Raw genomic sequence first — 144,179 nt, 5'->3', positions numbered from 1 at the left:
GAACATGGGGAGAAATATGTCTTCATACATGGATACCTAGAGTACTTTAAGTAAAAACCACATGGGGTGGAATGTTTAATGGTGCCTTCATGGCCTGGGCTGGTATCAGTACAACATATCTGTGGGTTGATCAGAGCTAGGATACCTGCAGGTGTCAAATTCTAGAGCCCTCAGCTTCCCATACTTTGTGGGAGCCTTTGGTAAGCACGTATGCCTAAGAAAAAAGAGAAGCTCTAGGGTTAGCAATTTGAAAGGACTTAATTATAGCATTAAACAAAAAAATCAGGGAGAGTGGAATGTTGAAAGCAGAAATGTCAAACTGTAAGTTGATTGTTTACATTGCCCAGGCCTGGGACTTCCTTTGTCTCTGCCATGGTGGAAACTTCCAAAAGTGACTCAGTTTCATCTTATGTACGTTTTAGTGAAAGTGATAGTTTTCCAGTTCCTCAAATTCTACTTTCCCCCTAAAGTACACAAGAATTAATGGGTAACTAATGAACACAGATTCTATGGTGCATCAAGCACAAATCGTCCTCAGTGATGAGAAGAAAATTAAATTCCATAAGAATTATGGTTTTTCTAAAATTTAAAGGGGATGTAATAAGGAATGAGGAAAAAAGCTTTGGAAAAGCAAGAATGTCCCTCTATAAAGGGCATTGAAACGAAAAAGGAAATGGCAGTGGGAAAGGAAGGACGGGGGTGGGAGCTGATGATTCAGCCTGAGGGGGCTGGGGTGACTGCTGTGGGCAGGACTGCCTAAGTGTGAAGTGGGCGGGTGGTTATGACTAGCATTGAATGAGAGATAATTAAGAGCAAGTCGGTACCAGTAACTGCCAGGGAAAGGAAGGGAATATGTCCAGAAAAAGCAACTCTTTATTTCCATGCTGAATTAAAACACCTACCCATTTGGGGCTTCAGAATTTCACTCTGAAATGAAAAAATATTTGCTGTAAACAGAATGCGGATGATTGTGAAATTTTCCATGCTTTCTTCTAATGGTGTGGGGAAAAACAGATTCAAAATGGAAAACTGGGCAGGACGTGCTTTCTTAGAAAGAAATACATATTTTAAAATATCAGTTATTCTATAAAGGAAAAATTATTGCTGTTAAAAGTCATGCACAAGTTATCAAGTTTCAATTTGGGATCAGCTACAGGTACAAATATCTGGATCGTTTGTGAGAGAAAGAACTGAAAATGCACAGCTTCCATGGTCCTTTAAATAGCTTTCTGGATTGAAGAGCATTATAATTAAACTGCATCAAGTGTCACTGCAGAGAAGCATGTAAATTATGGGTCTGAGTGTGGGCAAGAAATGTTATTTGATTGCTTGACAATCGAAACCAGAAGATGTTCACATATGCATAACCCAGATTTGTTGTAATTATATCAGATGCAGAAGAAGTGGGAGGAATAGGTGTAGCTTTGAATTTAATAATCACTTGTTTATCTCTCTGTCAGATAAAAAAACTGTTTATAAATACTATAGCAACGCATATTCACAGAGTGGTTTTGTATAAGAAAAGATATATTAGCAAGCAATCAGTCCTTTCAGTGTATGTCCCAGAAATAGGTTGTGAAAAAAAAAATGGCCATGGATATCCTACAAAGACCCTCAAAATGCAGAAACTAGTTCATTTAACTGTCTGTTAAGTACTTTGCTTCAAACATCATGTCAGAAACGATGTTCACAAGGGCTCTGAAATCTACTTGTTTCAGTATTTTGCACTTCATTTTACCCAGGTCTCTCTGAAACTTTACCCAGCTCTCCTGAAATTCCCCTTTCTCTCAAGATGAGAAGGAGTAGGTAGGAGATGCTCTCGAAATACTGCTCAGACAATTGAGAACTTTTCTTGCCTCTTAAAGAGGCCCAGAGGATGCCTCTTGGAAAGAAGCTGAGAATGTAATACCTTATCAGCACCTCTACACAGCGTTTGATACCCTCTTAGATAGCACATACAAGAACAAGCATAAACACTTGACTAGGAAAAACACACAAGCCTGAAAACTGTCAGGTTGAAAATGAAGACAGCACATTTTTTTACAATCCTTCCCCTTGTGAAAACTAGGATCATAAATTATATACAATGACACATGTATTATCTATGTAATAAAATGATCCCATCCTCTGCAGCCCTCTCGGTTGACCTTTCCCTTAGCATTTAACTAAAAACTAATAGTAGTAGTAAATCTACTTAATAGATTTACTTAGAATAATACATCTTGCTTAATGAGAAAAGTCCAGCATTTTCCTCCAAACCCCAGATTTCTGGAGTTTTCCTTCCCTTGGGCATGTTTCATTCTAGATTCTTACTCCTGGCTTTGTGTAGCAGTTAACTTTCTTTTTTTTTTTTCCACGGATCAGTGTGTAAAATATAGAATATATTTCAGAAAACTTGAGTGGTTTAAGAATGGGTTTGAGTGACTTTTCTAAAGAGGGAGATTTCTAGACAAATTTACACAAAGTACATCATCCCATAAAGAGGACCTCTAGATGCCAGTTGTAGAAAGACACTTTTCATCGCAGTTAAGGGGAAGATATTTCTATGGGTCAGAGATATCTAAGGGTGTTGGGATGCAATAAATCTCTCATTTCTGGGGGTGTTCTTAGCCACATGAATTTGAGATCTCCCAGAAGCAGCCCCTGAGATGAAGTTCACATCCAAGTAGATTATCTGGCAGCTGATTTCACGAAAGGCTGCAGGAAATGGGGAAGCGAGATAAGGAAAGGATCCCAGAAGTATAGGATATATGTTCAAAAGAGAGTCCGCTGTGGTAACAGGAACCCTAATCCCACTTGAGAATTCTGGGGGCTGGTGTAAAATACAGTCCTCTCCCTGTGGGTGGAGGGAGCTGGAATATTTATACACAAATTTCCATCAGTCGAGGAAAGCTGCTCTAGGAGGGCCATTTTAATCCCCTGACACTTCCTGCCTCCCCAGTGAGAGTGCACTAAAGCAGAAGCTGAGTGTTCAAGAAATCCTATAGCAAAGAAACGCTATGCTGCTGGCAGTTAGAAGCCAGGTTGGTATCCATTGAACTGGTGAGAGTGGAAAGACATGGGCCAGGGTCTCAGGAGCACCTGTTATACTAGTGTAGCTGACCCTTTATTATAAAGATCATAAGATGTTTGTTTTACTTATTTCCTAACCCCCTTTTCCTTTTCTTCCTCCATGAATGCTTGCTTGTACACAGTCACTTTGGTAGAGGGTAGTCACTAGTAATTGATTAACTTCCTACGCTAACCCCAGGGCTGCCCATGAGATTGAGGAGTTTGTTTTTCTTTGTCTTTTTTTTTCTTTGTTTTTTTGAGACGGCTTTTCTCTGTTGCCCAGGCTGGAGTACAGTGGAGCAATCACAGCTCACTGCAGACTCAACCTCCCAGGCCCAAGTGATCCTCCAACCCCAGCCTTCTGAGTAGCTGGGACCACAGGCATGCACCACCATGCCTGGCTAATTTTTGTATTTTTTGTAGAGATGGGGGGGGGGGTCTCATCACGTTGCCCAGGCTGGTCTCGAACTCCTGGACTCAAGTGATTCTCCTCCTATAGTGCTGGGATTACAGGTGTGAGCCACTGTGCCCAGCCTGTTTTTCTTTTAAAGAAAAATGATTCTTAGGTTATGCAGAGCTCCTTGATGGTGTCCTTGGCCCGATCAAATGCAGACAGCTTTGATCATCAGAGATCCCACCTCCCACCTACTAACCTTATTCATAAAATACCTCAGTTATGTTCAAGGCAGGTCAGATTTGAGAGACTGCCTCTCCCGCCCTCTCACTTTGGCTAAATCGAGTAAACCTTTCTCTCTGCTCCTAAATGCTGATGTGTCAATGTTAGGCTTACTGTACATCGGGTACACAAACCTAGATTCTAGGGTTCACTAACACTAGCTCAAAACCTGGGAGGAATAACATAGAAAGAGATTTTGGTATGATGACTCAAGGATTAAATCAAGCCCAAATATATGTGTTTATTGATTTTTCACAGCATTTGTCTTTAAATTGAGTTTGAATGACCATAGGCGCTGTCACACTGTCTCCAGTTTGCCCCTGGTCCCATCACTTTCCACTGGCCAGCTTTTTGCATTTATCTAGCGTGTCTGCTCTGGAGTTTGCCACCACCAGGGAAATTCAAATCTAAGATGTTGAGCAGGTCTGGATAGTCTTGAAGGCCATTGTCAACTGTGAAATTCTATGGCGTGATAACTAAATCATCACTAAAACCCCTTTCAGCAATAAAATACTATGATTTAATTATATACTGTCTTTGTAATATGTTTGCAAGTTCCTTAAGGACAACAGTATAGGCCTATAAATACGCTTGATTGATTAAAATGAAATTATGTATTTGTAAATGTTAATAAGTGGAACAATATTAATTTACACATTTACTGCGACTTCTATTATCATTTGCACTGTACAAGTGTAGCTTGAGCCAACACATCAGAATAGATTACAAAGAGAAACTGCTTGGCATTTCACAGGTTTGATTTAGGGTCTATAGTCATACTTCAGTGAATTTGTTAAGACAAGCATGAACACTGGTGCTCACCCATTTTGCCTTAGATTTGAAGGAAAGATGACCTTGGCAGAGAACATTTATACTGAAGCTTTTAAAAATTGGCCTTGCATTATGCGAAGCGCAAGAAGCCAGACACAAAAGGCAATCTACCATATGACTCCATTTATGTGACATTCTGGAAAAGGCGGAACTAGACAGACAGAAATCCTGTCAGTGGTTTGCAGAAGGTGGGGAGAGGAGTTGACTACAAAAGGGCACAAGGCAGCTTTCTGGGGTGGTGGGAATATTCTATGCCTTCCTCGTGGTGGTGGTTACATGACTGTATGCATATGTCAAATCTTATCAAACTGTAGACTGAAAAGGGGTAAATTTGCTGTGTGTGTGTGTGTGTGTGTGTGTGTATATATATGTGTGTATATATGTGTGTATATATGTGTATGTATATGTGTGTATATATATGTGTATATATATATATGTATATATTAAAACCTCAGTAAATCCGACTTTTTTTTTTTGAAGTTTTTTTTTTAAGACGAAGTCTCTCTCCATCTCCCAGGCTAGAGTGCAGTGGTGCGATCTCAGCTCACTGCAACCTCCGCCTCCCAGGTTCAAGCGATTCTCCTGCCTCAGCCTCCCAAGTAGCTGAGATTACAGGCATGCGTCACCACGCCCAGCTAATTTTTGTATTTTTAGTAGAGATGGGGTTTCACCATGTTGGCCAGGCTGGCCTCGAACTCCTGACCTCAGGTGATCCACCTGCCTCGGCCTCCCAAAGTGCTGGTATTACAGGTGTGAGCCGCTGTGCCTGGCCTATGACATTAAAAAAAAAAAAAAAAAAAAAACAAAGCAAAATAAAAATGCTCAGCCCTTGGGCAAGCTTCTTAACTGCTGCCACAGGGAAGTTTCCCCCAGCATCCTGGGAAAATCAGGTGAGGTTTAGATGCCCTCTGAGATAAGAATGACATCTGGTTCTTCCTGCCTCTCAGTTCCTTCTTTTTAGACATTATAAACCCTCCCTGCTCCTCAAATACGATTAAACAAGTCAATTGGGTGAAATATGATTCATTTTGTTGTTGCTCTCACCTTCCTTCAATAATATCTGCCTTAGTCTTTTTACCTCAATTATTTTTCCCTAGGCCCTATTTCAGAATTCACATTTTATTATTTCAACATATTTGTTCCTTTACTTGTTCAAGAAGATTTACAGTGGCTTTCTATAATTTCCAAGCAAATTCCTAGGCTGTAAGAACGATAATCTGATAAGAGAGATGGCATAGTTTCACCAAGCCTGCAGGCTTCCAAGATCCTACTTCAAAACCTGCAGGGCTTGTCTTCCCTGTCAAATCCATTTCTCTTTTCTTGAATTGCCTGTGCACAGCACATTCCTGAAGGACCTTGACCTAGATTCTCCCACCGTAGTTGGTAAGCCACTTTCTGGAAGCAGTCACATCTGAGGCAGCTGCCAAGGGCATGATCTGGGGGAGCAAGGCAGCACGATGGGGTGGCATGTGCCTTTTGCAATGTCCTTAGTTGACAAGAGAGAGCACTCAGGCTGTTCCATCCCCGGGGGTGGAGAGGAGGGGCGGGAGGGCGGGGCGGGGGCTGGGGTGGAGGAAGGGAAGCATCGCTGCAGCATGATTATAAAAACCTGGGGCAGGGACGAAGTTCTTTACGTCTCCGTCTCCCTGTAGCATCTGGCAGGTGCCCCTACCTCACACCAGGTGCTTGATGGTTGTTGGTTGATTATTGATTGGCCTCTACTCTTCTCTGTGCCTAGAAACCCCTTCCTCTGCTTCTTCCAAGTAACTCATACTCCTCCCTCATAATTCTGCTCCATACCCTAAACCTCCCAATTCAGCCCTTCCCTCCCTACCACCCCGAATGTCTGTGCTAGGTATCCCTGCTTTCAGCTTCCCTAAGACCTTCTGTTTATAACTGTGATAGCCTAACCACTCTACATTTCAGTTGTATCTTGATTTCTCTGCCTTTTCCCTCTCCCATGCTCCGTGCTACAGGAGGCTATGAGCCTATAGAAAGCAATAATTTTTTCTTTATTATTTTTGGGAGATTTTTCCCCCTATCTGGAACATTATGTATTCTTTATAAATGTTTGCCAATGAATAAGTAAGAATTTGCTCATGCTGCTTTTGGAAGTCTGCTTTATCAGTTGGAAATTATTTTAACTGCAAGTAAAAGAAACGTTTGCTAACTTCATATTGGCTCATACAGGCAGACATTTCTTTTCCTGGCCTAAAAAAAAAAAAAAAAAAAAAAAAAGGTTTTGTCAAACTCTACTGTTCACCTAGGCCAGTGACTTTACAGATGAGAATCAGGGAGGTTGCATGATGACTTGCACCTTAGTTTTAAAGGTGCAAGAGGTCAGGGCAGTGGCTTTATGATTCACTTGGCCTTTACTTTATGTTTATAAGATAGTTTTTTAAGTACCTGACTTTTGAGATTAGGTGGAAAGGAGTTGTATTAGTTGCACTGGTTCTCTACTGCTGTGTAGCAGACTGCCATAAAATATAGCAATGTAAAACAACATGAACTTACTGTCTCACAGTTCTATGAGTCAGGAGTCTGGTCACTGCTTGCCTGAGTTCTCTGCTTAAGAAATCACCAGGCTGCAATCACGGTGTCAGCAGAAGCTGCATGTCATGTGAGGCTCAGGGTCCTCTTTCTTTTTCTTTTCTTTTTTTTTCTGAGATGGAATCTTGCTCTGTCGCCCAGGCTGGAGTGCAGTGGCACGATCTCGGCTCACTGCAAGCTCCGCCTCCCGAGTTCACACCATTCTCCTGCCTCAGCCTCCCAAGTAGCAGGGACTACAGGCACCCACCATCACGCCCAGCTAATTTTTTGTATTTTTACTAGAGATGGGTTTTCACCGTGTTAGCCAGGATGGTCTCGATCTCCTGACCTCGTGATTCGCCCACCTCGGCCTCCCAAAGTGCTGGGATTACAGGCTTGAGCCACTGCACCCAGCCTTCAGGGAACTCTTTCAAGCTCACTGGTGGTTGGTAGAATTCAGTTCCCAGGGCTAAGACCCTGAGCTCCTAGAGGCTGCTTCAAGGCAATTGGGAAGATAGCCACTTGCTTTCTTCCTGGAAGCCAACAGAAAATCATCTCTCTTTTGAAAGGCTCACCAGATTCTGTCAGGCCCACCCAGGATAATTTCCCTTTTGATTGACTCAAAGTCAACTGATTAGTAACCTAATGATGGGGGTGATATCCCATGGTTCTGCCATACTCAAGGGAAGGGGACTATACAGGACACACATACCCGGGGGCCATCTTAGAATTCTGCCAATACAGGAGAGATGACAGCTACCCAGAATTCTCCTTTATAGAGTTCTGCTTATATCTCATTGGCCAGAATGAGATCCATGAGATTACATGGCTGCCACTAGCTGCAAAGAAGGATAGTAAAGTGAATATTCAGCTTTCCCAACGTTTGTAGTGAAGCTGAGGACAGGAGAGGAGCTGGGAATGGGTGTTAAATTAGTCTATCAACAGAGTTTCCCACACAGTCAAATCCTTGAGACACCTTAATTATAGAACGGTAGATCTGAAAGAGGATGTGAAGTTCATTTAATACAACTTTTCTATTTTCTAGATAACGAAGCTGAAAAGAGCTCATGTGAAGTTCTTGAAATCACATTATTTGCGCTAAGCAAAATCTAGTAACACTAGAATATTTAGCTTCTCTGGTAGTTTAGTTTATCAAACCTCCAAGAGAAAAGGTATAAAAAGGTGTAACACAGATAGTAAGCTAATGAACAGATAATTTCTCTTGAAGTTGATCATGGATCTGGTTTTTTTTTAATCATATAAAACTGGTTTTTACATTCTAATCCTAATTGATGGGGCCATGAGCTTGAACAAGAGGGACAACTGGTAAAGCATAGGTGCAGAAGACAAGTCTGCATGAGTTCCGAGAAAGAAGTCACAACTCCCAGCTCAGGAAACCAGGCAAAATATCAAAGCAGGCCCGGAATTTGAGATAGGCATTAAAGGACAGATCAGATGTGACATAGGAAGATCAGTGGAGGATATTCCAAGTAGATGGAAAAATAGAAACAGAAGTAGATGTATTAAACTACAAAATGCATAAGAGCAGAGATCAACTCCATTCAACAAGGCTGGTTCCAGAGAAATCTCTTAAGGGGCTGCTTTATCAGTCTAGGACAGAGGTAATGCTGGCTTGCTCTAGGAGGGTGACCGTGGAAATGAAAATGATGACAGTGAAGGTGGAAAGTTGTATGTGTTGACTGGACAGGACTTTCCACTAGGTCTGTAAGTACAAGTCTTACTCATCTCATACTCCCAGGCCCATGTCCAGTGCCTGCACATATCAGATACTCAATAAATGCTTTGAGTAGAATTTATGGGTGATTTGGTACAGAACACAAAAAAATAGATCAAGGACTCTGAGTTGGAGGTCAAGAGTGAGTACACAACTGAATAGAGGGTGTGGAGTTCAGTTTTAGACATGTTGAGCTCCAGGTAGCCTCCTGTATTCCAGGGATGATGTCTAGAAGACAATAAGGGAAAGACACCTGAGAAACAGATAGGTATGGAAATGTATATTTGCAGTCTGCAGCTGTGCAGGCAGAAAGAAAAGGCAGTGGAGAGCTTTAGGGAATGCATACATTTAAGAGGGAGGAAGAAAATGAGTAGATGTGGAATTGACTAGAGAAAATGGGCTGTGCATCCAAGAAAACAAGGGATAGGAGTGTCTAGAAGCTGGTGCCCAGCAGTTTCTGAGCACATGGGCTCAGGAGAGAATGGGGGAAAACAGATTGCAAGAATTTTAGGAGTGAGTTGAGAGGGAGAGCCGACAGTTGGTATCAAGTTCTTTTAAAAGTTTAAGGATGGCTGGGCGCGGTGGCTCACACCTGTAATCCCAGCACTTTGGGAGGCTGAGGCGGGCGGATCCCAAGGTCAGGAGATCAAGACCATCCTGGCTAACATGGTGAAACCCCGTCTCTAGCAAAAATACAAAAAATTAGGCGGGCGTGGTGGTAGGGGCGGTGGCGGGCGCCTGTAGTCCCAGCTACTCAGGAGGCTGAGGCAGGAGAATGGCCTGAACCTGGGAGGCGGAGCTTGCAGTGAGCGGAGATCGCGCCATTGCACTCCAGCCTGGGCGACAGTGAGACTCCATCTCAAAAAAAAAAAAAAAAAAGAGAAAGAAAAAAAAAGTTTGAGGATAAGAGAAAAATCAGCAGTGACAGAATCAAGGGAAGGTGGTTTGGAGTATTTGCTTTACAGGATGAGGGTGACAGAGAGTATCTGTCTGGAGGAATTGGTCGGAAGAAAAGGGGAGAGTGAAAATAAAAGAGGGAACCCTGCTGAGGGGTGAGGTGACAGGGTCTGAGGGTGCTGGAGGGTGGAGGAGGCACTCATTTTCCTCTGAAGTAAGAGGAGGAAAAGGGGAGACAGAAGGAGAGGGAGACTTTCTGCCTTGTGCTTTCTGTCACTAACTGGCTCTGGGGAAACTTGGGTCATCATGTAACCTCCCTGAATCTCATCTGTAAAGTCATTGGCCTAGGTAAACACTAGAGTTAGACAAACTATTATCTTGCCTCAGACATTTTACTCGAGACTCCCTCCCCTCGCTTTCTGTCCTCATCCAATCAGTTACCTGTAATGGTGATTATAGCAATAATAGCAGAACCATTTATTGCATGTCTCAAAATATCCAATTGGGATGAACCCCCAAAAGCTACATGGTGAAGAAATTGTTCAAATGTACCTTGAAGGATAGTGAGCACACGTGGTGTGTGTGTGCATGTGTGTAAAATGTCTTACTTCAGTTTATCTAAAATCTTATAGGAATGCTTATAATGGTTTTTCTATTCTTTCTTCTATTTCTTTCCTGAGTTCAATCAACTTTTATTTTATTTCTTCTTCTTTTTTTATGTCTGTTTCTGTACCTAGTTTCTGAATGTGTAATTTGAAGTGTTTTTCCATGTTCCCAAGTGCTTGTTTGAGGACGTTAAATTCAGTTCAGTGTTGTGTTACAGTTTTCTTCCACTTCGCCATTATTTGAGGGAAGAATTTTTCTCAGTTGAATTGCTTGGGTTCTTTTTATTCTGGTGATTTTGCTTAGATGAAGACTTTGATCCGCCTTTCTGTGGACAGGGCTGGAAGGGTTGGGGTGGTTGCAAAATTCCTAGGTCAAGAGCGCCCTCTTCTGTCAGTGTGGCAAAGTATAATTTCTTTTTCTTTCTTTTTTAAAATTGAACTTATTATTATTATTTATTATTATTATTTGGAAGGGGAATGATGGGAGAAGGGGTTGGGTTACCTTCAGTTTTGCAAGGGAAGAGATTCTTGCAGGTTCTTCAATTTCCCTCTCACTGCAAGATTTCCAAAGCTCGCCTCTAAAAGAGGGTCCCTTTGACCCTTTTTACCAGGATGCCTTATCCTTCCAAGACCATCTCGTCTCACAAAAAGTGGGACAAGACCATCTCCTCGCATGCAGCACATATGGTTAAGTCCCTTCCCAGTAGTAAGTAGCCTGATCTACCAGTGTGCTTTTCAGTATTTTCAAACTTAGCGCCGACGTTCTCTCTCTGGTGGTTGTTTCAGATCAATCTAAGGTCCACCACTAGCTTCCCTCTTGTCTACTCTGCATGGGTTTTCTCCAGCTGACTCTGTTGGTTCCCTGAAGGGTTTGTATTAGGAGTGGAGGAGGCAACTTGCTGGGGTTTGGTGTTTATTTTTCTATTTACAGTTAATTTGAAATTTGGACATTTCATGTCTTCTAGTTATGTAGAAGACATGGGTTTGATGTAGTTTCATTTGATCTTCTTTATTGTTTTGGGAGAGAGTATGTTCAAACTCAGATTTATATCACCACCATTTTCCTGGCTTCTCAGAATTCTTCCATAACATATACTCTAAATTAGTCTAATTTGCCAATAAGATATATAGGAGTTCATTGACTCAAATTATCTCGGGGAGCTCTTTAAGCTCTTACATTAATGAAGAATTGAATTGAGCTACTGGTGAAGGAGATTCCCCTAAACAAATTTGGGACTCTTCTTGTGTAACAAAAATTTCAGAGGTAGGTGGTAGTGGGCACTGGCTCAGCAGTAAAGAGAGACCATGTTGATATCTCTGTGACGTCTTAACCTCTCCCTCACAGGTGCCTGTGGTTACAGGAGGGTTGCTCTACCTCCAGTGTGTCATGGCTATAATCCAGTCAGGAAGAAGGGCAGAGTACAAAGGGTAAAAGGCACTTGTTAACTGTCAGCTCCATTTTAAAGGTATTTCCTGAAAGCCCCATCCAAAAACTTTTGCTTATACCTGGGTTCAGTGACAACCTCTAGCTGCAAAGGAGAATTAGAAATGTAGTTTTTGTTTGATTTGTAGTAGTTGATTTGTTTTTCCTGAGCACATTATAGCTCCCCCTCAACCACACACACACAAAATGGGGGAGATATTAGTAAGGATAGGAGAAAAAAGAATATTGGGCAGGCACTAGAAATTCTCCTCTGCAACTCTCCAAGTCCAGGAACAGAGAGTTTCTGGTCTCACATCATTGGCTCAGAGACAATATCCAGATCAATGATTACCAAACACCTTTGGGAGGTTCTGAGAGAAGCCTGTGTCACGACAGGTAAGAGACTTACTGGAGACTGACCAGCTGCGTGGAAAAGGACCGAAATAAAACAAAGCTAAACACTGCCCCAGGTTGATTTACCCTTACCTTGAGAGTCAGCCAAAAAGCTAATAAATATGTTTGGTTTTTTTGTTTGTTTGTTTGTTTTTAAGCAGCGTATTAGGAATTCCCCAGTTTGTAAACAGGGACACAGTTCTTCTCTTTTCCCTTCTTTCTCTAAATGGAAATAATTCTATAATGAAACAAATTATTTAGGAGTTAAAGCCTAGTGGAAGATCATCTGTTCTCACCATGGAAAACTCTAGTGGGTTAATTCATTCCCAAAACACTCAGCCATCTTACCTGCTACACACAGACACACACACACACAAACACACACTTATAGAGACTTCTATATATGATACCCTCACTGATATATATCTGTTACAATTGTTGATAATTGTTAACTCAGCTATGTGAAACTCAGCTATGTGAAACTAGTTTTGTAGTTTTGTAGGTACACCAATCCTTTAAGATTCATTTCAGAAAATAAAGAAACAGACACTTAAAAATCTCCATCCTCAAAGACAAGCACTCAAGTTTATAAACACACCAATTTATTTACTCCAGCAGACAGAATCGTGGCATATAATGATTATGTTTTGATCCACAGAGACTCTCAGGAGATGTGAACGTCTGGCTCTACCCCTAGCTAGCAGTGCTATTTGGGGAAGCAACTTAATCTCTCTGAACATCATTTCCTTGTCTATAGAAGAATGGAATTTGTATGACTGTTTTTGTCAAGTTATAAGATCCTATCACTTTGGAGATTCTTATATTCAATTAGCCTTTGTTCAGTGTCTGCTATGTGCTAGGCACTATTCTATGTACTATGGACGTCTTATGGTGTAGTAAAGCACAATGGGGAAGATTTCAAGCCAACTCAAAGGAGAAGGTGAATAAAATATCTAGGAAGAAACTTAACCAAGGAGATGTGCAACATGAAAACTATAGTTAATAACAATGTATTGTTTACTTGAAATTCACACAAGAGTAGATTTTAAGATTTCTCATTACAAAAATAATTATATATAGGTGAGGTAATACATATGTTAATTAGCTAGGTTTAGTCATTCCACAAGGCACACATATTTCAAAATATCATGTTGTACACTGTAAATATATACAATTTTTATTTGTCAATTAAAAACAAGACAAAAAAGTGCTATAAAGCAAAACAAAACAAAAATTTAATCAAGGAGGTAAAAGACTTGTACACTGAAAACTAAAAAACATTGCTGAAAGAAATTAAAGAAGACCTAAATGAATGGAAAGGCATCCCACATTCCTGGGTAGGCCAACTTAACACTGTTAAGATGCCAATACTACCAAAGCAATCTGGAAAAGCTGATACACATGGAATTATGAAGAACCCTAGATAGGCAAAACAATCTTGAAAATAAATAACAAAGTCAGGGGCTCACACTTCCTGATTTCAAAAGTTACTATAAAGCTACAGTAATCAAAACAGTGTGGTACTGGTATAAAGATAGACACACATAGACCAATGGAGTAGAATTTATGGTCCAAGTGTAAACCTGTATTTCTATGGCCAAATGATTTTTGACTAGGGTGCCAAGTCCAGTCAATGGAAAAAGAGCAGTCTTTTCAGCAAATGATGTTGGGACAGCTGGATTTTCACATGCAAAAGAATGGAAGTTTGACCCCAACCCCACATCGTATAAAAACATTAACTCAAAATGGATCAATGATCTAAATATAAGAGCTGAAACCACTAAAGTCTTAGAAGACAACATGTGGTAAATCTTCATTACTTTGGATTTGGATATAACCCTGAAAGTATGAGCAACAAAAGAAAAAATAGATAAATTGGACATTCTCAAAACTAAAATGTTTCTTGCATTAAAGGATGATATCAAGAAAGTAAAAAGACAACTTATAGAATTAGAGAAAATATTTATAAATAAAAATATCTGAGTGGGGCAGTTCCAAGATGGCCGAATAGGAACAGCTCCAGTCTACAGCTCCCAGTGTGAGTGATGCAGAAGACGAATGATTTCTGCATTTCCAACTAAGGTACCAGGTTCATCTCACTGAGGACTGTCTGACAGTGGGTGCAGGACAGTGGATGCAGCACACCGAGTGTGAGCTGAAGCAGGGCAAGGCATGGCCTCACCCAGGAAGCACAAGGGGTCAGGGAATTCCCTTTCCTAGCCAAGGAAAGGGGTGAGAGACGGCACCTGGAAAATCGGGTCACTCCCACCCTAATACTGCGTTTTCCGACGGTATTAGCAAACGTCACACTAGGAGATTATACCCCGTGCCTGGTTGGGAGGATCTTACACCCACAGAGCCTCACTCGTTGCTAGCACAGCAGTCTGAGATCAAACTGCAAGGTGGCAGCAAGGCTGGGGGAGGGGCGCCCGCCATTGCTGAGGCTTGAGTAGGTAAACAAAGCAGCTGGGAAACTCGAACTGGGTGGAACCCACCACAGCTCAAGGAGGCCTGCCTGCCTCTGTAGATTCCACCTCTGGAGGCAGGGCATAGGCAAACGAAAGGCAGCAGAAACCTCTGCAGATTTAAATGTCCCTGTCTGACAGCTTTGAAGACAGTAGTGGTTCTCCCAGCACCCAGCTTGAGTTCTGAGAACGGACAGACTGCCTCCTCAAGTGGGTCCCTGACCCCTGAGTAGCCTAACTGGGAGGCACCCCCCAGTAGGGGCAGACTGACACCTCACACAGCCGGGTACCCCTCTGAGACAAAACTTCCAGAGGAACGATCAGGCAGCAACATTTGCTGTTCACCAATATTCGCTGTTCTGCAGCCTCGGCTGCCGATACCCAGGCAAACAGGGCTGGAGTGGAACTCTGGCAAACTCCAACAGACCTGCAGCTGAGGGTCCTGACAGTTAGAAGGAAAACTAACAAACAGAAAGGACATCCACACCAAAACCCCATCTGTCCGTCACCACCATCAAAGACCAAAGGTAGATAAAATCACAAAGATGGGGGAAAAAACAGAGCAGAAAAACTGAAAATTCTAAAAATCAGAGCGCCCCTCCTCCTCCGAAGGAACACAGCTCCTCACCAGCAACGGACCAAAGCTGGACGGAGAATGACTTTGACGAGTTGAGGGAAGAAGGCTTCAGATGATCAAACTTCTCCGAGCTAAGGGAGGAAGTTCAAACCCATGGCAAAGAAGTTAAAAACCGTGAAAAAATATTAGACGAATGGCTAACTAGAATAACCAATGCAGAGAAGTCCTTAAAGGACCTGACAGAGCTGAAAACCACGGCACGAGAACTACGTGACGAATGCACAAGCGTCAGTAGCCAATTCAATCAACTGGAAGAAAGGTTATCAGTGATGGAAGATCAAATGAATGAAATGAAGTGAGAAGAGAAGTTTAGAGAAAAAAGAATAAAAAGAAACGAACAAAGCCTCCAAGAAATATGGGACTATGTGAAAAGACCAAATCTACGTCTGATTGGTGTACCTGAAAGTGATGGGGAGAATGGAACCAAGTTGGAAAACACTCTGCAGGATATTATCCAGGAGAACTTCCCCAATCTAGCAAGGCAGGCCAACATTCAAATTCAGGAAGTACAGAGAACGCCACAAAGATACTCCTCGAGAAGACCAAATCCAAGACACATAATTGTCAGATTCACCAAAGTTGAAATGAAGGAAAAAATGTTAAGAGCAGCCAGAGAGAAAGGTTGGATTACCCACAAAGGGAAGCCCATCAGACTAACAGCTGCTCTCTCGGCAGAAACTCTACAAGCCTAATAGACATCTACAGAACTCTCCACCCCAAATCAACAGAATATACATTCTTTTCAGCACCACACCTATTCCAAAATTGACCACATAGTTGGAAGTAAAGCACTCCTCAGTAAATGTAAAAGAACAGAAATTATAACAAGCTGTCTCTCAGACCACAGTGCAATCAAACTAGAACTCAGGACTAAGAAACTCACTCAAAACTGCTCAACTACATGGAAACTGAACAACCTGCTCCTGAATGACTACTGGGTACATAACGAAATGAAGGCAGAAATAAAGATGTTCTTTGAAACCAATGAGAACAAAGACATAACATACCAGAATCTCTGGGACACATTCAAAGCAGTGTGTGGAGGGAAATTTATAGCACTAAATGCTCAGGAGAATGAAATAAAGGGTATTCAATTAGGAAAAGAGGAAATCAAATTGTCCCTGTTTGTGGATGACATGATTGTATATCTAGAAAACCCCATTGTTTCAGCCCAAAATCTCCTTAAGCTGATAAGCAACTTCAGCAAAGTCTTAGGATACAAAATCAATGTGCAAAAATCACAAGCATTCTTATACACCAATAACAGACAAACAGAGAGCCAAATCATGAGTGAACTCCCATTCACAATTGCTACAAAGAGAATAAAATACCTACGAATCCAACTTACAAGGGATGTGAAGGACCTCTTCAAGGAGAACTACAAACCACTGCTCAATGAAATAAAAGAGGATACAAACAAATGAAAGAACATTCCATACTCATAGATAGGAAGAATCAATATTGTGAAAATGGCCATACTGCCCACAGTAATTTATAGATTCAATGCCATCCCCATCAAGCTACCAATGACTTTCTTCACAGAATTGGAAAAAACTACTTTAAAGTTCATATGGAACCAAAAAAGAGCCCACATTGCCAAGTCAGTCCTAAGCCAAAAGAACAAAGCTGGAGGCATCACGCTACCTGACTTCAAACTATACGACAAGGCTACAGTAACCAAAACAGCATGGTACTGGTACCAAAACAGAGATATAGACCAATGGAACAGAACAGAGCCCTCAGAAATAATGCTACATATCTACAACTATCTGATCTTTGACAAACATGACAAAAACAAGAAATGGGGAAAGGATTCCCTATTTAATAAATGGTGCTGGGAAAACTGGCTAGCCATATGTAGAAAGCTGAAACTGGATCCCTTCCTTACACCTTAAACAAAAATTAATTCAAGATGGATTAAAGACTTAAATGTTAGACCTAAAACCATAAAAACCCTAGAAGAAAACCTAGGCAATACCATTCAGGACATAGGCATGGGCAAGGACTTCATGTCTAAAACACCAAAAGCAATGGCAACAAAAGCCAAAATTGACAAATGGGATCTAATTAAACTCAAGAGCTTCTGCACAGCAAAAGAAACTACCATCAGAGTGAACAGGCAACCTACAGAATGGGAGAAAATTTTTGCAATCTACTCATCTGACAAAGGGCTAATATCCAGAATCTACAAAGAACTCAAATTTACAACAAAAAAACAAACAACCCCATCAACAAGTGGGCGAAGGATATGAACAGACACTTCTCAAAAAAAGACATTTATGCAGCCGACAGACACATGAAAAAATGCTCATCAACACTGGCCATCAGAGAAATGCAAATCAAAACCACAATGAGATACCATCTCACACCAGTTAGAATGGCGATCATTAAAAAGTCAGGGAACAACAGGTGCTGGAGAGGATGTGGAGAAATAGGAACACTTTTACATTGTTGGTGGGACTGTAAACTAGTTCAACCGTTGTGGAAGTCAGTGTGGCGATTCCTCAGGGATCTAGAACTAGAAATACCATTTGACCCAGCCATCCCATTACTGGGTATACACTCAAAGGATTATAAATCATGCTTCTATAAAGACACATGCACACATATGTTTATTGCAGCACTATTCACAATAGCAAAGACTTGGAACCAACCCAAATGTCCAACAATGATAGACTGGATTAAGAAAATGTGGCACATATACACCATGGAATACTATGCAGCCATAAAAAATGATGAGTTCATGTCCTTTGTAGGGACATGGATGAAACTGGAAACCATCATTCTCAGCAAACTATCGCAAGGACAAAAAACCAAACACCGCGTGTTCTCACTCATAGGTGGGAATTGTACAATGAGAACACATGGACACAGGAAGGGGAACATCACACACCAGGGCCTGTTGTGGGGTGGGGGGAGGTGGGAGGGAAAGCATTAGGAGATATACCTAATGTAAATGATGAGTTAATGGGTGCAGCACACCAACATGGCACATGTATACATATGTAACAAACCTGTACGTTGTGCACATGTACCCTAGAACTTGAAGTATAATCATAAAACAAACAAACAAACAAACAAAAAAATCTGACAATGGGTAAATATCCAGCATATATAAAGAACTTAATAAAAAAAAAGATAAGCCACCCAATTTTAAAATGGGCAAAGGATTTGAATAGACATTTCTCCAAAGAAAATATAAAAATAGCCAATAAGCACATAAAAATGTTCTACAACAATAATCCTTAGAGAAATGTGAATCCAAATCACAATGAGATACCTATTTGCATTTACTAGAGTGGCTATAATAAAATAAAAAGAAAATAAAAGAAGTATTGTGAGAATGTGGCGAAATTGGAACCCTCATACATTACTAATGGCAATGTAAAATGGTGCAACCACTGTTGAAACACTATTGTGGTTCCTTAAAAAGCTAAGCCTAGAATTACTCCCTTTCCCAGCAATTCCATTCTTAGGTATATACCCGAAAGAATGAAAAACAGGGATTGAATAGATACTTGAATGGCAATGTTCATAGCAGCTTTATTTACAACAGCCAAAAGTTGAAAACAACTCAACTGTCAGTGACCAGATGAATGAAAAAATCGAATGTGATATATATACACAGTGGAATGTTATTCAGCCAAAGAAATGAAATTATGAACATGTTACAACATGAATGAACCTTGAAAATATTATGCTAAATGAAATAAACCAGAAACAAAAGGATAAATGTTGCATGATTCCACTTACATGATATATCTAGAATGGGTGAATTCATAGAGATGGAGAGTAGATTAGAGGTTATCAGGGACTTGGGGGACAGGAGGAGAGGGAGTTATTTCTTAATGGTTTCAGAATTTCTGTTTGGATGTTGAAAAATGTGGGGAACGGTGATTGTTTGCCCAACACTGTGAATGTAATTAATGCTATTAAGTTGTACACTTAAAATTTGTTAAAATAGCCACGCATGGTGGTTCATGCCTGTACTCCCAGCACTTGGGAAGCTGAGGCAGGAGGATCATTTTAGCCCAGGAGTTCAAGACCAGCCTGGGCAACATAGTAATACTTTGTCTCTAAAAAAAAAAAAAAAATTAAAGAAAAGAAAAAATTGGTTAAAAGAACAAACTTAATGTTATACATATTTTGCCACAGTAAAATTATTCAGAAAGAAAAAAAGTAATATTAATAAGTGGAGCGATTTGGAAGCATACAGTCAAACTTTGTAGGAAGCGATCAGCAGGGCCTTGAGACACACATCCAGGTGTACTCATATGCAGACTCACACACAAACACCACCCAGGTCCCTAAAGCAGAGATACCCAGATCAACACACCTCTTGGCATGTTCATGCCTACATCTTGCAATCTGCAGTGTGTATATACAGTGATTGAGTTAAAGCACCGTCAGGATTCAACTGTCCACACAGTAGAGATGCACACACCTACATGTTCCATAATGTAATAGTATAGCCACACAGGTTAACCGAAGAACCTGCTCACCTATAGAAAAGCCTGTTCCAGATGCAGCAATGCCTGCATGCTCAAGGGACATCCCATAGATAAGCATCACGCACATCATGCATCATGCTTATCTGTGCGGTAACAGTGAAGAGTTCAAAAGCATGGAAATGGGTTCACTGATTGGCAGGTGGGAGAATCAGGGTAGTGAGCCAAAATATATGTGCTGGAGGCAGAATTGTATGAAAGGGCGGGATTGGAAGATGGCTGAGGGCTAGCGAGAACATGAGTGGGTGTATAACAAAACATCAGACAGCTTCTTTGTCAAATAGATTCAAAACAAAATAAGTTTGAGTCGCTAAGTTTTACTCTTTTCTCTTGCCCATTACTGTTTGATCTCTGATTATCAGAGAGCAAATTGTACACTCAGGTACCTCTATACTTGGGTTAGCCCCTCCCACTGGTCCCTACACGGTTGTAGGGTCGTTTTCAGGTGAGATCAGCAAGCTGCTTTCTCTCTCTGCTTTCTGCTGGTTGCAGCAAACCTGCCCCACACATCTATTTTCAGCCATGGAAAAGCACCATGTCCTCTGGGCAGCCAGCCCCAGGCAGTGGTTGAGGATGAAAGTCCCAGACTAACCAAGGTCTTTTACCAGTGGTTGATGATGGAACTGAGGAAGTGAGATGCTGGAAATGGTGAGTCGGGAGCAGAGGATGAGCATTTAGAGCTGGCACTCAAGGGTAGTAGCCAAGAATGAGGAGACAAAGTCTCAGAGAGGAGAAGTAACATTGAGGACTGAGCTCAAGGCTATCCCCCAAGACACCTTTAGTTGATCCCCGCATCCTTCATGGTGGCAAAGCCATCTTAGCAAGACGGTAGCTTATGGAAACATACAGCCTGAGCCTAACCAGGAAAATAAAGGAGGCAACGGGTCCACCACTAGTCTCTTTCCCAGACCTTTCGCCCCCAACACTAGCACTTTATTTCCCCTCCCCTCAGGGACTAATTCTCTCTTACCCCCTGTTAAAATTCTGAGTGAGTCAGGTGTAGTCACCAGCACCTATAGTCCCAGCTACTTGGGAGACCGAGTTGGGAGGATTCCTTGAGCCCAGGGGTTTGAGGCCATCCTGGATAACATAGAGGGCTCATCTGTAAAATAAATAAATAAATAAATAAATCCTAAGTGATTATGAGAGTTAACATCTTATTTTCCTCTGTTGGAAAAGAAAATTCTCAACTTACTGCTAATCAATAAAATCAACAAGAGTTACATATAATTATCAGCACTTCCTCTTTTTCATCCTGTTTGAAAAACCAAAAGGCAACCTAGGCAAGTATAGGGTGTTGAAATGTAGCAAACAAAATGACATTTTGGTATGTTGTGTTTTGTCTTAGTTTTATAATAATTTTCTGATGAGTATACTGATTTTACACAAGTTGATTTTTTAATAGAGAACCAAGATTGGCTTTGATTTTTTATTGTAGATAATGTCTTTCAAAAAGTACACATCTTTTGCCAGGCATGGTGGCATGCACACTTTAGTCCCAGCTACTCAGGAGGCTGAGGTAGGAGGATCACTTGAACCCAAGAGGTCAAGGCTGCAGTGAGCACTGATCGCCCTGCTGCCCTCCAGCCTGGGTGGCAGAGCAAGATCTTGTCTCTAAATAAATAGTACACTTCTTTGAATTTGTGAGTGAATATAATTTTAGCAGATGTGAACTTTGTAGCCGGGCGTGGTGGCACACTCCTGTATTCCCAGCACTTTGGGAGGCTGAGGCGGGTGGATCACGAGGTCAGGAGATCGAGACCATCCTGGCTAATACGGTGAAACCCGTCTCTACTAAAAATACAAAAAATTAGCCAGGCATGGTGGCAGGCGCCTGTAGTCCCAGCTACTTGGGAGGCTGAGGCAGGAGAATAGCATGAACCCAGAAGGCGGAGCTTGCAGTGAGCCAAGATCGCGCCATTACACTCCAGCCTGGGTGACAGAGCGACACTCTGTCTCAAAAAAAAAAAAAAAAAAAAAAAAGAAAGAAAGAAAGTGTGTGTAGGTGACAGAGATGTGTGATTTTGCTGAGTGAAGTCTACAGTTCATAAAATCACTATTCTTAATACTGAAGGTGATTAAAATTTTGTCCCATCTTTCAGCTATTATAAATCCATATTGCAAGTAATTTGAACTATAAAGAATGTCTATTCTTAGAGGAAATTATGTTCTAGCTCTTCACTTTGAGTTTAACTGTGGTGGAAAAATTATTCTGTCTTTGAAAATAATTTAATTTTTGTAAGCATGCATGCATGGATAACTCCAAAAAGAATAGTGAACTTAAAAGCTGAAACCTCTTCTTACAGTAATTTGACTTATTCTGGGAGAAATTAAGAGAAATATCATAAGTACATGCCCGTTTTTAGGTATAATACTACAGACAAGACAAATATTCTTGACTTGGACCATCTGAGAAAGGATTCTGAGTGACTCTGCATGTGATTTGCATGTAACTCACATGCCTACACAAAGTATCACAAGCCAGCTGCCTCTGCAGGTTTCCTACTCAGGGAAAAGAAAGCAGACCATTGTCAGAGTGAGGGAGGTGAGGAATGAACAGCAACTATGCATGGACCCGACAATCTGCTTAAGCCCGATGCAGACACAAGGGCCCAGTCAAGAATATGGCATGTAACCCACCCCCACACACCCCACACCCCAATCTAGATTCCTCCAGGTGTTCAGGCAAGGTCCATCTGGAAGAGACGTTTGTTGCCCTTTATCCGAGCCAGTGTGGGTAAGCAGGTGCTATTTTGTTTTGTTTTTCCTTTGAGATGCCTATGAGTTAAAACTGTGTTTTTGTTTTAAATATTAAGCCGTTTGGGTTTTTTGCTTTAAAATAAGAAAGATTTCTTTTTTAGACAACATCACCTGTTTATATGGAAAACACAAGGAAAAAAAAAGAAACTCACCCAGATTCAGAATGCCCAGAGAAAAATAATTAGGTAAAAAAATCATGCACACACACACACGCACCACACACACACACACACATTCCTGATATATGTGTGTGTGTGTGTAAAATCATCCTTTGAAAAACCAGAATGGGAATATTCCAGACATAGAGATTGTGAACTTGTATTTTCTCTTAATGTATAAGGAATATAATTCAATTTCACTAAATAGACATCTATGGAATCATTCATGGCCACATGATATTTATTAAAAGTAGCATTATTATTTTACTTCCAATTGTTGGACATTTATGTCATGGAAGTGTTTCACCACTATAAGCAATGCTATGATAAATCCATACATCTGTTTCTATTACCTGCTTATTTCCCCAGGATAAAATTCTGGAAGCAGAATTGGTGCTTATAGTCCTTTAAAGGTTTTTGATTCATATACACAAATTTCCCTTCAGTAAGATTATGTCAGTTCATATGCCAACCAGCTAAGTGTTATTATGTTCATCTTTGTATACTCTCAACAAAGCTGGATATTAACATTTTTAAAAGCTGGTTTTAAAAGAAAATGAAATAAACATGTGAGAAATAATAAGTATAAATGAAGGAAATAAGAACAATGCAATAGAAATAATGTTCTTTTCCTCAGACATATCTAACTGCAGTCAGATTCTTTAGTTCCTCTTCTGAGACTGTCACCAAACCTCTTCCTTTTCCTCCTGTGCACACAGACGACTACAGCTCCCAGGCTCCCTTGAGGTTAAGTGTGATCATGAATTCTGGCCAACAGAATTGTGGGTGGAAATGATAGATGCTGCTTCCAAACCTGGCCCCTGATCCTTTTCTTCTTCTGTCTCTCTGCCTGATATAGAGGAACCAGCAGAGGACTCTAAAGGCCTGGGGGATGGTAGAGGAAGGAGGAGCCCATGTCCCTGAATCACCTCATGCAAGGCAGCTCATTGAATAGCCACACCGAACTATTACACGTGCAATTAATAAGTTCTACGTCTTTTTTTGGTTTTTTGATACAGTGTCTCACTCTGTCACCCAGGCTGGAGTGCAGGGGCATGAACACAGTTTACTGCAACCTCTGTCTCCCAGGCTCAAATGATCCTCTCACCTTAGCCTCCCGAGTAGCTGGGACTGCAGGCCAGCTAATTTTTGTATTTTTTGTAGGGACAGGGTTTCACTATGTTGCCCAGGCTGGTCTCGAATTCCTGAGCTCTCCCAAAGAGCTGGTATTACAGGCATAAGTCTCCACACCTGGCTTAAATTCTATTGTCTTAAACCCCTGAGATTATAGACAAACTATAACATTCAGATAAACAAAAGAAAAATTACCCAGAATTCTAAAAACCAGAGACAACTAATTGTTACAGAAATTGGCCTGACAAATCCAGGCATGTTGCTATTTTCAGCCAACTCAAATTGGAATTAATGGTTTAAAAAAAAAAAAAAAGGGCATGGTAATAGGGAGCAGATGCAGCTGCACGATGGCAGAACCTCCATCATCCTGAGTCCTAGAGTGAGGGCCCCTCCCATCCATGATGAATATGTAGCATGAGCAAGAAACAAACCTTTCTTGTGTTAAGCCGCTGTGGATTCAGATTAATTGGGTAACTGCAACATAAGTCTATCCTGCTCTGACTAGCACAAGGCTCTCACATTCTCTGTATCTTATTCAGCCTCCACAGGTTCATGGCTGCCATTGCTCATCCACACACTAGTTAAGTGGGATTTGACTTCCTAACTGTGACAGGGAAGAAGAGATAAAGAATCAGGACTTTAGAATAGAGGCGAGAACTTCCTCCTTAGGAGTGCAGGAGTGATCTTACTAACGCACAAGAAGCAGATGCAATTGTTTTGGATTTTTCCAAGTCTAAAAGTAGCTCGTGAAACAAATTTATATTGCGCTTACATTATGTGAAAACTAATAATAGTGCATGGCCATAAAGGGCAGTAGCAACAAAGAGTGAGCCAGGTCTCTGGCCCACTAGGAAAGTACATTGCATGACCTTTTCTCCTCCAGTTAATAATGAAAAGTGATGTATGGCAAGGAGTGGAGAGGTTCGCTTACAAAGGAGGAATATGTAAGGAAGCCCTGATTCTTTTCTCCTTTTAGTGTCTAATGGCTTTAAGTGAATTTTCCTTACATGAGCAAATGATACTTTTCTATCATATCTGAATTTTTATAATGAGCATGCATTATTTTTATAATTAGAAAAAATAGTTCTGCTTTGGAAAAAAGATCACCATTGGTAGGTGAAGAATTAATAATTGCATCTTCCATTGACATCTGTGTAATAGCACTTAGCACAAACAGTGTCTATCAGCTTCTTTAACTGTTAATTCAAGGGTTGAGTTTTCTGAGGACAGGTGCACGGCCAGAATTCTAGAAACAAACACGGGGAGGAGGCACACCAGAGGGGCTCAAAACAGCATAGTGAATGATCCCATCTATGCATATTGATCCATCACCTCTTTCTTTCTGGCGTTATTTGCTTTAGTTTCAGGTGATATTCTGTGTAGCTTTGTAAACTCTCAACTTGCACATAAATTCAAACTTGCCATCATGGAATTATCGAAAAACAATGAGAATCTGGGAATTTCTTGTTAAATGGCGTTTCTATGCATAGACTCCATGTCATCTACATTATTCTCCCAGGTAAAACCAGGCAAGTAATTATATAGGCAATTCCCGCTTTTTACATTTTTGTGTTGCCCAATTACTAGATGCTGGTAAGTGTATCAGAAATCATCTTTTATCACTGTAGATAAAATTCTGCTTCTCCTATTACCCATTTTAGCTCTTTTTTCTTTGGCAAGTTATTTGCTGTCATTTCTTGGCCTATGAACAGCTGAAGGTCATTTTCTAGATGAGAAATACAGCCAATTTATCTCAATTTTCTCATTTAAAAAAATTTTGACTGCTAGGAATGTAAGATAGGGTTTCATTTGTGATAATTACCAAATTTCAAATTAGTGGTAAATGAAAATTGCCTGGTATTGTATAAGGAGGGGTAATTTAAATTCTTTGCAGGAAGCAATTGGTATTTCAGGTAAGTCTGTAGACATTGTTTATCTAAAACTATTTTAAAGGGCTCCATAAAGCTCTATGCCTTTAAATTTATTTTACTATTACTGTCATTTTACTAGCTAGGAACTGCAGCCATCTATCTCTGGCTGTCTCTTTCTGACACCCACAGATGTATACACCCACACTCTCACCCATGCAAACCTACACTCTGACTCACGTTCAGAAGGATTGTCAAAAAATCCCCACTCCCTGTCTAACCTAAAGTGTTCCTTTCAAACACATGCTATGTATTTGATCTATTTCCATATATCTGTGAATCAGCTGGTCTTGTCTGATCTACCTAGTAGACTAGAGCCTACATGTATGTTTTTTTCATATGGGTTTGGTAAACCTGATACATATTCAAGAGTACTGAGAGCATAAAAGCCAGGGAATATTTACTATAAATGAGTCATTGGTTATCCAAATGCTGGCAATTACTTCTGGTTTAAATATTATTCTAGAACTGGCAGCACATCCAGGTCTATCATCTCAATTAGCCTGGAGAGTGAGAAAAACTCCAATTCAACATCACAGGCATCTACCTGGACCACCATTGAATACTTTCAAAAAGCGGGGAAGAAATGTTGGAAGTATTTTATTAAATGACAGCAGAACATCACTTCCTTTATCTATAGCTCTTTTATCCAGTGACATATAATATCTAAAACATAGCTGAGATCCAGATACAAAGAATAAGATAGAGACCTTCAAATAAATGCATGAAAGCTATATTCTTGGTACACTGCTCACAAGAGTGACCCTTTGGTATTCATTATATGCCCATTTAATTTTATTTTATGTTCACTTCTAACAAGTTAGTTTATGTGACTTACCAACCACCTAGCTAATTAGGAGCATTAAATTAAAACAAGAAAATTCTTGCCAGGCACTGAGGCTCATGCATACCGTCCCAGCTACTTGGGAAGCTGAGGTAGGAGGATTACTCAAACCCAGGAGTTTGAAGCTGCAGTGAGCTGTGCTCATATCACTGAACTACATACAGCCTGGGTGACAGAGCCAGACCCTGTCTCTAAAACAAAATTTTTCTTAAGGGAGGCTGCTAAACACAGGCCAAATTCTGTCCATGTGGAATGACAGCTGACCATCTCATAGCAAAGCAAACAGCAGAAAATTTATGTGAAACAAATAAAAAATTTGAGGAGAGTTAGTGTAGGAACAAACCATTCCATATACTCCAGGACTGTTTGAGGGTGCCATTGCTTTATGGCATAGGGAGGAATTGACTTTTATAATGATGATGGTGAATCATCAGAATAAATCTCATTGTGGCACTGTTTAGAAAGGCAACTTATATAAGTATATGTTATACTTATATACTTATAACTTATATAAGTTATACTTATATACTTACAACATATAAGTTATATATATACTTACATAAAAATGGTTTCAAGTAAACTTTTAAAATAGTAAAAGTAATACATATTAGTTAACTTAAAATGTATTCATACAGAAGAGCATATAGAAGTTAAAGCTTCCACTCTTTTGCCCCACCCCCTTCTGCCATACTCCACAGAGATTCTTCCACTTTCTATGGTTATTTTATTTTATTTTATTATTTTATTTTATTTACATTGTTGTGCCTAATAGGTAAAGCTTCAGAAATCTGGGAAATCCAGTTATCCAGAGAACCTATTTTCTCATGATCTTGACTTAGGGAAGCAGGGTTGTATCTGTAACCATGGTCCACATAGACTCATCACGTTTTTACAACAGAAATAGATAACACAAGCCCCAACTATGCAGATCCAAAATGACATTATATCTCCTTGATACTTGCATCTCTTACAGCCACCATCCTAAGTACTTTCCACCGGTTTCTTGTATACAAGATAAAATTCTGAAAGAGTACTGCTTCCTACTTCAACGATGAGTTCAATCATAGATACCTACATGGCTCAATGTCCTTTTTAAAATATGCCAACAAACTCAAGATCCCCAGTAGAAGTCACAGAAAAAGGACAGAAAGCTTGGTTTAGCAGGAGAGCTTGCCCCTTGGCCTAATTACCTCCTGAATTTCTGATGCCTTTTCAAATGTGGACCAGATAGAGAAACACTAGCCTTCCACCACCTCCATCATCACCTCCTATCTGAAGGCAGCTTCTAACAGGAGCTGACTTACCATAGGCCCCAGATCAGTCTGGGTAACGGACCCTGGGGTTTCAAATTAGAGCCTGAGAAGTCTAAGCAAGAACCTGGAATGTGCCAAAAGTATCTGTTAGAATTAAAGCAAACAGCCATTCTATATTTACTTGGAGGACAAAGAAAGTCATTTAAAAAAATAGGCAACATCCTGGTGCAGAATTTAAATGTATACTTACATTACTTGAAGATTTCCTCATCAAGAAACAAATTTCCATTTCTAGTCGCCCTTTTCTTGCGTCCTCTGTACAGATTGCAATTAAGAGGAATATCTACAGAAAACTTAAAATTGTCATAAGTAGCACATGTATTTTTGATGCATTCAAAATAGAGATAGTCCAGGTGCAGTGGCTTACACCTGTAATCCCAGCACTTTGGGAGGCTGACTCAGGAGGATTGCTTGAGGCCAGGAATTGGAGGCTGCAGTGAGCTATGATCACACCACTGAACCCCAGCCTGGGCAACAGTGCAAGACCTTGTCTTCAAAAAAGGAAAGAAAAACAGGCCGGGCGTGGTGGCTCACACCTGTAATCCTAGCACTTTGGGCGAGGGGATCACTTGAGGTCAGGAGTTTGAGACCAGCCAGGCCAACATGGCAAAACCCCATCTCTACTAAAAATACAGAAGTTAGCCGGTTATGGTGGCACATGCCTGTAATCCCAGCTACTCGGGAGGCTGAGGCAGGAGAATCGCTTGAACCCAGGAGGCAGAGGTTGCAGTGAGCCGAGATTGCGCCACTTGCACTCCAGCCTGGGCAACAGAGCAAGACTCCGTCTCAAGAAAAAAAAAAAAAAAGGAAAAATAGAGAGAGGCTGAAGTTATCAAAATAGAATGATATCTCAAAATAAGAAGTACTGTTGAGAGGTGACAGCGTGCTGTCAGTCCTCACAGCCCTCGCTCGCTCTCGGCGCCTCCTCTGCCTGGGCTCCCACTTTGGTGGCACTTGAGGAGCCCTTCAGCCCACCGCTGCACTGTGGGAGCCCTTTTCTGGGCTGGCCAAGGCCGGAGCCGGCTCCCTCAGCTTGCAGGGAAGTGTGGAGGGAGAGGCGCGAGCGGGAACCGGGGCTGCGCGCGGCGCTTGCGGGCTAGCTGGAGTTCCGGGTGGGCGTGGGCTTGGCGGGCCCCGCACTCAGAGCAGCTGGCCGGCCCTGCCGGCCCCGGCAATGAGGGGCTTAGCACCCGGGCCAGCGGCTGCGGAGGGTGTACTGGGTCCCCCAGCAGTGCCGGCCCACCGGCGCTGCACTCGATTTCTCACTGGGCCTTAGCTGCCTTCCCGCCGGGCAGGGCTCGGGACCTGCAGCCCGCCATGCCTGAGCCTCCCACCCCCTCCGTGGGCTCCTGTGCGGCCCGAGCCTCCTCGACCAGCGCCACCCCCTGCTCCATGGCGCCCAGTCCCATCGACCACCCAAGGACTGAGGAGTGGGGGCACACAGCGCGGGACTGGCAGGCAGCTCCATCTGCAGCCCCAGTGCGGGATCCACTCCGTGAAGCCAGCTGGGCTCCTGAGTCTGGTGGGGACGTGGAGAACCTTTATGCCTAGCTCAGGGATTGTAAATACACAAGTCAGCACCCTGTGTTTAGCTCAGGGTTTGTGAATGCACCAATCCACACTCTGTATCTAGCTCCTCTGGTGGGACCTTGGAGAACTTTTATGTCTAGCTGAGGGATTGTAAATACACCAATCGGCACTCTGTATCTAGCTCAAGGTTTGTAAATACACCAATCAGCACCCTGTGTCTAGCTTAGGGTTTGTGAATGCACCAATCGACACTCTGTATCTAGCTACTCTGGTGGGGCCTTGGAAAACCTTTGTGTCCACACTCTGTATCTAGCTAATCTGGTGGGGAGGTGGAGAACCTTTGTGTTTAGCTCCGGGATTGTAAACACACCAATCAGTGCCCTGTCAAAACAGACCACTGGGCTCTACCAATCAGCAGGATATGGGTGGGGCCAGATAAGAGAGTAAAAGCAGGCTGCCCGAGCCAGCGGTGGCAACCAGCTCGGTCCACTTTCACGCTGTGGGAGGTTTGTTCTTTTGCCCTTTGCAGTAAATCTTGCTACTGCTCACTCTTTGGGTTCACACTGCTTTTATGAGCTGTAACACTCACCGGGAAGGTCTGCAGCTTCACACCTGAAGCCAGCGAGACCAGGAGCCCACCGGGAGGAACGGACAACTCCAGAGGCGCCGCCTTAAGAGCTGTAACACTCACCGCGAAGGTCTGCAGCTTCACTCCTGAGCCAGCGAGACCACGAACTCACCAGAAGGAAGAAACTCCGAACACATCTGACCATCAGAAGGAACAAACTCCAGACGCGCCAACTTAAGAGCTGTAACACTCACCGCGAGGGTCTGCGGCTTCATTCTTGAAGTCAGTGAGACCAAGAACCCACCAATTCCGGACACACTGTGAGTCAGGATCAGGCCTAATTATAGCCAATTATAGCAACCCCATTGCTAAAGAGTTTAGAGCCTGGGTCAGACTTCATGTTAGCAAAGCAATGTTTTATTGTAATGGTGTAATTAGGAATGTGTGGCAATATTTTAACCCCTTCTCCCAAGAGTTCCACAATGCTTTGTTAACATGTTTATAAATATTTGCTTTTGTGCCATTTTAGGGGAGATTTCCATACAAACATTTGGCTTTTGATGAGTCATCTCCACTCTGATTCATACCCGTAATCTTCCTGCTTTGTTATCAGTGAGTATTGGGCTCAGTAACTGCCTTACTTTTATAATTTACTTGAATGAATATGGAAAGGGTGGTGGAGGTAGAAAGACATAGTCAGGTAAATATAAAACACCCTCGTTTCTTTACAAGAGATTGACAAATACGGCCTAATACCCTATCATTTAAAGTAAATGCCAGAATTGTGATGGATTTTTGTTTGGCCTTAAAAAAAAAAAAAAAAAAAAAAAAACTTGGATAATTCTACCTGATGTTACATTTTTCTTTTCTTTTCTTTTCTTTTTTTTTTTTTTTTTTTGAGATGGAGTCTTCCTCTGTCACCCAGGCTGGAGTGCAGTGACGTGACCTCAGCTCGCTGCAACCTCTGCCTCCCAGATTCAAGCAATTCTCTCTCAAATTGCTCAGAAGCTGAGCAATGCTGCCTCGTCTTCCCAAATAGCTGGGATTACAGGTGCGTGCCACCACGCTCAGCTAATTTTTGTATTTTTAGTAGAGATGGCATTTCACCATGTTGGCCAGGCTGGTCTTGAACTCCTGACCTCAGGTGATACGCCCACCTTGGCCTTCCAAAGTGCTGGGATTACAGGCATCAGCCACTGCGCCCACCCTGATGTTCCATTTTTCTAATCACCAAGTGTATTTATTAGCTAAGGGCATCCCAGAAATTAAATTACCAACATAAAATTTTACTTGTGCTGTTATAATTTAGCTATTAAATCCTAAAATTATCAACTGAAAGCTACTGGAAAAATAAATACTTCTCTTTCTTTTCTCCATATTGAAAGTAAAGAGAATGAGGATCCTTAGCTAAGATTTTAATTAAATCTTTTCTGAGCCAGAATTGCAAAGCTTTTCTTTGTATAAATAAGGACTCAACAGTTGTAAAGCATAGAACTAGTATGAGTCTATCTTGGTCCATTTGGATTGCTATAAAGGAGTACCTGAGGCTGGGTAATTTATAAAGAAAAGACATTTATTTGACACATGATTCTGCAGGATGTGCAAGAAGCATGGCACCAGCATCTGCTCCTGGCGAAAACCTCAGGTGGCTTTGACTCCTGGTGGAAGAAGGGGAGTCTAGCTTGTGCAGAGCTCACATGGCCAGAGAAGGAAGGGGGGTTTAAGGAGGTGCCAGGCTCTTTGAATAGAGTGAGAACTCACTCATTACCAAGAGAAGGCACCAAGCCATTCATGAGGGATACACTCCCGTGACCCAAACCTTGCCCCCCTTCCAACATTGGGGATTAAATTTCAATGTGATGTTTAGGGGTACAAACATCCAAACCTCAGCAGAGAAATACAGAGTTCTGTATTTCTATTCCCAAAGGGCAAAATTTGGGAGGTGAATGGGTCTGTATGTGTGTTGGGGGGAAGAAGTTAATATGAAGAAAAGAAACTAAAATGCTTTACATGATAATGAGAATTACAGATTAAAAAATCTGTAATCTTTCCCTAAAAAGGGAAAGAAGTACCATGCAAATTATGAGGTAAGTAGACTATATGACTTATTTATTTTTATTAGATTAGAGCAAGAATTGCAAACTCAAGGTCCTGACACCTTGAATTGCACTCTGTGGACCCAGTCATACTTCGTTTGCATATTATATATTAAATGCTTCGGCATGATCTTTGCTCCCCCTTACATCCTCAAAACACTTTTTCCATTTCTCTTAAAATATATGTTCCTCTTTGTCTATATTTTATTTTTCCAACTTTGAAAAGGACTTATACATACAAATGGTATCACTTTCTTAACTGTAAGAAAAATGGTCTCAGCCATACATTGATGAATGGCAGCTGTCATTCAGCCTCAGTGTGAAGGAGACAACAATGAGTGGTGAGGACTGTAATAAAATGGAAAGCACATGCCCATCCAAAAATGAGCATTCACTTCTAGGAACTAGTAAAAATGGTAATAGCCAGATCTTTCTATTTTTTCACAAGAAGCCTGAAAGTATTTAAATATTTTATGACTAATTCAAATGCTTTAAAAATAAGCAATTTGATTCTAGGAGGCCAAACTAGTTGCTATCTATGATTTAAACCATAGTGTCTTTCAGAATTAATGTATGTCCTTGGCAGGTGTGTGTGTGTGTGTGTGTGTGATCCCAAAACACCAATAATTACCAGTGAAAAATTCGGGAGATTAAATATGTGTACTTTAATCCACATTGGGGGAAAAGAGAGATATAAAAGGTGCTGAGAACCTTGAAGTGGTGCCCCTCCTGATCTGCCTTCTACCTCTTGAACACACGTGCTGTGCACCATGAAAGACTTGAAGTGCAATGGCAATCTGTGATCCTTTGTGGAAACTTTTCCCTAATTTGCCCCAGAATGAATGTTTCACACTTGGATTCACATTTGTTGAGAGAGGCGGAAAAATCTTAGGGACAATTAGAACGATAATAACAACATTCATATTATTATTCAATGACAGCAACATTTGTATTCATTCTTTCATTCAGCAAATATTTATTGCACACCTGCTATGTGCTAGAACTATAAAATGGCAATGATGTGTTGGGTAATTTGTAATCATGGGGAAAAAATCAGGTAAAGACAAAACTGCCTTCCCTTATAGAGATTATATTCATTGAGGAGACAAATAATAAATAAAATGAATAGTGTAACATAGGTTAGATAGTGACAAGTGCTATGGAGAAAAATAAAGTAGGAAAGGGTCATTTCTCTGGTTTCCTGATGTGTAATTGGAATAGATATCCTTGGTAGCTGGCAGAATCTCTGCAGTGATTCCTTGTACTGTGGGGTAAAAGTTATGTTAGTAGGGGAGACCAAGAGGAATATCTGAAACAAAATTCACTTTCTCACTAAGATAGTAAATAAGAAAGTGATATTGCATCCTGGGAAACATGGCAGAGATTAGTGCTTCTCTTTAAGACCTAAAGGATGCAGAGTGATGGCCCTCACTCATCCTTATTTAATTCACCTCTCAGGCCCTTGCAAAAATTGGGCTGATCCTGGGGGATAATAAACTCAACCAAATAGTTGCCCCAATTGCTTTTGTTATGCGAGGTATATCTTTGCTAGAACAAACTGATTAACCTGGCCTCAGGTACCTTGCATTGATTGGCAAATGTATTCATTTCTATTCCTGTAAAGAAAGAGAAACAAAAGCACGGGAATGACACAGACTTTTACAGCATTGAGCAGGGCTAATTCTCGTGCCCTCTGTCATAATACAACCTAAAGGGACTTGGACTCTCTGGATACCCTGCACATCAACACTGTAATCCACTATACTGATGATATCATGTGTGATGGTTTTCAAATATGCACACAAATTTCTGATTCTTCTTTCTTCAAGAGGTGGAGCTTAATTCCCCTTCAGTTGAGGGTGGGTTGGGCATAGTGACTTGCTTCTAATTAATAAAATATTGCAGAAGTGATGATGTGGTTTTTCTAAGACACCGCAACTTCCTTTCTTTGCTCTCTCTTGAATCACATGCTCTGAAGGAAATCAGGTACTGTGTGATGAGGACATTCAAGCAATCCTAGGGAGAGATTCATGTAGAAAAGAACTAAGGCCTCCTGCCAAAAGCCATTTGAGTCAGCCCTCTTGGAAGTAAACCCTCTAGCCCTAGTAAAGCCTTCAGATGACTGCAGCTCTGGGCAGCATCTTGACTGCAAACTCATGAGAGACCTTGAGCCAGAATCACCCAGCTAAGCTACTCTTAAATTCCTGTCCTATACTGTGAGATAATAAATGTTTACTGTTCTCAGCTGAAAGGTGACAGAGTGGGAGTCATGTCACCATCTCTGGCTGGACACGGAGGAATTACAGTGAGTGACCTTCAAGACAACCCCTTAGTTCTCCTTCAGTACCCAGTAAATGAGGGTTATCATACAACTATGATTATAGAGCAATAGAGCTGGCTTATTCATGAGACACTTCTGAGCAGTCATAAATTAAAGCATGCATGCAAAAGCCCAAGATACGCCGTTAACAACACTGGAACCAGACCTCGGTTTTCTCACTTCATTATCTGTTCTCCTCTTCTTTGGTTTCTTTTTATTTTGTTTTTTTTTTTCCATCATTGAATGATGGTGAAGTTAATAATGGAAAAGAGGAGGGAAGAAGAGAAGAAAGGAAGTTGAATATATGAAGGACCGAAAAGAATATTACCTTCCTCCTTCTCGGGTGTACTTTGACACAAAACCTAACATCCAAATAAACCAAGATGTCATTTGGATCTCTAATGGAGATTGCCAAGAGTTCTCTATAAGACAGATTCCTTTTTTTTTTTTTTTTTTTTTTTTTTTTTCTGTTGTAGGTCTTTTTTTTTATTTTTTATTTTTTTTTCTTTTTTTTTTTCTTTTATTATTATTATTATTATACTTTAGGTTTTATGGTACATGTGCACAATGTGCAGGTAAGTTACATATGTATACATGTGCCATGCTGGTGCGCTGCACCCACCAACTCGTCATCTAGCATTAGGTATATCTCCCAGTGCTATCCCTCCCCCCTCCCCCCACCCCACAACAGTCCCCAGAGTGTGATGTTCCCCTTCCTGTGTCCATGTGTTCTCATTGTTTAATTCCCACCTATGAGTGAGAATATGCGGTGTTTGGTTTTTTGTTCTTGCGATAGTTTACTGAGAATGATGATTTCCAATTTCATCCATGTCCCTACAAAGGACGTGAACTCATCATTTTTTATGGCTGCATAGTATTCCATGGTGTATATGTGCCACATTTTCTTAATCCAGTCTATCATTGTTGGACATTTGGGTTGGTTCCAAGTCTTTGCTATTGTGAATAATGCCGCAATAAACATACGTGTGCATGTGTCTTTATAGCAGCATGATTTATATTCCTTTGGGTATATACCCAGTAATGGGATGGCTGGGTCGAATGGAATTTCTAGTTCTAGATCCCTGAGGAATCGCCACACTGACTTCCACAAGGGTTGAACTAGTTTACAGTCCCACCAACAGTGTAAAAGTGTTCCTATTTCTCCACATCCTCTCCAGCACCTGTTGTTTCCTGACTTTTTAATGATTGCCATTCTAACTGGTGTGAGATGGTATCTCATTGTGGTTTTGATTTGCATTTCTCTGATGGCCAGTGATGGTGAGCATTTTTTCATGTGTTTTTTGGCTGCATAAATGTCTTCTTTTGAGAAGTGTCTGTTCATGTCCTTCGCCCACTTTTTGATGGGGTTGTTTGTTTTTTTCTTGTAAATTTGTTGGAGTTCATTGTAGATTCTGGATATTAGCCCTTTGTCAGATGAGTAGGTTGCGAAAATTTTCTCCCATTTTGTAGGTTGCCTGTTCACTCTGATGGTAGTTTCTTTTGCTGTGCAGAAGCTCTTTAGTTTAATTAGATCCCATTTGTCAATTTTGGCTTTTGTTGCCATTGCTTTTGGTGTTTTAGACATGAAGTCCTTGCCCATGCCTATGTCCTGAATGGTAATGCCTAGGTTTTCTTCTAGGGTTTTTATGGTTTTAGGTCTAACATTTAAGTCTTTAATCCATCTTGAATTGATTTTTGTATAAGGTGTAAGGAAGGGATCCAGTTTCAGCTTTCTACATATGGCTAGCCAGTTTTCCCAGCACCATTTATTAAATAGGGAATCCTTTCCCCATTTCTTGTTTTTGTCAGGTTTGTCAAAGATCAGATACTTGTAGATATGTGGCATTATTTCTGACGGCTCTGTTCTGTTCCATTGATCTATATCTCTGTTTTGGTACCAGTACCATGCTGTTTTGGTTACTGTAGCCTTGTAGTATAGTTTGAAGTCAGGTAGTGTGATGCCTCCAGCTTTGTTCTTTTGGCTTAGGATTGACTTGGCGATGCGGGCTCTTTTTTGGTTCCATATGAACTTTAAAGTAGTTTTTTCCAATTCTGTGAAGAAAGTCATTGGTAGCTTGATGGGGATGGCATTGAATCTGTAAATTACCTTGGGAAGGATGGCCATTTTCATGATATTGATTCTTCCTACCCATGAGCATGGAATGTTCTTCCATTTGTTTGTATCCTCTTTTATTTCCCTGAGCAGTGGTTTGTAGTTCTCCTTGAAGAGGTCTTTCACATCCCTTGTAAGTTGGATTCCTAGGTATTTGATTCTCTTTGAAGCAATTGTGAATGGGAGTTCACTCATGATTTGGCTCTCTGTTTGTCTGTTATTGATGTATAAGAATGCTTGTGATTTTTGCACATTGATTTTGTATCCTGAGACTTTGCTGAAGTTGCTTATCAGCTTAAGGAGATTTTGGGCTGAGACAATGGGGTTTTCTAGATATACTATCATGTCATCTGCAAACAGGGACAATTTGACTTCCTCTTTTCCTAATTGAATACCCTTGATTTCCTTCTCCTGCCTAATTGCCCTGGCCAGAACTTCCAACACTATGTTGAATAGAAGTGGTGAGAGAGGGCATCCCTGTCTTGTGCCAGTTTTCAAAGGGAATGCTTCCAGTTTTTGCCCATTCAGTATGATATTGGCTGTGGGTTTGTCATAAATAGCTCTTATTATTTTGAGATACGTCCCATCAATTCCTAATTTATTGAGAGTTTTTAGCATGAAGGGTTGTTGAATTTTGTCAAAGGCCTTTTCTGCATCTATTGAGATAATCATGTGGTTTTTGTCTTTCGTTCTGTTTATATGCTGGATTACATTTATTGATTTGCGTATATTGAACCAGCCTTGCATCCCAGGGATGAAGCCCACTTGATCATGGTGGATAAGCTTTTTGATGTGCTGCTGGATTCTGTTTGCCAGTATTTTATTGAGGATTTTTGCATCTATGTTCATCAAGGATATTGGTCTAAAATTCTCTTTTTTTGTTGTGTCTCTGCCAGGCTTTGGTATCAGGATGATGCTGGCCTCATAAAATGAGTTAGGGAGGATTCCCTCTTTTTCTATTGATTGGAATAGTTTCAGAAGGAATGGTACCAGCTCCTCCTTGTACCTCTGGTAGAATTCGGCTGTGAATCCATCTGGTCCTGGACTTTTTTTGGTTGGTAAGCTATTGATTATTGCCACAATTTCAGCTCCTGTTATTGGTCTATTCAGAGATTCAACTTCTTCCTGGTTTAGTCTTGGGAGGGTGTATGTGTTGAGGAATTTATCCATTTCTTCTAGATTTTCTAGTTTATTTGCATAGAGGTGTTTGTAATATTCTCTGATGGTAGTTTGTATTTCTGTGGGATCGGTGGTGATATCCCCTTTATCATTTTTTATTGCATCTATTTGATTCTTCTCTCTTTTTTTCTTTATTAATCTTGCTAGCGGTCTATCAATTTTGTTGATCCTTTCAAAAAACCAGCTCCTGGATTCATTTATTTTTTGAAGGGTTTTTTGTGTCTCTATTTCCTTCAGTTCTGCTCTGATTTTAGTTATTTCTTGCCTTCTGCTAGCTTTTGAATGTGTTTGCTCTTGCTTTTCTAGTTCTTTTAATTGTGATGTTAGGGTGTCAATTTTGGATCTTTCCTGCTTTCTCTTGTGGGCATTTAGTGCTATAAATTTCCCTCTACACACTGCTTTGAATGCATCCCAGAGATTCTGGTATGTTGTGTCTTGGTTCTCGTTGGTTTCAAAGAACATCTTTATTTCTGCCTTCATTTCGTTATGTACCCAGTAGTCATTCAGGAGCAGGTTGTTCAGTTTCCACGTAGTTGAGCGGTTTTGAGTGAGATTCTTAATCCTGAGTTCTAGCTTGATTGCACTGTGATCTGAGAGACAGTTTGTTACAATTTCTGTTCTTTTACATTTATTGAGGAGAGCTTTACTTCCAAGTATATGGTCAATTTTGGAATAGGTGTGGTGTGGTGCTGAAAAAAATGTATATTCTGTTGATTTGGGGTGGAGAGTTCTGTAGATGTCTATTAGGTCCGCTTGGTGCAGAGCTGAGTTCAATTCCTGGGTATCCTTGTTGACTTTCTGTCTCGTTGATCTGTCTAATGTTGATAGTGGGGTGTTAAAGTCTCCCATTATTAATGTGTGGGAGTCTAAGTCTCTTTGTAGGTCACTCAGGACTTGCTTTATGAATCTGGGTGCTCCTGTATTGGGTGCATATATATTTAGGATAGTTAGCTCTTCTTGTTGAATTAATCCCTTTACCATTATGTAATGTCCTTCTTTGTCTCTTTTGATCTTTGTTGGTTTAAAGTCTGTTTTATCAGAGACTAGGATTGCAACCCCTGCCTTTTTTTGTTTTCCATTTGCTTGGTAGATCTTCCTCCATCCTTTTATTTTGAGCCTATGTGTGTCTCTGCACGTGAGATGGGTTTCCTGAATACAGCACACTGATGGGTCTTGAGTCTTTATCCAGTTTGCCAGTCTGTGTCTTTTAATTGGAGCATTTAGTCCATTTACATTTAAAGTTAATATTGTTATGTGTGAATTTGATCCTGTCATTATGATGTTAGCTGGATATTTTGCTCGTTAGTTGATGCAGTCTCTTCCTAGTCTCGATGTTCTTTACATTTCGGTATGATTTTGCAGTGGCTGGTACCGGTTGTGCCTTTCCATGTTTAGCGCTTCCTTCAGGAGCTCTTTTAGGGCAGGCCTGGTGGTGACAAAATCTCTCAGCATTTGCTTGTCTGTAAAGTATTTTATTTCTCCTTCACTTATGAAGCTTAGTTTGGCAGGATATGAAATTCTGGGTTGAAAATTCTTTTCTTTAAGAATGTTGAATATTGGCCCCCACTCTCTTCTGGCTTGTAGGGTTTCTGCCGAGAGATCCGCTGTTAGTCTGATGGGCTTCCCTTTGATGGTAACCCGACCTTTCTCTCTGGCTGCCCTTAACATTTTTTCCTTCATTTCAACTTTGGTGAATCTGACAATTATGTGTCTTGGAGTTGCTCTTCTCGAGGAGTATCTTTGTGGCGTTCTCTGTATTTCCTGAATCTGAATGTTGGCCTGCCTTGCTAGATTGGGGAAGTTCTCCTGGATAATATCCTGCAGAGTGTTTTCCAACTTGTTTCCATTCTCCCCGTCACTTTCAGGTACACCAATCAGACGTAGATTTGGTCTTTTCACATAGTCCCACATTTCTTGGAGGCTTTGCTCGTTTCTTTTTATTCTTTTTTCTCTAAACTTCCCTTCTCGCTTCATTTCATTCATTTCATCTTCCAGGGCTGATACCCTTTCTTCCATTTGATCGCATCGGCTCCTGAGGCTTCTGCATTCTTCACGTAGTTCTCGAGCCTTGGTTTTCAGCTCCATCAGCTCCTTTAAGCACTTCTCTGTATTGGTTATTCTAGTTATACATTCTTCTAAATTTTTTTCAAAGTTTTCAACTTCTTTGCCTTTGGTTTGAATATCCTCCCGTAGCTCGGAGTAATTTGATCGTCTGAAGCCTTCTTCTCTCAGCTCGTCAAAGTCATTCTCCGTCCAGCTTTGTTCCGTTGCTGGTGAGGAACTGCGTTCCTTTGGAGGAGGAGAGGTACTCTGGTTTTTAGAGTTTCCAGTTTTTCTGCTCTGTTTTTTCCCCATCTTTGTGGTTTTATCTACTTTTGGTCTTTGATGATGGTGATGTACAGATGGGCTTTTGGTGTGGATGTCCTTTCTGTTAGTTTTCCTTCTAACAGACAGAACCCTCAGCTGCAGGTCTGTTGGAGTACCTGGCCGGCCGTGTGAGGTGTCAGTCTGCCCCTGCTGGGGGGTGCCTCCCAGTTAGGCTGCTCGGGGGTCAGGGGTCAGGGACCCACTTGAGGAGGCAGTCAGCCCGTTCTCAGATCTCCAGCTGCGTGCTGGGAGAACCACTGCTCTCCTCACAGCTGTCAGACAGGGACATTTAAGTCTGCAGAGGTTACTGCTGTCTTTTTGTTTGTCTGTGTCCTGCCCCCAGAGGTGGAGCCTACAGAGGCAGGCAGGCCTCCTTGAGCTGTGGTGGGCTCCACCCAGTTCAAGCTTCCAGGCTGCTTTGTTTACCTAAGCGAGCCTGGGCAATGGCGGGCGCCCCTCCCCCAGCCTCGCTGCTGACTTGCTGTTTGATCTCAGACTGCTGTGCTAGCAATCAGCGAGACTCCGTGGGCGTAGGACCCTCTGAGCCAGGTGCAGGCTATACTCTCCTGGGGCACCGTTTCCTAAGCCCGTCGGAAAAGCACAGTATTCGGGTGGGAGTGGCCCGATTTTCCAGGTGCCGTCTGTCACCCCTGGAAGGGGAACTCCCTGACCCCTTGCGCTTCCCGAGTGAGGCAATGCCTCGCCCCTGCTTCGGCTGGCGCACGGTGCGCTCACCCACTGACCTGCGCCCACTGTCTGGCACTCCCTAGTGAGATGAACCCGGTACCTCAGATGGAAATGCAGAAATCACCCGTCTTCTGCGTCGCTCGCGCTGGGAGCTGTAGACCGGAGCTGTTCCTATTCGGCCATCTTGGCTCCTCCCCCCCAAGACAGATTCCTATTAAAGTCTCAGAACACATTCTGTGCAAGATCATCTCTGGAGAGCATATATGTTGGGAAACCCTTTTCCCTCTGCCTTCCCTAAATTTGGTCTGGAACACTGTTCTGGGGTCCACACATATCCTTCAACCCAACACAATCTCAACACAAGAAGAGATCAGGGTAAATGGGGATCAGGAAGGAGTATGTATCCTCCTTCCAGTCATGAATGAACTTTGATATCGGGGACAAATTTCTGAATGTTATTTCTCCATGGCTTCCCCTGATGTGGCCTAAGTGGGTGAGGAGGCATTTCTCCCAGCCCTTATCACCCAAGTCTTTCTATTCTGGCCCCTCAGATAGAGACTTGGTACTACATCACTTTTGTTTTGGCTGCCCTGCCTGACCCACCTCTCCTCTTTCTAACAGAAAATAGCTGCTGCCCCACTCTTGTGCCAAAATCTGCTCCAAGGGATCCTATCCTAGTCAGAAAGCTGTACTCTGAATGCTGATATTAGCTACAACACCAAGGCTTCCCACCATACAAACTGGATCCTCAAAGTCATCCACACCAAATGAACTCTCTGTTCTTTCTCCCAGTAGCCTGAGCACTGGGTTTACCAGCCTTGGCCCTTCCTTTCCTTCTAGCCTCAAAACAGGATGGGAACAGAGTCTCTGGCTGTGAGAATGGGCTCAATAACAAAATAAAGATGACAGAGGAGTCAGTGACTTCAATGACAGAGCGATAGAAATTACCAATATGAACAACGGAGAGAAAAGAGATTTTTAAAAAATGAACAAATCCCCAAGGACCTGTGAGACAATAACTGTGTTAGGTTTTCTAAACTTACAAGTGTTTTTATTTATATATGGTAACACTATGCATTATTTGTGTCAGAGTTTTTTTTTGTATATATTTAAGGTATACAACATGGTGTCTCAACATACTTATATGTAGTGAAATGGTTACTACAGTCACCACAGTTATTGTCTCACAGGTTATTGTCTTCAGAAGGAGAGTAAAAAGAATGCTGGGTAGAAGAAATACTTGAAGAAATAATGGCCCAACCTTCTTAAATTTGGTGAAAGACATAAACTTACAGATTCAAGAAACTGAGTGTTCCCCAAACAGAATAAACTTTAAAGAATCCACACTCAAACACATCATAATCAAACTTCTGAAAACTAACAACAAAGAAAAACTTTTAAAATCAGCAAGAGAGAAACCACACATTATCAAATTGATGAAAAATGACTCAAGTGACAGCAGATTTATAATCAAACATGAAGGACAGAAGGAAGAGGCAAAACATTTTGAAAGTCCTAAAAGGAAAGAACTGTCAACCCAGAATTCTACATCCAGTAAAAATATCCTTCAAGAATGAATATGAAGGAAAGCTAAGAATGAATACATCTTCTATTTCTTTGCTAAATTTTTCTACTTTTCATTTGATGTAAAAGTGTTTATAAGTGTTTATAAGTGCTTATGGAGCATTTTTATGATAGTTGGTTTACAATCCTTGTCTGAGAGTAGCTATGTGAGATGACGTATATAGTAAATGGTGACTGTAGTAACCATTTCACTACATATAAGTATGTCAAAACATCATATTGTACACCTTAAATATACACAAAAAATAGCTCTGACACAAAAAATGCATAGTTGTTACCATGTATAAATAAAAATACTTGTAAGTTTAGAAGATAAAATCATTGATAATGATCTAAATAATAAAGTCCATCTGTGTCATCTTGGTGTTGGTATCTATTGATCATTTTTCATTTGACTTGAAGTTTTCCTGATATGGTGAGTCATTTTTAACTGTATCCTGGACTTCTGGGTATTATAAGACTCTAGCTCCTATTTGGATCTCGTATTTTATAAAGTAGTTAACTCTGTCTGTTCAGAATGCACATCCTAGCTGACTTTTGTGGGCTGTGATTCAAATGTTAATTTAGTATATAAAACTTCTTCTATAGTGCCATTCTGTAGGGGTTAATCGTAGACAAAATAATTCCCCTCAGCCTAGAGTTGTATACATCTTAATCCCTAGAACCTAAGAATCTGTTACCTTACTGGTAAAAGGGACTTTGCACATGTGATTAAGATAAGGATCTTCATATGGGAAGGGTATTCAGGTGGGCCCAATGCGATCACAAGTGTCATTATAAGAGAAAGGTAAGACAGTCAATAGAAGAGGTGAGATGTGATTACAGAAGTAGCAGTTGGAATGATGTACTTTGAAGATGGAGGAAGGGGCCGTGGGCCAAGGAGTACAGGCAGACTCTGGAAGCTGGAACAGGCAAGAAAATGGATCATCCCTTCAAGACTCCGAAAAAAATGCACCTTTGTGTGCACCTTGATTTTAGCCCCATAAGACCCCTTTTGAACTTTGGATCTCCAGAACTGTAAAATAGTAAATTTTTGTTCTTTTAAGCCACTAACTTTTTGGTAATTTGTTACAATAGCAACAGGAAATTAACAGAGGAGTGAAAGCCAGAGGCCCATGAACCAACTCTACTACAATAGTACTAGTGGAATGAGGGAGGGGCATGGCTTTTTTCATAGTGTTTGTCTCAAGTACAGGCAAATTACCTTCCAAATTCCCTCACATTGTTGGCAGAATTCATTTCCTTTCAGTTATCAGACTGAAATCCCCATTATCTCACTAGCCGTCAGATGGGGACCACTCTGCTCTTAGAGGCCACTTTCAGGCCCTTGCCAAATGGACCCTTCTATCTTAGCTCAAGAAAACCTTCTTCATGTCTAATCTCTCTCATTTTGAATCTCCCGACTTCCTCTTCTGCAAGTCACCAGAGTAAACAGCTTTTAAAGGGCTCATGTGATTAGACAAGGACCATCTGGATAATCTTCCTATCTTAAGGTCAACTATACCATATAGCGTAACCTAATCACAGGAATAAACTCCATCAGATACACGGTTCCAGGTCGAGGCATGTACATCAGTGATGGGAAATCTTAGGAGACATCTTAGACTTTTGCCTGCCAAATATAGTTAAAAGATTTCTGTCTTGTTGGGCTGTACCTTTCCCAGTATCCTGGCTAGAAAGAGAGGGATTAAAGGGGGACGGGGGAAGGGCTTTTTTTGTCTGTGCCCATTGTTGTTTCCAGGTTGTAGGCATCTCTTGCACACAGGCCTGGATATCTAGGAGGTGAGAAAAAAACCAAGAAACTCACTGTCAGGTCTCCAGTTCTGGTGTGATATATATATATACACAATATGTACATATATATTATATATACAATAAAGGGACTCTTCAAGTCCCTAGTTCCCTGGTGTGAAATAATAAGAAATAAATATATAAATAAATAATATATATATATAAATAAATATATATATACACACACATATATATACTGTGTATATATATATATACACACACACATATATATATACACACACACATACACATATATATATACTCTCTGCCCCTGGTTTCTGATACTGAATTTTTTTTTTTTTTTTTGAGACAGAGTCTCACTCTGTTGCCCAGGCTGGAGTGCAGTAGCATGATCTCAGCTCACTCCAAACTCCACCTCCCGGGTTCACGCCATTCTCCTGCCTCAGCCTCCCGAGTAGTTGGGACTACAGGTGCCCACCACCACGCCCGGCTAATTTTTTTGTATTTTTAATACAGATGGGGTTTCATCATGTTAGCCAGGATGGTCTCGATCTCCTGACCTCGTGATCTGCCCACCTCAGCCTCCCAAAGTGCTGGGATTACAGGCATGAGCCACCGCGCCTGGCCTAGTTTTCTGTTCTTGTGTTAGCGTGCTGAGAATGATGGTTTCCAGCTTCATCCATGTCCCTGCAAAGGACATGAACTCATTCTTTTTTTATGTCTGCATAGTATTCCATGGTGTATATGTGCCACATTTTCTTTATCCAGTCTATCATTGATGGGTATTTGGGTTGGTTCCAAGTCTTTGCTATTGTAAATAGTGCTGCAATAAACATACGTGTGCATGTGTCTTTATAGAATGATTTATAGTCCTTTGGGTATATACCCAGTAACAGGATTGCTGGGTCAAATGGTATTTCTGGTTCTAGATCCTTGAGGAATCACCACACTGTCTTCCACAATGGTTGAACTAATTTACACTCCCACCAAAAGTGTAAAAGCATTCCTATTTCTCCACATCCTCTTCAGCACCTGCTGTTTCCTGACTTTTTAATGATCGTCATTCTAACTGGCACGAGATGGTATCTCACTGTGATTTTGATTTGCATTTCTCTAATGATCAGTAATGATGAGCTTTTTTTCATATGTTTGTTGGCTGCATAAATGTCTTCTTTTGAGAAGTGTCTCTTCATATCCTTTGCCCACTTTTTGATGGGGTTTGTATTTTTTTCTTTTTTTCTTTTTTTTGAGACAAAGTCTTGCTGTATTGGCAGGTTGGAGTGCAGTGGCACGATCTCAGCTCACTGCAACCTCCACCTCCTTGCTTCAAGCCATTCTCCTGCCTCAGCCTCCCGAGTAGCTGGGACTACAGGTGCATGCCACCACGCCCAGCTAATTTTTGTGTTTTCAGTAGAGACAGGGTTTCACCATGTTGGCCAAGATGGTCTCAATCTCTTGACCTCGTGATCCACCTGCCTTGGCCTCCCAAAGTGCTGGGATTACAGGGGTGAGCCACCACGCCTGGCCTGTTTGTATTTTTTTTCTTGTAAATTTGTTTAAGTCCCTTGTAGATTCTATATATTAGCCCTTAGTCAGATGGATAGATTGCCAAGATTTTCTCCCATTCTGTAGATTGCCTGTTCACTCTGATGATAGTTTCTTTTGCTCTGCAGAACCTCTTTAGTTTAATTAGATCCCATTTGTCAATTTTGGCTTTTGTTGCCATTGCTTTTGGTGTTTTAGTCATGAAGTCTTTGCCCATGCCTCTGCCCTGAATGGTATTACCTAGGTTTTCTTCTAGAGTTTTCATGGTTTTACATCTTGCGTTTAAGTCTTTAATCCATCTTGAGTTAATTTTTGTATAGGATATAAGGAAGGGGGCCAGTTTCAGTTTTCTGCATATGGCTAGCCAGTTTTCCCAACACCATTTATTAAGCAGGGAATCCTTTCCTCATTGCTTATTTTTGTCAGATTTGTCAAAGATCAGATGGTTGTAGATGTGTGGCATTATTTCTGAGGCCTCTGTTCTGTTCCATTGGTCTATATATCTGTTTTGGTAACCAGTACCAGGCTGTTTTGGTTACTGTAGCCTTATAGCATAGTTTGAAATCAGGTAGTGTGATGGCTCCAGCTTTGTTCTTTTTGCTTAGGAGTGTCTTGGCTAACGGACTCTTTTTTGGTTCCATATCAAATTTAAAGCCTTTTTTTCTAATTCTGTGAAGAAAGTCAATGGTAGCTTGATGGGGGTAGCATTGAATCTGTAAATTACTTTGGGCAGTATGGCCATTTTCACAATATTGATTCTTCCTATCCATGACCATGGAATGTTTTTCCATTTGTTTGTGTCCTCTCTTATTTCGTGAGCAGTGGTTTATAGTTCTCCTTGAAGAGGTCCTTCACATTTCTTTTAAGCTGTATTCCTAGGTATTTTATTCTCTTTGTAGCAATTGTGAATAGGAGTTCACTCATGATTTGGCTCTCTGTTTGTCTATTATTGGTGTATAATAATGCTTGTGATTTTTGCACATTGATTTTGTATCCTGAGACTTTGCTGAAGTTGCTTATCAGCTTAAGGAGATTTTGGGCTGAGACGATGGGGTTTTCTAAGTATACAATCATGTCATCTTCAAACAGAGAAAATTTGACTTCATCTCTTCCTATTTGAATACCCTTTCTTTCTCTTGCCTGATTGCCCTGGCCAGAACTTCCAATACTATGTTGAATAGGAGTGTTGAGAGAGGGCATCCTTGTCTTGTGCTAGTTTTCAAAGGGAATGCTTCCAGCTTTTGCCTGTTCAGTATGATATTGGTTGTGGGTCTGTCATAAATAGCTCTTATTATTTTGAGATACGTTCCATCAATGCCTAGTTTATTGAGAGTTTTTAGCATGAAGTGGTGTTGAATTTTATCAAAGGACTTTTCTGCATCTATTGAGATAATCATTTGGTTTTTGTCATTGGTTCTGTTTATGTGATGAATTACGTTTATTGATTTGAGTATATTGAACCAAACTTGCATCCCAGAGATGAAGCTGACTTGATTGTGGTGGATAAGCTTTATGATATGCTGCTGGATTCAGTTTGCCAGTATTTTATTGAGGATTTTTGCATCGATGTTCATCAGGGATATCGGCCTGAAATTTTCTTTTTTTGTTGTCTTACACTGAATTCTTAAAACCCTTATAATTTCCTAAGCAATAGGGGTGCTAGAAGCATCTTTTGTTTTATTGTTTGGTCTTTAACCCTGGTTCCTGATACAGAGCTCCTAAACCCCTTGGAATTTCCTGGTGATAGGAACATCTTTTGTTGTAATGAGGCAATTCAATGTTGCCAGAGAAGTCTCGCCATGGCTTGAAACTTCCCAGCCTCACTCTCATCCTCCAGGAGGGGAGGAACTGGAGATTAAGTTAATTCATCATGCCCTATATAATGAAGCCATCATAACAATCCCTGAATTATGGGGTTTAGAGAAATTCTGGGTTGGTGAGCACATCCACATGAGGGGAGGGTGGCACAGCCTAATTCCACAGGGACAGAAGCTTCTGCTCTTCTGTCCTTACCCTATGTACCTCTTCATCTGGCTGCTTATCTGTGTCCTTTGTAATATCCTTTATAATAAACTGGTAAACATAAATGTTTCACTGAGTTCCGTGAGCCATTTTACCAAATGAATGAACCCAAGCAGGCTGTTGCAAGAGCCTGATTTATAGCTGGTTGGTCAGAAGTACAGGTCACAACCTGGACTTGTAACTGGTGTCTGAAGTGGGGGCAGTCTTGTGGGAACTGAGCCCTTACCCTGTGGGGTCTGCACTAACTCCAGGTAGTAGTGTCAGATTAAATTGAATTATAAGATACCCAGAGGTGTCAGAGAATTGGTTGGTGTGAGAAAAAAGCACTATGCATTTTGGTAACCAGAAGTGTTGGGAGTATAGAGAAAAACAGTTCGTACTCAATACAACTTCTTTTATCCACCTTTCAGGATCTTCTGGTAAGTGAGTTATATATTTTGTCATGGGCAGTTGTTGATTTAACAAGAAAATTAAAATGGGATGCATTTACTCCATCTTATTTGGAACTGGACCCTACCTTATACTTCAAAATGAGGTATTAGAAAGATGAGTGGGAAGATTAAGGTTAAGAGGAAAGACCAGTGAACTAGAAGTCAGGAGACCTAGGTTCCGGTTCTGATTCTATAATTAACTAGTACAGTGGTTTTCATATTTGTATTCATGAGCCCCAAAAATATGTGGTGTTAAATATTAGAACTTCTATTTGTAATTACTTTGGCTTATCCTTTTAAAATTTCAGTTTTGGTGTATGTTTTATAATGCACACATTTTAAAATTTTAGTTTTAGTGTATGTTTTATACATATTATAAAATATATAATAGAATATATTTTATAATAACATATATAATACCTCATATATATGTTAGTGCATACATATATATTAATACATAAATATACATATATTGGTGATGCATGCTCAAAAATGTTTAGGAATTAGTGACAATATCAGATATCTAAAATTGAACTGCCCCAGATTTTCTGGGACTCTAACTGCCTTAAACGTGTCATGTCTGAATTGGGACAACTCCCTTCAACATAGAACAGATTGTAAGTATATTTATCAATTAAGATCCTTTTATATGTCTTCGGTTGGAAATATAATTCTTAGCTCAAATAAAGCTTCCTATATTCTTTAGCACTTTTACATGAAGAAATGTTTGAATGAAGGTGAATCATTCCTAGAGAAGTAACATTGAGAATGAAATCAAATAAATAAAATTTAAGTTCATGGTTCTGACATCATAAAATTAGGTGGGCTGAGATTAAGGAAATAGATGTTTTCTAGAATGCATGTAAGATCCTTCTTAGTCAATCCACTAGTCATCCAGTCTCATTAATCTTCTTGTCTTTAGCCTTAACATGGAGAGGCTCATTTACATACAACACTTAAATATAATTCAGGGTCACTTCCGTGTTGGTTTTTTACTGGCAATGATGCAGAGAAAATGAGGCAAAGTTTTCTCCAAGGTTCCAATGTCTCTGACCTTCACATGGCTGCATGTGACAGAGACCGCTAATTGATCCCCTACCTCCAGTCCCCTAATGTTTCTTTTTTTAGTGGACCTTTCCAGTCTCCTAATCTTTCTTTTTGTTAGTGGAATTTTATCTGGCATGTGACTGCCTTGTTAGAGGCATTCCTTGCAGCTTTTTGTAGCCGGTTGACCAAGTTTTCCCCAAGGGGATATAAATAGAAGAGAGTGTGTAACATCTGCATCACATTCTTAAGAGGAAGCTGCTTGCCCTGCATATCTTCCTGCTTCCTTTGGGCTGGAATGCAGTTGTGATGGTGGTCAGCAAGCTTCGATCATGCCCATGAGGAAAACAAGGAGAAGCTGGAATAAGAAGGAAGCTGTGTGATCTACAGAAGCAGAGTGCCTTCCTAACAAGTGCTGTCCAGAAGCTCCAGACTCTTCATGAAAGAGAAAGAAACACTTACCTTGTTTAAGCCATTATTATATTTTGGAGTCTCTTTGTTGCAACAGCTTACTTATAACCTAACTAATATATCTAACACCTGTTTGTTCATCATGCATTAACTTCCTACTGTGTGTTAGATACTGTTCAGATACTGTTCTAAATTCTAGAGATTAAAAAAATAATAAATTAGGCATAGGCATACTTCCTATTCTGAAGAACTCCCAACCTAAGAAAGGAAAATTTGACTGGAAGGGAAATGGGAAGATAATTGACATTTATTAAACATCTATGTGTTCACACACTGTCTTAGTCTGTTTGGACTGCTATAAGAAAATAGCATAGACTGAGTGGCTTATAAACAACAGAAATTTGCTTCTCATAATTCTAGAGACTTGGAAGTCCAAGATCAAGGTGCTGGCAAATTTGGTGTTTCTGATGAGGGTCCACTTTCTGGTTCATAGATGGCTGTCGTTTTACTGTGTCTTCACATGGCAGAAGGAACTAAGGAGTCTCTCGTGTCTCTTTATTTTTTATTTTTATTTGTTATTTTTTGTGATGAAGTGTTCTATTGTTCAGGCTGGAGTGCAGTGGTGCAATCTCAGCTCACTGCAACCTCTACCTCCTTGGTTCAAGCAATTCTCATGCCTCAGCCTCCCAAATACCTGGGACCACAGGTGTGCACCACCACACACGGCTAATTTTTTGTATTTTCATTAGAGAAGGGGTTATACCATGTTGGCCAGGCTGGCCTTGAACTCCTTGCCTCCCACAGTGCTGGGATTGCAGTGTGAGCCACCTTGATTCTTGTGCCTCAGCCTCCCAAGTAGCTGGGACCACATGCGTGTGCCACCACACCTGGCTAATTTTTGTATTTTTAGTAGAGATGAGGTTTCACCAGGTTGGCCAGGCTGGTCTTGAACTCCTGACTTCAGGCGATCTGCCTGCCTTGGCCCCCCAAAGTGCTGGGATTACAGGCACGAGCCACTGCACCCAGCCCTCGTACTTCTTTTATAAGGGCACTAATCCCAATCATGAGAGCTCCACCCTCATAACCTAATCCCCTCTCAAAGTGCCCACTTCCTAATACCATCACTTTTGGTGTTAGGATTTCAACATATGAATTTTGAGGGGACAAACATTCAGACATTGCATTGGTTTATTAATCCATGCATTGGTTTATTAATGCTCACCAAAAACATTGCATGGTGAGTGGTATAATTGTCATTATACAGCCACTTGATGATTCAGGGGCACATCTGCCTTGTAAATGGTAGATTTACTATGCATTTTTATAAGTGCCTTTAATCTAGGGCTACTGATTTTGACAGAGCCAGTAAAACCATCTCTCTGTGGCCACAACTGAGATTTCTCCTATAGTAGGCATATGTGGTTTGTATTCCACAATCCCATCCATTCTCTGTCTCCACAACAGCTCTCAATATTCATACTGAGTTTTACTCCTCACCCATTCTCTCCTACTCTCAGTCCATATGATTAAGACTACACCTCTGTCATCACTCAAAGGCAAAATATACTCCTTAAGCCAGTCAGTCCATCATATTCCCTTAGCCACTGCAATTAACTCAGTGGTAAGTACAAGGCTAAGTCAGTAACTCTGAGATCCTGGGGAAGCTGACTTGCTTTTGCTCGTTGGTCTTGAACCTAAGAGGATGGAAGGACAGGAGCACGACCACATTGACCATGATACTGAAAACATACAGAAGGTGGAATTATAAGATGGAGAAGAACCCAATCACTGTTGAATTGTTTAGCTTGAGTCCAGTTATGCTTGAAACCTGGGCGCTACAATTAGGCTTTTCAGTTACTTGTGCCATGAAATTTTCTTTTCAGATAGTTTTGGTCGAGTTTTCTGCTACGTGTGACCAAAAGTATCCCATTCATCCCCTAGAGTCTTAGCTTGTGTCAGAGGTGAGCTCCTTCTACTCATTAGTGGAGAAAGTATACATCGTTCTTCTCTGTTTTTCATAAGTTTATTGCTTTTAAGAACCTCCAAGATTCTTGATAAACAAAACTTTACCTTATAAAACACAAGATGCTTTGTCAGCAACAGTAATATATAGTAAATTACTGCTGCTTCAGAGAGACTTTATAACACCTATCTTACTCAGTAACTTTGGATTTCCCACAGTTCCTGGCTGGTATATTTTCAGTAGTAGCATTGATGATTTTTCATATTCATGTACATTAAAAATACAACTTTTGATCTAATTGTATCCTCCTAAGTCTAAATATAGTGCAGAATCAGAAAGACTTTAAGCTCCAAGGCAAAACTTTAGTGAGTTAAATTTAATCTTCCTGCAACATAAAAAAAAAATTAAACTGTTATTTCTTCTTTGTAGGACTATTAGAGCTAATTCAACAGCACTGTCTTATATCCTTTTTAAAGAAATCGTTGATTATTGTATTTGCTCAGAAACATTGTGATTAAAAATGGATCAAATTAAACTCTGCATCATAATCTTCACTTTTAATCTCATGAATTTGGCTGGAAAGAAGTGGCTATGTTTTCATTAATTCTACTGAAACTAGATTTTTATGAAATAAATTAATACTGTTTATTTCACAGGAGGTTTTTTTCCATAGGTTTTGTGTAGTACACCCATTTATACATTATGCATCTGTGCTCCTGACTTTCATTTATCCTTCACGCTGTCTCCCCAAGATGAAGGAGGTAGAACAAATGTGTCAGAGCTCTGTGAGGGGGGATGAGAGGCTGAGAGTGGAGGTGTGAATGTGGGGGTGTGTGTTTAAGACAGCATCTGTTGGTGTGTGGGAGCAAAGGTTCAAAGAGCAAAGATGTGTGTTAGAATTCAGAGGCTGCTTAAAACTGCTGCTCAAATGGCTTTTTTTAATGTCAAGTTTCAATTAAAGCTCTGATTTTTCAGTTTTTGAGAGAGAGAGAGAGAGTACTATAATAGATATCAAATTAACATGAAGCAGAACTCTAATAGAATCCATGAAACTTTAGAAAAGGGCTACATAGACCTTGATGTAAGGTTTCATCTGTCACACTTAAAATGTAACCTGTAACATTTTACATCCATGTTACCACTCTTTAATATGTTTATGTTCAAATGATTTATATTTTTCACACATTGGAACTAGAAATTGTCCTTAAAACTATCACATACACATTTGCCCCAACATACCCCTATTCTTATAATAAATTTTTTTTTCATCTGAATTTTGAAGCTATAATTTTTGGAAAGACTAATTTTATAAATGCAACTGAATTTTTTTAAACTCTGTTTTTGTTTTATGAAAATACAAAATATTGAGGGCACCTGTGTAAGAATTAATATTCTTGGGTTCTACTTGTCGTCTTGGCACTAACCTGGCACAAAATCCTGGGCATATAATCTCAGTGATTCAAGACTCAGACTTCTAATGTAAACTGAGGTGGTTTTATCAGATAATCTCCAAGATCTTTTCAAGGTCCGTGATTCCCTAAAATAGACATGATTTATAAATCACAAATATTACTGTTGTGATTAATAGGAAGGAATATGATGTACTTTTGAAGACTTACTCAGTTATTTAATCATAATTCTAGATAACAGATTTACATTTTTAGTCAGGAATAAAATTGCTTGAAATTACCCATGAATCTTGTCCTTCTTTTGTCTGAATTTGGGACAGCATTAGAATACAAAGTATCATAAATAATTATGAAGCAATAAGCTTTGTACAGGAAAGGACTTTGTTTTGTCACTGCTAAATCCCCAGTTCCCAGAGCAATGCCGCACATATGGGGAGACTTAAAACTTGGTAAATGAATAAATAAGAAAGTACTGGGGTACAGGGATTTATAAAACCCAATGGGAAAACAAAGAGTGAAGGCTTTGCAGGAGGGATAATAAATGAGCTGGATCTATAGGGGTGAACTAGAGTTTGCCAAGCAGAGAAGGAGGAAAAGACATTCCGAGCAGAGCAAAGTATACTGTGGCAGAGACTGCAAGTCATCTCCCAATAGCCATCCTTCTTCCTTCCCTAGGAACACAATTCCTGGCCCAGGAATGAAGACTATATTTTCTACCTCCTTTATAGCTAAGTGTAGTCACTAACTGACTAGGTTTCAGTCAATGGGGTTAAAGTAGAAGGTATCCCTTTGATGAAGTGTCCTTAATTAGAAGAGGGTGAGATCTTCATTTCCTTCTTCCTTTCCACTGGCTGAACTACAAACATGATGGTGTGTGGTGACTAGATAACATGTCCATTTAGCCAGGCTGAGCCACCTTTTCCAGAATTCTCTTTCCTGTATGTTTCCATTGAGAGAAGGCCACAGGGAGATTCTTGTAGGAGAGGTAGAGGGCTTCAGCCATTTTGTAGCTCTCACACCTTGTCACTGATCTGCTGACTCACCTCAGTGCTGTGAAGCAGCAACTGCTCCATGTTCCCCTGGATTTTCCTTCAGCTTCTGACTCCTGGGTCATGTGTGTTGTGTTTGGCTGTGACAGTGAGCCTTGGCTTCTGCAAGATACTCATGCTACCATGGTTAGAGGCATTAATAACTGGCACAGGTTTCAGTCTGTCCTCATGGGGCTATTAGTTCATTTTTGTGCTCATGTAACATAATACTACAGAGTAAGTAATTTATGATGAACAAAAAGTTATTGGCTCACAAATATGAAGGCTAGAAAGTCTAAGATCAAGGGGCTGGCATCTTGTGAATACCCTGTTGCTGCATCCTCCCATGGCAGAAGGGCAAAGCAGGGAGACAAACCCAATCCTGTGAAAATGAACCCAATCCTGTGATAATGAACCCAATCCTGTGATAATGAACCCACTCCTGCAATAACAGCATTAGTCTATTCATGACAGTTGAGCTTTTATGACCTAAACATCTCTTAAAACCCCACTTCCCAATACTGTCACAATGGCAATTAAATTTCACCATGAGTTGCAGAGAGAGCAAACATTCAAATCATAGCAGGCTTCAATCTCATACTTATAGGTTCTTGTTCTAGATCATCATCCCTTTCTTGTTCTGCTTGCCTTGTGGACTTAAAGCTCCAGCATCAGATGTGAAGACAAGAGACTCATAGATACTGTTTAACTAGCTCCTGCAATTAAGGACAATCGAAACCCTCCCCACCCCGTGTGTGCGTGTGTGTTTGTGTGTGTGTGTGTGTAGTATTTCTTCTTCTCTGATTGAACCCTGTGCTGAAATGGAGTGCTGCCATAACAAATGCCTAAAAATGTAGAAGTGATTTTGGAACCAAGCAGTGGGTGGAAGCTAGAAGGATTTTGAGAAGAAATGTTACAGAAAAACCTAGATTTCCCTGAATAGACTGTTAGTAGAAATCTGGACTTTGAGGATGCTGTTGGTAAAGACTCAAAAGGAAGTGAGGAACCCTGGAGGAATGGAGATCTTTGTTATGCAGTGGCAAAAATCTTAGCAACACTATTTTCTGCAGTTATGTGAAAAGCAGAGAATATGCTTAATGAACTTGATAATCTATCTAAGGAGATTTCCAAGCAACGTGTTGAAGGTGCAACCTAGTTCTGTCTTGCTGCATATAGTAAGATTTGAAAGAAAAGAGAGAAGTTGAGAGAAAAAATGTTAAGTCGATGGTTTTGAAAACTCTCAGCCTCTCCAGGCAGCAAAAGATGATAAAATTAAGACATGATTTTGAACAAAGTTTAAATCCAGGGCACTGCCAGGAGAGAAAATCTAAAGATGAAGCCAAGAGTATAATTGTAAACTCTTTTGTTAATATCTTCCAAGATAAAAATTGGTTCTTTGGAATATTATTCAGTCACATAATTGGCCTTTTTAAATAATTAAGAGTAGGTCTCACAGATCCTTTTGATCAAACACTAGGGCCTCAAAGAAATTTAAGAATGTGTCCCTCAGTAGTCTCTGCAGGAGCACAAGGTAGAGAAGAGATTTTGCAGGTGTGGCTTTTGTCTAATGGCATGAACTCCAGAGATTCACAAAAGATCTACGAAGTTTTAAGAGATTTATTTCTGCTAAGACACTGCCAGTTTGGAATGAAAGAGACAAAAATAGTACAAAATGATGAGGCCATTGGACCCCTGTATTCTATTGGCAGGGAGCATGCTGAAAGACCACTCAGTTGCAAACACCTTCTACCTTTCATGATAAATGAGAGATGTCTTTAGAGAATGGTTGCTCTTGGAAGTAGATCCTTTCCTAATTGAGGCTTCAGATGAGAATGTAGCACTGGAAGATTCTTTGATTGTAGCCCTATGTGAGACTTTTAGGCAAAGACACCCAGCTAAGTCATTTCAGGACTCCTGACCTACAGAAATTGTGAGATAATAAATGGATGCTGTCTTAAGTGGTTCAGTTTTTGTTCCACTTCAATAGATAACTAATACATGGTTTGAGCAACCCGCTTTGATCATTAGTTTAAGTAACAAATTGAGGATGGCAGAGTGACAAGACATAAACAATGTGGGGACCATGGAGTTACCACACCAGGCCTAGACTGCTTAGTTTTGAACTTTACTTACATGAAAGGGAAACATATTTCTATCCTGTTAAAACCATTGTTATTTTGTGTTCCCTTTCATTTGAAGCTGATACCAACTGATAGAGAGATACATAAAAGAACAAAAACACAGATGAGAAAGAGGTTTTTCATGAAGAGCCTGAATTAACTAAGTCACTGGTTTAAAGTTTATTTCAATTATAAAACACTTCCTACTAGAAGTAAAATGGGGAAAAGCACAGCAGCTCTGATTATGTATAGTTTTAAATATTCCATTGTATGAATAACCAGTTTGTTTATCCATTCACCCATTGAAAGACATCTTGTTTGCTTCTAGCTTTTAGCAATAATGAATAAAGCTGCTATAAACATTTGTGTGCAAGTTTTTGTGAGGTCATACATTTTCTTTTCTTTCTTTTTTTTTTGAAACGGAGTCTCTCTCTGTTGCCCAGGCTGGAGTGCAGTGGCACGATCTGCGCTCACTGCAAATACATTTTCAACTCATTTGGGTAAATAACGAGGAGCACGATTGCTGGATTGTATGGTAAGTTTATGTTTAGCTTTGTAGGAAACTGCCAAACTGTCGTCTAACATGACTACCATTTTGCATTCCCACCAGCAATCTATGAGAATTCCAATTTCTCTACATTTTCACCAGCAGTAGGTAATGCCAGTCTTTTATATTTTAGCCATTCTCATAGGTGTATAGTGGTATCTCATCATGGTTCGAATTTGCATTTCTCTAATGGCTAATGATGTTGAAGATCTTTTTACCTAATTCGTTGCCATCCATATATCCTCTTTGATAAATAATTTTAATTGGGTTGATATTTTCTTATCCTTGAGTTTTTGTGTGTCTCAACATAAAGATCCTGTGCAGGTTTTGTTAGATTTGTATCTAATGATTTCATTTTTTTGGAGCTCTTTTGGATGATTTGTTTTCTTAAACTATGGTTGTCAATTTTCTGGTACTAGCATATTGAAGGGTGATTGGTTTTTGTGTATTGACCTTGTATTCTGCAACCTTGACCAATTAGCTTTAGAAACTTTTTCTGTAGATTCATTGGAATTTTTTACATAAACAATCATGTTATATGTGAACAGAAACAGTTTCATTTTTTCTTGTCCACTCTATATGCCATTTATTTGTTTGTTTCCTTATTGTACTTGCTATATTTCCTAAGATGCTCAATAAAGGAATGTAGAAGAATGTTGGGAGAGAAGCATTCTCACCTATTTCTGATCTTAACAGGTAAGCATTCAGTCTTTCATCATTCAGTATGATGTTAGATAGTTAGTTTTGTTTTGTAGATACCCTTTATTAGGCTGAAAAAGTTTCCCTCTATTCCTAGTTTTCTGAGACTTTTTATCAGGAATGGATGTTAATTTCATTCAAATGTTTTATCTGCTTAAACAGATATGATCATATGATCATGTGGACTTCTTTGGACTGTTATAATGGTGGATTACATTGATAGATTTTCAAATATTGAGCCAGACTTGCATTTAGGATACATTGCCCTTGGTTGTGATATATTAATCTTTTTATATATTGTTTAATTAAATTTTCTAATATTTTGTTCAGAGATTTTGCATCTATATTTATGAGGGATATTGATCTCATGGTTTTGCTCTCAGGGTAAGGATGGGCTAATAAAATGAATTAGAAAGCTTTCCCTCCTCGTCTATGCTCTGGAAGAAATTGTATAGAATTGTTCTTAATTTCTTTAAATATGTGCTTGAATCTGTCAATCATACATTTGGTTGAAGTGAAGCCACTTCAACCTGGAGATTTCTGTTTTCAAAAAACTTTTAAGCCACAAATTTAATTGCTTTAATACGTATAGGACTATTCATATTGTCTATTTCATCTTGGGTGAGTTTTGGTAGCTTGGGAATTTTGAGGAATTGATTCCTTTTCTCACAGTTGTCAATTTTTGTGTATAGAGTTGTTCATAGCATTTTCTTATTATCCTTTTAATGTCTATGGGGTCTATAGTGATATCCCCTTCTTTATTCCTGATATTAGTAATTTTTGTAACTTCCGTCTTTTTCTTTTTGTCAATCTAGCTTGAAGTTTATTAAGTTTATTGACTGTTCCAAAAAACTAGCTTTTGATTTCATTGAATTTCTCTTTTGTTTTTCTGTTTTCTGCTATATTTCATTGATTTCTGCTGTTATTTTTAATATTGCCTTCTTTATCCTTGCTTTATGTTATTTTACTCTTTTTTTTTTTTAGTTTCTTAAAGTAGAACCTTCAGTTACTGATTTGAGACTTTACTTCATTTTAAAATAAACATTGAATACTATAAATTTCCCTCTAATCATTGCTTTAGTTGTATCCCACAAATTTTTGGTATGTTATGTTTTAATTTATGATCAGTTTGAAATATTTTCTCATTTTTCTTGAAACTGCCTTGTTGATCCTTGGGTTATTTAGAAGTGTATTGTTTAAGGCCAGGTGCGATGGCTCATGCCTGTAATCCCAGCACTTTGGGAGGCTGAGGCAGGTGGATCACGAGGTCAGGAGATTGAGACCATCCTGGCTAACATGGTGAAAACCCATCTCTACTAAAAATACAAAAAATTAGCCAGGCGTGGTGGCGCATGCCTGTAGTCCCAGCTACTTGGGAGGTTGAGGCAGGAGAATAGCTTAAACCCGGGAGGCGGAGGTTGCAGTGAGCCGAGATCACGCCACTGCACTGCAGTCTGGGTGACAGAGCAAGATTCTGTATCAAAAAAAAAAAAAAAAGGGTGTTGTTTAATTTCTAAATGTGTGGATATTTTCCTATTAGTGATTTCATGCTATAATACTCAGATCACACACTTTGTATGATTTCAGTTCTTTTAAATTTGTTGAGGTTTATTTTGTGACCTAGGTTATAGTCTATCTTGGTGGTGTTTTATATGCCCTTGAAGAGAATGTGTGATCTTCTGTTTTGGCATGGGTTGTTTTCTATAAATGTTAATTTCATCCAGTGGGTTGATGATGTGATTCAATTCTTCTATATTCAGAGTCAGCAAACTAAAGCTTACCAGTAAAATCTGGCTTATAGCCTGTTTTTACACTGCCCTTGAGCTAAGAAAAAGTTGTAAAAAAATGGAGAATTTGTGACAGAATATGTGTGCCTGGGAAGCCTAATGTGTTCACTCTTTGACCCTTTACAGAAAAATGCTTCCCAGTCCTACTGTATATACTTGCTGATTTTCTGTCTATTAGTCCTATAGATTACTGAAAGTGATGGTGTTAACATCTGCAGCTATAATTGTGAATTTGGCCATTTCTCCTTTCACTTCTGTTAGTGTTTGCTTCATGTACAGTCATGCATCACTTAACAATAGGAATATGTTCTGAGAACTGTGTCCTTAAGGCAATTCTGTCATCATGTGAACATCTTACAGTGTGTTTACACAAACCTAGATGGTATAGCCTACTACACACCTGGGCTGTATGGTATAGCCTATTGCTCCTAGGCTACAAACATGTACAGTATGTTACTATACTGAATACTGTAGGCAATTGTAACAAAAAGGTAAGTCTTTTTGTATCTAAACAAATCTAAACATAGAAAAGGTACAATAAATATGGTATTATAGGCTGGGCGCGTTGGCTTCTGCCTGTAATCCCAGCACTTTGGGAGGCCGAGGTGGGCGGATCACCTGAGGTCGGGAGTTTGAGACCAGCCTGACCAACATGGAGAAACCCTGTCCCTAGTAAAAATACAAAATGAGCCAGGCGTGGTGGCACATGCCTGTAATCCCAGCTACTTGGGAGGCTGAGGCAGGAGAATCTCTTGAACCCGGGATGCAGAGGTTGTGGTGAGCCGAGATTGCACCATTGCACTCTAGCCTGGGCAACGAGAGTGAAACTCCATCTCAAAAAAAAAAAAGGTATTATAATCTTATGGGACCACTCCTTTATATGGGGTTGGTTGTTGACGGAGACATTGTTATGCAGTGCATGACTGTACTTTGACCCTCAGTTGTTAGGTAAACACACATTTAGGATTGTTATGACTTCTTGGTGAATTGACCCAATTATCGTTATGACATGTCCTTCTTTAGCCTACTAATTTTCTTTGCACTGAAGTCGATTTTGGTATTAATACAGCCACTCCAGCTCTATTTTGATTTGTGTTTTTGTGGCAAAGTTTTTCCATCCTTTTGGCTTTAACTGACTTATATTTCAATTAAGTATATCATAGATAGCATATAGTTAGGTCATGTTTTTGTTTTGTTTTTAATCTATTTTTATGATCTCTTCTTTTAATTGACATCTGTATTAATAGTTTTTCTCCATTTGTCTATGTTAAATGGACTGGTCCATTTTATAATAATTCCATTGCTGGATATGTCACCTAAAACTCAGTGTTCGCCGTCCTCCTTCTGTGTTTTTTTTTCATGTGTCATTATCTGTATGGGATCAGCTCACAAAACTGCTTTTGCATTGATTCTTATCTCCATGTTTGCAGGCATTGAAATTGATATTTAGTATTCATTTAATGCATGCACTTAATTATACATATTTTCTGCTTCAATTTCCCAATAACAGACATGACATTATTTTGATAGTACAGTATTAGGTGATATGTCTTCAAAAATACCCAGTACTAATGGTTACTTAAAAAATAACTTACTATGAAAATCAAAATCTAACAAACCAAACCCACTTTATTTATTTTAGCTTAATTTACAAAAAAGGGAATTAACAGTAGTTGCTGTAACAATTAAATGAAAACATTTGTCCAATATAGAACATTTTATATGCAAATAGTATTCACTGAAGTCCCAAACCACTCTATCCTGACTCCCATCCTGAATGTCCTTAATGAGTTCAGGGAGGGTCTGAACTGGGAGTCAAGAAACTTGGATTCCAGGCCTACAGAAAGATCAGCACTGTAACTCTGGGTATTTCCCTCCTTCTCTCACCCCCAGTTTTTCCACCTGTAAAATAATGATGATCAGTGATAATCAGCCCCAGCCCAGGATCCATTGTCTGACTTTGCAATATAGTTTAAAGTGTAATTCCAGAATAAAAAATTATAACGCTGCCTTTTGTAATCTGCTTCATAAACATACCCATATACAGTCATGCCCTGCATAATGACGTTTCAGTTAATGACAGATCACGTATATGACAGTAGTTCCATAAGATTATGATGAAGCTGCCCTATTCAGTGTATCATTTTTATACTGTATTTTTGCTGTACCTTTTCTATATTTAGATATGTTTAGATATGCAAATATTTATCACTGTATTACAATTGCCTACAGTATTCACTACAGTAGTATGATGTACAGGTTTGTAGGGTAGGAACACAAACCCATACCGTATAGCCTAGGTGTGTAATAGACTATTTCATCTAGGTTTGTGTAAGTGCACTCTGATGTTTGCACAGCAACAAAATTGCCTAAAGATGCATTTCTGAGAATGTATTCCCGTTGTTAACCAATGCATGACTGTATTAACATTTTAGTGGCAAAAAAGCCAAGTCATTTGTTTTATTGATGTTTTTCAATTCAGTGAATTGGATAATGTAAGTCCTAAGACTTTACAGTTCTCCATGAGACCTAAATAATTGTTTTCCAGTTGGAAGGGGTGAAACTGAAACCTATAAACACATTTATATTTCTTTAATTGGCACTTAAGGTTTTCTCACCTCTGGACTCTCTCTCAATGATGCCTTTGAATTATAACATTGTATGGCTCTATCCACAACTTTGACTTGAGACTGGGTCATCTTTCCTTATGGTCTCATGCTTCAGGAGCTATTTCTTGCCCCACCTGAATAGTCCCTTTATGCTTAAATACCTTTCTGCACCTCTTCAATTTACTCAAGGTGTCAGAATGCACCTGGGCAATCTGGCTCACATAATGGCTGGGTCACGTTATCATAGCTGAACTAACCCAGCAATGGACCTAAGCCAATAGTTGATTTCAAGGATGAGTAGGTCCACTGGCAATAAGGAGACCCCCTCACTCCTCTTCCTTTCACTACCCAGCACACTTAAGTACATATACTGTGGAAAACGCAAAAAAATAAAATAAAATAAAATACCCTTAACTTGTCAGTCCATCATGCAAATTACTGAGTTAACATTGGCCTTCTGTGATTTGTAATACCTTTAAAGAAGCCTTTGGTCATATAGGTATATAATAAAAACCTGGCTTTCTGGGGTAATCACTTTGTGATTCTCCCCATGTATACACATTAAATAAATTTGTATGCCTTTTCTCTGATTAAAAAAAGTATTGGCTTTCTGAAGTAGTTTCAGATAGAGGATTAGGACTTATATAAATACAGAGGAGTTATATCATATGCACACTAAATTTAGCTACACATGAGAGAGGAAAAGAGAGAGAGAAAGAACAATTTGCACAGTGAGAACAATTCCTCTCTCCACTTTTCTCCATATGCTTAGGCACCAGAGTGACCATGATGTAAGAAATGATTTGAGCTATGCTTCACAGTGCCTCTGTTTTCACAAGTTGTTGTAGTGTGGGCAAAGCTCAAGTGTAAGCTAAACTAAGTGTGATCCTAGTACTTAAACATACATCTTTCTTGTTTAATATGGCTCCAATACACAACAACTTCATGAGGTCCCCAGTTGGCAATGGTCAATGATCCATTCCAAACCTGGATGATAAACAGACTGTAGACTATACATTATGGCTATTTTAGGGAATTTTAAAGATAATTCAGACTATTTTGCAAGTTTCTGCTTAATCTATTACTATTAGAAATTATCCCCAATATATATGGGCAAATGACACAGATAACATTTACAACACAATGATCCAAATGAAATATAATTTGGTGTCTAATTTAGGCAGGAAAATGCCATTTGACATTCCTAAATATGCTTAATTCGTTTTTAAGGTTAGACTTTTTTCATGTCTGTTTTCCACTGCTCCTTGAATCATGTTTGATCCATTCCCCAGAGGATAATTTCTTTCTTCTCCATTAATATATCTTGAGATTGTCATTCTTCCCAGTTAGTCCAAAACCTCACTTTAACGGGTAGTATATAAGTCCTTTGAAGGTTTGATCCGGACCTGATTCATTTTATGTGCCCAAAACAGAACCCAACAAGGTATCAGTTACCCAACACGTGTTTGTTCATTGTTTAGTATAAGAATGGTGGCAATGGCTATCAATATGAACCTGACACAATCTCATCAAAACAGCTATCTCATGAATAAGGAATCACCATATTGTTATCTTAGATATTGTGTCAGTGAGGAATTATGTTTGACTGCAAATAATAGAAACCTGAAACAAAGGCTTAAACAAATTAGGAGTTTTTCTGACACATTAAAGAGTCTGGAGGAAGGTAGTTCAGGCTGGGTGATTTAAGATGTTGCCTGAGACCCACAGCCATTCTACTTTTCACCCAGCTTTCACACCATTCTTACAATGAGACCTTCATTTTTACACCTTGAGATGATTCCCAAAGCTCTAGCCATCCAGTTTGCACATATTTCAAGAAAAGGAGGACCTGAAAATTGCACCTACCAGTTATACACCAAAATGTTGATAGTGATTGTCTTTAGGAGGTAGGATAATAGGAAATTTAAATTTTATTTTCTTTCTGGGCTGTTCTGTATTTTCCAGTGTTCAAATGATAAATATTACTTTTGTTTTGAATAAGCAAATGCCTTGAATTTTTTTTTTTTTCCCCATGGAGTCTCACTCTGTCATCCAGTCTGGAATGCAGTGCTCCGATCTCAGCTTACTGCAACTTCCCCGCCTCCTGGGTTCAAGTGATTCTTCCTGCCCCAGCTTCCTGAGTAGCTAAGACCACAGGCATGCACCACCACGCCTGACTAATTTTTGTATTTTTTTTTTTTAGTATAGACGGGGCTTCACCATGTTGTTGGCCAGAGTGGTCTCAAACTCTTAAGCTCAGGTGATCCACCCACCTCGGCCTCCCAAAGTGCTGGGATTACAGGTGTGAGCCACCGTGCCCAGCCTAAATGCCTTGAATTTTATTTAAAAATTGTTAGTTCTGTTTCAGTAAGGGAGCAGTCTAAGATAAAACCTAGCTATCTTTTTTTGTAGCAAACCAACATGAAGTGCCTGAGTATTTTTTCCTAAGACTGCATTTTTTTGGTTATTTGTCACCAATCTATTGCAAGGCATTTTTATTTATGAATTGTCAAACAGGGTTCTAAGTCTATAAATAAAATAGAAGAAAGAGTCACGTTATGATACTCACTACTGGTTGCTCTCCTGACTTTCAAACTTGGTGTTCTTCAAGTGGTCTCAAAATTTGTACAATTAATGAGCTACTGGTATACTGTGAGCGGGTATCAAATGCTTTATGAATTTAATTCTGCCCATTGAAGAAAATTGAGCGTATTCATTATCTATTGCTGAATAACAAATTAGCCTAAAACTTGGCAACTTAAAACAGCAAGCTTTATCTCACAACTTCTATCGGGAACCTGGGTATAGCTTTGCTAAGATTCTTTGACTAGGATTTCCTACAAGGTTGTAATCAAGGTGTCAACTGGGCTGCAGTCATTCCAGCTTCCACTGGAGAAGGATTCAGTTCCTCCCAAGCTTTTGGCCTAAGGATTGCAATTCTTCTCTGGCTGTTGGCTGGAAACCTCTCTCAGTGTCTTACCATGAAGGCCTCACCATAGGGTAATTCATAACATGACAACTGGCTTCAGTCAGTGAACCAGTGAGAGACCAAGAAAGGGCAAGCAAGTTAGAAGCTAGAGTCCTTTTGTTGCCTAATATTGACTGTGACCTCTCATCACTGTGTGCCATATTCCATTCATTAGAACCAAACCACTAGGATCAACCCACACACAGGAGCATGGATACCAGGAGATGAGGATCATTGGGAGTCACCTTAGAGCTGCCGACCACACTGATCAAAGGATAGTTTTTCAGCATTCTTACTCAACGTTGCAATACAAAGTTCTGCTAGAGAGATATAGAAATCTTTTCAGAATTTCTGTCAAGGCACATCTCTGTATAATGAGAATGAATATAGGCTTTTACAAATCACTGAAAGGAGGTTTTGGAGGGAATTTTTTGTTTCTTTCTTGTTAGCTTTTTTGCCTCAAACTACAGCCTCAAACTTCTGGGCCCAAGTGATCCTCCTGTCTCAGCCTCCTGAGTAGCTAGAACTATAGGCACAAACCACCACACCTGGCAAGTTTTTTTTCTTTTTTTTTAAGAAATAGGATCTTGCTAGTTGCTCAGGCTGGTTTTGAACCCCTGGCCTCAAGTGATTCTCCTGCTCCAGCCTCCCAAAGTGCTAGGATTACAGGCATAGCCCGTGTGCCTGGCCTGTGAAAGGAGTTTTAAGCAGAACTAGACTCAAATAAACTTTTGAAACCCACAGTAGGCAAAATTATATAGTTCTTGCTGGTTTTGAGGGTAGAGCTCCCTAAATTTATAAAGTAATTTATAAAGAAAAGAGGTTTCATTGGCTCACAGTTCGTCAGGCTGTACAGGAAGGGTGGCTGGTGAGGCCTCAGGAAACTTACAATCATGGCCAAAGGCAAACGGGAAGCAGACATGTCTTCACATGGCCAGAGCAGGAGGAAGAGAGAGAGAGGGGGGATGTGCGACATACTTTTAAACAACCAGATCTTGTGATAACTCACTCACTATTTGTGTGCCACAAATGGATGTTATTGTATTGTGAGATACAGATGGCTTAGTGGAATGAGGTGTGATAGTGTGCCCCAAGATACTTGCAGATGGCAAGCAGAGCAAGATCTTTTATCCCTACTCTGCCATGCTGGAAGGATTGCGGTCAAGAAGGTGCTTTACTACCTTGCACCTCTGTCAGCAGCCCACTTAGAGCACACCAACAGGGATTCAACATGAAGAGGGAGTCTGTGTTCTGCTGGGGGAGTTTGCGCTCTGGGTGCCCAAAGGGTAGAGAGAGTGGGACTGGGGAGCCTGAGTGAGGACTGCCGACTGTTGTAGCTTCTGACCCAGCATTAGCCCTTAACCTCTACTTTCACATTTATTCAATCTGTCCATCTATTTGCAGCCAATGGGTCCTTTTAGGAACACCTAAGCTAGCTGCAGCGTAACTATGCTGACAATGTATAGTTGATACAAGCACATTAACTGGATTTGAAAATTTTCACAGAATTTAAAAATCATATTCATCACAAGAAATGTAAACATTATGTTTGTCAAAGAAGAAAAGAAGGGCTGTTCATCTTTAAATACAATTTAAATGGCAGTAAATTTTAAAGTGTTATTTTTAAAAGATTTTACTTTTTCTACCACCTTGTAAACCATCTCTCACCCATAGTGACTATCAAGAATTTGAGGAGCTCTTCATTGAAGAACACATAAGAATGACACATAGCTATTTCAAGCACAAATCACAACATAAAAAGTTAGGTTTATGGGAGCAAGCTGAAATTTATCATTAAAATTTCAAAATATTTTATTTAGAAATTTCAGAAAAATTTTATATCAAATGTCTTCCTCTCTGTATTGTATTCATTCATCATATTTATAAATAAAATGCAGTTGATGGTGCTGTAGTTTAAATGATGGTGTCCTCTCCAAAATTCATGTTGAAACTTGATCCTTGATGTAACAGTATTAAGAAGTGGGGCCTTCAGTATGGGATTAAGTCAGGAGGGCTCCATCCTCATGAATGGGATTAGCACTTTTTGAAAACGGCTTGAGGTTGAAAGGAGCACCCTCTTTCCCTTTGGTCCCTTCTACCATGTGAGAACGTAGTGTTCCTCTGCTCTGTGGGATGCAGCAAGAAGATGCCCTCTTGGAAGCACAGACAAGGCCCTCACCAGACACTGAACCTGCTGACACATTGATCTCCAGAAGTGTGAGAAATAAATTTCTGTTCTTTATAAATTACCCAGTCTCCGGTATTTTGTTATAGCAGCACAAATAGACTAAGACATATGGTTTTACCAAGCCCCACATTCCTCCCAGCTTATCCCAATTAAAATACATGCTATGACCTAAACACAAGTTTAGGAAGCTTTGCTTTAGAGCAAATGTATGACTGTGTTGATTATGTATCTATTGTTTCTCAGCTTTATACTTAACCATTTATAATTTTCTCTATATTGCTTAGGACTGGAAGTCTGCAGATTCCCTTTCTTAGACTCCTTGACAGTGGTTTCCTGTTCATATCTATCAAATCTGTCAATGGCAGGCAGGCATTGGGAAAGATCAGAAAGTTGGAAAAGGGAAAAACTTTCTATTTCTAAATTCAACCAGAGCTACTGTAGCAGCAGAGGGGCTAGTGTAACTGCAGACTCTGGCAGCCCAGGCAGCAGCACAGTCTCTTTCTAGATTACAGCCTGAGACACCGAAGGACAATTTTGACATTTCCAGTCCCTGAAGTGCAGCATCCATAACTCCCCAGTACCAAGAGTAGGCTCATGAATGCCAGCCTAGGAACATCAGGAGCTTTCTATGTGTATCACCCTTTCTTCCTTTTGCTCCTTCAGCTCTTCCAACACCTTTGTAAACAATTCCCTGTATTAAATCCTTTGTGTTTGAAATACCTACCATGGTTTCAGATTTCCTGACTCAATATAGAATAATATATTGACTTTTATGTGAGGAGGAATTATTTTTCTATTCCCAAAGACCCTAACATCCCCTAGGAAAGGAGATGTGTAGATTGGGTTCAACTAGTCTAGGTCCATGGGGAGTGTATCAGTCCATTCTTGCACTGCTATAAAGAAATACCTGAGACTGGGTAATTTATAAAGCAAAGAGGTTTCATTGGCTCACAGTTCCTCAGGATGTACAGGAAGCAAGGCTGGTGAGGCCTCAGGAAACTTACAGTCATGGGGAAGGCAAATGGGAAGCAGACATGTCTTCACATGGCCAGAGCAGGAGGAAGAGAGAGAGGGGAGATGTGCTACATACTTTTAAACAACCAGATCTTGTGATAACTCACTCACTATCAGAAAAACAGCACAAAAGGGAAATCTGGCCCCATGATCCAATCACCTCCCACCAGGCCCCCCTTCCAACACTGGGGATTACAATTTGACATAAGATTTGGGCAAGGACACAGACCCAAACCATATCAGGTAGCATGTGAAGAGGAGCCACTTCCAGGTGGTCCTCTCTTTCCTGAGAAGAAGCCCAGTAAATTATAAAGAGAGGGCACTGAAGATAGAGTGGATGAAGAAAAAACCACAGTAGCAGCAAATGGCTTACAGATCTACTGAGCGGGCCTTTAAATGCCACTGGCAAGTCCTGATTGACTGAATGAGAACTCCTGCTTCAAAATTTACCTTAGTGTCAGAAAAAAATATTCCTTTATTGTCGATCTCTTTTAGTTGCATTTTCATCTTTTAGTTACCATCTATACTTCCCTTTGGTATCTCCTTACTTGGTATTATTAGCAGCTTCGCATCCCATTGAAAAATTATTATATCTGAACAGCATACTCAATCCATTTATCCAGACACCTAGCCTAAATTACAAAGATCAAATATTACTATTTCCCTAGAACTAGAAGAAAACTCATAAATCCTCGTGTGTTCCTTTTCTTAGCTCACCGGCTATTGAATAAGAGAGGTGCTTTCTGCAACCCATATTTGACCTAAGATAAACAGAAAAAAAGATTAAAGTGCTCACTATACATTTACTCTAGAGAGACATAAAAATAGCTTCTTTTTTAGACACTCCTTCTGTATTAACCGACTAATTGCATTCCAAGATATCTGTACCATTTCCAGGAAAGTCAACTATTGGACAAAATATCCTACAATTTATATTAAATTCTTCAAATAGTGGCAGAAAAGGCAAATACACCTAAATTAATTACCTGTACAACTTGATGTACATTTGTTTATGTGCACCAAGTTGTTCTGTATGAGAACACCACAAACCAGCAGCTTTCCTTGCACCCCCATGCATTGCATCTGCTACATAATCAACTGGAGTGATTGTTAAGACTTTGACAGGCTTTTCTCCACTTCCTCTCTGCCTCTACCTCCCCGGGAACTGTATGAAAATGGAACAGTGTGCGAGGCAAACACTTATGCCTGGAGAACCCAGGTAGGCATAGACAATACCAGCACCACTGGAGAGAAGATAGCAATTTTATGCCCTTTCTCTGTCTCACTTATTTTGACCTTCATTGAAATAAGTGAAATTTCCCCCTGAAAAGGGTGTATTTTACCTTAAACCTCAAACTGTCCATTCTTAACAGCGGGCTACTGGTTGGGTTTGAAACATGCTACTCAGAGCCAAAATGTGAACTGTAGCCCATCTTAACCTCCATTTGTGTGAGTTGAAATGGCAATTGATGCCCAGCTTGCCTTTCAGAGTCATATGGTATCTATCTGTTTTTAATGACTTTCAATGTAGTGGTTTCCAGTAATGCTTGTTTGATAAGCTGTGCTGCAGAAGTAGATATTGATATTAATCATAAATATAATCATGTGAAAGTCAGTGGGGGAAGGGTTCCAGAGTAATACCCAACAATTTATTGTACAACAGCAATTTTCCATCTTTCTGGGCTATCTTTCCTTAATACTTCAACTCAAAGATTTCATTAAATCCAAAGTTGTGCACATGTTCTTTTGCAATACGCCTTCTTTCTGTGGCTCATCCTATGTCATATTTTCAAGTTTATGCTTGACATTAATAGGCATTTGACCATATTTCCCAAAAACATTTCTATGGTTATTTTTATACCACCCTCCCTTATATATTTCTTGTACCCTTGTTTTTCTGCTTGATTTGTTCAAGAGTCTGTTGTGACAGCAGAAGTGAGCTGAGAGCTTCACATTTTTAAAGGTCATTTCCACTTAAAGTTCTCCATTATCAAGCTGGATCTGTCATTACTAGGGGAGAAATATTTTGCCTCAACCTGCCTACAGCCCAGAACAGACTTTGAAAAGTCTTCCTAATCATGGAGCATATCAGAGGGTGTGATTTAAACACATAACCACCCAACAACAGCAACAACAACAATCAAAGTTCTTTAGGGACTGTCTGAATAGTCCAACTTCTTTAATAAAAATAAGACTTAGATTCCTTTTGGACAATCTCTGGCTATGAATGGAGCCGTTAAACCACAAGGACCTTGCTCGGTTTGTGAAATTCACCTTTCCCTTGAAAAGGATGACTTCTTTTTGCAAAGACGTTAATATTTCCTAGTTTTGCTCATAGCACAACTGAGAAAAGTCTTTTGCTTTGAGACAGGAAGGTTACAAAGGGGGAAAACTGGATACAGAGTCTTCAAAGTCAGAAGCAGAGTTCTCCACAAAACAGTGCACACACCTCAGTATAAGGGGATTCACTGAGGTGTGGGATGAAAATATTAGAATTTTCTGTATCTATTTTTTATCTCATCCTTTGAAAATTGCCATGTGTGTATGTGTTCTACAGTGTACCTAAAATGCCAGTATAATGTACATGTATATAATATGTAAATAAACACACATAAAGTTGGAGACTCATGTTCAATTTTTTTAGGGGAACATAACTCAGAAGGTTTGAAGACCACTGATCCAGAGTAACACAGCTTATAAACTACAGCTGGTTCCCTATCCTATGGGAAGAAAAACTCTTTCCCAAGAATTTCCTCTAGCTCTTGTTTAGCCAAATCTATTGCTCCAGCTGAGTGGAGAAAGGAGGGGAAACCTTGTTATCATTTTTAGAGACACACATTCAAAGGGCATAGGAGACACAGTAACCTATTTTTACTGTGGAAGAGTGGAGGCCAAGACTCGAATTCTTCCAGAGATGGAGTGGGAAGGTTTTATAGGAAAGATTTCTCAAAAGAAGTGTGGCATGGAAAGCACTGATAAACTCTTGATAAGAGAAGATGGGTAAGGGACATTTTGAAAAGAAAGAAATAGCATAAATAAAGGAAAAAGGAGGCAAAAATACAGGGCTTGTTTGGTGAATAGTGTGAGGTTCCATATGGCTAAAAGGTATAGTACAATGGGTAGAAGGGAAAAGACAGGCAGAGTGGCTGAGGCCAGTTTATGGAGCCCTTGAATGCCTTGCTAACTTTAACATTATTTAGAAAGCAATGGGGAAAAAACCTGAAGTTTTTGGGTTTGCTTTGGTTTTAAAGCTAGAAACTCACTTTTTCCAAGGTTTACACTAGAAAAATTAATTTGGCAGCATTGTGTGTCAGTGTAACTGGGAGAAGAACAATTGGGGCACTGATGCAATTGCCTAGATGGAAAACACAATGGCCTAAATTATGGCAATGAGATGGCGAGAATGGAGAGCATGCATTCAGAAGACATCATAGAGACACATTTGGAAGGATTTCTCAACTGGATGGGAAGGTTTTGAGTCTAAGATTCTAAGGTTGGGGGACTGGAAGAATGGTGGCACTATTAATTAAAATTGAGTTGTAAGAAAGACAAAGTGTTGGGTAAGAGGTGAGGAGGGGAGTGACTTAAGTCAGGTTTTCTGAGATGATGGAGATTTGCATGCAGGCAGTTTTTTGGGGAGTTAGATGATTCTGTGGGAGGACTCCAAAGGCTCAGCATATAGTTGTACTCACAGCTATAATTTATTATAGCAAAAGGGTTTTGAGAGAAACAGCAAAGGAAAAAGGTGCATGAGATGAAGTCCAGAGGAAATCAAGCACAAGCTTCCAAGAGTTCTTTCCCAATGGAGTCACCCAAGACATGTGTGGCAACACGTATGAAATGCTGTCTACCAGGGAAGCTCAGCCGAGACTCTATCAGGGTTTTTATTCAGGGCTGCCCCGTAAGTATCCTTGGCCTAGCATGTAACAAAATTCCAGACTCATATAAGAAAAGCAGGTGTTTGCCATAAACCACATTGTTTTAACAAACAGTTTAGGCACGGTGAGCTGCTTTTATCCATTCTGGGAATGGTATGAACGCTACTGAAATCCAAGTTCCTAGATGCCAGCCAAGGGCCAAACTTGTAAGCTTCTGTTTCAAAGAATGGCAGTCCTGGGCAGACGTGCTAACTCTTAGCATGGGCATGCTCCTAGGAACAGTACCTACATGGAAGAAAGGGAAATAGGACAGGGCCAAGAGAAATTTGCCAAGCATAAAGGAATCTGCCCCACTGCCAAGTAAAGGTAACATCCTATCCTATTTGCAAATGATTGTGCATACAATGATATTTTGTTTGACACCTTGGTTTTCACATCTTTTTAAAAAATATTAGGTTTTATGATCTCATGGAAACTCCAACAGTCTGTGTTAAAATTTTTTTTTTAAAATTTATATTAGATTTATTGTTTTAGAGACATAATCTCACTGTCACCCAGGCTGAAGTGGTACAATCATAGCTCACTACAGCCTCAAGCTCCTGCGCTCAAGCCATCCTCCTGCCTCAGCCTCCCACATAACTGGGACTACAGACATGCACCATGACACTCAGCTAAGTTTTTAAAATTTTTTCTAGAGATGGAGTCTTGCTATGTTGCCCAGGCTGGTCTCAAATTCCTGTCCTCACGTGAGCCTCCTGCCTTGGCCTCCCAAGTGCTGGGATTAGAGGTATGAGCCACTGCACCTGGCCTAGAATTCTTATAATTGAGAAAATTTAGATTTAGAGGTTACAGGCTGAACACAGGGACCCTCTGCCAGTAAGCAGCAGATCCAGGGCTGAGTTCTGGCATCTAATCTCCAGCTTTCTTCCCACCCCTATAAACGTCTCTCTGAGTCACTGTCAAATCCCTCTCCTAGAAGACAGAATCAGGGCCCTGGGTGTGCTTCAGGGAAACTGGAAATTCTATTTTTTTTTAATTTAAGCAATTAATTTTTTTTTAAAAAATTCTATGTTGTTCTATTTGTGAATGAAGTGCCAGAATCACTAGCAAATGAGAGACTAACAGACATAAACTTAATGAACAAGGAGATTATGAAGGTCTGCAAAGAGTAATTCTTGCTTTGGGAATTCAAGTATTCTGCTGTATGAGAGAGATTCTGTTGATTTTGGAAATACCGTGAATCATTTCCTGAAACAGCAAAATAATGGAGGCTTTTTATTCCAAGTTTCCAAGAAATGTTGTCTAAAGTCAGAAGACTCTTGGGAATACCGGGCTATGTGTGTAGAGGCCGTTGTTGTGACCGGGTCAGGATTGGACCCTTCCTCTTAAACACTGGGCAACTATTGGAGAAGCATCTATGCCCTGGAAGGTGCTGCCTCCTGAGTGGTTGTGCAGTTAAGGGAGAAGGCTTATTTCTCTTTGTGCATTTTTGTAGGTTACATTAGTCGGGAATGCTTACTTTGATGATCAATGAGCGATATCAGAGCCTAGAGACCCAATTTTTAAAACTGTAGTAAGGGTCTTTTCATCAGGGAATTTCCAGTGAAGTCAGCACTTCTGCTGTCTTTCTCATCGAGAAGCCCACAAGAAACTCAAAAGTTCAAGATTTGTGTTTGTATCTGTGAGATTAGTAGAGTAGATGCTTGTCAGCACCGGTAAAGCCAGAGAGCAGTCAGTATTTCCATTCTAAACCTCTCATGTTCCCCCTCAGTCTGTTAGCCCTTTGTAATTCAACCATAAAAATTCACCACAAGTTGAAACTAGCGGCCGATTTTTTTTTTTAAGGCTGAGAACATTTTTCTCAAATGATAGAGTTGACAGCAGCGGACCATCCCCAGGCAGCAGGAGGGAAAGAGTGTGGCGGTGAGACATAGGACACAACACAGGATTCTAGCTCCAAGACTGAAACTAGGTTGGCATTGTGTCTCTCAGAACTGTCTTTCTGAGTTTTACCCAGAAGATATAAAAAATTATGGAGATTCTGTAGAACCCAGAATAATTTTTTTTCCCAGAACTTCTGGAGCTGCGTAGAAGCAGGTAACAATTGACAAAGACAGTCCTGAAGTGAGTTGTCAAAGACAATCTCCAGTCTGTCACGTTGCCTTTGCAGATGATCAAAATTTGCCTTTTCAGTTTGAGTCATATTATCTATTTGGTATTTCTATGCTAGCTTCTTATTGGGGGAGAAGACAAAAGGTTCAGCTGTACTGATTACATTTGGCGGTAGCCCATTTTAAGCAAGTGTCTTAGACAATGTGGGATCCTTATTTCTTTTTGAACAAAAGAACAATGGGCTGAATCATAGGGTTAATGTGGCAAAAAGGTCATGACCTCTACAGTGGAAGTTGTTCAAAGGTAGAACCTAAGTGTTCAGATGTGCTCTAACATGACTATGTTCAGATGTGCCTTTTTATATTGCTGCTCATCTGCGTCTCACTCTGAGTGGGAAGAAACCTCAAACTGATTTTTCTATTCTTTCCCTCGATAGTAACCATCAACACAGAAGACTTCTATGACCAAATGAGTGGGTTTTTTTCCCCCATACACCAAGTAAGCAATCAATCCCACAGCAGACACCATCCTCCAATTCAATTTTGACACTCTCTATCTGGAAATAACGTCATATCTCACAGGTAGAGAGCTCAGTACCCAAGACTGTCTCCCACTCAGAAACAGGTCTCAAGTCTGGGCCTCCGAAACTTCTGATGACCAACTTCAAGTTGGGGTTCCCACACCTCCCTCTTTGGATTTGATTAATTTGCTAGAGCTGCTCACAGAAATCAGGGAAACACTGACATTTACTGATTATTATAAAGGATATTACAAATAAAAAAATGAAGAGATGCATAGGGTGAGGCATAGGGGAAGGGGCACAGAGCTCCCATGTTCTCCCTGGGTGGCCACCCTCAGGGAACCTCCATGTGTTCAGCTTTCAGGAAGCCCCCTGAACTTTGTCCCCATGGGCCTTTCATGGAGACTTCATTTGGAGAGGCATGATTGACAACCTTGTGGAAATGTAATTGGACAACAGGGGTATGATCCAATACTAATAGGCTGAGAAGGGAAACTCAGCAACGCCTGTCTGTTCAGATTCTTCTTGGCCTCTCTGTGCAGCATTTCTTTCTCCAGGGTTTGGGTAGAGCCCATCTGAAATGGGGATCTTGTGACCCACAATCAGACGAAGTAGGTCACATAATTTGTTTATGGCCAGCTCCAAGACAGGAAGGAGGGAAAAGACTCCTGCCTTGGAGAGAGAAAAAAGCAGGTGAAAGGAGTGCAGGAAAGGCCAGGCGCAGAGGCTCACACCTGTAATCTCAGCACTTTGGGAGGCTGAGGCAGGTGGATCACGAGGTCAGGAGTTCGAGACCAGCCTGACCAACATGGTGAAACCCCGTCTCTACTAAAAATACAATGTCAGAGACAGCGCTTCTATTTTCTGAAGCCTGAATCTGAGGCCAGAAGTACCCAGCATTGTAACGAGGGCTATGGGAGTTAGAAGCCAGGAACTATGGGCGAAAACCAATATATATGGATAATAATATATACACACACACACACACATATATAATAATATCACATTCAAGCACCAGGAAGATGTCTAAAGAGAGGATGTATGGGACTAGTGCAAGCGTGTCAAGATTTCTACAAACACTGAAAATGTCTTTGGTGGCTGATAAGGCAGGCTCTCAGAGGCTTCTCACTAAGCTGCTTACCTATATCCTCGAAGCTAAGTGGATCTTTGTTTCTTACAAGTGATACATCTCTGAGCTTGATCAGTTGCATGCAAACCAGTGAACTGGTCCACGGGGTATTAGAATCACAAATAAATACTCTGTCCACACATCACAAAGCTGAAAAGCTTAATTGGCACTATCATAAAAATCCCAGGCTTTGATTGTAACACCCTGGCAGTGTATTTGTGAAAAGCTGAGTACAATAGCAAATTTTAATTAGGCAACCTGTTTTTGTATGACACCAAAGCATTTTACAAACCCATTCATTTCAAGAAAAGCCAGGTAATTAATAGAATTATAGATTCTTAGGGTTGAAGGGAAACTATATAGCCTCAAAATGTTGGGACATTCCTCTAATTCCAATGACCCTTAGCACTTGTTCATTTCAGCCAGCATTGCCAGCCATCACTCCATGGATCCTCTCATCTGGAAGTGCTCCACTTCAGAAATCTTAGATTCCAATATCCACTCTCAGAAAACAACCTCCAAACATTTCTGCCATCCACACAGTTGCTTCTTCTCCCTCTGGCGCACGGCCACCTGTGCTATCTGCAGCCTCACCAGCAGTCCCTGGCCTCGCCCTCTGCACTTCATCCTGACAGGCATGGAGTCTCCCGCTGTCACGCCAGAGCTATGTGGTGTCTTGGTTAGGTGACTTTGCCCATGTTGTCACTCAACTTAATATTTATTGAGCTATCTCTGTGAGAATCACTTGGCTGGCCCTTTTGTCTGGAGTGTCAGCCTCCTCTCACCTGCCCCAGGAGGCTTCCTCCTTCTTCTTTTAACTCCTTGCACATCTTTAAGACTCAGCCTTGGAGACACATCTTTTAAAAAGCCTTGAATGGGCCTGGGAAGCGGCTCACACCTGTAATCCCAGCACCTTCAGAGGCCAAAGTGGGAGGATCACTTGAGGCCAGGAGTTCAAGACCAGCCTGGACAACATGGTGAAAGCCCATCTCTACTAAAAACACAAAAATTAGCCGGGTATGATGGCACACACCTGTAATCCCAGCTACCCAGGAGCCTGAGGCATGAGAATCGCTTGAACCTGGGGAGGCTGCAGTGAGCCAAGATTGAACACCACTGCTCTCCAGCCTGGGCAACAGAGCAAGACTGTCTCAAGAGAAAAAAAAAAAAAAAGACACCTTCTCTGACCACTCCCTCTATTCTTCCCTTTCCCGTAACACTAAGTCATATGCGCCCAAAACAATTTGTGCACATCTCCATCAGTGAGTGGTTTTCTGTGATGGTCATCCTCCCCGACTAGGCTGGTGTATTCTAGTGTGCTCACCTTTGGGGGTCTCTACTACTGATTATTTGCAAGACCTAGGGCAACTTACTTCACTTTGTAAGCTTCTGTTTCCTCAACTACAAAACCAGGTTATTAATAGAAATTGTATGTAAAGAACCTAGCACAATGCTTGGTATACAGTAAGTGCAAAGTATGTTAAATGTTTAATAAATTAATGTCATAGGAACACCATTAGAAAACTCCTTAAAAGAAAAATATTTATCTTTTAAGCACTTGTAGTGACAAGGAGCTTGTCCCCTTGTTGGATAATTCTAATTATAGTGTAACTGAAGCCATCGTAGTTTGACTCACACTAGTTTTATTGATGAAAATGAGTGCCCTCTGCCCCTACTCCCAGTGTCCCCTGTTCTGCTAAAGAATCTTGAGACTCTCTCAGGGTGCTCTGTCATGTGTATTCAGAAACTGGTCCCTCTGGGGCAAAGCTATTCTCAGCTGATGCCTGTGCCTGCCACCACTGCTGTGGCCTGAGGACGGAAGTCATAACCCTCCTCTGTTTTGCCCCAGGGGTGGTTGTGTACCTTTCCCCTTAATTCCTCTCAGGACATCAGAAGTCAAAATATTTGAGACACTGATCAGATCACAATAAAGGTTCAGGGACAATGGAAAGGAAACAGAGAATAATTCAGTGCCAGGCACAGGTCCTGCCCCCTCCAGGAGGAAGTGCCTTGGGGACTCGACAGTCACCTTTCCTGGGAAATCCAGTCAGACCGACTCTAGTCCCAGCATTCTGATTTCCTGCCCCATGACTGACCTCTTCTGAGGACAGCCGGCAGTGAGCAGTTCCAGTGCCTTCAGGGGAAACCCCAGCCGCATAATCTCAGGGTGATTCATCGCCAGTGCATTTCCCCAAAGCCCCATCATTCAGTCTTGCCTGTTGCCACTCTGTTGATCATGAAAATCGTGGCTACCACATCTAGTTTACTAAACAATCCTTGTTCGTAGGAAGTACAGGCATGAAATAATTTATTTTTCTACAATCACTTGCCTTCAGTTCTGCCATGTTCACGATCTCTCTGCTGAGTTCCCTGACAATATCTTGGTTAGACCTCTAGGGTTCCAGTCACTTTCAAAGATTAAAAGCCCGACTTGGTATAGTCTGTGAACGCTGAAAGTCTGAGACAGGGCTTGGTTAATTTAGAAAGTTTATTTTGCCAAGGTTGAGGATGCACCTGTGACACAGCCTCAGGAAGTCCTGAAGACAGGTGCCCAATGTGGTCAGGGCACAGCTTGGTTTTATACATTTTAGGGAGACATGAGACATCAATCAATATATGTAAGAAGTACATTGGTTCCATCTGGAAAGGCGGGATGACTTGAAGTAAAGGCAGGAAGACTCGAAGCGGGGAGGGAGCTTCTAGGTCACAGATAGCTGATACACAAATGGTTACATTCTTTTGGATTTCTGATTAGCCTTTCCAAAGGAGGCAAGTCAGATATGAATCTATCTCAGTGAGCAGAGGGGAGACTGCGAATAGAATGCGAGACACGTTTGCCCTAAGCAGTTTCCAGCTTGAGTTTTCCTTAGTGATTTTGGAAGCCCAAGATATTTTCCTTTCTCAAGTCCAATTTAAAGCTTCCATCTGGGTCCAATGCAATGACCAATGTCCACTCCGCCAACCCTGGCCAGCCCCCACCAGAGGGACTCAGGGTGTGGAGGAGCACACCTGCTCCCGCAGCATCCTCCTCAGTTCTGTGCAGTCCTCCCGTCTGTGTGGACCAGTGAGGAGGAACAGGAGAGGCAGTCAAGTGTTTCTCACCTGCCTGGCCAGGGCTGGCAGCTGGTGGCAGACATCCAAATACTGGCTTCCTTATTGATGCTTATGTAAATTTTCCAGAAGCCCCACAGATGCCTCCCACTTCACAATCTCTACCATCTGCTCCTACCCTTGGTGATTCACCCCACCGGTTTTTATTGTTGTTGTTGTTACCAGGGTCCACTTTCCTGGCAGCCAGTTCTCTTGGGTGGGATATGGGTGAGACAGGCTCAAGGCTGGCTGCCTTCTATGCGTCCCTTTGATCTGTGAAATCACATTTCCATCACCAAATGCTAAATGGTAGGCATGGGAGCTGCAGCACTCTACCCTTTCTCTCTGCCTCCTTCCAATTCTCTTTTCTACTTGTCACATTGGACAGAGGTGGGCCAGGCCGTCTACGTATAAGCAGACATCAAATCGGTGAGTGAGGAGGGAGCAAGAAAAGCACCTCCTCACTCTGCAGCCCCCCAAGGCAGCAGATGACTTACCAACAGTCTCTCCTCTTGCCCCGATCTGTTTATATGGACTGGAAGCAGGTGGTAGAGATGAAGATTGGGAAGCAGAGAAAGTTCAGCCACTTCTTAACAAGCCCTGAAAGGGATTCCTGATCCCCATTCATTTACTTTTTTAAATTGTTTGCTCCTTGACACTTCTTTGCCTCAGCTTTGGATTCCGGTTGTCAATTCCAGAGCAACAAGAAAAATGCCTACCAGTGTTATGTTGTCACTATCAAACCCTAGACATTGTAGTAGGGCCTTTATATACAGAATCTCTATGTGAGCCTCAAAACCTTATTTTTTCCCCAAATTTTGTTGGTTAGGAAATAGCAACTCAGATAATTCAAGTACATTTCTCAATCACACAGTTAATAGTGGTAGGCCCAGGACTTAGACCCACTGTATTGGACTGTAAAGACCTTCCACCCCTCTCAACTGTCTCTCATAGAAATTTCCTCTTGTGGTTGAGCTGAATTCTGCACCCTTGGAACTTTAAACATCCCAGTCCTAATTCTGTCTCTAGACTAACACTAAAGAAGTCTAATGCGTTCTACCTGCCAAGAGTTTTGGATATTATTTGCTCTAGAATCTGGCATGTGTCTGGCATTATTAGGAGATTAGGTCATTCTGGCTTTCCATTCAAATATTGGAAGACACTTACTATCCCTATGGTTTCTTTTCCCCAGTTAAGCACGCCTGTCTCCTTCACCTGATTTTCTCATGCTTCCAGACCCTAAGCAATATTTTACAAACACCTTTAAAGACAGAGAGACTCCTTGCCTTTCCATAGCTCTTGCTATTTCCTCATGTTTCCTTTTCCCTTCTCCCTGTCCTACCTTCAGCTCCTGTTTTCTTCCTACTCTTTCTATTCAGCTCAGACTTGGTGGCGAAGACCTTGAATGAAATCCTCCTTTCAGGCCTCCAAGCTTTCAGATGGAGCCCAAGATGGAGGTCAGTGGACTACTATTTGGAGGTGAGCATGGAGGGCTTCTCAAATGTTTTCACCATGATTCATTTCTGATCCTTCTTTTCCAGAATGAGTTTGCTGAGTCTACTCATTAACTGCAAATACCACCATACTGGCTCTTCCTTCTCTAGGCCAGTGGCCCACAATCTTTTTTTTAAATAAGATGTCTGGGCTTGCCCCCAAAAGGTAATAATTTAATTTGTCTAGAATTGCCCCCCAGGCAGATATAGGTTTGTGAAGCTCCCCAAGTGAATCTAAGATGCAGCCAGTGTATCTGAGATACAGCTTTAAATGAAATCCAGCTTGTCTCATCCCACCACACACTCATGATGGGGGTCTATTCTGAAAGCTTGTGTAGTCTCACCTAATTTCCACAGTGGACCTCAAGCATATTCTACTTCAGCGCCCTCTTGAAATGCCTCCTAGTCTCTGGGTGGAGAGAGATTCTAGTTCTCCACTAATTTTCAGGGCAGTAGTGAGTGGCTTACTCTGAGACCACGGAATAATCAAGTTCTTCCTGACTCCAGCCACCAGCTTTGTTCACTCTCTCAGACTCTCTTTGGCCACCCTTTTAGGCAATCTTCCCCCTGGCCTCTGCCTTTCTGGAAGGGTCTCCCTGAATGTCCTCATTAGTTATAAAACAAACACGTTGGCTGGGTGTGGTAGCACAGCCTGTAATCCCTGTAATCCCAGCACTTTGGGAGGCCAAGGTGGGTGGATCACCTGAGGTCAGGACTTCGAGACTAGCCTGGCCAATATGGTGAAAACCGTCTCCACTAAAAATACAAAAATTAGCTGGGCATGGTAGTGGGTACCTGTAATCCCAGCTTCTTGGGAGGATGAGGCACAAGAATTGCTTGAAGCTGGGAGGCGGAGGTTGTAGTGAGCCAAGATCACATCAGCCTAGGCAACAGAGTGAGATTCCGTATGTATATATATAAAAAAGTCTAAAACCCAAGAAGGCCAATTCTCAGTGTCCACAGCTACATGATTGTCCTTCCCACAATCATGCTAGACAGTACTAATCAATCAGGCACTGGATTGTTCTGAGCCAAGTCATGGCTTTGGCATCCTACTCAACCCAGTGCTCCAGGGAGGCACTATTAGCCAATTAGAAGAGGCCTTGAAAATGAAATTTTAAACACTCAGGGAAAATGGCTGTAATAATATCCAAGAAGGGAATATGAAAAGTGTCCTCCTTGGTAACTCAGATCCTATTTTTACACCATTCTTATAAAGGGGCCCTCAAAACAGAGAGATATAGGGACAACATGATCTGTGATAACTCATGTTTGAATGTGATGTGACTGGTGACTGTTTCTTGTCTTCTATTTTGGGCTCGCCCAGTTCATTCACTAAACACACAATAACTGCCCTACATTTTACTTGATTAAAAATTTTAGCTTCTTGAGAAAAGTGTGGTTCATTGAATGGCTAGAGAAATGAGCAGGTCTCATCTAAACTGGATTATAAATTCCTTGAGAGTGTATCTTTCCAAGCACACTTTTTGTCATTTTCTGTAATTTTGAAATGAGTAGTACTAAATTTAAAGCCAAGAAATGTACATGAAAATGCCTATTCTGCCATAAGTGCAATCATTGTACTCTCTGGACAGCTCACATTACCAAAAAATTTATTATAAACATAACTGTTTCCATGGGTGATGCGGTTAGGATCTGGAGGGTCTTTTAACACAATTCTGTCACCTTCATTGTTATTACAGACAAAACACAAAATTGGTATAAGGAAGAGATAAACAAAAGCAATCAGAATTAAATGAGCAGCCAGCCACACAGCAAAGCAGTGATGTATTCCCAGACTGTGCTAGCCACAGCTTTTTCATTTTTCTTATTTTGGTGTAGCTCTTGATTGTAATTGTTATGATCAAAGATATCTGTGTTATGCAAAACATGCTCCCTAATTAGCCAATTGTCTTTCAAGCAATTCATGTTAAGAAAACTTGTTTTGAGGAAGAATTGTCTGTACTTAATACCAATAAATGGAAGTGTGGTTCGCCTCATTCTAATCTTTTAAGAGGATGCAGCCCATCCTCCCAAGCCCTTCAGAGCCTCTGATTTTGACTATTCATCCTATTTTGGTTCCTTATCTTGAGCCTCAGTCTCCCCTCAAGCCCCTGGTTAGGCATCCTGATTTCAGACTTAGCACCTCAGAAGCATCTCCAGGAAACAGTCTCAGGTACTCCACCTAGACTCAAGCATCCTAACCAGGGATGAGAAGAGATCTGTCCCTGAGCACTCGCCACAGCCCCTGAAATCTGCCAGCCTTTGCCCGATTCTCACCTTTTAGGGGAGGGATACTGTGTAGGTGTGACCTGTAAAGAACGCTCACCAGCATTCTCAATTCTTTTCAGACTAATCTGCGAATTACTCATTGATCTGAATGATTAGAACAAGACAGATTCTTGTCCCTCTAGGAGGTTTGATCCAATCTAGTTTAGAAGAAAAGATTCGCACTAGACTAGAATTTCTTCCCATCTGGTGATTCCATAACCTATTCTTATCAGTGCTTGCAACTAGAGAACCAAGTTATTTTGGGTGAGGATTTGTGGTTTACAGCTCAATTCCTTTAGTGTGAACAGCAAGGCTATTTATAGTTATCTCATTTTATTGCTTTAATTTATGTATCTGAAAGAGTCTGCTCTAATTGTGGGTGATTATCAGAAGGGAAATGTGCTCTCATGCACCTCAGGGGATTTGTTTGTGGGCCTATGGTTTTAAATAGCCCATTTATTCCCTAGTGGGTAGAAAATCAATTTTATGGATCTTCAAACATATATAATAACCATCATAAATAGAAAAGTTAAATATTAAAGTGATATTAGCACATTATACATTTGCTTTACTGATTTTTCCTTTTGGTCTGTAAACAGCTACCTATGTTTCTACTATGTACGTCCAAGGGTATTTCTAGTGTAATACAAAACAGAGAGATTTCGCCCCTCTCTGTGGATTGCTGAGAGTAGTTGAGATCAGCTAATGGCACTGATGTGGAGACACAAGGCCTCAAGCAACAAAGAAGACTCTCCAAGGCATAAGAAAAGTAGGGTCGAATTTCTACTTGCTGCAGGTGGCCTTATGGAAATTTGGTATGTCCAAGCAAAGCTCAGCAGCCCTGTCAAGAAGCATTTGATATGTACACCTTTCCAATCTGGTCTTCTCACTGATACTAGAGTGTATTTCTCACCCAAAATTTAGGTGAGAATATTATTCTGCTCAAAAACTGGAATGCATTTTTATTCTTAAATTCCTAGCATGATTCTTTACCCATACTCTTTCCCCAACAGTGCCATATTCTCCAACACTCTAGGCCTTTCTTATGTAATTTCATCTGACCCTAATGTCATTGTCCCCAATCAAAACCCTAATCACACTGAAGGATATTAAATGGCATCACATTCAAGAAACCTTTTCTGATCAAAGTCAGCTCTCTCCAATCAAGATCATCTCTCCTCCATCCTCATTTGCAACCTCTTAGTTATTTCATTTTGTACATCATGACTAGTTGCTGACATACATACCTTGCTCGTTAGCTTGCATACTTCTGAAATTCAGATTATCTCATTTCTTTGTGTATGTACCATAAGGTTCACAGATATCTTCTGCATATAAGTTGTGGAGGAAAAGTTAGTAATTGCTGTCTGAGCACAATACTAAGAGGTGGGATGAACTAGAATATCCATCTCATTGTTCTAACCCTATAAAAGGGAAACTTGGAATTTAAAGCTGATGGAAGCCTGAGCCACCCCTCTTGGATAGCTGGTGTGGTAACCTATTAAAGAAACAAGTTCAATTGGGTGCAGTGGCTCATGCCTATAATCCCAGCACATTGGGAGGCCAAGGCGGGAGGATTGCTTGAACCCAGGAGTTCAAGACCAGCCTGGGCAACCATAGAGAGAGACTGTTTCTTAAAAAAAAAAAGAAAAAAGAAATTAAGTAGCTGGTTTTGGTAGCTCACACCTGTAGTCCCAGCTAGTTAGGAGGCAAAGCCAGGGGGATTGCTTGAGCCCAGGAGTTTGAGGCTGCAGTGAGCTATCATCATGCCACTGCATTCCAGCCTCAGCAACAGAGCGAGACCCTATCTCTAAAAAGAAATAAAAATAAAAAATAAAGAAACAAGTGCTTTTTGACACAACAAACAGTGAGTTCCATTTTTCTCAAAAGGGTAAGAGAAAAGCCAAGCTAACAGAAGAAATAACTTTTTTAGATGTGAGTTTAGATGGTGTTCTCTTAGGCAAAAAGGTGAGAACTTGTTAGGTAGCCAGTGAGGAAATCAATTGTAGCTGTCACGGTGGGGAGACTGAACAGCCACTTTCACCCTCATTCAGGGGCCTGGAGCCCATCCCTCCCCTCCAGAGCTGACTGAATAAATAGCAGTGCCCCAGAGAACAATTTGTCAAAGCCTGAGGACCTCAAGCTTTCAAGACTCAAAAAAGGTTTCTCTGGACAGAGCTTCCTCTTCCTTACGTGGAAGGAATTTCCCCAGTTACAGGATGGGGCCTTTAATGGCAGTGAAGAATGATGGAGGGAAGAAAGCATGGAAGGATGGATCTCCAGAAGGCATTTTCCGTTTAAAGCCCAGGTCAGGAAGGACCTCTCCTCAGGTGGAACAAAGGAATGTGGATAGAGCCACAGCCAGCACTTCTCACACTGCCTTGCGGACAGATCCTGAGATCTGACCCTCCCTTGGGAAAAAGCAACAAAAACACAAGAGTTCCCACAGTCACCGAGGCTCCATTTCATTTGGCCAAGTGGAGACTGACAGGCCAAAAGGTTGGGCAGAGGCAGAACTGGAGGGGACTTTGCCCCCAAGTGGGTTACCAGAAGGGTCCTACCTGGTAATGGCAGTAATGAGGAGACTCATGGCCCACAGAAGCAGGGAACATGATGAGCCACAGAGATGGCCACCCTGGAGTCCTTGATTGTGCCATATGTCAGCAGAGAACAGCCTGAACAATTTAACTGGAAGGGCCTCGTCATCCTCTGGTGAGGAGGACTAGGGATTCCGATTTAGGGTACCACAGTTAGACTATTTGCTGAAATAAATCATTTGTGTAATGAGAGAAAGCAAAAAATATCTATGTGGAGGCCATACTGAAGAGAGCACTGCAGACTGTCTGATCCCCCTTTCCAGCCTGCTAGTGCCAGAGTGTTGTTCCTCTGCTGTGTTAAGTTTGTCAGGGGATGTCACAGTCTGCACTGTACGAAGCTGGATTCCAAAGGCACCTTTTTAGAAGCTCAATTTAAAGCCAAGCAGGTGCCCAAAATCACTCTCAATCTGAAGGGGCCAGGCAATAAGAAATGTAGAGATGAGGCAGCTGGGCGTGGTGGCGCACGCTTGTAATCCCAGCACTTTGGGAGTTGCAGGTAGGTGAATCACCTGAGGTCAGGAGTTCAAGACCAGCCTGGCCAAGATGGTGAAACCCTGTCTCTACTAAAAATACAAAACTTAGCTGGGCACGGTGGCAGGCACCTGTAATCCCAGCTACTTGGGAGGCTGAGGCAGGAGAATCTCTTGAACCCAGGAGGCGGAGGTTGCGGTGAGCCGAGATCACGCCACTGCACTCTAGCCTGGGCGACAGAGCAAGACTCCGTCTCAAAAAAAAAAAAAGGAAAAGAAAAGAAAAGAAATCTAGGGATGAGGCAGCACAGGATAGAAGGTTTGAAGTGCCGGATGGGGGATGCTCTGAGCCAAAGCATATACTTTGTTTTTCCGGTGAGCCAGGGGCTCTGGAATCTGGATAGAGAGAAAACTCAGTGGAACTGACTTAGCCTGAAAAAAATACTGGCCTAGGGAATTCGAATTGTGTTCTATTAGCAGTAGAGAGTTGTTGACATTGCTTGTTGTATTGTGTTTTGTTTTTCTTTGGCAGAGAAAAGTAGTGTTGAGAGAAAATTTTCTAGAAACAATATACAGAATGGAGTGGAAAATAGAAAAAAAGAGGTTGAAAATGCATGAGATGAAAAGGACCGAACTAAGAAACAACGATGGGACTAGAAAGAAATAGGAGTGTGTGTGTGTGTGTGTGTGTGTGTGTGTGTATTTGTGTGTGGGAAAATACAAATGAAGAATTAGCAGGCCTTCATATCTGACTAAACATGAAGAAAAAGATAAGTTTCAAAGATGACTCAGGGTTCAAGTCTGAGTGAAGACAAAAATCTTGGCACCATTTAGGACTAAGAGTAGTTGGTGTTTCTATCATCTCTTCCTTCAAGTTTACCCTAAACATATGTTGGTGGGAACAGCTCATTTTATGAAAGTTGATAAGCTTACAATTTTTGAATCAGACCATTGAAGCCGGAAAAAGGAAAGAATGAAACTTTTTCTTAATTACAAAATTCCTCCAACTAGATAGGGAAGATAATGTAAGTGGAGCCCAACCAAGACATATCATCCATTCAAGCCAATATTACTTAAATATTGTTTCATATGTTTAGAGGGAAAAATGAATTTTTATTAACAAAAGTTGTATACTTTTTTATGTTCAAAAGAGTTGATTTATTATTTGAACTGTAGCATAAGATTTTCACATTTCAGTTTTTCCATCATTCATGTCAATAATATCAATCAAATTTTGTTTGGCTGAATCAATTGGCATTTACTTCATTTAGAAAAGAACATTTCCAATTTCAATCAGCTTTCAGTTACACAGTCGTAAAAGTAATTATTTGACCCAACAGATATCCAACACTGCTTTATTTGATTTTTCCATATCATAATCAGGAAATAAAACCTATTTTGTATAGGAAACTTGTTATTTAGACAGAGTCTTGCTCTGTCACCCAAGCTGGAGTACAGTGGCCCATTCACGGCTCACTGCAGCATTTAACTCCTGGGCTCAAGTGATCCTCCCAAATAACTGAGACTATAGGCACCTGCCACCACACCCAGCTGATTTTTATTTTTATTTTGTAGAGACAGGATTTTGTCATGTTGCCAAGGCTGGTCTTGAACTCTTGAACTCAATCAGTTTTTCCACCTCAGCCTCCCAAAGCACTGGGATTGCAGGTATGGGCCACCATGCCTGGCCTGTAAAGGAAACTTTTGGAGAAACAGGAAAAAACCCATTCATTTAGTGCTTTACTTCTGTAGCCTGTCAAAACTAAAAAAAAAAAAAAAAGGCAAAAATTATCTAATTTTTCTATAGATTTTTCCCCTCTCTCCCATAAGTCTTATTTTTTATTTTTATTTTTATTTTTTAGTAGGAAACTTCTTGGGAGTTCTATTACAGGTTTAAATTTTAGACTGAAGCAAGTTATTTGTTTTGTGTATATGGCACAGTGTCATAATTGCAGCTGACTGAGACCTCAGAAGACTATCAGCTGATCTCACATGATATGGTTTGGCTCTGTGCCCCCATCCAAACCTCATGTTGTAGCTCCCATAATTCCCAGGTGTTGTGGGAGGGACTCAGTGGGAGATAATTGAATCATGGGGTTGGGTCTTTCCCATGCTGTTCTCTGATAGTGAATAAGTCTCATGAGATTGATGGCTTTAAAAATGGGAGTTTCCCTGCACAAGCTCTCTCTGCCTGCCGCCAACCATGTAAGAAGTGACTTGCTTCTCCTTGCCTTCTGCCATGATTGTGAGGACTCCCCAGCCATGTGGAACTGTAAGCCCATAAAACTTATTTCTTTTGTAAATTGCTCAGTCTTGGGAATGTCTTTATTAGCAGTGTGAAAATGGACTAATATGTCATGATTGAGACCCAAGTGATAGTTGCAGTGTGCAACATGCATGTGTATGTTGAAAGATACTCCTCAGAGATTTTTGTTTGGTATTTCTTCTCAAGAACACAAAGGAGCAGGACAGCTAACATTTTTCCCATTATGCAAGGAATTCATTAACTAGCACAATATTCTCAATTTGTTATGGTGTGTCCATATGAATTCTTAAAGACTGGGGTCCCAACAGAGTAAAGAAGCTATTTACCTTTTAAACCAGCTCTGAGTTTAAAATAATTTCTTTTGTGGGAAATCCTCAAAAATTAAACAGTTAGTTGGTATGTTTCAGAGAACTTTGTTAGGAAATCACATGAAAATGTGGCCAACGCACTACCTGTGAGGCCACTGGTCACCAGCTGAGCTGAAGGTGGAGCTTTTTCTTCTGTTCTGTAGCTTTACATGGATAAAACCAGTGTCTTCTCTCTGTCCGTAAGAAACTACGGTTGTAACTCAGTGAATCTTTTAGTCCCTGATATTAGGAAATCCATAAAGTGCAGAGATCTAGAAAGTTCCTTCAGAAAACAGTGTTCTGGCGAATTAGTTTGCTAACACTGCTGAAACCAAGTACCACAGATTGGGTGACTTAAACAGAAACTTATTTTCTCACAGTTCTAGAGACCAGAAGTCTGAGATCAAGGCATCAGCAGTGTTGGTTATTTCTGAGAGCTGTGAGGGAAAGGTCTGTTCCAGGTCTCTTTCCTTGGCTTGTAGATGGTCTCCTTGTGTCTTCACGTCACCTTCTCTCTGTATGTATCTATGTCCAAATTGTCTCGTCTTCTAAGGATATCAGTCATATTGGATTTGGGCCCATCCTAATGACCTCATTTTGAATTGATCACCTCCTTAAAGACCCTATCTCCAAATATAGTCACATTCTGAGATCCTTGGAGTTAGGACTTCAATATGTGAATTTGGAGAGGGACACAATTGAGCCCATAACATCTGGATACAAAGTTTTGTGGATCTTAAAGATCTACTCACTTTTAGTCCCTGTTTGAGTTACTGCAGGACCTTGTCCTATAGGGCAAAATGAGTCCTAAATGTGTCCCCACACCACAACAGCACTGCCCAACATGGACTGTAACCTTTCTTCTGCTTTTACTTCAGCTTTGCTTCGTCCCATCAGCTCCTCACAAGGCTGCTGGGAGAAGAAGGCTTGCTATAGCCACCAGCCTCCAAGACCTCCAGGGTCCTTGCCCAGGGTGCAGGGCCCATGCCCATGGTTGCTGGTCCTGGGGGTGTCACAGCCGTGCTCCCAACCATACCTGTCACCTGAGCTCCTGAATCAACTTGGCCTGTCCTCAAGCCTTACAAAGTTCTCTGAATAACTCATCCAGCCCCAGGCTCCAACCCCCCACTGCACAGAGGACCCCAAACCTGCCTAGACTTGGAGAAAAGACTCCATTCTGCCCTGTCTAACCTCTCTAACCTCTCCTCCCTCTACCACAGCCTGTCCATCCTACAAAACATCCTCTTTCCTCTCAAGTTCGAGACAGAGACTTTAATCCTGAGCAGTAGAGACAAGCAATTTCCAGTATGTGAATCTATGTCGGGGTGGGGGTGGGAGACAGTATGGGTGGGTGGGGGCATGCTGTGTGGTGAGGAGGTGTGTGGCATGTTTGCAGGTATAAAAGGTAATTTTAGAACAGAATTTGATTTTTCAACACGAACTCTGAACGATCAGCCTGTAGCCATGTAGGGGAGGGAGGCTCCCCCTTAAGGATCCTTTTTGTCTGGGCCTGAGAATTAAATTCACACAAGACAGATCAACTGGAAAAAAGCATACAAATGAATGTAACAGATGTGTTACATGGCATGGGAGCCTTGTAATGAAATGAAGACCCAAGAAGAAATTAGAGTCAATTACTTGTATAATGAATTGGCCAAAGATTGGACCGAGCAAGTTTTGAAGAAGCAACTAGAGTTCTGGGAAGACTTAAAAAAATAAGAGTTATTTTAACAAGGTCTGTACAGAATTCTCTTGGTCTCAACTTCTCACCCTTGGTAATAAGAATGTTGCCTTTTCTTCTCGTATAGGGAGGATGTCTTTCACGTGGGAATTTCATCTCCTGCTTTTTAAAAACAGAAACAAATTCAGAATTATCTACTTGCACCTGCTGATTTTCAAGTGCCTTTAATTCAAAATAGTCAACATGTGAGAGTGGCATATTTTTAACTCCTTCATCATCTGCAGATATGGTGAAATGAAGAGAATCACAGAATCTGAAATAGAGTTATAAGAAATCCTAGAGATACTTTTACCAGTATCTTTATAGTTTAAGTAAAGAAACTGGGACACAGAAATATTGTGTCCAAGTTTACATCATAGTTTATAAAAGATTGAATACTCTAAGTCTAAAAGCTAAGACGTGCAATGGTCTGATACTACAAATTAAAACTGTGGAGAGTTCCATATGAAATTGCACTGGGGCCAGGCACAGTGGCTCATGCCTGTAATCCCAGCACTTTGGGAGGCCGAGGTGGGTGGATCACTTGAGGCCAGTAGTTTGAGACCAGCCTGGGCAACGTGGCAAAACCCACTCTCTACAAAAAATATAAAAAATTAGCTGGGCGTGGTGGTGCACGCCTGTAGTCCCAGCTACTCAGGAAGCTGAGGTGGGAGGATCACTTGAGCCTGGGAGGTTGAGGCTACAGCGAGCCATGATTGTGCCATTGTACTCCAGCCTGGGTGACAGAGTGAGACCCTGTCTCAAGAAAAGAAAAGAAACTGTGCATTGGAGTATCTGTCCAGTTCATAGTGTCTTCCTTAAAGTTCCCTCTTACCATGCCCAAAGTGGATGAATCTCCATTCCACTTTCCACAGTTGGCTGAACTGGACTGGACACCTGACCCAGGATAAGTCAATCAGAGTCCCTTCTCAGGGAATTTGGAATTAGGCTTGGAGATAGACAGTGGCAATTGATGTAACTAGACCCAGTGACAAGGTCAGATTTGCCACTGTCCAGTGGTACCCAAGCACGGGGCAGTGGTACTCTTTCGCCACAACACTAGCCCTGCTCTGGGATGAGGCCCGCCCTCTGTTGGGGAGGGCTTAGGAATGTCCTGCTCTGTTCAAAAGGCTGCTTGTCCACTATGGCCTGAACAGATGGAGATCGCTAAGTCCTGAGTCCAGGAAGCCCTTTTTTTGCTGGATGGGCCAACGGTATGTGCTGGCTGCTGCCTGTGGAGGAACTTCTATAGGTCACAAAGCAATAAAACCCAGATAACTGTGGCACCTTGGCAAAAAGGACCAGGGGCAGCGTGGGCTCACTCCACAGTGCTCCTGGATCTGTAGGTCTGGCTAGGCTCCCCCATGTGGCTCCCAGCCCTGGGGAGTGAGGTACTCACAGTCTCTGGTTGCCAACTCTGCCTCCATCCATACGGCTTCCCTAAGATCCTGTTCCTTTATCCCCAGGGCTCCACTGACCTGACCTCTCATACCCCCTGGGGAGAGGGTGGTCGCAGTCAGGGTCCTCTTGCAGCTTCTTTCTAATGTATATTGTTAGGACAGAAATTGTACACCTTGTTTCCTTCAAGGTCTTTCCTCTCAATTCACAATCCTTTCTTTCTTTCATCAAAACCCACCTCATTCTTTAAATCAAAAGCTTTGGCTTTCAGAACTATTGTTTCTGATAGGTTCTTAGAAAAGAGTCTGTTTTGGCCGTGTGCAGTGGCTCACGCCTGTAAACCCAGCACATTAGGAGGCCGAGGTGGGTGGATCACTTGAGGTCAGGAGTTTGAGACCAGCCTGGTGAAACCCCGTCTCTACTAAAAATACAAAAATTAGCAGGGCCTGCTGGCCTGTGCCGGTAGTCCCAGCTACTCAGGAGGCTGAGGCAGTAGAATCACTTGAACCCAGGAGGCAGAGGTCACAGTGAGCTAAGATCGCGCCACTGCACTCCAGCGACAGAGTGCGACTTCGTTTCAGAAAAAGAAAAAAAAAAAAAAAGCCTATTTTGTAACCGCCCCCCCACCACCAACAACAAAAAAGCATTTTGGCTATTTCTTTATTTTTGCATACCAGCTCTAGCTAACCACTCTAATTCTCTCTTTAAGTCAATGTGGACAGCTCTGGGTGAGCACAAGGAAATGCAAAACAGAAACACACACATACACATTAATATTTTAAGAAATTACTTCACTATGTGGGTAAATTCACTATTGTTGGCAGTCATATTCCACCTTGTAAATTAGGGAGAGGGTATAAGCCAGTTTTCAGAGATTATCATGAAGCTGACTCACAAAGAGAAACAGAGGAGATGGTGAAGCCAGGAATAGTGGCTCACGCCTATAATCCTAGCACTTTGGAAGGCTGAGGTGGGCGGATTGCTTGAGCTCAGGAGTTCGAGACCCGCCTCAGCAACATGGTGAGTCTCCTGTCTCTACAAAAATATACAAAAATCTTCTGGGCATGGTGGCATGTGCCTGTAGTCCCAGCTACTTGGGAGGCTAAGGTGGGAGGAACTTTGAGCTGGGGAGGTCGAGGCTGCAGTGAGCTGAGATCATGCCACGACCCTGCAGCCTGGGCGACAGAGTGAGACCCTGTCACAAAACAAAACAAAAACAAACAAACAAGCAAAACCAGAGGAAACAGTGGAAAGAGAACTGTCTGGGTTCCTGACACTTCTTAAATTCCCAGTTTTAGTCTAAATAGAGCTGTCATTTGTCTCCATATCCTTAAACATCATTCTATTCTTAGAATAAATTTATAATTTTTCTTAAGCTAACTCGAGTTTATACTTTTAGCAACCGGAACAGTGCTAATTAATACAGTATCATGGTTGCAAAGCTAAGCTATGTTTTCCCAACTAACTTTAAAAATCGTTATAGAGATTAACACTAATAGTTAAATGGTCCTATAACTTTTGTTATAAAAGTTGGTATTATTTATTGCCCCTCTAGTTAACATTTCCCTGATGAAGATTTCAGAATGTGGTTGCAATTAGTCTTAAATGTTGGTATCCATCTGGAAAGAGATATGACCAAGATAGACTCTGTCTGCCCCTCTTGTTAAATGGTAGTTGCTATGCTATGGGCGTCTTCCCCAGGGAAAGACTTTCTCTCTTTGTGTGTTGGGACCATGGGAGCAAGCATCAGAGGTCCATGTTTAGCCGGCCGCCGCGACGCTCCTGATGCCATTGACTCTCTCGCTTTGATTAGAGGTCTGCCACATGCTAGGGAGGAAAGTAATTTCCTTCTCTATTATTTTCACTCTGCCCCGATGCTTTGTTTTTAGGGAACCGATATAAGCCTCCTTCTTGGGCATTTTGCTCCCATGGGTCCTACTAATCGCTGGCAGGCAGTGATGCAGCCGAGTTTCTCCCAGCTCACTGAAACGTATTCCTGCCTTAAACTGGAGCAGTCAAATTCTTCCTGCAGAGAATTTGGAACTGGGCTTTAGAGACTCTGGCCAGTCTTGATTGGGGTCTGGATAGAAAGTTATTGTCAGGCTGGGCTGGGCAGCCATGAGCATCTTGCAGCAGACATTGCTGGTCTGAGAGAGACAAAGCAAGTGTGCAAAGGGAAGGGAGAATGAGGAACCACTCTGCCTCTCAGAGAAGCATGCAGAGGACCACCTTTTCTTCTGAATTCCCCAGCTTCTTGGACTCCAGTTCCTCCTGAGGCTGGGCTGTACTTCCTGCCCTGGGGTTCCTTAAGATGTCCTTATATTCTTCTCAAAAACTTCCCTGTGCTTAAGCTCATTTGAATGGGCTCTATGCCAGTCAATCACAGCTCACTATAGGGGTCAGTCATTATATAATTGATAGAGTATGTGACTGTCACTCATTCACGTGATTCTCAAAACAGGTTTCATTAAAGAGAGAAAAAGAACACAATTTAAGTTAATTTCTTCCCTTTCCATGTATCTCTTCAGAGTAGAAAATGGCATCTGGATGTATTGACTTTCCTTTTTAATATGAACAGAGACTTTAGAATTCATTTTACAAAATTGTATTATATGGCCAGGCACAGTGGCTCATGCCTGTAATCTCAGCACTTTGGGAGGCCAAGGCGGGTGGATCATTTGAGGTTGGGAGTTCAAGACCAGCTTGGCCAACAGTGTGAAACCCCGTCTCTACTAAAAATACAAAAATTAGCCAGGTGGTAGTGGCGTGCACCTGTAATTCCAGCTACTAGGGAGGCTGAGGCAGGAGAATCGCTTGAGCTTAGGAGGCTGAGGTTGCCATGAGCTGAGATCACGCCGCTGCACTCCAGCCTGGGCGACAGAGTGAGAAAAAAGAAAGTAGCATTATATATAAGTTGTAGACATAAATGTGAGAACCAAAAAATTATCAACGCTTAATATATGGGATGACAGATTCAGCAATCCTGATTTTAAATAATATTGAGGCCATCAGATCCTTTCCCTCACAAATGTCAGCTATTTGTGGAGTGACCCTGCGCTTAGTAGTGTTTCAGAAAGCTCCTGACAACTGGAGGAGTTGGGTTGAACTTTAATGAAGAAAAAGCTAACTGAAAATGGAATGTCATCTTTGTCCAAAGTAGATACAGACAGTTTGGCTGTAGCTTTCCTAGCCGACTAAAGCTAGAAGAGATCAAATAGGGCCTCTTAACCTCGATTTTATTATGTTTTGGGTGAGGCTGTGGACCCACTGAAATTTATGCAAAAGTTGAGGTTAAGTGCATGCACTGTTATAAGGAAAGGCGTAATGTGCTTCATCAGCTAACCAACAGGGCACATGACACAGGAGTTAACAACCAGTTAAAGCCCAATCCCTTTTTAACAGAAAACTGAGGCACGGCAAAAATGTGATTTGATAAGTCACACATAAATACGATGGCCAAGCCAAAGACTGAAATCCACACATCCGGAACATTATCCAGGGTTCTTCTGCCGCATGACAGTGCCTTCTGTGTGCTCAAATGAAAGCCTCTTTAACGTGGGATTGTAATGAGCAGGCAAAGCATGCTCTTTAATGGCAAGACAAAGGTTGCTGACTCCAAGAATTTGTTTTCCTCAGTAAATATTAGCAATAACTTAAATGTTTATAAGATTCATCTCATGGATTCTTGGGGATATGCGTGGAATCAGGTGAGAAAGTACCCCCTAAAAATCTGCACCCCCTAAAAAGGCGGTGACAATTTTATAGCATCTTTATGTCTTGTGTATGCCACAATTTCACCATAATCTCAGGATTTGGAGGGCATCTTACAAATGAGAAAACTGAAGCTCAAAAAGCTTGAATGACTTGCTTACAGGTCTCATCATCTGAAGATAAAACTAGTTGTAAAATGAAGGTTTTTTGACTCCCCATCCTTTGATCTGTAGCACATGGCTTTGAACTTCCAAAGTGCTCTTCTATGGATAAGAAAAATGCAGCTATAGATATGGGGATATAAAATGATTTGATGGCAGTCAAATAAATAGTGGATGAGCCAGGACTCAAACTCCTGTTTCCTAAATTATCTCTAACCACTAATAGTAAAAAGTTTGTGTTTATATTGTTGTTGTTTGTTAAGTAATAAAAATCTCACCTAGCAGAGAAGAAGGGTGCCGCAGGGAAACGAGACCTGAACTAGGGAAACAGGGACCTGGGATCTCTGGCTGTGTCATTTGTTCACTGTGTGAGACCTTTGACAAGTCACTTAACAGTTGGGCCTGGATTTGCTTTGGGAAATGGGACAGGTGACCTCAACATGCTACACTCTTTGAATAGGACAGGCTTTTTTGATTCTTCTCTGTGTGTATCATAGCCCATGTGATAATGTGGCAGAATTCGCATTCTGGTGCCCTATCTGCAGTCAGACAAACAAAATGGACATGTTGTGAGATGTTTTTGAGAGAATGAAGTGAATTTTGAAAGCCATTTTTATTAAGCTAAAAGTAGCAAACTACGAAGGATGGGAACAATTAGTCTAATTTCTTCAACTCAGGAGTCTTTATGAGTTAATTACCTTGCAACTTAGTTCAAGAGTAGTGTATCGTAGGCTACTAAAATTTTAAAATATGATAGCTCTTTACTTCCAATTCCAATTTGAGTTTTAGTGGATATTTTCTTCCCCAAATATGTGGTTGAGCACATATTGTTTTCTAGGATTTGTCGTGTATAAATTCACTCTCTTTGATGGGAGAAGCTAGAAGCAGATGTAGTTTACTTTCAAGGAATTAATGTCGTCAAAATTCATCATTTCTGTGAGATCAGGAAGAATATGTTTAGGTTGAACTACTGCTATTAAAGTGTTCTGATCATAAGTCAAAGCTGCTCTTAACAGGAGAAAAACAAATATATTTTAGAGGCTTAAACATATTTCAAGTCCTTTTTTAAAAAATCATTGGTGAATCATTACTGTTGCCTTCTAAAACTTCTCTTCATGCTTGATTTTCACTACATGTTTTTGAAGCCATAACAACTACAGATAAGCAGTGATAAGATAAGCAAAGTGTTTTAAACCAAAGAAACACAGGCTAGTATATACAGCCAGATGTCAATGAGGGTGCCCTGGTATCATGGGTCAAGAGTCATCAATATATTGCAGTTAAAAAGTCATTTTACTGAAATTTATGGAAAAACAAAGAAGATAAAAAATGTTTTCTTTTACATTAATTTGCTGTGCTGTAAAGTTTAGGTGTTGCCTGATCAGTTGTCCTATGGGATTCTTCTTTGACCTTTTTAGGTACAGACAGTGCAAAGGTGGTGTGCCTAGTGAGCTTGGATGTATCAAACAGCTGTACAACCTTCTCTGAATAAAGGAGGAATGTGGTGTTTATTGAGGAATAGGCAACCCTTACATTCGAATAAAAGATGCCATATAGTGAGTCCGTTACTCATTTTCATATTCTTCCTGTTTACTTCTGTCAGTATGCTGTGTTTTACTTTAGTAAATTAAACTATTGCATCGATTATTCTTCCCAATTACCCTGTTTGGTAGCACTCTCTTAACGTTCTTAAAGTTAACTGTAGCCTCTTTAATAATCCACTTCCACAGCCTGTTCTCACCCTGCTTGACTCTTACCTAGCTTGACATTCCTAATACCCTCTGTTCTGTGGCTTCCTGCCTGTTCTTCTAGGATGTTTCTCTCTCTCCGTTGTCCTCCCATTTCTCTGACTGCTCTTTCTTGGTATCCTTGGTGGCTTTTGTTGTTGTTCCACCTACCCCATATAGTTAATATTTCCCAGAGATCTAGCCTTACCCATCTCCTCTTTTATTTTCGCGTTGTCTCATTCACTGCCATGGCTTCAGCTGCCAATTAGGAGACTCCATTGACTATCAAATCTAAGATCCCGGTCTTGACCTGAATTCCAGGCTTTCCTGATCTCCAGACTTTTGTCTCCAAGTAAATCCTAAATAACTCCACTGAAATAAACGAAAGGCCTCTCAAACTCCACGGGTCCCAAATAGAATTCATTGTCTCCCTCACTGTGGAAGGCAGTCTCCCAGGTGGCCCCCAGTGGTACTGATTTCCCGGTATGCATTCATGTCCTGGAGTGGAAACGGAGAATGAGTCTGGGTAGTGGGCAGTTTATAATGCTTTATTACATTCTTTGTATTTGTTCAGGATAATGCTTGTCTGTTTTAGATTACAACTCTTTCAGGCTCAAAAATCATATTTTAATTTGTTCTTATGGTCACATTGTCCTTAGATGTGCCTAAAAATGTTAATGAGGATAATTTTTTGTTGTGTTTAGGAAACTCTTGAGTTTTAAAAAACATTTTCTCCATCTTAAAAAAAGACAGTTGGGAGCCACTCTGCCTAATGGCCAGGCACAATGGCTCCCAACTGTAATCCCAGCACTCTGGGAAGCCAAGGTGGGAGGACTGCTTGAGCCCAGGAGTTCAAGGCCAGTCTGGGCAACATGGTGAGACTCCATCTCTAAAAAAAATTCAAAAAATTATCCAGACATGGTGTCATGAGCACCTGCAGTCCCAGCTGTTGAGGTTGGGGTCGCAATGATCCATGGTTACACCACTGCACTCTTCAGCCTGGGTGACAAGTGAGACCTTGTCTCAAAAAAAAACAAAAAACAAAACCTCAATTTAAGAAACAGGTAAAATATAATATTTATATTTAATTTTGAATTTCTCTCAAGTCATCAGTATCTATGCTGCTGTGCTGCTGCTTCCTTCCCTGCACATCTGTCTTATTAGGGCCCTCACACTAGCCCACATCAAGGAGCTGGAGGAAACCTATATTTTTAAAATGCACAATCTGATTTTTCCTTCTCATTACAGACAGAAACCAGAGCAAAAATAATACTTATCACCTGCAAACTGATTTCTTCTCTAGGTATCAATGAGTTCCTAAATCTCTTGGTGCAGTTTCTCCTTTCATAAGATGAGGATAATAGTGCCAAATTTGTTCGTTTGTGAAACGGATTAATTAGGTCACAACTAATGATAAAGATAGCCTTGCAACCTTTAAAGGTGTTATTTCTAGAATTTTCCACTTAGCGCAAGAAAGGAGAATAGTCCAGAGTTCGCAATTGTAAAATTGACTTGTCTCCTTTGTAATTAATAAATAATTTGTGAGTGAAATTTGCAGATGCAAATTAAGTTAAACCATGGTTTGAAACCTAGCTAATTTGTGTCCCCTAAAGGGCAGTTCCTAACACTATGCCTGGGCATTTTTAAGCAGGTGGCTTAACAAATGCTTGCTAAATGAATGAATAATTGAATAATTGCATATCCTTCACTCTTGTTCCCCTTGGTCTTTATTGTCACTGCTCAAGTTTGACCACCTGAAGGGTGAACAACCACAACAGCTTCCTAGTCACTGCCTGCACATAACATAGCCAGAATCAAGCCCTTTGGGGGCGTCTTGGAACAGCTTATAAACCTTAAAATATTAGCTGAGCATGGTAGCGCACGCCTGCAGTCCCAGCTATTCAGGAGGCTGAGGTGAGAGGATTGCTTGGGCCCAGGAGGCAGAGGTTACAGCGAGCCAAGATTGCACCACTGCACTCGAGCCTGGACAAGAGAACAATACCCTGTCTCAAAAAACAAAAACAAACAAAGCAACTTCTAACTGCTTCCCAGATTGAATGAGAACTTTGTATGAGTTTCAAAGGATTTCATTTAGTAGGCACTCTTTTCTAGATGTTTTATATCTAACTAAACTTTTATTTGAATTTTCTGCTTTAGTCCATTACATTTTCCAGTGGTATTGGAATGTGGCTTTTCTGCTTCCCAACCTGGGCCTTTCAGACATGCTAATTCCAAAGCCCTGCAATGCCCTTTCACTTCTCCGCTTCAGTAGCTGCCTTCAGAATGGCTTGATGTTTACTTTCTTTGGGAAGCCTCTACTGCAGTCTAGACACCACTAACAACCAGCTGATCTGTACTCACATATGGCCTAGTTCTTTCCACATGTGTGTATTCAAGCTTTATCTATAAAGTGTTTACCATATAAAATGTCTACACATAGTACAGGCCACTCAGTTCAAAGGATATTTGACAGGATCGGGTGCTCATGGACAAGTGACTGGCCCAAGTTCCTACTACTAGTTGTGGAATAACTATTATCTCTTGAGACGCCTGTTTTCTCATCTGCAAAATGGGGGCGATAAGTACCACCTGGAGTTGCAGCGGATTACATGTAAAGCAGTTGGCCCAGTGCTAGGAAATGGTGGATTTGTTATATGGCACTACCTACCAGATTAAGAATACAAGCCTGAGTTTTAAATCTTTTGCTTTGCAAGGCAGAACTAGATCCTGTCTTTTAAATAAGGAATCATAGAAAAAGTGACTTCCCTTATAAGCCAGCTGTCACATACCTGTGACATGAAATGGAAAAGTCTTGAGAAATGGAATCCTCTCTTCTCAGTTTTAAATATTAAAATATATTAAAATTGTTCTCTTTGAATAAATTACATAACCTCTAATTAATTTCCCCTTTAATGTTAATTTTTTAAGTGGAAATTGCCTTTTATTATCCTAAGAATTGGAATCAAGTACCTGGCTGTATCTGCGATGTCCCTATCTCACTATACAAATTTTTCTGTTGCCTTCTCACCAATAAAAATCAGAAAGATGTGGTCCAATTTGAAAGTTAGCCAATATATGCAAAAGAAACTCACAAAAGTCAATGTATGAGCATTTTCTGATGATGGAGACATTGGTTGAATTCAAAAAGAAAATGAATGACCTAGTTCATTTTAACTGCTGATGAAAAACATGCTTACATTATGTTGTCAGGGATTTGGGGATGGAAAATACATATTTTTTGGGGGAAAAATAACGAAAACGATGAGACTCCGAAGAGCCTACAGTGTAAGAACATGCTACCAAAAAAAATCACTTTGTCTTTTGGGAAGGATAATAGCAGGGTATGGTGTGTGCTAGACCACAGACGTTTGGTTTAACAGTTCACAGTTGAAGACGATAGGTAGTCTCAGAAAATTATAAAATGTCCCTGCTGAAACAGTTACCAGTAAGATTCCACCTACGTTTGCACTACTTAACTAGCTTCCTACATACTGCAGCCTAAGTGACCTGCCAATATAGGGTGTCTGTGACAGTTACGAGAGAATGGCCATGCTTGCTTGGGATTATGTGTGGGTGTTGAACATGGCACTTTGAACAAATTTATGAGGTGCAAACTTCTAATGCAAAGATGACTCATAAGGTTTCAGAATGTGTACATATGAAGCACATTCTAATTTATACCGTCACTAGTGCTCACCCACAGCAAAACTAGGCTAGGTTGATTACCAAATTGTTTGGACTAACAGGAAATTCACAAAATTTGTCACTGTTAGTGAGAAAAATTATTGGGTTCATGATTTTAACATGTGTGGCACTACCATCTTGAACCAATGTGATGTACTTAATCTACATTTTGCAACATTATGTTTTCATGGCAACATTCAACTATCACTACTTCTCAGAGACTGTGAAGAAGCTGATTCTTTTAATAAGTTAGAATGGAAAACTTAAATAGAACTGTATAATAAAGCAAACATTTCAATAGAACTTCTAAAACTTAAAACTGTATTTAGCTAGGTTTCTCGATTTACATAAATGTAGCATAATGCTCTGTGCAGAGGAAATTTTTTAAACATTTTACTGAAAGTTATTCTTAAGATATTTAATAACTAAATTGACTAAAGTGCACTAAATATAAAGTCAACAAAAATTAGGAGAGGTAATTTCCCACTCTAGTGTCTTGATTGTGGTAATCAGTATACAATGTACTGGTATAAAAAACCATCACACTGTATACTTCAATATCTTTTTGTCAAATATTTTAAAATTAAAAGAATAAAATGGAAAAAGGATTTCATATGGATGTTGAAATAAGAACTAAGATTACTGTTTTATGTGAGTCTGATGTTCCTTGAGGGTTTTACCCCAATTGCTAAAAAAAAAAAAACTCATTAAAAATTCCTTTAAGATGAAGTGGTAGAAGCCAGACCTTTAACATTATTGGAGCAATACTTTGAAAGTAAATCACTTAGCAGTCAGAATAACAATTTGGAAATTGTGACCAAATAGTCAAACACAGCTGAAAGACCTAGAATTCAACAGGACATCGTTTTAACACTTAAGAATTGTGTGACCTAACAGATGGGAAGACTATAAAAGAGTAAGGCTTAATTAACCAACTTTGTAAACAAAACCAGTTCACAGTTCCCTTAAAAGTGATTAAGATTTGCTAAACTTAGAAAGTAAAGATTTGTAAGCTGAACTTAACCTTAAGCACAATACATTTTTGCATTCTAGTAAGTTGATTATGAACTTAAAAAATAAATTTCTGATTAGGCTTTTCTGCACAAAAAATAAAAAACACCTTTGAGGTGATCACAGAAAAAAAAATGTCATAGGTCAGCAGAAACAGATGCCAAAGATTTTTTTTTTTTTTTTTTTTTGAGATGGAGTCTTGCACTGTCGCCCAGGCTGGAGTGCAGTGGCACGATCTCAGCTCACTCCAAGCTCTGCCTCCCGACTTCACGCCATTCTCCTGCCTCACCCTCCCGAGTAGTTGGGACTACAGGCGCCCGCCACCATGCCCGGCTAATTTTTTTGTATTTTTTTTTTAGTAGAGATGGGGTTTCACCATGTTAGCCAGGATGGTCTCGATCTCCTGACCTCGTGATCTGCCCGCCTCAGCCTCCCAAAGATGTTTTAAAGGTTTAACTGTTGCATACTCAGAAAGTAAGAAAAATCCTAGCACCAGCATTTTGCTTTTGATCACTTCTACATGAAATAAAAAATTGTCTTACAGGATCACTATGGACATAGTTAACAGTAAGATTTTTGATATTAAATTGTATTTACAATAAAAATGTCAGGCATTGGATCATTCTTTTATTAACTTTGGAGGCCTACTTACAAATTTCATTTATGAGGACACCCACAGATAAGAAGCTTGCATTCCCTGAAACACCACCCATGCACAGCTGGACCATACGGTGGCTTTTAGAAAAAGAGCAACTACCGTATTTGGTCATTCAAGTTGTTACAAACATACAAGGTTTGTTCAATTCTAACTTCAGCTACTTACTAATTGAATTCATTTCCTAAAAGAGGCAGACCTTCTGGCTTCATCAGGTTGGTTAATACTTTGGTTTTCTTTTGAAGACTTGATGTAGTATATTAAGTCACAAGCAAAATGGGCATTGTGTTAATAATACTTAACCATTTGAGACCCACGTGGACAGATCATAAGTTAGGAAATTCCCTGCATACTTATTTAGCTTTTAAGTCTTAAATAGTGTCAACTATAGTTGTAAAGGTACACTAGGTGCTAGTAGTCTCATAATTACCAAATCCTAAAGCTTTTACCCAAGTGATTTCACTAATTAAGGACAGAAGAAAAGCACCTTTCCCCACTGCCTTTTGACAGATTTAGTGGATCGTCAAAGGAATGATTACCCAGGCAAGCAGATCTAACTGCCATGCAGTTTCAAAATAAAATTGCAGTAATTTAACAAAAAAAAAAAAAGCAGCCTCAAAGTGAAATGTACTGCCACTATGGCTTTTTATCAAACTCCACCTCTGAATGTTGATTTCACTCCTGACCGATCTCTTCTGAATCTCACTCACTAAATGTGCTTTCTCTCACCTGTAAAGCGCCTGCTACCATAATGTCTGCCTAATACAGAACGCACTTAAATGTCAGCCCCTCATCCCAATATGTAAGGCACTGAAATTTTTATGTGAGTGGTATTAGTTCCTATCCAACTAGGTTTTGGGCAAGGATCATATATTTCGTTTGTGACCTTTACCTCTTCCCTGGCACTTAGCACAGTGCTTGGCACACTGATGATCTTCATTAATCTACAGAACTCATCAGTACTTGTTGAAAGGCTCTTCCTGGTTCTTTACTACAGGTTAGTTCAATTTCTTATAATTAACCCATAACACTGAACGCAAATCACATTAATATTATACATATATGTATTATAGATGTTAAATCCTAATGTTCCTTTTATTAATAGTTAGAAATGGTGGAGTTTTAAAAATGTCTTCATAAACTTCTACATAAATGAGAATATAAATTGACCTCTCTCTGCCAGACCAGAGTCTACTGAGAACCTGTTTACAAAATGATTTTTTAGAAATGACGGTAGCTGACAATATTTAGTCCCAACTTAAGACATAAGTTCTTGTCCCCTAATACTGAAACCCAGCTTAAATAAGCAGATAAGCGAGGCAGAGTGGGTTAATATTAGTCACTGGAAAACTGCTATGTAGAAAATGCTATAAACATAAATGTGTGAGGCACAGAAAATCTTTATTGCCACAGGAAGCAAGTGCATTCGTCCCACCTCACCAACAGCTTGAAGAGTCACAAAAACGTGGACATCGCACAATAAAGTGTAAGAGACTCGGGGAGAAATGGTCCCTTGGACTATATTGGCTGTAATACTGAGGTAACCAATTGACCTTGTTCAGTGAAAATACCTCTAACAAAATGAAAAAATCAACTAGTTATAACTTCCAATTCACATATACAATTCAAATAAAAATATATATTATTTGCTTTAATGTATAGCAAGTTTAATACATTAGTGTTTACAAAATAAAAACTGTATTCTACTGAAATTTTTCTTGTGCTTCCACCTTATCACTAAGCTTGAAAGACTAGAAACATAAGATAGTTAAGGAAACTTATTATGAATTTAAAGATGCAATTTGTGGGTCCACAACAAATGGATAAATATTGGAAATTGGAAGATTACTGCATCTTTTAAAATTGTGGCTTATGAAAATCTACAAACTTGACTGTAAGACACAATTAAAAAAAAATGTTTCAAAATAGATTAGAATACAGGAAACGTTTCATGAAACTACTGAGATACTAACCAGTGCTATGGCTAATATTAAAAACTGAACAGTCTACTGAAATCGTACTCATACTATTTCTACACACAGCGAACAATACAACCACAATAATCAATCTCAAGCTAGCAACAAAGTTGCAAGGTCCATAAGAAGCTTCTTCAGTGAGCAAAACACTATGGTACAATTAAAACACTTAGGAAGGGGAAAAAAGCCTTTTAACAGTATAAAAGTTGTTTACTGGTGTTTCCTACTGTAAAGTACTTCTACAAATTAAAATGAAGAAGCAATTTATATACGTGACAGTGATCTGAGACTACAGTGCAGACATTTCATCTAACATTTGGCTGACAAATTTTAGTGTAACAGATTATGACTTAATATTTTTTACAGTTAACGATCTAGAGCAGAACTAAAACCAAAAAAACACATACTCTCTTACACTCAGAGTCAATACACTCTTCTCAGTAATATCTGGGTTTAGATGCCTCTGTAGGAAGTAGGTAAAGCTGTCAGTTATCTTTTCTTAAACCAACAGAAAAAACGTGTATTGGCAGATGTATTTTTTTTACCATTATGAATTCCAATGTGAAATTCTCATAAGTATGCAAGTACATTATTAACATGTAAGCACACTCCCATATATATGCACATGGTCCATTAATTAAATTGGGGGAACTAAAAACATACTGTCAAGTTAAAATAAATTTTAAGAAATAACTGCATTCATAAATCTCAAAGGTGTAGAAAAATGAAATCGTAAAATAAATAATGAATATAGCTGTCAACTAAACTTCCATAGAAATATGCCTACAGATGTGGATGCAGTGATTGTCCACACTTGTGATGGCTGGGTGGGAAGATATTCCCTAGTGAAAGCATCTAGTCTCTCTGACTTCTCCACATAGAGAAGACTTTCTGGATATAAAATAGTACTTAATCTGTTACAGCCTTTGTTAACAGTCGCCATCTTTATAACAGGTAGGGTTAACTTACTATGTCTTAATCTATTTAACACATTCTGAAATATCAATGTTTAAGTCAAAGCTTTTATACATGGGTCCACTTATTTCAAGTTCTCTGTCCAAGCAATAGCTTCCTATCTTTGAAACATCTTAAGTAGCTATTAATACAATCTAGGTCAACTAGTTTAAGATATATTTTCTACTCTATTGCTCATCTTTTTAACTTTCCTCAAGTATTTATTGTGTAAATGTGCATTGATAACCAGATGTTATATGAGTGAATGCTAAAAATTTCCTGTTAAACAAAATCAGTTTTATCAAATATTAAATCCACAATATTTTCCTTGGCTTAAACTGAGTATTTGCTTTCTATTTTTCCATAATCATTGCAATCTTGCCAATAACTACATCACTTAAGCTTTCTTTTTCACAACTGCAGGCAAAGACTCTAAACTCTGACATACATTTACGTTAAACACACAAAGTAGACAACAAAATTTCAAGTAAAATAAACTGTATCCACATCTATTAGACCAAACAGGTCTCAACATCTAGATTTTACTTCTATAAATTACACAAATACATTGTACATTCTTAAATAATGAATGCTTACAATATTGATTTGTAAGCCTTTCCATATAAAATGACTGAACACAGGAATGTGACTGAATCAATATTACTGTTATAGATTGCAACACTCTTGATTTTCTCTTTTGTGGCTGTTGTTTTATCTTCCTGGTTTCCGCAGACTACCGTACCAGTCCTTTTGCTTTGGCTATGAAATCTGTTTGAGCTGAATGAGGCAACACTGGTTATTAAGGCTTATTTCTATGATGGAGTATTATCCTTAAATCTGATGCCATTTCCAGAGAACGGTGAGAGAAATCACAGCTATCTTGAATCTTCAGGCTCTGTTTTGATGACTTTCTTTTCTAAGGTAAAAGCTGAATGAGGGTAGTCTTTTAAAATCCCAAGGCTCTCTACATAAAAATGGAAACAAAGTGAGTTGATATTTTAAATCAATGGACTACAAAAATCAAACAAAGTTTTAAAACAAACCCCCAAACTCCATATCAAATAGTATCAACTATTCATGATTCTGTAATTCCATGTAAAATTTTTGTTCATAGAGCTGTTAAGAGCTTGGATTCTGGATTTAAATTTCAACTCTGCCAATTACTAGCTATATACATCTCTGGGCAAGTTATACACCTCTCTAAGCCTTAGTGTCTTCATTTATAAAATAGGAATAGTATCTACATAAAGTGACATGAAAGTTAAATAACGAAATGCACATAAAACATTTAGCATACAGAATATATTAATTTTTATTTAATGCTTGATCCAACATGATAAATATATAAAAGGAAGCTGATTATTCATATATAACTGTTACTGGTTAAAATATTTACCACCAATGAAGGAATCAGACTGAAAAATATTTTCATAACCTTGGAACCACTTTTTAAAGTTCTTCCAACAATGACATATTAAGGTGGGAGAAATAGGGATAAAATAATGAACACTATTTTCATAAGAAATCATTCCATGGAGTTCTATGTGTACAGTTATTTCAACCATACACAAACACTACAGAATAACAACCAAATGTAACCTTTATGTAAAGTACAAATACTGGGAGATATGTACACACACATATACATGCAAACGTCCATATCACATACACTCGCACCTTGGATTCTAGAAAGTAATTAATACTAATAGCTTATCTGAAATTAAATAGCTCAATTTATGAATCCTCTCTATCTAAACAGAAGGGGATTTTGAGTTCCGCATAAGAGTAATAAAAAAAGTAGCTACTATTTATTGAATTCCTGCTGGCTGGAATAGATAGTGTACGATGCAGGTACACTATCTTGTTTAATCCTCATAACTACCCTATGAGATAGAAAGTACTTCTCTTTTACCAATGAAGCAACTGAAGGACGGGTACTTAAGTAACTCAGTCAGGGTCACTCAGTCAAGTATCAGTGCTAAGATCTGGACCCAGGTTTGCACTATATGAAACCTGTATTATTTCTGTTCAGTTAAAAATAAAGAAAAAGGTGGCCGGGCACGGTGGCTCACACCTGTAATCCCAGCACTTTGTGGGGCCGAGGCAGACGGATCACGAGGTCAGGAGATTGAGACCACGGTGAAATCCCGTCTCTACTAAAAATACAAAAAATTAGCCAGGCACAGTGGCGGGCGCTTGTAGTCCCAGCTACTCAGGAGGCTGAGGCAGGAGAATGGCGTAAACCCGGGAGGAGGAGCCTGCAGTGAGCCGAGATTGCGCCACTGCACTCCAGCCTGGGCGAGAGAGCGAGACTCCACCTCAAAAAAAGAAAGGAAAGGAAGAAAGAAAAGAAAAGAAAGAAAGGAAGGAAAGAAAGAAAGAGGCTTTTTCAGGTATTTCTTCATTCAGTTCCACATAAAAACCTAGATCAATTATATCTCTATGTAATATATCTCCATGAAATATGTAAATATGCCCCATGATGAGACACATGATCAATGTAATTGGAGTATTCCTGTTATATAGAGTCTTCTAAGGAATATAAATTGGTAAAAAGTCGTTTTTTGTTCGTTTTTAAAAAAACTTTAAAGATCACTTTCTTTTGTGTTATGGAAAACATGAGACCAGGATGTCATCTTTTTAGGATAATTTCAATTTCTCAACCTCCCTTTGACATCATTAAAATGGCTACAATCAAGTATGCAATAGCATGCTTTAAAGTCACAGTACCAGAACATTATTTAGAACTCGTTTTTTTAGCATCTGCTACCAAGAGTATGATCTAAAATTGAAAGACATAAATGCTCTTGATAACACTTTTTTTCTAGTAAATACATAATTCATTCTATCTAGATAACAGATGTAAAGTCAGGTTTAATCCTAATGCTTGTAAAACTACATTTCCCGCTGACTTACAATGCAAATTTGGAGCTATTTATTTGGCTTTAGCTACCTCATCTATAAAATCAGTGACTTTGATTAAGTGACTCCTAAAGTTACTTTAACTCAAAGACTTGAATGATAACAGATTCTTTCAAATTGTGCTGGTCTCTAATGCTTTAACTAGGTCTAACTCACTTTACTTGGATAAAAATATGTAAATATCTAACTATGATAAGGAGCTGCTCATCCTTTTATGGAATTCAGTTTACTTCTGAAATATGAGTATCACCTCCAAAATACATCTGCATGAAAAGTCTAGATTTTGATACATAAGGTTTTCTCAGTGTCAAACATGTAGTCCATCAATTTCATATTATGTTATTGCCAAAAAAAGGTAGTAACACAACTCAAACCAGCTATTTATTATTAAACTTTCATATAAACATCACCATTCATATAATGGCTAATCAAAGTAATCTCAACTTTCATGAGTTTTCCCTGTCATTGTTCGGAATATGAAGTTTGCAAAAAGACTAGTGAGAGCAGCCAGTGTTAGGGCAATCTACCACTTCCAAGGGGAGAAAAACTGACAATTGAGCATCCCTTATCCAAAATGCCTGGGACCAGGAAGTGCTATGGATTTTGAGTTTTTTCAGATTTTGGACTATTTGCATTATACTAAAGGTTCAGCATCCCAAATCTGAAATGTTCTAATGCGGGTTTCCTTTGAGTGTCATTCTGACACAAAAAATTTTGGATCCTGAAGCATTTCGAATTTTCCAGTTAGGGATACTCAACCTGTAGGAACACTGTCAGTAATGACATTTTTTTTTTTTTTTTTTTTGGTGGGGGAGGGAATAGAACAGAATTTAAAGATGCTTTTATTCAAGTGTTACCCTCTCATCATATAGCACGTTCTCACCTGATGAGTGGGACTTTGCCTCACTGGGGTAAAGTCTGCTCAGCTCCCCATCCACAAAATGATGGGGTTGTCTGTTCTGTAAATTAGGCATTCGGAGATTCAAAGGTCTTTCTCCTAATGAAAAGAAAAAAGAAATATGCATAATATTAAAAACACACCATGGTTTTTCTTAAAAATAAATTTTCAAAAATTGCCTGAACACTCCTTAGGAAAAAAGTGAGGAAAGTCAACGAGCACTGAAGAATTTAAATAAGACTTGGAAAAAACATTTTAAATAATAATTTCAGAGGAAAATGGCAAGTCATTTCATGCCAGTCCCAAGGTTTACAATTCTGCCAGGATATTTTTAAGAGCTAAACAAAAGACTGAAAATTCTTGTAAGCATTCCAGTTTTGGCATATAATACATCTCCTCTATAAGGCATTTTCTTACTAGTGCAACCATTTTACCAAGGCATGTCACTAATCATATAATAACAAGTACTAGAAAGACAGAGAAGGCTTCAAGCCAATTAAAGATTAAAAAAAAAAAACTACAGCAAAATCCATGAAAAAACAGATTTAGCACAAATATGGGAAAAAATTATACACCCAATCATGTTGTCATGTACTGAAATCCATCACATTAGCAAATTGTCACCCCACACTGAATTATCCTGGTGTCACAAATTAAGAGTCACCAAATCTTTAATAATTGCCTTTGCTTCTTAACTGTTAAGGATAATTGGAGAAGTTAAACAAGACCTCAATTCAAAGGTTAATGTAATATTTTTAAAAGGAAGAACTTTCTTCTCTTCCAGTACTCTGATGTGTTGACACATGTAATATTTCAGTCCATGGCTGGAGAATCCTTGTTAAGATGGTATTCTTACCTAGGAATCCTTTTATTTTTTACAATAATAACCACTCTCTAGAAAAGTATAATAATATATAAAAAGGAGGCACTATAAAATTATTTTTTTTCTTCAAACACTTATTACTATTTGAAACTAGAGGATATATTTATATACTTATAACCTGTACATCTCCCTCCACTACATGTAAGCTCCAGGTAAACAGGGATTTGTTCCCTGCTGCATCTTCAGTGCCTAGGAGAGTGCCTGGCACATAGGAAATGCTAAAAAATAAAATGCCTGTTGATTGGGTGAATAACAATGACTTGGGATTTTCTTTATGTGAGGATGTGAAAAGAATGAAGTACTTTTTAGAATGGTAAAAACACTCACGAATCACATGGCTTTCTAAACCTGAGCTGTATTGTCATAACACTTTAGATGCAGTTACCATATTCTCTTAAGAACCAAATGCTGTAAATTTCACAAACTTGTTTTTGAAGTCTAAAAAAATATGAAGTTTTGGTCATTTAAAAAGGATAAACATCTCTCCCGGAATCTGCTTCTTTGGGGAAAATAATCTGTACTATTGACATCTCACATTCCCACCAACCCCTACAAAATAATACATGTCAATCTCAGGTGCTAACTGCTTAAAGATTAAAAAATTTACAAATTAAAATTTGTAGGATAAATTATCTTTTTAGAAAAATGAAGAATTTAAAAAATAATTTTGATGAGAGAACCTGCAAAATAATCTCTACAAAATATCATAATTTAAAAATCAGCCACTGTCTTCTGTTTCTCTTTGAAGTGCACACAGTGGCCCTAAAGGCGTAGGATATTCTAAAGATGTACCTTGTCCATCTGAGTTATCGGAAGTCAAGCCGTTAGGACTGTGCTCTTCTGAGCTCTGCCTGTAAAGCCCTGCAGACAACCTCCTCTCGGCATGCTGCAGTCTCTCATAGCCAGCTTGGTTGCAAAGGAACTCCATCTGCTTTGCCATCACCTTTTCAGGCTGCTAGTAAGTAAAGCAAAAATCAAATCAGTAACTGAAACATTCTAGATTTTTTAATGGTTTAAAGATGCCAATTTCAGACTCCAGCAAATATATTTAGTATTCATTAAAATTAGTTCACACTTCATGTGGTATACAAATTCCATAAATGTGCATAGATGTCTATACCATAATGTTAAAACATAAAAGGCTGGATATTGTACAAAAGATAAAAGCTTTCTTCTCAATTCTTTCAAGAGAATTCCATGTCAGCTCAAAAGCAACATAACCTTAGCTTTGTTTTCCAAGGTACTAAGTCCTTTAAAGAATTTTTTAAAACAGAAATCTAAAAGCAACAGCAACATCTGCTATAAACTACTTCTAACACTTGGGGCGAAATCTTGGCATTTTTATTTTAGGATCTGGCAGTACACAGACTCTGATATGATGACAATATGTTTGGGGGAGAAAAGGTGTAAAATGGCTGTCTAGAAGAACAAGACAAATACACTTCCCACTAAAATTAAACAATGTAAATTATGCAGAAAAACATCAGTGCCAATAAGCATCTTCACCTTCATCATGAAATGAAACTGCAGTATTTCCTAACCAATCATAAAAAGGCATATTTTAAATATACAATTAGTCAACTGACATATAAATTTATCTCTGCATGTGTTTTATGTTCCTTTTCAATGCACTGCTCTAAATTACTTATATGTGATATTCAGAGCAGTGTATTTGTGGCATTTTGCCAAGGAGATAATAGTCAAAATGCACAGATATGAATCACTACCATGCTATATAAGAGAGCAGGACAAGAAAGCTGCTATATAAAATTGGTTACAAAAAGCCCTGATTCACAATGTAAAAATCAGTAGGTAAAATATATTAATTCACAGAATAAACATGATAAACACATTATTTTTCTAAGTGCATATAAACCAAATCAAAAGTAACTACAACTTCATTTCATTTGAACTTGTTACTAAATTGACAAAATTTAAATAAGCATATCTGAGGTAAAAAATGTATTTTTCATCCTAACATGAAAACAACAAAACTTAGCAGTACTAAATTTGATCAAAAGCAACTTATTACAAAGAAGCTGTTCAACAGGAATAAACAGGAATAAAAGCTTACAGTGCTTTCTAAAAGATAATGTTTGCAGAAAGCATTTTAAAATTTTAATTTCAGTATACAGACAAAATTAAATAACTTAATGGCAAAAGCACCTGAAGCCACATATTCATTTAACGGTTTTTCAATAAATATGAATTTAAAAGATTTAACAATAATTACAATGTTGACTATTAATATTTTATTGAGAACTAGTATTATTTTATCTCAGAGTTGTATTACACACAGCCATGGTCAACATGGCTGGTTTTCCTGATTATCAAACTGTTTAAGTTTTCTTGAGTAGAGAATCTGTCTCACTTCCTACAAAACTACAAGAATAAATAAGTAGCACCATATCAGATTCCGTTCATAAACTGAATCAAACCAAGTTGTTATTGCTCTCATGTTGATACAGCTGTGGCTCAGATGATGTTTTAAAAAACAAACGGAAATAAAAAGTCAGGCCTCAGATACTTAAAACTGAAGCTAGTTGAAGTAGTCATTTATTTTTTAACCTTCAGATACTATTATGAAATAATAACTGGGAGTTTATGTTACCTGTGAACTAAGAGCTGCAAGTTCTTCACTCTTAGCTCTAGCCTGCTGGAAGAGCGTTTGCACAGACTCCTGGAAATCTGGAAACCCATCCTGTGGGTCAAATAAGAAGTCCTTTATATTTAGAGTTTGTAAATAATAAAATACTATCAAAAACCTGAAAATAAAGCAAACTCTTAATCTCACTACCTGAATAATCATGATTAAGATTTTAATGGTTATAAAATCTTTCATTGGTTATAAAATATTTCATTTCAGCCTTTTATGAAACATACATTATTTTCTACAGCTGTAACCTCAGTAGAAACATAAATAAGATGAAAAATGTCATAATTCCTATTGTTTTACACTGGAAAGAAGGCTTTATGATCATTGATAAATAATGGTTATATAACATTTCACCTAGGGTGAGTGCAGTGGCTCATGCCTGTAATCCCAGCACTTTGGGAGGCCAAGGTGGGCGGATCACCTGAAGTCAGGAGTTCGAGACCAGCCTGTCCAATATGGTAAAACCCCATCTCTACTAAAAAAAAAAAAAAAAAAAAAAAAAAAAAAAAAAAAATTAGCTGGGAGTGGTAGCACACGCCAGAAATCCCACCTACTAGGGAGGCTGGGCAGCTACTTGGGAGGCTGAGGCATGAGAATCGCTTGAACCCAGGAGGCGGAGGTTGCAGTGAGCTGAGACTGCACCACTGCACTCCAGCCTGGGTGAAAAGGGTGATAAAGTGAGATTCTGTCTCAAAAAAACAAAAAAAAAACACATAAAAAACATTTAACCTAGTGGGGGGTTTGACTAGCCACTATCCTCACATTGGACATTTTTTATTCTTTTCCTAATTTTTGGTTTTATGAAAAACACTGCAAAAATATTTTCATGGAGATAGCATTTTCGATAGCTTAGATTATCTACTACAAAAGATTCCCAGAAGCAGAATTACTGCAGAGATATTTTTGTGCCTTATGTACTTTCACTAAACCTATAGAAGGCCTTTACTAGTTTATCATACCACAAGCAATACATGACAATTTCCTTGTCAGCACTAAGAATTCTTGTTTTCTTAATTTATGCCAATTTATCTATACTTTTGATACTCAAAAATCATTTAATTTTTATATGCCTGTTTTATATGCTATAGTTGTACATACTTTTATTTTGTGATTTCAACTGCTGCTATAAAGTTTAGAGAAATTCTGCTTCAGAAATTTGGTTCAGTACTCAAATCTACCCTCTAATTTTTCTAAAAGTTTGTTTTTTAAATTTAACCCTCTGACCTATCTGAAATTAATTTTGTTACATGAAATGTGGCTAACAATCCAAACTAAATGTTCTTTAAAGTGCTAACCAATAATCCCAACCTGAATTGCTCAAGGATTCCTTCATGTTGGCTTGTGATTTCTCCTTTATCATATCCTATGACAGGAAATGGAGCTTTGGAATTCGAAAGGCCTGTCACCACTCACTAGCTATGTGACCACCGGATGAGTAACTTAACCTTTCTGAACTTCAGTTTCCTCATAGGAAAATTGAGGATAGGAGAACCTATCTATTAGGATTGTTGTGAGGACCAAATGAGATAAAGCAAGTGAGATAATGCCTTCAGCATGTAATAATTACTAAATAGGTAGGTATATCAATACATACTAAATTCCTATAATAAATAGGGCCTATCTGGGGGCACTGGACAATACTTCAACTTAAATTACTTCCATTTTTCACTTGGTATTCCACCTACTTTTTTCAAGGTTTTCTTTTTTTGACTGTTTATTGCTCATGATCATTATAACTACAAAATATCATGACAGCATGGTTTTAGTAAATTTAGTGAAACCTCCTAAAGGACTCCTCCCACAAATTAGCATTAACAATTAAACTCCAAAACATTATTTCTCCCCTTCTTTGATAAGCTATATATTTGCAGCAGAGGACAAATCCTTAAAAACCAAAGTTCTTACAATACACAGCAGAAAAAGATGTAATAATGTAATAATAACAAAATATTTTACCTTATTTGGGATGTAAGATAGTGGTTCAAAAATTTTCCCCCATCAGGGTCTTTTCAATAAATTATTTCTCCACTGCAGATTTCTTTCAAATATTTTATCTATCAAAATACATTCCCTAAGTAATAACTAATTTGCTATTTTTAAAATTCAAAGACATGATATAGAGCCAAGAGCTAATAAACTTAACGTCTTAAGATGGTCCTATGTAGCTTTATCATGGGCCAGTATGTAATTAGCACTTTTGAAGTGTTGAAAATAGCCACTCTTCTAGGTTTCTATGTTGGCTCACAGATGTGTATGGAACATAATCATAAAATAAGCTAAAATGAACTTCATATACGTGTATACAGTCCAAGCTAAATCCAAAGTTCACTTTTTCTTAGCCATTCCAGTTTTCTTATAAATAAGTTTTCTTATTTATTTAGACTGAAAAATCCAACTTTCTCTTTAGCAAACCCCCACCCCACTGGAACTGCTTAAGTTCTCAAGTTCAGTGAGGTAAGCTAGTAGAAGAGTTAGAACAACTTCCATATGAGCGGTTATCATTTTCCAGGAGTCTACAATATACCGGTCCCTATGTTCTATATTTTATGTTCATTATTTCATTTAATCTTAATCACAGACAAGACTGGGTTTCTTTTTTACAGCTACAACACTAGCTTCAAAGCCTATGCTCAGTCCATAAATTCAGAGTTACTACCTTTATGAAACTCACAAGAACACAGGCATTTCTATAAACAGAAATTATAGCTCTGTTTTTCATAAGCTGAATGGGCTTTAACTGTATGACTTGCAGAGTTCAAAACCCAACTCTACTACTTATTTGCTGTGATACTGGGTAGATTATTTCATCTCTCTGTGTCTATTTTCTCATCTATAAAATGGGGACAACAATAGTACTTAACTTGTAGAATCATTTTAAGGAAGCAGAAAATTCATGAAAAATACTTAACACAGTGCCTGGCCCATAGGAATTACTTGATAAATGTTTGTTACTGATATCTGTTAAGTTCATCCAAAAAGCCACCAGATTTAATCAGAGTAAAGCATCATACTGGGGAAAAAAGAGAAATTTTATGGACAATTACAAAGTATAGACATCTTAGAGAAGGAAGAACTCAACATTTAATACTAAAATCAACCAGAGAATATTGAGCACATTCTTGGGGAACTATCTCAGTGAAAAGAACACTGGAAATCTAGAAACATGTGTTTCCACATTCAACAAAAATGTCGCATCCACCCAGGTGATTCATACACTGTACTCAATATGGGAATACAACGTCAAACAAGATGGCCATGCCTCAGGCGCTCCTGACAACACAGTCCAGGGAGGGAAATGGACAGAGACCCAGAGCACAGCAGAGGGCGCTGTGGCAGAGCAGACATCCCACAGGCCAGGGTGCCTAGGCTGAGAGTTCTAAAAGAAAGCAGCTAGTACAGACGCCTGGAGGCAAAAAGAACAGGGCACACTCTGGGAAGCCGGAAAATATTCAATATACACTGAAAAAGAGGGAGTGGTGAGGGAAGGTGGAAACACAGGGCCAGATTCTGTAAGCCCTTGAAAGCTATGTTAAGAATTTTAGATTTTATCTTAAAGACAAAGAGAAGCCATTGAAAGTCTCAGGGAAGAGACTGATCGGATTTGCATTTCAGAAAGCCCATCACATGTGAATGTGATGGGGGGAATGTACGTGGAGGAGGGCAGTTCAGGGTGGTGACAGGGACACTGGTTAGTGGGCTGCTGGTGAAGGCCCAGCCCTGGACAGTGGCAGGTGCCGCAGAAATAAGGCAACTGACATTCTCTAGAACAAGGAACTCAAGATCACGAGGTCTGGGAGGGGCCAGAAAGCTGATGAATTGGGTTGAGCTCATTTGCTAGTGAGACCTCCGTGTGTAGATAAGCCAGGTAAGCAGGGGCAGTGAGTTTGGAGCTTGGGGCAAAATCAAGGCTGGAGATCCAGAATAGAGGGTTATCAGTTCATCAGCAGAATCCGAGTGGAGTACACCAGTCAGAATCCCCATGAGCCCCAATGCCTCAATACTGTTTCTGGAAGAACTTGCAGGAGAAAGGTATGATCTAGTCATTTCACATTAGGAACCAGCTGTGTGATCTCAGGCAAAAAAGTAAACCTCATTATTTCCAGTGATCCAAATTTTTAAATTAGGATTACACCACCCGTGTATCTGCCCATTGGAAGTTTGTAGGGATTGAATAAAGTAATGCAAATAAGTGAACCTTGGAAAAGTACACATTGCCATACAAATACATGGTGGCACTAAAGTCAGGATTATTCAACCATGAGAATACTGAAAAAGCTGGATGGGGGAATCTCAAACTCTACATGTGAAAGTTGCTAGAAAATGGACACTATTCACCATTAATAAAGATAAATAAAAGCCTAAAATAAGTAATAAATAACAATATCCAAAGTAATCAGTGATCTCTCTGCAACTGAGTACATTAGTCATTATTTACTCCTACAGTCTTGACAGTTCACTGTGGATGGAAAAACTACAAAATCGAGTAGCTATCACTGCATGTCACATAAAGTAGATTTAAGGTCCCCAAAATATATGACTTAGAAATAAAAGTAAGAACATTCCCAAGAAACTGGTCTCTTTCACATTATGTGTGGTGCACAATTTCGTTGTATGTCTCGTAAGCTTGTTTCCCAGGCACCAGCTAGCTGCACCATGCTATGAGCGATCTATCTCCACGTCATATTTTTGGCTGATGCCATTAATCACAGTGTTTCCTTGCTGACGAGACTCTGGGTCTGATCACTGAGAAAATAAAAGCTATAGGACAGAGGCTGGTGCATGACCTAATTACTCTCATCCCATTGGTCTCCATCCCCATGCCTCCTCATCCTTTCTGCCGAACACTAGCAAGCTGCTTTAAAGCCACTGCTTAGCTGTCTCTAGATGACTTGTTACAGCAGATGTTCTCAACCCCACATGTGCATTTTCCTTTTTTCTAATCACACTTTCTGTATGAATAGCATATTGTAATGCTTCTGTTTTTCTGATCCAGAGGGGAAGAGTCTACGTCAAATTAGACCAGCTTTCTTTTCAACAAGCTTAGTAGCAGCGTAGGTGGATATTCTGAACCTCTTTCCTCCCCCTTCCTTGCTCTCCCACCCCCACCTTGCTGGAACTGCTAGCAGATGTTTCCTTTAGGTCTTTCTTCTTCAAGCCCCAATTCTCTGATTTCCTGGGCTCTATTAACAAACCTCATTTCTTTCATCCACTTATCTCTGAATGCTTTGCACCTCTGACTCCCACAGGGTCAAGAATGCTGTCATTTCCCATCTCTGCCCAGTCTCCAGCAATTTCAGCGAATGAAGAAAACTCAAATGAGAAATAGCACTCAGTCCAGTTAGTCAGCTGCCATCACCAGGTCTGAGACTGTAGCTTTATATATCCTTCCTCCCTTCTAAGATGTTACTTATAACATTGGGGTTAATAACAAATTTGTTCATGGAACTGAATGTGTTCTTAATGAAAAAGAAAGGTCACCAATTGAATTCACTTTTAACTAACATTTAAAAAAATTTAGGAGAAGACAAGAGAGCCAGGGACTTTGGCTCTTGATTTTTCATCTCCTTGAATGAGCTGTCAAGCCACCTTAAATATGTTCTTTCATAGGTAGAACATAAGGAAATCAAACTAATTTTTCTGATTTACTCTGTTTATCTTCCCAACACAAGGTTTTTACTCATTGTAAACAATCAGCATATCAAATGAAAATTTCTTATATTTAAATATTTTGTAATTTACATTGTTCAATTTTCTACTCAAAACTTGTAACTGTTTACTAGATAAAATTTCTTGGATTAGAAAATAATAACTGCCACCCTTTTCAAAGACTACCATTGCTGCACACATTTCACCCTTCACACGGTACTACGAGGAAAGGTATAATCCCAATAGTGTTTTTTTCACAGGTAAGATGCTTTGTGAATAATCATTAGCACCTAGGAAGGTGGTACTGCTTTGACATTCAGGAATCAGACATACATAGGAAGCCCTGGCTCTGCTACTGGATAGCAGTTTGGCAACACAGGCGAAGATACTGAGCCTGTCTGGGTCTCTCCTTGGCTGTAAAATGGAAATCATAAAGCCTCCACATAGGTTAGACAAGAATGTTTGTGATAATGAATTCCAAATGTCTAGTAGGGACTGACACAAAATAAAAGCAATACAAAGTAGCGAATTTTACAATTGCCCCAAAATGAGAAGATTTAATTAGAAGATCTAATTTAAAAGATAAGTAAGAATAAACAAAATCTATTTTCATTTCAGCTGAAAGTGGACTCACAGAGGGCTGTGTTCCAGTGGACATGTTATTCATTCCGTCTAAGCAGAAGGATTCCCAACCTCACTTACTAACTAGCTGAAGAAACGTTTCCCTAGAGATTTCATTCCAAATGGTAGGTTCCCTAAGGCACACCTAAGCTAGCAGGCAATCTTTTTTTCCATGTCCATCTCATTATATTCTAGGAATTAAAGTTCAAAATCTGTTTTTTAATGTTTAACATACCCTGTAAGGAGGAACACTATTTAAGGACAACAGATTATCTTGATTACTTATATGCAATGTGTATACTGCTATTTTGTTCTTTTTAAATCAAATAAGTAACTAACTATCCTTTAAGGGGGGAACAACCTACTACAAAAATAAGAGCTTTCCAGGTAGAAAAATCAGACAAGTGAATGAATTAAAACTTCATTCCACCCAAGCCTTCATGTATAGATCAGGAAAACACAGTATTTAGCAATGAAAGATCTTACTGAGCTTGAACAAAGCACTACTTGTATTAGTGTACCCTAATGCATTAATAATGACAAGCAAGAAAATGTTTCTCTTTCCTTTACATGTCAAATTATTTTGATGTCATTTTATCTGTTCAACATTACATTTCTTTTTGTTCACTGTAAAAATTATGTTTTTAAGATGGAAAAAGCCAGCAATCTGGCACGTATGCTTATTGTTATAAAGGATTTTAGAACACTTAAAGATTTGAAAAAAGAGAAAAACTTGTCTCATTAGTTTGGGCCTTGTAATTAGAAATCTGTTACACTTTAAAATGGGCTAAGCTTAAGTTTATTTGTATGTTACTTAAAAACTTTTTTTTCTTTGTTTGAGACAAGGTTGTGCTCTGTTGCCCGGGCTGGAGTGCAGTGGTGCAGTGATTCTCCCACCTCAGCCTCCTGATTAGCTGGGACTACAGGCACATGCCATCATGCCTGGCTAATTTTTGTAAGGATGGGGTTTTGCCATGTTGCCCAGGCTGGTCTCAAACTCCTGGACTCAAGCAATCCACCTGCCTCAGCCTCCCAAAGTGCTGGGATTGCAGTCATAAGCCACCATGCCCAGCCTTGTATATTATTTTCTTTAAATAGAAAATAACAAGCTGAGAATCACAAGAGAAAGACTCAAATGAAATAAGAGAAAAAGTATGTTAAAAGAATTCTAAATTCTTTCTAGTTTTATTTATGAGGTCCTTTGTGTCAACACATTCCCTAGACAAACTTATTGTTCTCTAAACATGCTCCGTATTTTCTTACCTCTGTCTTTGCCCATGCTGGTCTATCTTTATAATGCCACCCCAATCCCCTCCCCACATCGCTACCTTTTGAAATTCTACCCTTCTTTAAAAAACCCAGCTCAAATTACACCTTCCCAATAGTCTCCCCCATCTCTTCTCATACCAGAAATTCCCCCTCTCCCCAGAAGCCTATAGAAGGTACACATAAGGCACCAGCACTTGGTGAAAAGTTTTACGGGAGTGGTAACTTTATACAGCCAGTACTATCTACCTCACAACAGCTTCCAGAAATAGTTCTGGTATCTCAAATTTGACTTATAGTACTGCACAGACAAGGATTCATACCAATACTACATATTTTGCAAAGGATTACACCATCTACATGTGTAGATACACATACACACAAGACACACACACATTCAAGAGGTACTGATGACCTGCAATACACAAGTGCTTTTTAAGAAAGAGAAACAGAACAAAATTAAAAACAAACCAACAACAAAAAAGTGAGCCACTGTCCTAAATTCAAAGGTATAGTTACTATTTATTTCTGGGAAACAAAATCAAGAGTCTAGTGTCTATAAAAGCATTTAAAGAAGCCTGGGGCCAATTGTCGCTTGTCTTATTTAGGAAGGGTTAGAAGAGTTATTCGCAGGAAAAAGAAACACTGATTATCTTAATTTTGAATCCAGAGCTGCTCAAGTGGCTTTGTGAACTCCAGTAAACCAATAAACTAACCATATAGAACTATAATTCAAGTATCTCTAGTGGAGTATATTTAAAGGAACAGAAAGGTCACATCTAATGTTACAGCCCAACACTTTGTGCTTCTAATAAGAAACTGAAAGCACTGTAATGAAATGCAAGGCCTCTGAGAGGGTCAGAAAGACTTACCAATAAAGCTCATCAAGAAACAACTGCAGCTCAAACAGTCCATGAGATTCATGATCACAAATTTCAATATTGAATAGTGACCTCTAAAGCTAGACAAGTGTGGCTTAAATGTGAGCAGCGTGAATCATGATCACACTTAGGGCCAATGGTGAAAAACAGATAGAGATGTATTTCTAGCCTAGCAACTGACTAATTTTTTGGCCCCTGGGTAGTTTCTGTGCTTTCTTTCCTCTCAACCCTCCAATGGCACATGCGTTCTTAGCAGTTTCTATGTTCACCTGCCTTTCCCTTTCAGTGGCAGTGAGTCACTAACAGCCAAATCCACAAGGACCCTCTGTTACCTGTTATCTGGGGGAGCAAGAGATAAAACATCTCACTAGTTATATCATCTTTCAATGTAGCCTTTTAGATAATTTCAACATTTTCTGAGTTAACCATCTTACACATTATTCCAGAGCTAACAGTGAGGTAGGTTACAAATATAAGTACTTTTTTTGGGGTAGAGACAGGGTCTCCCCATGTTGCCCAGGCTGGTCTCGACCTCCTGAGCTCAAGCAATCCTTCTGTCTTGGCCTCCCAAAGTGTTGGGATTATAGGTGTGAGCCACCATACCCAGCCCACATTTCTTTTTTTAATGTGGCTTTTTGTTTTTCACAAAATACTTCTCTTCCTTGAGAACCACTGCTTTAGGATAAAGTAGTTTATAAGTCAAAGATGCTTATCTGCAGCCATTCATTATTTCATTCTATAGATTTTAAGTGCCTATTAGGTGCAAGGCAGTTACAAACTCTAAGTATACAGCAGCAGATTCACAGATAAGAGACCTATTCTCATCTAATGGGGCAGACTGATAATAAATTTAAAACAAGTATCTAACAGTTTCAAATACTGGCGAATGCTATGAAAACAAACCAGGAGAATAAGCCTGAGTGTGATTTTGGGGAGAGGGTGCCCCTTTAGAAAGGGAGGCAGGGAAGTCAGGGAAAACTCAGCGGTGACTTGAAGCCATCTAAAGAAACAGAAGTCTAGGTAGGGGGAAAACAGTGAGTGTTGAGGCATAAATGAGTTTGGCATGTTCAGGAACAGAAAGTCAGTCAGTGAGGCTAGAACACAGTAAGAATGGAGTGTGGCAGCAGACAAGGTAGGAGATGCAAGCTGCAGTCAGATCATGTGGGGTCTTAGATCCTTTAAAAAAAAGTTTAGATTTTATTCCAGGTACAGTAGAAAGCCACTGAAAGGATTTAAGCAAGAAAGGGATTTATGTTTTTATAAGATAATTCTGGCTTTGGTATGAATAAAGGATTACTGACATATAAATAGATACTCTGTAGATATAACTGATGATAGAAATTTAGGGTGGTCAAGCATAGGTTATTTGCTTTAACTTGAAATTAAATAATAGGATGGCTAAGAGAACACTGACCTCCATCCCCTGCCTAAAAGAAAAAGAAAGGAAGGAGCCACCTGACCAGATTTCCACTCTGCTGCAAACTAGACTTTTTAAAAAGTATTTGTAAGAAACAATAGTTCTGAAACCATTCTATAGTTCTAAGAGTCCTAAGTATGTTTTTCTTAACTCCCACCTTACCACTTGCAAATCTAAAATCAAAAGAGCAGCCTCAACCGTGACACTCTAAAAGAGGCTTTAGTTACAGTAAAGTCTCTGTAATTTATAGCTACTAAATTATCATTTCCCTTAGATAGTTAATATAAAGAAACGAAAAGTTAGCTCCTCTGTATTTGATGACTAATGATGTAAATATGACTATAAAAGGAATGGTTTAACCAGTAAAGTTTTAAATCTGTAAGAAACACCAATTGCAAATCAACCTTTGATAAATTGACTGGACTAGTCACCACAGTTTTCTTTTAAGAATTTCCTTGGACTAGGCATGGTGGTTCACACCTGTAATCCCAGAACTTTGGGAGGCCAAGGAGGGAGGATCACTTGAGCCCAGGAGTTTGAGTGCAAGACCAGCCTGGGCAACATAGCGAGACCACATCTCTACAAGAAAAAAATTTTTTTTTAAATTTTCCTTGGTCTGCTAATTCAAATTACTGTAAATATTGTATTTCAAGGTAACAAAATTCTATATTTTTAAAAGATTTATTGAAAGCCATTTTTCACTGGTTTATGGGACCATCTTTTTTTGTCTGAACTAGTTAAGATTTTGCTTGATCTTAAAACAAAAGCAAACATTATCAGCATAAGAAAATGTAACATATGACCATACCTCCACTTTAATTCTCTTTGGGGATAATTCATCTCTTTCTCCACATTTTGACCTAAGGGAAAGGGGAGAGGAAAAAAAAAAACAAAGAAAAACACACTTGAGAAAGTAACTGATTTTATTCCAAAGGCATCTCAGCCTATAACCTTCCACCAAAATATATACCCTGAAACTCCAACACCAGAAATGACATATTCATAATGAACATTAAAATAATGAAGAAAAGATCTTTCATCATTTCCAAATTAACACTAGGGGAAGGTATAGATACAATTATACATTTTAAAAGGCCACTACCTAAGAACTCCCCACCTCTGGCTTTGGTATGAAAGCCACTCAATAATTTTTTTTTTAAAGATGGGGTCTCACTATGTTCAACCCAGACTAGCCACAAACTCCTAGGCTCAAGTGATCCTCCCACCTCAGCCTCCCAAATTGCTGGGATTACAGGCGCGAGCCACTGTGCCCAGCCTAGCACTTAATAAATATTTAATGATCATCACATAATGAAAAAAAAATCATGGAGGATATCCCTTTATGGTTCAGTAGAATAATTTAGGATAAAATGACTAAAATGACCACTTAAGATGTATGTTTATGGCTACATGAGATTAAAATGCATTTTGTCTATCTACAGAAACTACAGATGTATTTACCCTGACCCAGCAATTTCTCTGCTGGGAAAACCTATCCCAGTGGTATCTATATATATATATAAAATGATGCTCCATCTATGGTAAGACACATAATTATTTCATGTACCACTATGAAATTAATTAAACTATGACAAGCCATCAACTACAAGTTATACTTCAATATAAAAGATTTGTTAAAATGTGAAAAAGTACACCTCAGAATCAACAAAACATATTATGTATGATGTTTTTTATTGTGGTTTTATAATAAAAGACTAGACACAACCCCAGTAGCCATCAATAGGGACTAATGAATCACAGCACATCCACACAATTCAATACCATGCAGCCGTAAAAAAATAATGAGGGCACCTTAGGAGTCCAAGGTGGCTTCTAAATTATGTAAAAGTGTTAATATATTTTAAAGTACATTTAACTTTAAAAGGAAAGGTGAGGCTAGGCACGGTGGCTCATGCCTGTAATCCTAGCACTTTGGGAGGCCAAGGTGGGCAGATCACAAGGTCAAGAGATCGAGACCATCCTGGCCAACATGGTGAAACCTCGTGTCTACTAAAAATACAAAAATTAGCTGGGCATGGTGGCGCACGCCTGTAGTCCCAGCTACTTGGGAGGCTGAGGCAAGAGAATCGCTTGAATCCAGGAGGTGGAGGTTGCAGTGAACCAAGATCAAGCTACTGCACTCCAGCCTGGTGACAGAGCAACACTCTGTCTCAAAAAATAAATAAATAAAATAAAAACGAAATGTGAAGGTAAATACTAGAGGAAACGGCTAAAAACTGGTGAAGGCAGTTGCCTCTGGAACGTGGAACTGAGAAGCGGGAAGGCAGAGCGCAGGAACCGTTGAGTTTCATTGTTAGCCTTACATGTTATACAACTTCTTGAACTGTGGACATGTATCACTTTGATTAAATAAAATTATTTAAATAAAGTACTCAAAGAAAATAGTGTATAATACAATGAAGAAAATTAAAAATCAGCGAATCAGCTGTTGATTATCCAACTCCAAAAAAAAAAAAAAACACCTTATAAATAATACCATAGAATGCTGCTGTATATTCTTACCCTGTTCATTTAGTCTACATGATTTTACTTGTCAGTTATAAATACATAGGTACTGACGTAGGGCAGAAAATGAAACTGCTGTGAGTTAGGAAAAATAATGGTAATGATGGCAAATGCCTGTAGTGCTGGTTTTCAAACTTAGGATGCACAAGAATGCTCTCGGATGCTTGTGAAAGTTCAGATTCCACAGTTCCATCCCCAAAGAATGTGATTTATTAGGGCTGGAGAGGGTGCTCAGAATGTGAATTTTCAACAAAAACTTAGAGTTACTCTAAGGCAGTGGTCATCTGCATTCAGAGAAGCAGTGGCAGGTACAACACAATGTGGGCTGGAAATCGGGGTCTGTGTGGAATCAAGTGAACAAAATCAAATGGTCCTATCCTGTAGACAATGCTTATGGCTCAAGTAAGGATAAGGTGACGAAAAATATGCTGTGTTTACATTAAATTTTGAAACCACCATTGCTTTTTAACATCACGTTTTATTTCAAACTTGTGTTCCATAACCCATTTGCTAGTAATAGAAGTATCTTCCAATTTTCCCTTAGATATTAGTCAATAGAGTCGTTTTACATATTCAGCTAATCTCATCAGATTGCAAACACCTTGCAAAAAGGACCATTCTATTTCCGCAGAGTTCAACAAGTTCATGTAGTTAGCGGGTGTACAAATACGTCTATAAATGCTGTCTGACTAAATCCCCTCGTCACACTCAAAACCAAAGTGTGTGTGTGAGAGAAGAATGTCTAAAACCACTACCAGAACAATGCTATAGTAACTAGAGAATGATGCCTTTCAAAAGAGAACAGGGAGAATTAAACAACAAAAATCACCTTGGCATGTTTTCAAAAGTCACTGAATTGTTTAGTTTCATAGAACAATAATCATCCTTCTACTTTTTCAGAAATGCTTATATTCTATCAATAGATGATGTTTCGAACTCTACTTCTCTCAAGCAATGCAAAAATACTAACAATTAGTTAAATACTTACTTGGTGGTTCTGTAAGTATATTTATAGGTGACTTCTCGAGAAATCTGTCGAGCCAAGGCAAAAAGCTCATCTCTTCTTGTCAGCAGGGCATTATCCTTCACACAGAGTTGAGCAGCCGCTTCATTAACAGTGAGCTGGATATCCAAAACAGTTTCAAAATTAAGAACATTTTAATTTCATCAAAATGCAAAAGGTTTCACTTAAAATATAAGAATGTTACACCATTATATAATAAAATCATTATTCATAAAAATCAGAATGGTATTTATTCCTAATTATTCCTAATGCCGAATTTCAGAAGAAAATAAATTCATCTGCCATCTCACAGAGCCCAAACTAAACATAATAGTCAGCTTGATTTTATCTATTTATATGTTTTTTTTGGTTAGATAGGAGAGTTTATAGACAACAAGGAAAATAAAAAGTAAAAAATTTTCTGCAACTCACTTACAAAAAAAACCAAAATATTAGAATACAGGATTTGCTGACACCATTTCTCTAACCAAAAATGAATGTAGATGGTCTGACAGATTTTTTATGAACTGACATGAAAATTCTTAAAAAGGAATCAAGACCATATGATTTTAAACATTTATCAAATCACTCAGTAAAAAATAGAGTTATCACATACTAGGGCTATATTGGAAAATCAAGGTGTTAGACTAATCTCTAAGATCCATCTAATTCTACCACCCTTTCATAATTCAGTAATTATTAAATATTGCCAATACAGAGTTGCTAGTTGACCAAACACTTTGTACTAAAATTTTGTTACCCTAAACACAAAATCTGTAATTGTTTAACAAACTAGAAAATTTTTCACATAATTTTGTCAACAGATATAGGAAACTGTCAAGAGGTATATCAGACTTTTTTAATATGCAAAAGATGTACTTAACCAAGGCATGATGATTAGCAAAAAGAAAATGGGACGTGATGGCAGACAGACCTGAGGAGAGTCCTGCTCCATCATTTACCAGCTGTGACTCTGGACACGCAAAACTTTTGAGAGGCTTGGTATTTGGTATTCTGAGAGGCAAAATGGGATAATAGCACTATCCCAAAAGGCTCTAACAAGATGTAGATGAGGAGACACACCTGGCATAAGGTTGTGGTTAGTGTTAGTTCTTGTTTTCTTTTCATAAGAAATCAGGTACGGCAGTACCCCCTTACCCACAGTTTTGCTGTCTGAGGTTTCAGTTACCTGTGGTCAACTGGGACCCAAAAATATTAAATAAAAAATTATACAAATAAACAATTCATAAGTTTTAAACTGTGTGCCATCTCACTCTGTCTCATCCAAGTGATGAATCATCCCTTTGTCCAGTGTATCTACACTGTCTATACTCCTGGCTGTCAGTCACTTGACGGCCATCTCAGTCATCAGATGGACTCTTCTGAGATCTCAGTGCTCATGTTCCAGTTACCCTTATTCGACTCAACAAGGGCCCCAAAGTGCAAGAGCAGTAATGCTGGCATGTTGTTCTAATTGTCCTACTTTATTATTATTAATAGTTATCGTTAATCTCTTGCTGTGCCTAATTTATAAGTTAAACTTTATCATAGGTACGCATGTATAGGGACGAACAGTATATATAAGGTTTGGTACCATTTGCAGTTTCAGGCATCCAACTGGGGGTCTTGGAATGTGTACCTCACAGATAAGAGGGGGACTACTGAGTCACCCTTTCTCCCTACCCAGGCATCTCATCTTTATTTAGAATAATTTTTCTTACTTAAAATTTTTGAAAACAAAAATAAATAGCATGCAATCATTCCATCTAGAATGACAATATTCTAATATACATTATTCCAATATTTCAGTGTACATATAAACATTAAGTATATATGTACATACAAATTTGTAATCTACTTTTTTCAGTTACGTATGCTATATTTTTTATTTCTACCAATGTATTAAGGCAGAGACGTGGCTTGTTTACATTAGCATCTGGCATGGGCTGGAAGTTCAATATATATCTGTTGACTGATGAATGAATTGAAAAATCCTTTATAATATCACTTTTACTACCCACACGTACAATATTCCATTGTAGAAAACAACCATATATTATGTAAACTACCTTCGCTCTGGACATCAAACTACCTCCAGTTTTCCATGGGCTATTTAAAAAAAGGCTGCATAAGAGATTCTTAAATATGCACCTTTGCACACATATCCAATTATTTCTTTGCAATAAATTCCTACAAATAGACCTGTTAGGTCACAGGGTATACTAAATTTTAAGAAATTTACACATTCCACCTAACTACCCTCAGAAAAGTTGCTCTAAATCATAATGCTGTCAATTATATGATGAGTCCATTTCCTACAATCTTGACCAACACTAGTTATTATCTTTTTAAAACTTTACCAATTTTATATTTCTAAAACAGCATTTGGTTGTAATTTGCATCACTTTGACTATGAAACTAAAGCTTTTTCTTACATCTTTGACTCATTATAATGTTTCTTGTTCTTAGAACTTCAGGAATTCTTTATTAACAGCATTAACTCTTCATCATATGTAATGGGATTTTTTTTTTTTAAGTTTGTCATTAGCCATACAGTTTCTATGCCTTGGGTGACAGGCACAGAAAAACTCTTCCTACTCTAATAATATATAAATGTTCCATAATTTAGTCTAATCGTTTTACTTTTCCCACCTAAGTATTTAAACCATCTAGAATGTGTTATGGTACATGGTATGACATAGATATTTAACATCCTCCTCCCCAAATTTATAACTGTAATTTATATTGATTTGTTCTGAGACAATTAATTTGGCCACTGACAGCAAGTTATAATAATAAACCCAAGTCTCCTATTTTAAACCCATAGCTGAATATGAAAGCATAATTGAAGGGAGAATTTATTTTCAGCCTTCTCCACTCCTAAAGAGTCATCAATAGATAAATTCCTCCCCTAAGTGCCTTTGAAAGGCACAATGTTATTGGAGTTAAAAGTGAAATGTATACTTTAAATAATGATTTTCAAAATAAATCAACTTCAGTTTCAGCACGGCAGTAGCTAAATGACCTTGAGGATTCTCAAATAGCTTTTTATGTAGCGATTTATTTTTCATATTGATAAATCTAAATTACTAAGGAAACCTCTGATTTTCAGTAAGATGTTTTAATTGACAACATTTCAGAGGTACTAGCTTATGCACAAACACAGAAAATAACTTTTCAACATAAACTGAAAACAATATTCTAGTATTCCTTTTATTACCTTTCCAGAAACCAAGAAAAATAAACATAATGCATTCACTGTCACTGAATTCAGGCTCCCACAAACCAAAAAGGTAGACTAAATTCCAAGCCCTCAGGGAACCTGGTAAAAAACTGAGACTGAAGAAATAACTCTAGCTTACCCCCCGAGTTGTAATAAAAAGCTGATTCATGAAGCCTCTCCCTTAAAAACATGTGTTCTGTCAGTGTTACCTAGATTTCATGCTCACTAGTTGCTAATAATGAACAAATCAATAACTATTACGATATAATTACAAAAGAAAAATGAAAATATTCCCAAGCAGTTCGTCGCTTGCAGCAGCATCGTTAGCTTTTTCTGAATGCCAATACTCTAATTTTGTTAAAAGGATAAAGTAACAAGATATTCTCCCTTACTGGTTTACTTATTTCCTCCATTTCCTCTTTTTGTGGCCCAAAATACCAAAATTCCACCATATCTTTATGTGAAAGATTTCTTAAAGTTCACTTCCTTTTTTTTTTTTTTTTTTTGAGATGGAGTCTCACTCTGTCTCCCAGGCTGGAATGCAGTGGCGCAACCTCAGCCTCCCAGGTTCAAGCGATTCTCCTGTCTCAGCCTCCCAAGTTGCTGGGACTACAGGCATATGCTACCATGCCCGGCTAATTTTTTAATATTTTTAGTAAAGACGGGGTTTCATCATGTTGTCCAGGCTGGTCTCGAACTCCTGACCTCAAGCAATCCACCCACCTTGGCCTCCCAAAGTGCTGGGATTACAGGCGTGAGCCACCATGCCCAGCCTCTTAAAGTTAGCTTTGTATCTTTTATAACTGGACTTAAAAACTGGACTTACTACAGTTATCTTTATCCTTAAGAAGAGTGGTTTACTGATTCCTAAAAAAACTTTCTTTACGGGTTGTTAAAATTATAATCTCCAACAATTAAATGATTGTGACTTTAAGTACTGTTGGCACAAAAACACTGTGAACAACTGTGTGATAGGGAGGCTCAAAAGGCAATCAGGACTTTCATTTCCAGCACTGGGAGGGCTAGCTACCATTACTGGCCCCTCTCAGAAAAAAAACTAAAAATGTTAAATAAAATAGGGAGGGGATCATCTTGTAAATGCTCAATGAGCTGATGAGAATAAGGACATTGAGGCCAAAATGAATGAGTACAGTACCTCAAAGAAGTTTAAGTTAAGGACAGTTGCTAAACTTGATGAGCTTGAGTTTCAATCTTCATGGCCTCATGGGGTTGAGGAGAATGGGAAGGAAAAAAGAGGCAAAGCCCACAGCCCATGAGAATTGAAGAGTCTAAGACGCCTCCTCCATAAAGCTGAAACCTCAGCACACACACCCAATGTAAGGCTGAATTAGAAATACATCTGTACCCCCAGGAGAATGCAAAGAAAATTATCTGTCTTGAACCCTAGTAATGACTGGGAGAGAACAGAAGATACTCTCTTGAGATTTCATAACCCCCCAATCAACCATAATTCACACTAAGTGGGCTGAGAATTTATTTTCACAAGGTCTTAGATTTGTAATGTCCCCAGATGCCCAGTAAAAAGAAAAAGCAAATAACCTCTAGGGAATTCACTTTCTTCCCAGGACTCTAAATGTTCTCACAGTTAAAGTTCCAAGAAATATGAATTCACATAAATCATAAAACATCAAAAGAAACAAGGCAACAAAAGTGAACACTAGTAGAAACAACAGACAGCAAAATCAGACCCTCAAAGACTTCATTTGAAGAAACAAAGGGATTTGAAAATACGACTAAAAAGCAATACAGTAAAAATAACCAAGAAACTTGAGAATCAGGAGAGGAGAATTGGACAGAAACAAGATTTAAAAAGCACACAATAAATAACAGAATAACCACTAACTTTTTTTTTTTTTTTTGAGACGGATTCTTGCTCTGTCTCCCAGGCTGGAGTGCAGTGGCATGATCTTGGCTCACTGCAAGCTCCACCTCCCAGGTTCACGCCATTCTCCTGCCTCAGCCTCCCGAGTAGCTGGGACTACAGGTGCCAACCACCACGCCTGGCTAATTTACACAAAGGTATCTTTAATTACTAAGGGAAAACCACTAACATTATAGAATTTAATACCCCAAATAAATAGTAATTAAAAATGAGGGCAAAATAAAGATATTTTCTAGTAGGTAGGGAAGGACAGAGTTTGCCACCAGTAGGCCTTCATTAAGAAAATCCTAAATGAGCTTTAGATAGAAGGAAGCTAATCCCAGATGATAAATCTGTACAGAAAGTATATCAGGGCTAGAGCGGAGATACAAATAAAATAATGGAAAAAAATCCAAAATATTAGTCATATAATAAATGTACATGGACCAAATATTCCAGTTAAAAAACAAAGAATGTCTGACTGAGTTCTTTAAAACCCAACTGATCAGTATTTATAAAAGATATATATAAAACATGGATTCAGAAAGGCTGAAAATAAAAGGATGATATAAAGATATAATTAGGAATAGACCAGGTGTGGTGGCTCAGGCCTGTAATCCCAACACTTGGGGAAGCTGAAGCAGACAGATCGCTTGAGCCCAGGAGTTTGAGACCAGCCTGGGCAACGTGGAAACCCCGTCCCTACAAAAAAAAAAAAAGAAGAAGAAAGAAAGAAAGAGAGGAAGAAAGGAAGGAAGGAAAAAAGAAAAGAAAAGAAAAGAAAGAAATTAGCTAGGTGTGGTGGCACATGCCTGTGGTCCCAGCTACCCAGAAGGCTGAGTAGGAGAATCACCTAAGCCTGGGAGGTCGAGGATACAGTGAGCTGCCATCTCACCACTGCACTCCAGCTAGGGTGACAAAGTGAACCCTGTCTCCAAAAAAAAAAAAAAAAGAAGTAAAGATGTAATAGGCAATGACTAATAAAAAGAGAGCTCATGTATTGATATCAACATTAAAGAAAATAGCTTTCTAAAGCAAAATGCATTATTAAAGGTTAATAAGATTACTGCATAATACAAAGAGAAACAGACAACACTATAATCACAGTAAAATTTTAGTACACAACTCTTTTTTACTGATAGAGCAAGCAGACAAAATAATAGTTAAGAATATAAGATTTGAATAACAGAGTTAATAAGCTTGTTAGAACAGACACATATAGAACACTCTACTAACAACTACTTAAGATATCGTTTCCAAACGTAAAAAACACACACCACAAACTGAATCATAACTAAACTCTCAACAAATTTTAAAGGTTTGGCATCACACAAACCATGTTCTCTTGCCCTCAATGTAATTAAGTCAGAAATCATTAGGAAAAATAAGGAAAAAAAAATTACTCATATTTGGAAATAAACACTTTTAAATAACTCATGGTCAGAAATCATAAAAATAATTAAAATTGAAAAATAATAAAATAACCTCATAACAAAACTTTGGAAATAACACTGAATCAATACATAGTGAAAATTTATACTTTAATTGCTCATATTAGAAAAAGAATGACTAAAAATTAATGAACTAAGCACCCAAATTAAGTTAGATAAGAACAATAAAATAACTAAGAAAGGAGACAAATACATACACGTGTACAGCACAAGCAAGAATAGCAACTAAGCCCAGAGTGGCTTCTTCAAAAAGATCAGAGGTTGGCAAGCTTTTTCTGTAAAAGGCCAGAGAGTAAATATTTTAGGCTTTACGGGCCAAACAGCCTGTGTCACAACTACTTAACTCACCATTGTAGCTCAAAATCAGCCACAAACAGTACATAAATAAATAGGCCCAGCTGTGTGGCAATAAAAGTTTATTTATAAAAACAGGAGGTGAGTGAGACTGGGCACACAGACCCTAGTTTGCAGATCTCTGAAAAAGAATAAAATTGGCAAACCTTTCGCTAGGTTGATTAGGGGCTAAGCAGAGATAAGTGCAAAATCAATATTAGGTCAATATTAGGTCTTAAAAAACTATAAATAACTTTACACCACTAAGTTTGAAAACTCAGATGAAATGGATATTCTTAGAAAAATGTGACTTACCAAAATTGACTCAAGAAATAGACTACCATAATTCATTTTTAAAAATCATCAGAAGGAAAAGTCCAGCATTTCAAGTGTTAGATGCTGAAATCTATGAATTCTGAGATTGAGAGTCCAGAATAAAACAAGCTAACTTAATAATGTGTCCACGTTTATGTGGTTCTCAGATTCAGCATTCCTCCTCTCTCAAAGGTGAAATTGCTGGCCTCCTCTGAAACACTCAGCCTTGACTTCTCAGCACTACAATGGAAACTGACCTAAGCTTGGCAACACTGTTTATTCTATAGGCCTGGGTCTTTATCTTGGTAACCTGCTCAGCACCCCAATTCCTGCAGAATTTCTTCTGCTCAGCTTACAGTTACCCGCTGACTACATTCTCCTCTTCTCCTTCATATCTTTCTAGAGCTCTTTGACTGGAAGCTGCTATCTGCTGACAAATATTCTGTAATGCCAAATTATCTACCTGCTTACATTTCTGAGTATTACAAGTTTCTACATTCTCTATTGCCTTGCTGTTCCCAAGTTTTAGTTGCTCTCTCCTCATCCATTCACTGATTTAAGATTGGGGGCACACTGCTTGCCTAGTTTACCACCTACTATCTGTTAACGCCCCTTATGATAGATGCAACACTGCCTGCTGGCTTTTTTCTGATATCGCCTCTGGGTTTGTCCCTTGGCACCTGCCGAACACCAGCAAGGTGTGTGGTTCTAAGCTTCAGCCCTCACTCTCTTCACAATCTGACACCTATAAAACAGACTGTACTTTGCCAGCTGTAGGACCATTGCTGATTCTTTAGCTTAAAAAAAAAAAAAAAAAGAGGGGCTTAACAATAAGTCATTCCATAATTCTTTACGGTGTATATTTGGAAACAAATTATGTTATTATAAATATATAAACAAACATTTTCTTCTTCTTACAAGAAAAAGAATCTTATGTACTTGAACGGTTGAAAAAAACTTACAGGTATAGATAGCTTCCTGAATTTCATCCACTAGTGACCTACATACAGCTCTATGTCTTGAAAGATTAAAAGAACAGTATCCACACAATTTATAGGAAGAAAACCCTCAGAACAGTGAGATTAAGCCAACAATGAATTAAGAGTAAGTCATGTATTCCTTACGTGGAAATTGAATACAAACTAGCAACATTCTTTAATCTCAGGAACTTAGAAGAACTAAAAAAACTTCTGCTAATTTTAAATAATCAGGAGAAAAAGTACAAAATTCTCGTAATACCTAAAAGATATACCTAATAGTACCTTCTTTCAATTCCCCCAGGATTCTGTAATTTCTTCCAAGATCTTGGATAGTTACTAGTTTTAAGAAAGCTTCCTGATTCACAAACATTTATCCTAAACTATATTATTGGACCAGATTCACATACTGGAGTATAAGTAACAAGTAGGCCTAAGTTAAGTTTCAAAAACACAAGCCACAACTTCCAAAGCCCCCACCCCCATATTTCAGCCTACTGGCATTCATTTTGAGTATTTCCTTATTTTGGGAAACCCACGGTTTCATTACTTAAATACCATATGTACCTACTTATCTAAAGAGGCAAAGAGCCCCTTAGCAAAAGCTAAGTGTAAAATAATTCTTTTTAGATTTTTTAAAAGTAGGGTATGATTTTTTTAAAAGTCAGGTTAACTAGGTTTGTTAATCTTTTAGAAATACTTTTACTTTGATAAAAATACATGTATTTCGACTCAACTTTATGTTTCATCTGCTATGATTTAAAAATTATAAGAAAACTAGATTAAAGCATGAAACTAAAATTGCCAACACATTTTGCCTTTTGTTTTTCTACTAATGACAGCCAGATAGCCCTTTTAGTGGATTCCTCTACTGGTTCAAAGGATACTCCCAAAATAGATCAAGTCACAGACTGGCTATGACTTAAGTAATTCTGCTAACCAATTATCTGATCTCAAGCTCCAACATTCATGTCTAAAATCATTTATTTAAAAAGATCAGGCTAGGTACAGTGGTTCATACCTGTAATTCCAGCACTTTGGGAGGACAAGGCAGTTGTATCACTTGAGCCCAGGAGTTTGAGACCAGCCTGGGCAACAATGGAGAGACTCCCATCTCTATGAAAAACTTAAAAAATTAACTGGGTGTGGTGGCACACACCTGTTGTCCAAGCTACTCAAGAGGCTGAGCAGGGAGGACTGCTTGAGCCCTGGAAGTCCAGGCTGCACCCACTGCACTCCAGCCTGCATGACAGAGTGAGATCCCCATCTCAAAAAAAAAAAAAAAATTAGCTATGAAATAGTCTTTTTAACTTTTGAAAATGCATTTATTTTCCAAGCAGTTATTGCCCGTACATTTGACTCTGGGGATATAAAGATGAAGGAGACATTGTCTCTGCCTTGAAGAAACCCAGAGTATACTGTGAAGCACACACCAGTATACAAATAAGTACAATAAGAAGTTATTGTGACAGAAGTATACGTAGGGATAAAAATGGAAAGGAAAGGTCATTCTACTTGAAGGAAAAGATTACAGAAAACACAAGCTTATTCTTGGCTGAGTTTTAAAGATATGTGTTGATCAGATAGACAAGAAGAAAAGGAATAAATGCCAAAGTTTATACACACATAAAGTATATGTTATGTGGACAAAATGTTATATCTATACACACATATATACACACATGAACTTAAGTAGACTATGTCTAGAGTATTATAAAGATAAAATAAAAATGTTTAATGCCAAACATCAAACCAAAACAATGTTCAAAGCGAGAATTCTTCCAAAATTCATCTAATTGTTTTCTATGCTAGCTGAGAATTGCTTTAAGTTCTTGCTATTTTTACAAAATTTTTTTCTTTTAAAAAAGCCTACAAAAAATTTTTTTAAAAGTTATATTTAAAACCTAGTTTTATTTCTTAATTAAAAAACAAACTGCCTTACAAATGCAAAGACTTTATGCTTTCACTGCTTAAATTCTGACATTTTTCTAAAAGTCACCTCATACTGTAGTTCCAAAGCTCAAAAATGTTCAAGTTCAATAAAAATATACCCCAAACACAATAAATATGGTCTATCGTCACAAAAGAGCTACATGTTGCTAACACCTCAAAGTTTTTAATACTGCTTTCAGGTAGCATAACACATTTGCAGCAAACTATTACCAAATTTGTCTCTAACGACTAGCAACATGCCACATACATACACAGAAAGAACAACGCGGGCTTTGTACCTCATGAAGCGTGAGATGTTTCCCATCCTTCCTCTTTGAGTCAAATCTGCCATATATTGCACTGTATTTCCGAATTTCCTCCTCTTTGTGTGGATCATCATCGTTCATCTCAAAGATGTGACCAATCATTTTGGCCAACTTCTTGTTGGTTTTTAGCAGCTCTTTCACTTCGTTCAAGTCACTTTTTGGCAGTGTGGGGGCCATCCGCTCCACACACTCGGCCACAGAGAGCGCAGCAGCAGCATCCAGCGCCTCGCTGCTCTCCTTTGGGGACGCGGGGGAGCCCAGGTCTGCTGGGGAGAGGCTGTGCTCGCTCTCAGTGGCATGGTGGCCTTGCCAGAGTCTGGACTCACCAACACTCTGCAGTGCTAGGCTCCCGACCACATCTGACTTCCCCTGTCCCAGGCTCTGCACACAGGTGGTGGCAGCACATTTGGGGATTTTTAAATGAGGTTCCCGGGCATTGCTACTCCTTTCGTAACTACTGCAGGATATTCCCAGCCATGTTGGTGATCCCTCTGGTAATTTATAGATGGGTATGCTACTGACAGGAAGGGAAGTCAGTGGCTGATTGAAAAGCCCAGGGTTTGTGACCCAGTCTCTCAAAGCCTTCTGCAGCCTTCTAACATGAAGGGGCTTGCTAGCCATGCCCACGAGTGCCATGATTTCCAAAAACTCCTCTTCTCCTGCTTCACAGAGTTGCTGGACATCATCACCACCTTGTTGGATAAAGGCATCAAAATAAGAAAGTAGATTGGCTTTTTGTAATATTCTATACAGCTGCAACTCCCCCAAGGTCCTGGGTAAGGCCGCAGCCATTACTCTGGATGGGTTTAACCTGCCAAAAAAAAAAAAAGTAAAAACTCATCATACTTGCTTCAAACTCCTAACACCAAATAGGTTAGACTACAGGTTTTAAGAACAAAAACAAGAAGCATCTGCATCGTGACTGCCTGTGAAGGCAGCATTCTCTCTACATTCTTTATCTCATTCTGAACTCCTAAAAACCTTATAGGTCAGTAACTAAACTGACCTATTTTCCCAAAAGAGAATAAATGGTAAGCAGGAATCTGGAGGTTCAAACCAAGGATCAAACCAAAGGTTCCATGTCCCGTATTTTTGGCTATATACTTTGCTACTGCCAAGGTATGGACGCAGGTGGAGTGAAAGATAATCAAATTTAGCAGGAGGTAAGAAGCAGAGTATGCTACCATTTGCTGAATACTTACTTTGTGCCAGGCAATACAATAAACATGTTACATTACGTATGTCTAATTCTCACAATGGCCCTGTGACACAGGTACAGTTATTCCCATTTTATACAGAAAAAATGAGCAAGATGAGTCTGGCAGGCAGAGGAAGATAGATTTCAGTATGAATTGGAGGTGAGAAATAGAAGGTGTTAATTTAGGAATCAAGAAAGAAGAGGTAGAGAAAAGTCAAACATGTAACTGACAAGACTTGGTGATCACTTAGATCTAAGTGAGGAAGGAAGTTACTCTTTATTGACATTTATTGATGAAGAAAACAGTTACCGTTTATTGACACTCTGGTTTAAGGAAAGAGTTACAGGTGACTATGAGATTACATCTGAGAGTTCAGAATTCTAACAGGCACTGGGGACACAGAAAAATGAGGATGATGGGATTCCCTTTCAAACACATGGCACACGGTAGAATGCTTATGTAGAATGGGCCTGCATGCAAAATAATAGACTAGAATCGAACTATGTATCAGGGAGAGGGCTGTAGGATAAAATAAGGAGGGTGGGTGATCCCTCCAAAGCAGCAGCAGAAAGCCTAAGACAGAGCCAAGGAAGAAACATACTTTTAGAGCCCAAGCAAGACAAAGAAGTCTGTTTTTAAAGAGACAGAACAAGACTCAGCAAAGTACTTCTTGACCTCTTAGCAGCCTTTAAAAGTTGTTCACAGTTGCCTGGAGACCTCCCACATACAAAGAGGAGTTGGCCAAGTACTTCCATTTAAGAGAAACAAACTTGTTGTAATCAAATGCACCCTTAGGATTAAAAGTACCCTGTAGCCCTCTATGGAGAAAATAACAGAAGGCTAAAAGAATATGTGCATCAGAGAAAAATGGAAGACCCACTCTCAACTCTGACAGTATGCAGCAATAGTTAACTGGGACGTCCCTGAAAGCCAAGAAGTCACTGAACTTGGGACTTTTGTTTTATGCCACCAATCAGAATGCTACACAAAATTCTAGTCTCAGTGACTCCAAGCCAGGAGAATGGGTGTCCCTACCACTCTAAGCACTGACTACCGGAAGCCCCATCTCCTGGAACCTCTGTGTCATCCACATCTGTTTTGACTTCCGCAAATTTTATGTCTCTTTCTTTGCAAGGGCTAGTATGGGCACAACCAGGTTACTTGATGACTTCCCAAAAGACAACAAAGGCTGAATTAGGGCCCAGTAGCTTCTACTAAAACCCAGGAAATCACTTGGGGTGCTTTTGAAAAATACAGTTTCCCAGGTGCCTGAGATGCATCTCAGGAGACTCCCATGATTAGGCAAATATGACAAACTGCACAAGATTCCTACTTAATAAATCCTCCGGGCACCACAAACTCCTACAGGTACTGTGATGACCCAGGTAATTCTTTAGGTCAACCTTCACATTCATGCCACCTCAGTCCTCTGGATAAAAACGTTCTTGTATCTTCTAAATCACCTAAATGAGGCTCTGTGTGTCCTCCCACCCCAGGGAGAGTCTATCATCCACCTGGGCACTAACTCACAAAAACAGAGCTCTCAGGAGTTACAGACCCAAGTTTAGGGCTATATTAAACTACACTACACCAAATAGAAGGGCTGCTATAAAGTGTCAGAGGTGGAAGAAAGGACATTTACTTTCCTATCATACACCTCATGCAATTCCTCCATAGGCTTTCAATGCAAGAATACAAAAAAAAAGTACATGTATAATGTGTATATACATACACATGATCAAAATAGACCGTGGAAGACACAGAAGTTCCAAGACATGGGGCTTCCCAGTAGTACACACACTATCTTTTTTTTATAAGAGCACTGTAACTTTGCAAGGTTTACAGGGTGATCGATTAACTCAGCATATGTACTCTTCACATTATGGAATAGAGGAGAGATTACATGAGGAAATCTGGAAAAATACTTTTTAATCTTTTTATGAGCAATAAAAAAAAATATGTTAGACAAATACAAAAGAGAAACTTAAGAACGAAAAGACCCAAGCTTGTATTTTATTCTTCTGAGATAATGCAATGATTTTAGAAAATAATTTTCAAGTTTTATCCTTTCTCACCTTTACCCATTTAAAAAAATGAAACCCCCTAGTTCTTAAGAGAAAGCCCTCTGTATGGGTAAGAAAGTAGTTATGAATATAATATCTCCATAAAGACTGATAGGACCAAGCGTACATTTCCAAAGGCAAGATAACAGATGCAAGATAACTAACACCAATTCGGTCCCTGGAGGCTTTCTAGAAGTCCACACTTACTACTGGAAAAGGGGTTTTCCTCCTAAGCTTTTGCTTTAAGAGAATGTTTCAGTTTCCTTCCAAAGCTGGCTGTGATAATTTAAACACCCACCCCTTCATACATGAACTTGATGTGATTTGAAAGAAAACTTTTACAAGATTTTCTGTTTTCATAAAATCTATAACCATTAATGATTCAACATGAAGGTCAAATAAGTCAAAAGAAAGCTTCTACCTGCCCCTCTCCAATCTGAAGTAAATATAAAATGGGTCCTTAACACGTTATATACAGGTAGCTTATAGTATTGTAAATCCACTCAGCTGAAAACTACTGTTACCTGGACTTTTCAAGATATCCTGGAACAACCACTCTGAGTCTGACTTTTCAATGAATTCCACAGTTAAGAGAAACCAGTTAACTGCATTCAAAAGCTAACTCAGAGGCCTTGCTGCCAATGTCCAGCAACTTCCACTTCCACCAGCTTAAATGTTCCTCCCCCTGCTCAGTCCAATAAAAAGAATCCCAATGATGTTAGGGGAAAAGGCATTAAACTGCATTAATTTAAGACCATTTGTTGTTGTTTTTCACTGATCTTTAAAACGGTAATCATTTGTTCCAAAACTTTTTTAAAAACTCACTTTGGCTCCTTACAGGGTAGCATCAGTCACCTGCCAGATTCCAACTGTGCTAAGTGAAGCAGGGAGCTAGTCTGGCCCACAAAACTACCAGTCAACTTCTGTTTTGCTATGGAAAACAAAATTTCCCTGACAGTCTCCAAACTGGGATGTGAGGATTTTTTGATAGGACAGAGGGCTTTAATTGTCACTAGAGATAAGAAGAACCATTCCTTCGAACCTGACTCAGGCCAGCTTGTTTTCTGGGCTCACCATGCTATCAAAACTCCGGGCCTCTCTCTCATTAATCTGTCTGCTGCATGGTATCACTCCTTGAGATGCTCTTCACCTTACTTTGGTAATGCTATTGTTATTTGTTTTTCCTTTTTCCTTCTTTCTCTTATTATACTCTAAGAATTCTCCAAATTTTTATATTACATCTCTTTTCTATTGTGTGTCCATAATTTTCTTTTGATGATCTCACCCATTCCCAGGCTTTAATTATCACTATAGGCAGATGACCTCCAAATCTGTATTTGTAGCTTGGACCAGGGCCATGGAGTCACTCCAAGTGTTCTCAAATCCAAATACACACAAAACACTGACTGCTGAGTGAAAAAGATGCCTCTCACACACGTCTACTTTGCAAATGAAGGTAAACAGACACTTCTGTTATTTAGTAAAACTCACTTAACAGTGTAGCTGAATTTTTGTTTTGTCTTTATATGTATTCTCAAAAAACAAATAACAAAAGTAGTCATGAATATTTGCAAGTTTTTATTTAAAAAGCTATCCTCACACCTGAAAAGTTCAGAACCATCAGCCCAAATTGTTCTTCTAAACTGTAATTTGGCATTCCACCTGGGCATTGTCAAAACCTCAAATTTGATATGTCCAAAAGCAAGCACATTCTCCCATTTTCTTCCGTTCTTCCAGATTCCCAAATCTACTCTTTCCAACTCTCTTAGTTCTTCAGTTGCACCATTAGTCTTTCAGTTTCCCAGATTTAAGTAAGTTTGGATTCCATTTTTGCTTTTTCTTCTTTCTTCCTCAAATCTACATGTCCTTAGGCTACACCACCACTTCTTTCTCTGCCTCAAAAGCACCAAATTCTAGTGTTCATTGCTTCTTGCCCCAATTTTGAAAAGCTCCTTTACCTTCAATAGATCCCACACTGCAATGCCAAGTTTACAAATTTGCAAACTTCTCCACCAGTGCATAGAGAAAGAAATCCAAACTACTCATATAGGCATCCCAGACCCAAGCCTATCTTTCCAGCCTTCTCTCTGTTCCTTAACATGCCCACATACTTGTGCCAAGCAGATACACTAGGCATTCCTCAAATATGCCTTCCACTTCCCTGCCCCTGTGCCAGGCATCCTCTCTCCCTCCAACCTCCACAGCCTTTCCCAAAATGTCTTTCCCACTACCCCTGGCTGCAGCTGTCATCTCCCTTCTCTGAACCCCGCAACACTTTGTCTCTCTCTCTTATATTTTGAACTTATTCAAATAACACCAAGAACTAAGCCAGTTCTGGGGAATAGAGGAAAAGACAGTCCTTTATGGAGAGTCAGTTAAGAGCAAGGAAAAAGACAAGAAGCAGAGACTTAAACAATGTGGTAAATGCTGTGCAGCTGTGAAGGAGTCATGGCACAAGGAAGGCAACCTGCCTGGCTCTGCAGAACAAGTCACTGTTAAGTTATAAGCACCCCGAGGGTAGGAATTAGGTTTCATTACTCTTTTATCCCCCTTTATTCCTAGCAAAGTTTCTATGATGAATAACATCTCTGGAAAGGTTGCTGTGCAATGAAACCCAATGTCTGAGTCAGAATCTGATCAGCAACCTTTCATATTCCAAAGGGGAGGCCTTCTGTGTAAACCAGTATCTCAATGAATTGCCAATCCAATAACAGGACATCCTGTTACTTTACCTACAATCCTTTTCACTCTCTCATCCTTAATACTTCTTTCTTAAAAAGCTATACGGTGCACTCCTATAACATGGCTATTCTCCCAAGAAAGAAAAGATGCTCTCCCAATACAGGAACTACAAGTGGTTAGTGTTATACATCGTGCATCGAGTCCGGCCCCAACACCTGCCTTTTAAGAATTCAAGTTCAGTCATGGGATCCTAGGTCTTTTTCTTCTCTGTTCCTCTAAATCAAACATGGTGTAAGTTTATCATCAAATATCTATCTCATTAATGATCCATATACTCAAAGGAATTTATAATCACTATTCTTGCATCTTCTCCCCTCCATGCTATGGGAATCATTATTAGACACACATACACAAACATATGTAGCAATACACACATGCACACACTTCCAGGAGTGGGAAGAAACCAAGGGCAAAATCCTAGTAAGGCCTAACTTATTTATGCATAAGACTAGAAATTCCTTCCCCCAACACAGCCTGCAATTTTTACTTTAAAATTATCTCAGTTAATAGCAACCTCTTACAGACTTACAAAAAATGTGAAAAACCTTGGGAAGAGTTAAGGGCTCATGAGTCATTTACAGATTAAGGTAAATTAGTTCCACCAGATTGTTTTCCTCTTAACATCTAGACAAGATCTGATGCACGTTAATGAAAGACTGAGATGGGAAATGGGGACAATGAAAATAGGAAATCTGAGGACAGAAAGGCTACACTTAGAGCCTCTGAAGTATTCCAAGTTCAGGAGAGTATAGCTTGAAGGTACAGGGGCCTGAGAGAAGGGTGAAATGGGTACATGAGAGGCTGAAACTGAAAAGGTTTATAACAAGCAAGAATTTGACTTAGGGAAGGATGAGCCTCTATGTCAAGGGTGTCCAATCTTTTGGCTTCCCTGAGCCACACTGGAAGAATTGTCTTGGGCCACACAAAAAATACACTAACGATAGCTGATGAGCTTTAAAAAAAAATCGCAAAAATAATCTCATAATGTTTTAAGAAAGTTTACGCATTTGTGTTGGGCCGCATTCAAAGCCCTCCTGGGCTGCACGCAACCACAGGCCTCGGGTTGGACAAGCTTGCTCTATGCAATTAATTATTTTCGCTTTTATTCTCGTCCTAGAACCCAGAACTCAAGCTAAAATGATTAAATGTAGTTCAGCTACACTTTATGGGTTACTTAAGATTGTAGGGTTGGCCTAGGTACTAACTCACATGTATGTGTTTCAAGCATCCAATGATTTACCTAGGCACACATATTAGTGAGCATTCAGTGGTGTACCATGTAAGTCAAGATACTTTTGGATCTTAGCTATGAATTAAATATATACCTTCTAATGAATTGACGGTAATTTGGGAAACTTAAAATGTTGTCTCTTATTGATTCGTTTCTAAATTCTGAATGGAATGAATGAAGCTGGAAAAAAATTTTAGAGACACCTTAAAATTTTAATAAAAATATTCAGTGTGAGGTTAAATTTACTTGCCAAAATTAGAAAAAACTAAACCAGATTTATTTTACTAAATGATAACTATGTATTCATTTAACTATAGTAACGATAGGGAAATACTAGCATTTCATACAATGGCTGGAAATTCTTAACCAACCAACCGTCAAGTCATTCAACAAACATTAAGTACCTACTGAGCACAGAGTATGCAGGCAATATTTATAAGTTTTTTCACCTTTTCAGAAGTTTCTCTGTAAAAATCATTAAATTAATATACCATGCAAATTAATGGGTCACCCCCTAAATACAATGTATTGAGAAATGACAAACTCTTTGAAAGCTTAATGGTATGTTTTAGCTGTGTGAATTCTCACAAGATGAGGATTACTATTTTTTCCAAGCATCAACTTCTCAAATTTCCCACTTGTTCCATTATTAAGTTTAAGGAGTATATTCTACTGTTGTATGAGTTATTGAACATGTCAGATCAGAAAGGGAATTCGCATTTAATATAACTGTACCATTCTTCATTCT

The 144,179-nt window shown here is 39.4% G+C and overlaps 1 protein-coding gene across 1 annotated transcript; it reads right to left on the bottom strand.

Annotated features, from left to right (window-relative positions):
- Positions 1 to 103,753: 103,753 nt before the first annotated feature.
- NAB1 (NGFI-A binding protein 1) lies at positions 103,754 to 137,007 on the bottom strand (the record flags this gene model as incomplete). The annotated part of the gene is given in 7 exon segments (NM_001133959.1): positions 103,754 to 106,002; positions 108,844 to 108,957; positions 110,534 to 110,693; positions 112,353 to 112,442; positions 123,037 to 123,088; positions 125,743 to 125,876; positions 136,170 to 137,007. Coding segments are annotated over 7 exon segments (1,458 nt in total). The 3' UTR covers positions 103,754 to 105,913.
- Positions 137,008 to 144,179: the final 7,172 nt, after the last annotated feature.

Source organism: Pongo abelii, chromosome 11 (genome assembly GCF_028885655.2).
Source record: "Pongo abelii isolate AG06213 chromosome 11, NHGRI_mPonAbe1-v2.0_pri, whole genome shotgun sequence".
Classification (NCBI taxonomy): domain Eukaryota; kingdom Metazoa; phylum Chordata; class Mammalia; order Primates; family Hominidae; genus Pongo; species Pongo abelii.
This window is presented reverse-complemented; position numbering and strand designations above follow the sequence as displayed.